This window comes from Labrus bergylta, chromosome 22 (assembly GCF_963930695.1).
Source record: "Labrus bergylta chromosome 22, fLabBer1.1, whole genome shotgun sequence".
Classification (NCBI taxonomy): Eukaryota; Metazoa; Chordata; class Actinopteri; order Labriformes; family Labridae; genus Labrus; species Labrus bergylta.
Genome location: NC_089216.1, coordinates 12026703 through 12149070, shown reverse-complemented (window position 1 = coordinate 12149070; position 122368 = coordinate 12026703). Strand labels below are relative to the sequence as shown.

At 41.8% G+C, this 122368-nt stretch overlaps 7 protein-coding genes, 3 long non-coding RNA genes and 2 other non-coding genes across 17 annotated transcripts; 4 read left to right on the top strand and 8 right to left on the bottom strand.

Annotated features, from left to right (window-relative positions):
• Nucleotides 1-909: 909 nt before the first annotated feature.
• Nucleotides 910-3709, bottom strand: msantd1 (Myb/SANT-like DNA-binding domain containing 1). The gene is made up of 3 exons (XM_020629239.3): nt 3054-3709; nt 2672-2965; nt 910-1754 (listed from the first exon to the last, which is right to left on the bottom strand). The coding sequence occupies exons 1-3, from the start codon at nt 3305-3307 to the stop codon at nt 1463-1465; spliced, it is 840 nt and encodes a 279-aa protein (XP_020484895.1). The 5' UTR covers nt 3308-3709; the 3' UTR covers nt 910-1462.
• A 2585-nt stretch (nt 3710-6294) lies between these two features.
• Nucleotides 6295-20842, bottom strand: dtx4a (deltex 4, E3 ubiquitin ligase a). Of its 2 annotated transcripts, none has more exons than XM_020629226.3 (9): nt 20473-20842; nt 19698-19912; nt 16740-17922; nt 9599-9660; nt 9141-9302; nt 8989-9050; nt 8256-8576; nt 8044-8133; nt 6295-7937 (listed from the first exon to the last, which is right to left on the bottom strand). In XM_020629226.3, exons 2-9 carry the CDS (start codon nt 19903-19905, stop codon nt 7707-7709), a joined length of 2319 nt encoding a protein of 772 aa, XP_020484882.2. In that variant the 5' UTR covers nt 19906-19912; nt 20473-20842; the 3' UTR covers nt 6295-7706. The 2 variants fall into 2 exon arrangements, with proteins under 2 accessions (XP_020484882.2, XP_020484881.2); XM_020629225.3 differs by lacking the exon at nt 20473-20842 and adding an exon at nt 20122-20338.
• LOC109980729 (uncharacterized) lies at nt 13643-15954 on the top strand. The gene is made up of 2 exons (XR_002277846.3): nt 13643-14339; nt 15121-15954. It is a non-coding gene; the product is annotated as an uncharacterized lncRNA (long non-coding RNA).
• A 128-nt stretch (nt 20843-20970) lies between the features above and the next one.
• trnaa-cgc (transfer RNA alanine (anticodon CGC)) lies at nt 20971-21042 on the bottom strand. Its single transcript has one exon. It is a non-coding gene; the product is annotated as a tRNA-Ala (tRNA).
• A 7241-nt stretch (nt 21043-28283) lies between these two features.
• On the bottom strand, nt 28284-36840 carry coro1b (coronin, actin binding protein, 1B). The gene is made up of 12 exons (XM_020629222.3): nt 36823-36840; nt 36569-36713; nt 35503-35708; nt 35108-35230; nt 34053-34182; nt 32224-32405; nt 31983-32102; nt 30964-31068; nt 30735-30880; nt 30144-30201; nt 29711-30019; nt 28284-29622 (listed from the first exon to the last, which is right to left on the bottom strand). The coding sequence occupies exons 3-12, from the start codon at nt 35704-35706 to the stop codon at nt 29500-29502; spliced, it is 1500 nt and encodes a 499-aa protein (XP_020484878.1). The 5' UTR covers nt 35707-35708; nt 36569-36713; nt 36823-36840; the 3' UTR covers nt 28284-29499.
• Nucleotides 36841-38099: 1259 nt separating this feature from the next.
• trnar-ucu (transfer RNA arginine (anticodon UCU)) lies at nt 38100-38191 on the top strand. Its single transcript is given in 2 exon segments — nt 38100-38136; nt 38156-38191. It is a non-coding gene; the product is annotated as a tRNA-Arg (tRNA).
• Nucleotides 38192-38887: 696 nt separating this feature from the next.
• Nucleotides 38888-55791, top strand: LOC109980717 (oxysterol-binding protein 1). 3 transcript variants are annotated; one of them, XM_020629204.3, is made up of 17 exons: nt 38888-39232; nt 40167-40339; nt 40825-41033; nt 41190-41358; nt 42470-42581; nt 42717-42900; nt 43079-43196; nt 43467-43524; nt 44683-44847; nt 47557-47802; nt 48528-48648; nt 48938-49041; nt 50862-50957; nt 51491-51678; nt 53619-53854; nt 53967-54005; nt 54125-55791. In XM_020629204.3, the coding sequence occupies exons 2-17, from the start codon at nt 40203-40205 to the stop codon at nt 54265-54267; spliced, it is 2325 nt and encodes a 774-aa protein (XP_020484860.2). In that variant the 5' UTR covers nt 38888-39232; nt 40167-40202; the 3' UTR covers nt 54268-55791. The 3 variants fall into 3 exon arrangements, with proteins under 3 accessions (XP_020484860.2, XP_020484862.2, XP_020484861.2); XM_020629205.3 differs by lacking the exon at nt 38888-39232 and adding an exon at nt 39256-39374; XM_020629206.3 differs by lacking the exon at nt 53967-54005.
• Nucleotides 55792-55936: 145 nt separating this feature from the next.
• On the top strand, nt 55937-62185 carry LOC109980754 (N-acyl-aromatic-L-amino acid amidohydrolase (carboxylate-forming) B). 3 transcript variants are annotated; one of them, XM_065950303.1, is made up of 7 exons: nt 55937-57039; nt 57677-57921; nt 58002-58197; nt 58765-58858; nt 58951-59058; nt 59175-59287; nt 61162-62185. In XM_065950303.1, exons 1-7 carry the CDS (start codon nt 56854-56856, stop codon nt 61405-61407), a joined length of 1188 nt encoding a protein of 395 aa, XP_065806375.1. In that variant the 5' UTR covers nt 55937-56853; the 3' UTR covers nt 61408-62185. The 3 variants fall into 3 exon arrangements, with proteins under 3 accessions (XP_065806375.1, XP_065806374.1, XP_065806376.1); XM_065950302.1 differs by having other exon boundaries at nt 57673-57921; XM_065950304.1 differs by lacking the exon at nt 55937-57039 and adding an exon at nt 57046-57395 and having other exon boundaries at nt 57673-57921.
• LOC109980753 (claudin domain-containing protein 1-like) lies at nt 61446-66761 on the bottom strand. The gene is made up of 4 exons (XM_020629251.3): nt 65953-66761; nt 64285-64392; nt 63904-64041; nt 61446-63465 (listed from the first exon to the last, which is right to left on the bottom strand). Exons 1-4 carry the CDS (start codon nt 66242-66244, stop codon nt 63245-63247), a joined length of 759 nt encoding a protein of 252 aa, XP_020484907.1. The 5' UTR covers nt 66245-66761; the 3' UTR covers nt 61446-63244.
• Nucleotides 66762-72860: 6099 nt separating this feature from the next.
• Nucleotides 72861-82299, bottom strand: LOC136177543 (probable cyclin-dependent serine/threonine-protein kinase DDB_G0292550). Its single transcript, XM_065950981.1, has 5 exons — nt 82292-82299; nt 81917-82100; nt 81581-81645; nt 75798-75854; nt 72861-75542 (listed from the first exon to the last, which is right to left on the bottom strand). The coding sequence occupies exons 1-5, from the start codon at nt 82297-82299 to the stop codon at nt 73010-73012; spliced, it is 2847 nt and encodes a 948-aa protein (XP_065807053.1). The 3' UTR covers nt 72861-73009.
• Nucleotides 82300-89098: 6799 nt separating this feature from the next.
• Nucleotides 89099-91153, bottom strand: LOC136177336 (uncharacterized). The gene is made up of 3 exons (XR_010664967.1): nt 91024-91153; nt 89716-89772; nt 89099-89464 (listed from the first exon to the last, which is right to left on the bottom strand). It is a non-coding gene; the product is annotated as an uncharacterized lncRNA (long non-coding RNA).
• Nucleotides 91154-107478: 16325 nt separating this feature from the next.
• On the bottom strand, nt 107479-109533 carry LOC136177550 (uncharacterized). Its single transcript, XR_010665101.1, has 3 exons — nt 109406-109533; nt 108096-108152; nt 107479-107844 (listed from the first exon to the last, which is right to left on the bottom strand). It is a non-coding gene; the product is annotated as an uncharacterized lncRNA (long non-coding RNA).
• Nucleotides 109534-122368: the final 12835 nt, after the last annotated feature.

Sequence of the window (122368 nt, the reverse complement as noted above, 5' to 3'; positions counted from 1 at the left end):
ATTTAATTATTTATTTACCAGTTTTTATTTATTTATTCACGCATTTAATTATTTATTAATTTATTCATTCATTATTGTATTTGTTTATTCCAGTATTTATTTATACATTTATTTATTTATTTATACTTCTGTCAGATCTCGTCCTCCATAGCAGGCCACACAGTGGCGGAAATACAATAACACTGATAATGAATAGTCTCATGCTATAAGCCATGGAGCATTTTTTTTGGTTTCGTGCTTACTGTAAGCTACATCAAAATGCATCCATTTTTGTTTTACAATTACATGTTACTGAAAAAATGCATTTTAATTTTTCATGTAACAGGGACTCCATGGAGCTGGGGTTGTGTGTGATGGAACCAATGTAATCCCCAGTTTCTCCAAATCCTCTTAAAATGGGCTGAAAGGCAAAGACTTTAAGAGTTGGACATTATCAGACCTTACCTTCTGTGCATTTCAATAAGTACCCTCCAGTTGACAAGAAAGACAAGAAATGACTGCAGCTTGTTTATTGTTTTATTCAGCAAAAATCCAACGTAGAGGATGAACAGAAAATCTTTATAAAACAATTAAAATCTCATGAAAAAGGTGCTATTTCTGTCTCTACTTTGATATTTTATCTTATGCTAAAAGCAATACTGCACTATCCATTTAACACTGAAGTGCATTTGTTTGTCCTTTGACAGTCCAATCGGTGTGCAGGCAGAGTTGTTGAATATGATTAGAAGAATAAATTAGAGTCTCAATATCTTTCAGATTTGTTTTGATTGATTCTAAGTGGGATTCACCTTCAAAAGATGTATCAGTTGAAAGCTGGAAATGTAGCTTACCAATTTTTAGAAGTCTTTTATAAATTGGTTTTCTGTACAGTTTTATCAGTATGACTCTGTCATTCTAATTTTCTAAATACTTACGCTGAACATGTTAGAGGAATGTAGTTTGTGTTGTAAATGTCATTTCAAGAACAGCTTATTTCCTATCACTCCAAGAACAGAAAAAATGATTATTGCCTCAACTTCTGGTTCATAATGCTACAAATTGCCCTGTTTTGGCATCAAACCTTCACAACAAATAAGTAATTCCTAGCACAGTGAAGAGATAAGTGAATTTTTGCAAGGCTGTTGTTCCCACAGTGATTTTAAAAACAAATACTTAAACTGACACAATCATTAAAAAAGTTTCTTTTAAAATGACTGAGATGCTAAACTACCAGCATATATAATAAAGGTTATAAACAGGGTCATCCTACTTTGATATATTCATTTTGACTACACTGTGAGAAATAGTAACAGAATATTGTTGTACCTCTGTATACCATTGCACTGAAAAGAGCTATGTTTTGGCATTTGCAGCACAATACGCCTAAAACATGTTAGATGTTGGACTAAAATCCATTATAAATATAGGCTATATAGGTGAGGCAAGACAATGACATATCCAAGACAATTATAACCCTCGCGCTTCAGGGCTGTCCTGGATCTTTAGCCCCGCTCTGACCCCATGATGCTGAGGTAGCGGACAAAGGCTGGATCATCTTCTCCAGAAGGTTCATCATGCGCTCCTGCAACTGCAGACACTGGACCTGGAGGAGGCTCTGCTGATGCACTGCTCGACGGACCTCCCTGCACGTCTCCTCCACGGCCCGGCTGGACTTCTTTTGTTGCTGCAGCATGGCCTGCATCACCCGCAGTTTCTTTCTCTTCAGGGACAGGTGCTTGTTGGTGCGCCTTCTCCTGGCTGAAGTAGGGTGAGAGCTGGAGGGAAGAAAATGGAAAGTTCAGAGTGGGAATTGTCATAGTATATAACCAGATTTTAAAAAATGGTTATAAATATGAATTATCATTTTCTCATGTTAGATTTCAAGGTAAATGTTTTATAAAGTTGGCAGCTAACATCTGATATAAAACACACCCGAATGCTTAAGTGAATGTTCTAAGCTAGCTGAAGAGTCTTACAGTCAAGTAAGTCTTAGCTACAGTCTTTACCTAGCTTCACATTTCCCTCTTGCAATGTCGACTAAGATGAAAGAAAATGGCAATTAAAATGTTTTCACTATTTGTAAAAAAAAAAAACACAGTGTACAAGTTACAAAATAAGCCGCATAACTGACACTAAAGCATCACAAGACAAAAATCTAGTAATAGCTAGCTAAGGATAACAGCAGGTAGCCTTTGCTGAAACTAAGTTTACACTTGATTTCTCCCCCTTGATTCCTGCGATGTTTTCTCTACTTAGTTATTTCACTGATTTAGTTATCTCACATGAATACGGCATCAGCCTACTACAGCCATGGAGATTATATACAGCAAAAGTAGCCCTGCTAATAAGGAAATTGGCAGAGTGTCAGTAACTCTGCTCTCACTATTTGATGATGGAATTCAAGATATGGAGTCGTTTCACAACTTTTTGTAGTGCTGCCATTACTTTACAAAGTAGTGTTTGTAGTTTCTTAAATCCAATCCATGACACTTATTAAGAAATGGTTGACAGCATGCAAAAGGAAGAAAACATTTTGCTTCTTAATATTGTCCATTATCACTGGAAAATATACTTAGTTATTACGTTTTTTCAAGGGTCTGATTTTTCGCTGCTGTCTACAAGAGAAAAGCGACTTGTTCTCAATATAACAAAGAACCTAACTAAAAATCATGCCTTGACTACTTCCTGTTACCTGGAGCCATGTGTGTGCTCGCTGTCAGAGCTCAGCGAGTCCAGCTCTTGTTTTATCTCCATCTCGTCTGAAGAGCCTGTGTACTCTGGCAGAAATCCCATCACCCCCTCCTCTGACAGGGTCACCAGGTTGTCTGTGGATTGGGAGGAAGTGGAAGGACCTGCAGTGGAGGCCTGGAACTCCAAACAGTTCACTCGCCCGTTCTCCAGCGGTTTGGAGAGGATCTTCTCGATGGGTTTATAATAAGGCCAGTCTGGCGTCTCCCCACTTTCAATGGCTGTAGCTTTCGATCGCCTGTTGGATCAGAAATAGAGGTTTAAAGTCACGAAACAGCTGGAGCCTGAAGTCAAAGCTGAAGTCAACTTGCATGTGGTGCACTTGCCTGTACTGGAAAGACATGTTGGTGATTTTCATCTTGATCTCCTCTTTGAACCGCTGCTCTCCGGTCAGCTGGAAAAACCTCTGAGACATCTTCTCGTAAACCTTTGCGTTCCTTTTGCTCGTTTTCAGTTCGTTGTGGTGTTCCTCCCACACGTACAGGAGGGCTTTCATTTCCCCGTCGGTCCAGTTAGGGGCCCGTCTGTGTTTCTCACTGTGGCCTTGCAAGAGGTAGCTGAAACCATCTTCTGTTGCCATCTTTCAAATGGTTCTCTTGGCCTGTGCTGGCTGTGGTTTGCAGAAATAGGATCTCTACAGATTGAATTTGAAAGTCTTTTACCGTGCTAAGAGCTGTGTTCAATCTGCAGTGAGGGAGTGATACAAGAAGGCATACACACCGTCCTGCCTGTGCCCTTCCCCCCTAGCCTTGCTGAAAGAGGACTCAAAATGGGGCCTAAGGCAGGAGAGGAATCCGGTTAAAAGCTTTTAGTGGTGCGTGATGTCACTGTGACATCAAGTTGCCGTGGCAACAGAGAGGGAGGCCCTTCTTTTTCCCTCCCTCTCCCTATAACCACTCCCATCCGCTCTCTTTTTTCCCTCCATTCTGCTCCACACAAGCACAAAAAGCTTTTAGCTGAAAGGCAGCAGTGTGAGCGCATGAGGTTGCTGACACTTTTGAAATATGAGCCTCTGGGGAGGAGGGAAAAAAAAAAGAGAGTGAGAGAGCGAGAGAGCTGATACCACGGGTATGTGTTTCCCTAGCAACAAGGCACTGGATTTGGTAGTCAGCCAACACGCTGCTCCATTTAAAAGCTTTTAATTATAGACAAGTCATTTTGAGACAGGGAGAGGGCGGATCTGCTTCATCCAGCTTGATGTAGAGGAGTGGAAAACACTTACAGCCTGCAATTTAGATCTAAAAGGCAGAGAAAAGCTTTTCACTGAAACGCTGTGAAATGCTTTAGCTGGAAATAACAGACATCAGAAAAAACCTGCAACCTGCATTCATCAACCATATTCATCCTGTACTGGTATACAAAATGCTGACAGCTATAATCAGCTTTCTTATCATAGCTGTGGGTTGTAGACAATGATCCGCCCTGAAGTAAGGATTTCTCTGACCAGTAGGAAACCCCTCCCCCCTTTAGGTCTCAGTGAGGGGCGGATCCTCGTCTACCCCCATCTCAAGCAGCCTAATCTACCATAATATGTGCATATTTTCCCCCATAGTCTCTTGCTCCCTTTCTCTCACTCCCTCAATGTTCTTAACCTTTTAAAATAAAACATTTCTGCAAAAAATACTGTCTATCACATACAGAAAACCACGACTACTTTCCTTCCTGCAGCATTTTGTCTGGAAAACCTGAATCACCCCAAAATAGTAGTGCTCAATATTTGCTTGCATGCTCACTTCATCTTAATTACGGTTACTAGTTGCTGTCAGTCGGCTTAACTCCGGCCTGATTAGGCCCTTAACCCATCTGCTCCTCAGAAACCTGACTGGCGGCCGGTGCATTTTCATACCACAATTTGGCAGCTTTGCACAATCCATCACATCTGTCACTTAAGTCCTCCGTTAAGCTCTGCCGTCACGGAAATAGAAGGGCAAATGAAAGTTGGTGTGAAAGGTTTTTGAGTGTTTGTTTTTCAGCCAGCATGAAGGTTAGGCGAGTGTCTCAAAAAGGAACACATGTTCTTGCTGTTATGGGTTTATACTTTTATCGGATTATTTTTTGTTTGTTTATGAATATTCATTGTTTATTTATTTATTGTTGGGCTTTTTATGCCTCTATTAGAAGACAGGCCGGATTTGAACCTTGGCCGCCCGCTCTAAGGACTACAACCTCTTTACATTGGGCGCACAAACTACCTGCTAGGTCACTGGTGCCCCTATCTTATCACATTCTTAAAGTTAAAATTTGATTATATATATATTTTTTGCAGTTTTGTGATAGTAACCTAGACAGCTTTCCCTCAAAATGTTTTTTAACACAAAAAATCTACCCATTGTGTACATAATAATAATTATGTACATAGTAATTCCTCATTCTTAAATGCTTGTTATACAAGTTGCTTAAAAAACACAGGTACCACGCTTGTTTATTTCAACATAGGCTACTCAAATTCTCTTGCTGGGGTCCACTATAATTGTGTTTAATAGTCTCTTACTGTTTTTAATTCATTAAAGTGGAATTAATCCCAACTACTAATCCAGGAGCCAGACTAATCTGGGGATAAACTGGTCATCCACCTCTCTAGTCTTTAGATAGGAGTCAGTAATTAGGCTAATCTATGAAATATAAAGTGAAGTTTAAATTGAATTTGCTCAAAGTAGAGGTAGGTAAAGATGCAAATGTTTACCCAAACAGTAGCCTAGATTTGGCGTGCCAACGTTTGTGAAATGTGGGTGATAGCTTTCAATGGTTCAGATAATCAAATCCCCCAATAAAAAGCCAATATTACTTTAGAGAGAATACAGAGCTTGTCCTGTCCTTTACAAGTTAAATAACAAATCATAATCAATATTAAAATGCAACTTTCACTGATTAAATAGACCTCACCTCTGCTGTTAGTCAAATTCAAGTACCATAATGTCACTTTAAAGTATCAAAGTTGACACATTTAACAGATAAATTAATAAACATTGGACTTTTCTTTCTTTTTTTCGAGTATCGTAGCCTATGCACGCTACATTAGCCTATAGTAAATACAATCTTCTGTTATTGTATATGCAGACAGTGCTGTTCAAAGATCATAGTGTCAATGTTATTTACTAAAGCTGTCATTTTAGATAAGAGAGTAAACAATGATGGTCGTCTTGCATGAAGCTTCTAGTTTCCAGTTAATTGCTAAAGTGCGGGTTTTAACTTTGGCTCGTCCCTGCTTGATCTAGTCTCACAATATTTCAGCATTTACCAATTTCCTTTCACTTTTGGCACCCGTGTAGCTGTTAAAACAGACTAAAAGTGCCATTTAAAACTTCAAAGTATAAAATAAATGTCACATTTACGGACTTTACCATGGTGTCATACAGCTAGCTAGCATACTAGCTTATATGACATACAACAAACTGAGCCTGTTGAGTTTACGACTCTTTTCCTACTTGTGCTATTTCAACACAAAATTTTGGCATTGACGAGTATCTTGTCTTTGCCACTTTTTGCCGCAATGTCTGCTGTACATCAAAAGTAGGCCTAGTGTAATTTTGCATTAACGTCACAAAAATCAGTAAGGTAGTTCTGTCATTTTCTTTGAACCTTAGAAAAACGTTTAATGCAAATTTGTGCACATAAAACACATACATACAGTACAGTGCATACATAAAGTATCATAAAGCAAAACTGCTTTTAATGTTGGCCTACATTAGCATGTTAACAACTCATCTATTGAATCTCATTATAAACCGGTCCACACTGGACTGAATGCAAACCGACTGGACCACTTTGGCCAAAGCTAGATCCACAACAAGAGATAGTCTTTTGCACCTGCTCATTGCAGGAACTAAACATGAAAAAAAAACAACAAACGACTTAACTTTGTAGTTTCATTAGAGCATTTGAGCCTGGTTTGTGTGACCTACATAAAAAGTACAGTAGATGCAAGCTGTCCTGGGATATTTTGATACCAAGTGGCAAGCTCTGTGCAAATCTGAGCTCAGGCAGGAGGTCCAATCCTAGATGTTTTGTGAGAGGGATTAATCTATAGTAGTTTTTAGTAGTACATAGAAAGTTTCTTACCAATGTTCTGAGAGCCAAATAGCTAAGGAATGTCAGTTTTAAAAACTGTTAAATATAAAATACAGAAAATTATATATTTTTTTAAAGAAAGGGGCTGGTAGATGGCGTATAGATTTTCAGGCCATCTTGGGCACACTTGCAGCTTATTCTCACTTCAGCGAAAATGTCAGTCTGTTACAACACACACAAACACACGCACGCACGCACGCACGCACGCACACACACACACACACACACACACACACACACACACACACATAATGCAATGCAAAGAAACAGCATATAAAACAAATGTAAAATTAAAATATAAAAACATGATGGAAACAATATCATATATCAAGTATTTGCAATGTACATCGATACAATTGAATACAAATCAAAGCTAAAAAGGAATGTAGTTCTGGAAAAGTACCACTAGAGGTCAGCAAATATTCATGCTCAGATATCCAGTTACACACAAGTGTCTTCTGCTTGGACTAACACTTCAAACGTACAGACTTCTTTTCCTTCTTTCAGTTCCACTTAGCAGCAAAAACTTAATCAATTCAGGGAAAAATCCACTTTGTTACATTCTTGATTTGAAGTCTCACAGTTTAAATGTTTGTTATTGTTAATCTAACACTGACTTGTATGTGCACAGTGATCTCAAATGTCTCACTGAATAACATCTGTGATCTTGACACTGTTACTGCATCAGGAGAAAAACGGATTTCTCCCGTACTGAAACTGACTCATGCAGTCATGAGAGAAATTACATTTTCAGCTAATTCTGTCTGCTGGAAACAATTTTCTGCATCTTTCCTGTAAAGAGTTCAAAGGCTTGATCCTTCTCTGGTGGCAAAAGTACTTTCTTTTGTTGAAAACATTAAATATTTTCCAGCAGTTTCTAGCCTTGTTTCCCATTTCTTCTGTTTTTCTGGTCAGTCTCTGGGTAGACACTCCTCCTCGGTGATGCCCTGAGCCTTAAGCTCCTCCAGCACGTTGTCCAAGTGGCCTGGATCGGGATAACCATGGCCTGTCAGGTTGGAGCCAAACTCTGTCTTGTGGTGCACCTCGTTCCAGATGACTGTGTCGGACTCGCCGGTGGTGCTGGACGTGCCCACGGAGAAAATGAGCCGGCGGTCCCACGCTACCAGAAGAAGCCGCAGAACCTGGAGGAAAAGATTAAGGAACAAAAGATTCAACTTTATCCAAAAACTAGTCATGTCAGATTAAAATGAAACTTTTAACCGACAGGAAAGGAAGGTTCTGGTTTACCTTGCGTCCCTTTTCGCTGTCAGGAAGGTAGCAGTGTCTGGGGAAACCACGGGCAGTGAAAGGTTTGCCTGGATTTGGGTGCTCTGGGCCCTTAACAAGAACAAAAAAAAATTGTCAAATCCTTAAATAAAAGAGATCAAAACATATCCTGTAGTCATCCTTTTTTTTTTTTTTTAGCTAGTGTCATGTAAGATTTGGTATGCTGTCGTTACCTGGATGCCAGGTGGGATGTTATAAATAATCCGGATGGTTTTGCAGTCTGGGTGGCCCGGCAGTGAGTGGGGGATGACGTGGTACTCCATCTTGCCTGGGGGCTGGTTGCCGGTTTTGACTCCATAGATGGTCTTGCAGGTTGGACACTGCAGGCTGCCGTCCTTGTTGCCATTGTTGTACATTGCGACGAGGCATTGGAGGTGGTACTGATGGCCGCACTGAGCCAGGCGTCCCACTGACTCAGCCCGTGAGATGCCACCTACACCGGGGCCTTTGTAGCCCGATGGCCCGGCTAGAGCCTCCATACAGATGGTGCAGTCCTGAGATGGGAAGACATGTAAAACACGTTAAATACTTCTTTTTGAATATAGCCATTGAAATCACAATCATAGAAGAAAATGCTTTCCTTGTGTTAAAAAAGAGTCTTGCTAACATGCATTTTTTCTAAGAGCATTCAACTACAGCTCAAGGCTTTCATCAATGAAGGAATTTTGTAAATGTTAGGGGTAGCTAAATTCCCTTAAAAGCCAGCTTTTTAAATCAATACTTCAAATAATAACTAGATAATCTCAATGACAAAAGAGCAAACTCCTTGTGCTGATGCAGTCAATAAGATTCATATTTAACATTTTCACGCTTAAAACCAGCCTGTGTTGTGCACTGGTTTCCAAATGAAATAAAATATACCTATCATGTTTTATGTGACTTAGAAGTCATTAAACAAGAGCTAACCTCTTCAGGGGGATTGCGGACTTTCTGAAGGTATCTCTTCACTACCTCCTCAGGGGTCTTGCCTATGAGAGTGAAAAACATAGAATGACCAAATTGCACATGATACTTGCACTTGTTCTTGAAAACATTCAAGCAGACTTCTTCAAACCAACCTTTGCGAGCCTGTTTCTTGTTGGTCTTGCGGCAGCAGTGGCCCAGGCCGGGGACGGGCTTGATGTCGCTCTTGCTGACAGGAGGAGGATGAAGCACCAGCTTGGGGGGGCGTGTCAGGCAGACAGGAAGTCCTGCTGCGCTCATCAGGATGCCTGTAATGCCTGGATGCAGCCAGCAGAGGGGGCACATTAGACACTTGGTATAGGGTCTAATCATTGATAAGCTCTTTTCCCCAGGACAGAATCTATACACCTTACATGTGACGACTAAACAATACCCATTAGACATGGCGCTAAATGTCATTGGCTTTGCTGTCTGTAGGGCAGTAAGTCAGTGTCACTTAAAAGCTACTTTTATAAACTTAAAATGTATCTTTTAAGTCTTACATTTTTGACACATTCTTAAGAAAGTACTTTTGATTTATTACGTTATTAAGACAATTTTAAACAGATATTACCTGCCAGTGCAGGGTGCACCGGGCTGGATCCATTAAGGTTCTTCACTGGAACTGTTGGCACTCTGAAACACAAGACATCAAACTTACATGAATCTACATGATCACTGATGACACACTTATAGCACATTCAAGACTGTCCCGGTGGTCATCTCAGATTATAGAAACTACAGAAACAAGAATCGTCATCTGAAGAGTCACCTGCAAACGTAATGTAATAATAACTTAAACAGCTTGCCATGGCATATGGAAGCTCCCAGTTCCTCTCAGGTTAAGGAGCTTTTGCTGCGTCATGTTGGGAAACAGACAGATGCCGCGCATCACGAGTTGACATACTGTCTGTCCTGCAATTGCCAGGTGAGACGTCTCGCTATGTGAGGTTTAAGATTAGGGTTTGTGTGGCCGCACACTTGGAAAATTACCTTTGTTAACCTTTGTTTGGAAGTAAACTTAACAAGAACACAGGAGGAACAATAATAAAGAATTCCTGAAAAGAAGGCAAGTAATGATTGACTTTTTAGGAAACAGACTTGTTACACCCGCTTTCAGTTTGTGTAGTTTGTGAGGCAGCATCATTCTTCTTTAATTCAGTTATCCAGAAAAGATGAACTCCTTTAATCAGCTGAATGAATGAATATTTCCGACACTTTACACAAGTCAAACCATCCTCTGCTTCTTCACAGGTTACGTCAAATATAAAACACATGACAAAAGTCACTATTACTGTCAAGCTACAGTTTTAACTTACGGCCTGCCAGTTTTGATAACAGTCATTTTTGGTTCCTGAAAGCACCACAGATATTCCAGCAGTTATTCCAGTAGTGTGTCAGTGTCTCGGTCTCCCTCTTCTCCTGCTGCTTGTGTGCCACTGGCACGTCTCCTTCCTCCTCTTATAGAGCTAATCCACCTGCCTCCATCTGTTGACTGAGCTCTGGTTGTAGGCCAGAGATTGGTCACAGCAGGGATTACCTGTCAGGTATCACGTCACACTGTAAGGCTGCCATTAGGCTAACAGACTCGAGCACATACGGCTATGTGCTAACACAGCGCCACGGCCGAGATATCACAGCTGCTGTCAGGAATCCCGACCTCAGATTTTGGCACTTTTAATTTATTGCTTTGCTGTGTCGCATCAATTAAAGACGTCCATTAAAACCATCCTTAGGATTCAAATGAGCAGTTTGACTGTAACTGTCATGCTTATGTATGAAGACGTCTGTAACTGGCAAATGATTCAAAAAATAGCCCCTTAAGTAAAGCGATCACACACATGACATAGGTTTGTCCATATGGAAAATAACTAGCAGAGTGTTTGAAGCCAAAACTATTTCACTTAGAAATCACATGTTTTGGGCTGTTTGGGGGACTTTGCTAGGCGACCTAAACAAATTATCCTCTGTCTTTTATTCAAGATGTGTGTGTTCTTGGTTTTGATGGTTTTTATTTTGGTTTGAGGTTATTGTTTTTTTTACTTTCTGGCCTTTCCAACTCGTCAAAAAAAGAAAAAAACTAATTTAAAGGTCATATATTATCCTCCACAGGGCCTCTCTGTGTGGAGTTTGCATGTTCTCCCTGTGCATGTGTGGGTTCTCTCCGGGTACTCCGGCTTCCTCCCACAGTCCAAAGACATGCTCGTTAGGTCAATTGGTGACTCTGAAAAAATTTGCCCCGAGGTGTCAATGAGTGTGCCTGGTTGTCTGTCTCTATATGTCAGCAGTGTGATTGACTGGTGAACAGTCCATGGTGTACTCCACCTCTCGCCCGATGACAGCTGGGATCGGCTCCAGTCCCCCCCCCCCACCCCCCGGGACCTCAAAGATAATGGATGGATATTAAACTCCTTTTCAACCAGTCTACAGAAATCTCAGAGCTCACCAAAACATGTCTGTGAAGTGTCTTGTCTTCTCATAATTAGGGTGTTTGCAGACAGACTAAGGACACATGTTAAGTGTTAGAAAAACATGCTGAAGTGTATTTTGCATAATATGTGACCTTTAAAAACACACATCTTTGTTTTTCGTCGTAGGCTATTTAATTTTGTGTTCTGAGCTTTAAGACAAACTGATTTTCTGCTGTTTTACATGAAGTCTGTCTTTGGGTATCTTCCTACATATATTAACTTTTTCCATGTATTTTACCAAACATCACATCTCTAACCAAAACTCTAAATTATTTGCATCCTTTTGGATGGAACATTTGAGGGTGGGTTTATTAAGAAAACACCTGCTTTATATAACCCTAACCCTGGTAATGGTCCGTCCACCCAGTTTCTTAATAATAATAATAATCTACCTTATGGAGAAAAAATATGCAAACCTTGTTATAGAAAAGAAGAAGAAATTTTTAATTATTTGCATATCTGTGGATGTTTTTATTCAGGGAGGAAGTACTAAATAGCCCAAAAAATGGCCCCATGGTGCATTAACAGACATGTGATTAGTAATCATAAATAGTGTAAAACTGTACCATTCAATCTGCTCACACTGTAAACTCTCTTACTATGTCTGCTTGTTTACCAACAAAGCTTCCCCCCGTGTCACTATTCTGATTCACAAAAGGAGAAAACCTGTCAGCTGACTGGTCACACCTGAGCGAGAAGAGGTTCATTGACATTTGTGAGCGTAAGTCACACGCTGAAACAGATTAAAGGTGGGAAGAAGGCAGGTAAAGGTGGGTAAACAGAAAGAGGAGCGGTGAGTCGGCAAGTCACGTTTCTTTGATCCCTGCTAATCCGATGGCATTAGCACGGCCTCCATCTGGACCGCTGGATGATGCCGAGCTGCAGCATATGTCAACACAGACACGCACATTTAAACTTGATTCAAACTCACACCTTAAAATACGTCTGATACACAGATACATCCGTGAGGAAGGAGTAAAAAACCCATAATGAAAAGGAGACAGAGGCAGAGGCATCGATATTAAATCCACTGCAGCCAGTGGAGAAAGGAACCCCCGACAGGTGTTCGCAGCAAAGGAAACTTTGGTCACTGTGATAATCTGTGACACTTGACTTGGAAACCATCTGCTCAATTTCACTGACGGAAAATTCTCTTACGCGAATCAACAAAGGTCAAAAAGAACAAATCATGTGTACACTTACTACTGTCCAGTGTCTTTGAGGACATGAAAAGCGGCTTATAAAGAAAATACATAAATATTATTATTATTATTATTTGGCATTACTTTTATTAACATAATAGGGGATAACTGTGCTGTCTTTTCCAAAATCGATTTACTACTCAGATGTAATATTTCAGTCAATATCAATAAATTGAATATCAAACTCACCTTCACATTTCCTCTTTTGATTTAATCTCAAAACAACTTGTACTTCTGTGGTTCCAGTGCTTTCATTTGTTCATGGAAATCTGCTCATAATGTATGAATTATTTGTGTTTATTAAAGTTACTTTGAAAACATTTTTTTTTTTTGTTCAACTGTATTCTGGATTGATAATTATTCCAGTTTTATTTAAGCTTATTACGTCATTATGTTTAGAAATTTTAAGTATATTTGGTAAGATACTTTAATCAATACAGATGATGCCTTCAGGTTGCTCTGATAATCATGTAAGCCACAATATTGGATCAAATGACAAAGTATAATGTGAAAAGGGGCACAAATAATTATTACCTGACATTCCTCCAGCAGAGTCTACAGCAGGGTTCTCAAACGTTTTCTTTGGATTGGTCTGATTGTTTATTGTTCTTACGGGCAGACTGCACAGGGGACTCGTTTTTTTTTTAATAACAAATCCGTTTTGATTTTATGAACGATACGAGTTATGCATGGACACGTGTCTGACCTGGTGACAGTTGGGAGCGATGTAACTGTTGTTAGGTTGACTGAAAGTTAGGCAGGATTTCCAGTATAGTGATGCCGATGAACCACCGGAGACAATCAGGCTTCCTTCATTCATATTAACAATCTATGGGATAAAAGTGAGCTGTTGAACATGAGGAGTTTGATGTTATTTCAAGTTTGACTCTTACACTGTAAAAATGCACAATGTGAGTCAATGTAATGTAACTGCTATGGACAACATTTAAATCAAGTTAAGTCACACTGTGAGAAATATAAAAACCAGGCAATGCTTAAATGATAAATAATGATCCATTTATAATCAGCTGTTTCACTCTTTAAAATACTGTATAAATGCTTCACACCAAAAGGCAACAAGAGAAAAGCACCGTTAGCAGCAACTAGCCAAAAAAACCCTGTGGACCCTTAGGCAGCTAGCAGGCAGCTAGCAGAAAGCTAGCTCCACTTAGGTGTTGAATATATGTTGATGTTTGAGTCTTCTTCCTTTTTACATGAATATATTAAACAATGAAATTTGTGTAGTTTTTCTAGTTATAACTGCAATTGGCGAAATGTTCACTAACATTAGTCACACCAATGTTTAACCACACATTGGTTAATTACATTAACTGATTAACATGATGCTGAAAAGTCTTAATTACACTCTGTATTTCATTTGCTTGACTTGACAAATAAAGGTGAACTTAATTATCTCCATGTATTTATGAATTTAGAGATATAGTCAAAATAGACTTATACTAAAGTAATGCCACTCAACCATCCCTTATGGGCCTCCATACATGTAGTATAGTTTTTCCCCCAGCCAATGACAGTTTGAGGAGTGATAACAGTTCAGCCTTTGGACCCGATTCAAACCGGTGAATATGACGGACGAGGACGTAATGGCAAAAAAGAGAAAATATCACGGTGAGGCAGAACGGTAAGCAGATATAGCTTGTTCTAAAACAAGGATGAACCTTGAGTTGGCTATCACCCATAGAGGTTGAGTTGGCCTGCTTTCTGTTGGACAGGCTGATGTGCTGCATTGTAGTTATGTCCTGCAGTGAGTGTGCGCTTCTAGGGGCCATGAGCCCAGAAAGGAGGGGCCCAGTTTGAATGTTGCAAGCTTTAAGGAACAATGCTACTGGCTCTACCTATCTAGGTTGACAAGCTTCAAGAAGTGTTCCACCTCTTTCAATTACAGGAGCACTAATGACATGCTAGCAATGAACATGGGGATGAACCAGTATGACGATGACAGCAGGTAGCACTTAGTGGAGATTGAGCTAAGTATAAGTAAAGGGAGGAGAAAAGCCAACAGCAGAGTGGAACCAGGGCTCATGGGATCACAGAGACTCTGGAACTGTGACGTTGTAGGGTTTTACCGCAGCAGCAGGTGCTCTCACCTGACATATTGAAATAATAGGTCACACAGCACACTTGACACAAAATACTGAGATTAGTGAAGCAAGAATATTAAGCCTGTGGTATTTGCTATTAATCTGAGGATTAGCTGGACTGCTAATGCGAGGATATACAGAAAGTTGGTGTGACCTGCTGGGTGGGCTCACAAATTATCCTCAGCATGTGGTTGTTTGATCAAGTGTTAATCACAGTACATGCGACCAAATCGGTTCATATGTCCTATCAAAACAGTATAGAGGAACTGTAGTGTTTGAATGATTCATGTTGTGCAAAAATTGTACAATTGTTTCATTTAGATGTGACGCAGTAGCACAAGTGAAATCACAAGCATCCTGAAAACGTCTTCTGAAGAAGACCATGCTTGTAAAAAAGGCAACCTGAAGAACCAGCAAAGGGAAAAAAGCAGGACCAAAGACATCTTGCTAACCAGCACCCTCTGGCTTCAACACATGGACACTGAGACTTCCTGCTTTTGTGAACATACACAGACGCTGACATCACTTAAAACATGAACATCACACGGATGAATAGTGATTTGTTAGATGATGAATGACTCCCACAAATCTATGTCGAGCTATTGCAGAATTGAAGAACTCTTTTTTTTAAAATGTCTGAACATGAATACGGTCTCCAGCTGTATGTCCTTTGTTTTATGTCAGACTAAAATTGTTGAAATATTTTATATCTGCATTATTTCTTTTTTGTTTGAAACCTGTGTCCTTGTTTCATATCATCCTATTTTTTGTATTTTCAAATCTGAGGTCCTAATCAGTAAAGCCATTTAAATAACTTAGCTAACCTGCTTTATGAAACAAGAGGCCCCAATTGTTTTTGTGACAATGATGTTCAGTAGAAACATGCTTTGTGTATGCTGTATGTGTGAGTGTGGGGGGGGGGGGGGGGATAAAAGTACTTTCACCATTAAGTGCTTGCATGACAAATATGTGTAATGTGAAAGACTAGTGTGACCTCGGCCTTGTTTGGTGTGAATGCTCGTCATTGTGTTCTCTGGAGATGAACGACCCTCGTGGACTTTGTCACAAAGATTAAAAAGGCTCATGAATGTTAATGAGTGATCATGTCACACACTATGTAATGAGGACAACAACAAAATAAAAACTTGAAATGTGTGTGTAATTACATTTTCTTACATGTCGTGCTTGGGTTGGTTCCATGGTTATGATTCATACACATTACTATATTGTTCAGGGCTGTAGTGTCTGTGTAGATTCAATTCGATAGTCACGTCCAACATTTCATTATAAGGGTCTGGCTTGCATATAAACACAGTTATTGTAAACATATTTTCATTCCTGTTTTCTGAAAGCAGTTGCCCATCTCCTTGGTTTCAGCTCTTTGGCGCTTGGCAAAAGGTAGAAAGTTGAATTCAGAGTTTATTCACTGAAAACAGCTGCATAGAGCCTACAGCTGCTGGAAGAGAGATACTGAAGAGGGCAGTGAGCGAGAACCGAATCAATAAAGTTTCACAACCGAAATCCCCCCAGAAAGGGCTGAAAGCTGCTAAAACCCCCCTCCAGATCTGAACAGAACTGCAGTTTGTTGATACTAATTAATGTGACATGTAGTATTCCTTTTCACATTGCATTTATAATATTTCAATAAACGTAATTTCTCTTGAACAATTAAGCCAGCTAGGAACTACCTATTGATTAGCATGTTCAGCAGCCCATAGCGCTAAGACTCTGCAAACCACAACTGCGAGCTAGCTAGCTTGTTGGTAGTTAGCCACATTGGCAAACAACCAAGAAGGCATTTTATTGGACACCAATTAACATAAAAATCTTGTGTAAGTTATAAACTTGTTTTATGTTTTATGGAAGGACACACTTTAAAAAAACATTAATAAGACCTAAAAGGGACTTTTTTTTAATTTTTATTTTTACAGTGTACTCACCCAGAGGCGATCAGGGCACGGGATTGAGCCATGGCAATCCGCTGCAGAGCAGGTCTGCTTAGCCCCGCCAGGCTAGACCGTGGCGGCAGAGGAGCTGCGCAGGCAGCAGCACCCGATGAAGACACTGGACCCAGCACGCGGGCGGAAGGCGAGGGCGTGCAGGTGGAGGAAGCGGTGGAGATGAGAGGAGGAGGGCCGGGAGCGGGCACTGTAGGGGCGGAGCAGGAAGCAGACAGGGAGGATGAGGCAGGGGGATGAGGGGGAGAGATGGCTGAAGATGATAGTGTGGCGGGTGGAGGAGGAGGCGGTGGTGGCGGCGGAAGAGGTGGAGGAGGGGGGCGGGTGGAGGAGATGGATAGGGCTGCCGTAGCTGAGTTGAGAAGAGAGAAAGAGTGGGGGAAGCCTCCTCCGAAGCCATAGCTGGAGCTGCCATAGCCACTACCACCCATAAAGCCCACACCTCCGGCGCCACCCATACCGCTCACACTGAAGCCACCTGTCGCCCCAACTATGGATGTCCTGTGGGGGGAGAGGGAGCGAGAAAGGGAGGGAGGCCGAGGGAGCGTCAGCGAGTACGATCCTCCTGGGATTGGGTGACTGCTGATTTTGGGACTAGGTGGTTTTGTCTGTGGCGGCCTCCGACCGAGAGTGTGAGCAGTCGCCATCGCACCCGCTTTGACACTTAGCACTAGCATACACTGCTGACAGGCACACGGTTGTCCTAAAGAAGTGATGGCTGAAGCAGGAAGCGCCCCGCTTGGATACGCACTCCCGTTTCCAGTCCCTCCACTGCCCATTCGGATCCCCATACCCGCTCCAGAAACGTCCACCCCCAGCAGTCCTCCGTGGCTGGGCATGGACATGGGTCCCCATGCGTGGTGTGATCTAGGCAAAGGCCCCGACACAAGGGGGTACGCCAGATCCGAGCGGCGCTGGATGCGTCTGCAGCGCTGCGTCTGCCCGTTGATTTGCGTCATGCTTTCGAAGTCAATGAGGTAGCAGAATCCCAGCGGCGCCAGATCCAGCCAGGGCTGCTGGCGATCGCGTGCCGCCTGGATGGCGATGCCGACGTCAGTGTCGTACACCGTCCAACTGCCGGTGTCGTTCTCCCACTCCCACAACCAGCCCTGGCCCGGTGCTGAGGTGGGGTCGTAAAAGCTGCGTCGTACCGGTCGGAGGGTACCTAGGACAGGAATAAGGAGGTCACAAAATAGCGTGCAAATTATTCATGGTGAAACTACATTTAGGAATACGTCCTGCAGTCATCTGACTATTACCTCTTACTAAACTTTGTCTGAGTCTGTTCAGCCTGTGGGGAGAAATTTGTGGTCACCAACAAAACATTCTACAAAGAGAATAAAGCTGTAGCGTATTTTTTTCTACCCCAAATGACTGTCGTGTTGCTTGTTGTTGACAGGAAGTTGCAATAAGACTGCAGTGCTTTTTTGTGGATAAGGACATTTACAACCCTAACAAATTCAACATGTTTGTGTGTTTGCTTGCTGAGAATTTGGGCAAACAGGTTGCCCCTGGTAACAGCACTTGGTGTTCTGGTTTCTGATTGGCTGGCAGCTTTGATCCGACCCAAAGCTGGCTGTGTTTGCTTTCCCAGGGAATCCAAAAAACTCTAGAGTCTTCATACTGTAAAGCCTTCACATCTAAAAAGCCTGCATCTGAAACACAAAAGTGGAACAAAAAGTCCTCAACAGATGGAGCCTTTTTGTGGATTTCGAGGCAGTTTTGTCAGAACAGTTTAACATTTCCCATTAACACTTTCTAACAGTAAGGCCTTAATACATTTACATTAAAAAAAACCCAAACATTTAAGATATATAATGTAAAACCAGAAGTACAGCCTTGAAAGAAAACAGAAAAATGTGTTTCATTTAACCCACTTTTTTTTCAAAGACCTCCTCCTCCTGAATACCCTTCTCACCCTTCATCTCCTCCTCCTCCTCCCTGTCTCCTATTTAGACTGGGGCACCCTGTCTGCCTTCATCCCCACCCTACAAGTTTAGCTTCTGCTTGGTTGCAGGCAAAAAAAAAAAACCAAAAAACAACACAATGATTTTGTCAGCCAATGATGGGAGAGATGGTAAACATGCGGGTCTCTGCCAAAGTTTGGCAACTGAAAGCTCGACATCCACTGCTTTATCTCACACTGCTTGCAATTAAACTTTGATTTGTGAAAGACGACCTCTCAATAAAGATCTACCATTTCTCCCCCATACAACAAAACAATGAATATGCCCACGCATTGGTGGATGATTGCGGACCTAGCTGTGGCTAAAATTACACATTAACTAGCACTGCATTGTTGTTGTTTGATATCATCACTCAACTGAAAAGATTTCATTTTTGTGTGCTAAAAAATGAACGTGGCAGTATCAGAGACTCTCTGACACAGTTATTGGAACGACTGCACTTCTCATGTCCGGTTCTGGAAAAAAATATAAAAAGGAGTAGCCTATTAAAGACTGAGTTCACAGTAAAAAGAAAAAATCACTGTCTGCTGCTATGACTGGACACTAAAAGCTGCTACTGTGGCCTTGGTAAAACATGTAAAAACACACAGGGTCCTACAACAATGACTCACTCTGGCCCTGAATCCTTTCATAATCAAAACATCCCTCCCTGTGCTCTAAACCTCTCAAATAAATGTACTAAAGCAGGAGAACGCAAACTATGAGGGAGCAGATTTTTTCATCCCAATAACAATGAAACATTTCAGTCACATAGCTGTACAAACAAGAAGCCATCATGCAGCAAAACACACCCACAAAAGCAGCAATTTGTGGTTCAGAATCCTCAGGAAAGGCTTGTAAAGATAGCATAGACAATCATTAAGCAGGAGAGAAAAAAAAAAAAAAAAAAAAAAAAAAGGCCTCCACCTCAGGCCCAGCTACACCGTTACATCCTCCACCATGTGTCTCCTCCTCTCCTCTCCGCTCCTCTCACCTGTGTCTTGTCGGAACTGGTGCATGGAATGCAAATCGATGATGTAGGGCGAGAGGCGCGAGTCCACCTGGCCGAGGACGACACTACCACAGCGCGGGTTGCTCCGGATGACTGCCTCGATGTGATGACAGACAGCCGGGCTGTAGGGCCGCCAGCGTCCGTGCTCGTTCAGCCATTCCCATACCACTACGGCGGATGCTAGTAACATCCTATTCCTGCAAGGATGGAAAAATAATAACGACAATGAGGAGGCATATGTGAGAGCGAACTGTAGAAAGATTCAAAGACACCCTGCTGCCACTCCGCCGTGCATCCTTGCGCACAGCGGCGCTGCATCCATCTTGGACAGTTTGCAACCCAGATGTGTCTCCTATATGTGGATTTAAATATATATTTTTAGCATGACACTATAGGCAAACCGTACCTTCCATGTTTGTAGTTTCGGTAATGCAGCCGTCAGTATGTCCCTTTATCGCACCCTGAGTAGGCTATATAGAGCGTTTCAGGGTGCGAAAAGCCTTGCAGGATGGTTGCATTTTACTCCCTATGCAGATGAGTGACGTCTGCTGAAATCATTTCTCCGGCACAATCAAGTTAGGATGAGAGGAGAAAATGCAACTTGGATGCTCACAGTGGTGCGGCAGTCGTGAAGTGGGTTACTGTGACAGACTGGCGTTGAACGTGCAGTATCTTTTATTATTGCATTTTTTTTTACCAAATCTGTGCAGTCTGTCAGGTAGGATGAAATTCATGAAAAGAAAATAATGATATTTACCAGGTTTGATCGTATCCGTATGACTCCAGTCAAATCACTGCTTGGTAGAACAACTGGGATGTATTATAATGATCCATCTATCACTATTAGAATTTGTCTTCAGTCTCGAGGTAAAATCCCGTATTTTGGATACATAATTGATTTGGCAATGTTCACTACAGCTGTGTTTTATCTACTATGACTCGTCATTATCTAATGGTTCATCCATAGTGTCTCGATAGAGTGTCTCTCAACCACAACCGAGAATAATTTGCCCAGTGAAGGATACATTTTTGACACTGGCGTGCGGGAACACTCCCACGCATCTAAGGACTCCGATATCCAATGAGATTTGACCAAGTCCTCCGTCTGGCCAATCATGAACTTCCCTCATTTTAGTCGCTTTAGATACTAAATAGCTAATACGGTCTATGTTTTTATTGGGATTTTATATTCTTAATGCAATTGCTTTAGGTATACTAGGTAAATTATAATCAGACTGCAATGCCGTAAAAGTTGTGGAGATGCCGGGGATTGAACCCGGGACCTCATACATGCGAAGCATGCGCTCTACCACTGAGCTACATCCCCATTGGCTGGAACAGAGGATAAAAATGGGCTTTGTATTCGGTATCTCAACAGATAAAGTGTTGATTTTGTTGAAAAAAAACAAACGTTTTTAAGCTCGTTTTTAAATACCTAAAAAGCCAAATAAGCTCTGCATTTGAATAGCTTTATTGAATAGAAAAGTTTTATTCCCAAAAATGTTTCTCTATATATATTGTTTTGGAATGTATTTCCTCTCCCCAAATTTGTCACTACCGACACATAGTATTAAACTATGATCAAAACAATATTATGTTAACAAATTTCAAATTTTAATTTTTACAATTTTTCAAAGTCTATGTGCAACTTTTCTTTCTAAAATGTAAAACGCTGATCAGATTGATTTCAGAGTTAATGATTTATGAGATGGAATATACAGTTAACCAATCAGTATTATAACATTTTAATTGATAACTCTCTCTCTATATATATATATATATATATATATATATATATATATATATATATACTTCTTTTTTTTTAAACAACCAGTGTTTCGGTAGTGACCAGTATTTTCTTTGTAGTGTTTTATCATATTCCCTCAACTTTATTGCTTAATATTAACTCATAACATGCCTGATGTTGGGAATATTACAAGCACGTATGTTTAGTGGTCAATAAAATAAATAATTTTTGAATAAAAATGTTCATCCATGACCATATAGTTCAAATATTACTTATTAATTGCTTATTTGCTGTAAATAGATGATTGAAATGATGATACTTAAAGAAACTAACTGATTCTAAGACTTTGGATCACATTCATTTCAAAATGATGAGATTTAACTACTAACCAGTCCATTTTGTCACTACTGAAATGATAATGACACTACCGAACTTGACCATATGATTCGGTAGTGACTGTTTCGGTAGTGACAATTCTAGCTAATTTTGAGCATAACTAAAGAATGCTAGAAAGCACATGGCTAGCAAACACATCTTTGAAGAAGTATACACCCATAGAAACATAATAATTTACATAAAACCCCAAAAAGTTTACATAATTGAAGAGAATGTGTGTTCGGTACTGACAATTTTTAAAGTTACACACTGATTTTCAGATTTTGGAACACATTTATTTAAAAATTATGGGATTTAGCTGCTTATCATGCAGCCACGTAGGACAGGGATGCAATGCCACTTCCTGGTCATAAATTCAGGGTTGTGGCTTAAATCTAGGCTCAGCCAAGCCACTAAAACTCTTGAGTAGCATAGATTTTTAATTTAAAAATGAAACCCACAATAAATCTAAATCTTTCAACCTTTGTTTAAACTTAATCATAAAGATATTTTAAATTACACAGTTAAAACAAATCTCAAAAATGTTTTAAGTGGTATTTACATAAATTGAAATTTAGGGGTCTGGATTGGGGACAGCTACTTCTCAATAGAAAGTACCCTATAAATGATATATTTTTTTATTTATTTACCTTATCACTATCTCATTTAATTCCCTGGGTTTAAATAGATCATATATATAATCTCAGTAAATATCCATGTCTGAATACTTAATTGTTTTGTTAAACCTTTTTTTTTGTAATGGGACTGCACTTTGAACTAATTCGGTAGAATGCCCCAAATATCGTAAAAACGTGTTTTGGAAGAAGGCTCTTAACTACAAAAAGTTGCTACCAAATATCATTCTTTCACTTTTTATATACGACCAGATTGCTGTCCTGCTTAATAATTTAATTTAAATTATGCATAGAAAAAAATTAAACATTTCCCTTAAGGTTTTTAAATTTCCATGTTTATTAAAAAAAAAACATTATAAGCCAATAAAAACCAGATGCCACAATCTACAATGTACAGCTTGTGATATATTTCTGTGACAATACAACATTTGAAAAGTCTTTGACATTTAAAATCTAATCCAGGGTAGTCCTTCACATTAACAACAGATACATTCATCAGCCACTCTTTTATCAGGATGCCATAAGACACACTCTTAAAATACTAGTGAGGACCAACATGTCTTTGTGTTTTTATGGTGTTTTTGTGGCATTTTTGCAAACATTATCTTAAAATCTTACATAAAATAGATGTATTCAAATGAACACAGTATTTTTAGATTGCTTGACTTCTCTTTGGCTCACAAAAAAGAAGCAGAGTGCAGCTATTCATTCATTGGGGGACTTGAGCCTGACGTAGTTTTTTTAACATCCTGACTCAACCCCTCTGGTTAAAACTGTACTCCGAGCCCTCTTCTATTTCCTGTTTTGTTAATCTTTTCTCACAGTGCAGTTACGTCACCGTCCCTGCAGACACCTCCTTCGGACCAGGTGACACTCCCAGAGAACTGCTTTAAATCTATCAACATACCAGCCCCTCCACTTGCTTCACCTTTACATTCCCTATTTCCGTCGTTCTTCTCCTTTTCCTCTACTAGCTCTTCCTTTGCCGTTTGTTGATATGTTAGCCGAGCATCTTCTCCTGCCTCGGAACCCTCCATACTTGAGTTATCATCTGAATCGTCTTCTCCTTCTCCAGATCTCTCCTCCTCCTCTTCCTGGTCATCTTCTTCACGAGCACTCCCCTCGCTAGAACCATCCTCAACATGTCGCTCTTCATCTTGGACTTCCTGCATTTCTTCTCCGTCTTCGTTGTCAGATTCACTGCGAGGCCACAGCTGGACTCCGAGACGTGTCTCCAGAGCCAAGGCTACACCTCTGACCCGGTCCCTGACCCCTCCTTTCTTATACACCATGCGTCGGATGGTATATTTTCCATTGGCGTCCTTGTTTAACTTCTTGTACAAGAAAAATAGCAGTAAGATTAAGCCAAAGAGGCAGAAAAAGAGGATTAGCACGGTCGTATTGGAGTTTTCGGCAACGTCAGCCATGTCTGAAAGAAAGAAAAAATGTTTTATGGTCATTTTCTAGCCACTTATACCCCTCCAGTGTTAATATTCAGCTTAAACAGCACGTTAGCATATTGGTGGTTTAGAGCCAAAACCGAAAGAAACAGCTAGCAGCTTTGTCAAACAGCGTGAAACTAAAGGAAATATTCAAGCACCACGCCTCTTAAAACTGCATTTTGACATTGAAACTTTTATATGAATTAAACAACATTAGATGTGTTAGTGGGGGGGGGGGGTGTTCTGCCTTTGGAAAGAGCCAGCTTTCCATAGTGTCTGTCTAGAAACCCCCCCGTCTTTTGCCTACTCCACTTTTCAGCAAATTTGTGCTCAAACAGGCCGTTCATGACATCACAAAGGGCAGTAACCCCTCCCCCAGGTGGGTGACACTCCCACAGCTAGGTGTTTGTTCTGCCCTCTGAGTCTGCTTTCTAACCGTGAACAATAGGGCGAGGTGCAAGAATGCCCAAGCCCTTCTAGAGGAGCGTGATTGAACACAGCTCACTTACATTTAAAGTTACAGACACAGAGCAGGGCTGAACTAGAGGGGTTTATAGGCATGATCAAATACAGGATCAGAGTGGATTTATAACAAGAAACTTCATTGACATGTTTTGGGGAGCTCTGAGACTTATTTAAACTGTTTGAAAAGTAGTATAATATGTGACCTTTAAACAGGTCATATCAATGCAGATCAAGTGATGCCAGCAATATTCACATTTAGTTTGCATGTTTTCTGAAGTGCAATCAAAACCATTATGTTGCCTCTTTGAGCCAATCTTAAACCTGCTGATATTGTTTTTCAAGATCTTTAGGAATGTTATAAAGCTGTAAATCCTTCATACTGAGACAAATAAACAAGAAATGTTCTTTACCTTCTTAGAAAGAAAGGTTTAAAATCCCTCTGGCTCGGTGTCAAAGTTACAGGCAGTCCCTTGAAGTCAAACTCCTAGTACACTCTAAGCGGTCATCAAGTTTTCATTAGAAGGACATCCATTGGTGGAAACAATCCTCAGTTACTAAAAAGCAGACAAAAAAAAAAAAAGTAAATAACAGTGATTTACATGAGAAATATGATGCCATCATTTGGACAGATTTAAAGCAGAATATTTTTGATTCATATTAATATTGTTTAATTTGTAGTGGCATTTCAGGTATAACCAACTCAAAATGAAGCATAGCGGCAAGAAATGCAAATAATTCACCTTTGAAAAACGATTCCACTGTCTTATTATATTCAGGCAGCTGCTTAATCTGAACAAAAAAATAACATCTATTTGATACCCTAATAGTCAGAAAGTTACCGTCCACACCAGCAGAAATGCAACCACAGGCTTATAAGTGATATATGTTTGTACGCGCAGTGGAGATGTAACAGGAAGTGTGTATTGCTTTTTATCTTCTTTTTTTGAAGGCTGACTGGCTGTGGAGTGACAGGAAACCAGCAGGCTGCTCGCACTGTTGTCGGTTTCCTGTCTATATGATCATCGAGCAGCATCAGTCAGTGTGCCTTGCAAGGAAACTTTTGAACTCATAGTTAATGTGTCAAATTGAGATGTAAAAGTGTTGCAACATGATGAAAGATTAAAAAAAAAAGCAACAATACTAAATGGGCTTGAAGTGCAGATAAAGTTGAAACTCAAAAGGATAAAAACTTAATTAAAGCCTGTGCTGCTGGTTTTATACAACCATTTCACGGTTAATTCAATTCAAGATTCACATGTTTAAACACAGAAATATAAAGATCAGATGTACACGTAGCTGAAGAAGAAGAAAAAACACACAAAACACGGAGGATTTGCCTCATGATTATGAAAAAGCAAGTTGTGCGGCAAAAAATATGATTTAAGAAGCTGATTAAATTAATGAAAAAAGGAAGAAAATAAACAAACACTTACTCCAGTTGTTCGCAGATACGGTTCACTTGAGGTACTTTTGAACAGTGTGACTGGGTGTGAAGACGAGAGTGGGGTTGATGCGTGACATGTGGGGAGGTATAAAGCTGAAAGAGGTGGAGGCTGCAGTGGGTGATTGAAGACATGTCAAACAGGGTGTGGTGGAAAGCACAGATAAGTTTATGTATTTATAAAAAGAGGAAGATGCAGATGTATTTATTTTTCGAGAGTGATTTTAATTTGCAGGTTGCAGGTTACACAATAAAATGTATATTTCAAAAGGTCTGTTTCTACGGACCGGAAACCAACCCCTAGAAATGATTCAGTAAATGTATTTCCTGTGATACATTCAAAGGTGATATTTTGTTGGGAGTAACTGGTGAGCCAGAGTGTTTAAACAAAAAGAAACATTGCTGAAATGATGTATTTTTTTTTCTATTGGTTGACACTGTCATTCACAGTAAGACAAACAAAATGTTGTGGTTGCATCAACAAATGAGAGATATACAGGAGACAGATCATGTACAGTCAGAAACTATCTGAAATCTCAAAAGTGAGATAAAACCAACGGATGAACAGAGGGCCAAACAAAAGTTAAACTGTCCCTCTCGGTTCACCACAGCACAAATACAAACGTGAACCCTTTGAATTAGATTATTAATAAACACCTAATCAAGATTTGTACCTAAGAACACATCCAGTTCAAAACCTGCACACAGATTGTGAGTGTGAGTTGGTGGCCACATCCTGTTTTCAAGCCACAGACTGTACATCAAACAGCTGAAGCATATCTTTACAATTACTTTTGTACACTTTAACAGAGCAGATACACAAGAGTGTGTGGTGTGTATTCATAAAAAAATGACAATTTAAAAACAGACTAACCACAGTGGGAATTTGCCATCATCCATTCAAGTGCCATTAAATATCATGATTAAGACCAATGCAGTTTATTGTTTTCAGCACTCTGTGACCTCAGCTTAAAAAGTCACAACGCTCGTAGTTCAAAAAAGTTAAACTTTTTTAAACACAGCCGCGCGCTTTAGTGTCACTTTTCCCCCGCCAACCAATCAGAATCAAGAAGGGGAGGGACTTGTTACCAGTTTTGGAAACAGCAATGGTGGAGGAAGAAGCAATCTGACTTGTCTTTTTGGCGGCCCAGGAGTAGAGCTTATTTCTACATGATCCCTGAACATTATTTCATGTTTTCTTGGGGATATTCCCTTGAAATAACAAACAAATATTACCTAAAACAGACCTATAATTGTAACAGTCACTACCAAGGTGAAGGGCAAGTTAACTTTTGCAACCTAGCAACAGTAAGGTGTTTACTCAAGCGCTCTTTGCCCTGTTAAGATGTTTCTTTTTTTTCTCTTTGAGGGATTCTGATAAATAAATAAATAATTGTTTTGCGAAAAAGGATTTTAAAGCTTCTGGGAACTTTGGGTCTGGCGCCCCCTGTGGACAAAGTGGTACCTCTGCCGATCTTGTCCTGTACATGTGTAAGTACTGTTTTCTAATGATATATTTCATCCTGCTCAATTTGCAGTGAATCTTTGCTGAGGAAAGAGATAACAAAAACAGTTTCAGCAGCGTGTTGTTATTTTGTCTGACACCTACCCCTCAGCAGCAATTTAAGGCATTAAAAACACTAGAAATGATCAATCGTGTTGCTGATCGTCTGGTTTGCTTTCATAGCTCATGTAGAAGCACAGGTATTCATTTCAATGTGTTTCATAACCACTTCAAAATCATCACAGCACCTTTAAAATGTTTATGTAATCAATTCAGGCGTATCACTTTGTCCTTACTACAGGCTCATACCAACACAACACAAAGACCTTTGTCACCACCATCAGTTATGATACCATCATCAGCTACTCTCATGCATGACTTTTCCTCATGTTTGTTTTGCAGTCTGCTGAGTTTAGTTTTAGTGTTGTGTCAGACCACATTTTTCGATGCGTCATGCATTGGTAGTTGCAAGGCTTTTTGCAAACAGGCCACATTAAACTCTGGCGGCAAGTCATATAGAGCCATTTTCATTGCTCATAGTATTATATTAGTCTCTGCTCTGACATGGCGTTGGCTGTCATCTGTCGTACCTTGACATGGAACAAGGTCCAATGAAGAATCCACTTGTGAAGCCCAATTCAAATTGAGACTTACTAATTTTTTTTAATGACCGGTACTCATGATTAATTCAGGTCACAAATTCCTTACATAGCCCTAGAAGCTGGAAGAAAATTGGCATATCGAGTGTCTAAAAAAAAAAGCAGGATAAAGGATAATTTTTCTCTCCTATAGAAGGATAATTCCTCTTCATTTTTTTTACTTTCACTGACAAACTTTGGGTTTCACAGCAATGATGCATGCAACGCTTAGTGAGTGCTGTCAGATGGGGCCCCCTTAGGGTGGTTCAAGAAGACTCCACAAAGACTTTCATGATCAAAACATAAATGAAAGTCATTCAGTTAATACAAAGGAGAAAAGAATGTTTATTGAGCTTTAACAGTAGTGTCATTGCTACTTGTTTTACAGTTAGTGTGAAGAGGTCAGTGCATAAAGAAATATAAATTAGCTAAATTAGAGAACATGATGTGGAATGTACCATTGTTACATCGACTATTGAGACGTGACAGATGAATGTGTCTTCATTTAACAGCAAAAAAAAAAAAGAAAAAAAAACTACAATACTACAATAAACCAAAATCAAAGACAACGTTCCACCTTTAAACAATAGAATGCAATTTTCAAACAGTATAAAATGTTTCACATTTCACTTTAACTTCCTCTTTCTTGTGGCTGGAAACACTGAACTGCTATTTGGAGCAATGCTATTGTACGTTAGTGAGACTTCACTTATTAGTGCATGTAATGTTTATAACACAACTCTCATTTCAGCTCACCGCCCCCCCCCCCAAGGTACAAAATCACAAGGTAGAGCTTTTCAAAGACTACACAGATAATTACAATACTCATACATATTCAACTACACACTCTTCAGCTATTTTTTCCCTCCACATAATTCTCACTGTCAAGGTCATGACTTCTGTACCAGAGGGTTCTTCCTACCGTACAAACTGCTTTCTATGAAGTAGTGAAATGAAGTACAAGTCACACGATGAGTTAACAATTGGGGTTCTGATATGACATCACGATAAAGCAGCTGTAATTACCTGATTAATTCGCACAAATGGTTATATTTGTAGTGCTTAATAGAGGAAAAAAAATTATATTAGAGGTAACTAATCGCTTTGCTATAGTAAGTCGACGAGTCTACTTTTTCATCACTTATTTGTGCATTAATTTGAGGCAATGGTGTCAACACAGCTCCTCTGCAGCCCTTCAAATGTAACGCAAGGAATTCTGCAAAGCTGGAAAAATGTACTATGCACCACCAAAAAAGCTGCTACAACACTCCTTCATATGAATAACAAAACATTTTCTCACTATCATGTGTATCACTTGATGCAGATGATGCCCAATTCTCTGCCGCAGTTTGGATAACTATCACATAAACAAACCGCCGTCTCGCTTCCATCACAACAGCTGACCTGGTTGTTGCTGCCCCCCCCCACCACACTACATTCCCCCACTCAACACAGCTTTAAGGTACTGTTGATACTAGTAAGGCTATGGACTATAAGTAATAACGCCCTGCGAATGTAGTGGTTCTCCAACCGTCGCTCATACATCCCCGTCCTCTATCCGAGCCAGCTGTCTCTCCAGCAGCTCGATTCTCTGGCTTTGGGCGAGGACGACGGCACGCAGGGCTTTCATTTCTGCTAACAACTCGGTCAACAGCTCGTCCTGCAAGGAGGGAATCAAGAAATCAGAAAAACAACTCATTTAAAAAATAAAAGGCCGTAAGTCGTGCAAAGGGACTTCTTCGACTCACCTCTCGTTTTGGCCTGTCACTATTTCCTTCGGCTGTGGCTACTCGTGGCACCTCGTCCTCGGCAGATGTAGACGTGGGAGACGCTACACTGCCGGTCGAGGTCGGGGCAGCCCCGGTCCCAGAGTCCTGTGACACCAGCTTGGGTTTGACTCTGAGGGTGTCTCTTTGCTTGGATGGAGGAGCCGAGTACCCTCCACTCAAAGAGACCAACAGGGGCGCTGCATCCTGGCCAGCGATCCACTCATCCGCCAGGAGGGCCGGCTCCGAGCCAGCCGTGTCGGGGTAAAGGTCTCCCTGGAACAGATCCGACTGAGGAGGCAACAGGACGTTGTTTAATTAGAGGTATAAAAAGGCTTGAAAGTCCATTTCAATACTAAGTGTTATAAATAAAAAATCTTGAAAGATTTATATTTTAAGGCAGAGCATTTGTTACCTTCCGTGGTACAGTCATTGAAATGGGTTCCACTTTTCTTTCATGGAGTTTGTAGAACCTACAGGAGACCAGAAAATCCTTCATTACCATCTGTATTTGCTTGTAAGTTATTTATAATACATGATCACTTAGTGCTAACAATGGGTCATGTCAAGGGGAGGGCGTGGGGTGGCATTGCCCCCCCCCCCCCCTTGAAAAATGATTGGCTGTCCCAGGTACCATCATAATCCTCAACAACTGTGGCATTTCAATGCAGCAGAATTATTTTGTTGAGACTTCACACGCTGACTTTTGTGACGCATCTTTTTTAATTACTTGTTGAAGAAAGCGTGGAAGATTGTAATGTTGCCACTCAGATATGTTTATTCACCAAATGAGAACCACACATTTGCAAAGGGATATAACTAATATAACTCACTAATTTGAGTATTTGATTTCAGGACTGAGGAAGTAAATAAATTATATTTGGACATGAGTGTGTGCGCACACAAACATGCCACCACTGCATTAATCAGAACCCCAGTTTGGCCGCTCTGTTGTGAACTCAGGCAGTCAGCCAGAAGGCCAACTGGAATTATTTCACATATTTACCTTGCAATTTCACACTTGTTGACATCCACACCTCTTTTACTGAGAAAGCCGGCCCCCCTCTGAGGCTCTTTGCTGCTGTATAAGCTAAGGAAGTGGACATATGGAGATTCGTCTGTCACTTCAAAATACCGGATGGTGCAGTCCCCCTGGAAGACAGAACGAGGAAAGTGATGCTTCATGTTCCAGTCGAGTGAATACAGTGTCCTCTATCCAATCAAAGAGATCGTACCTTTCCACAGAGGTAGACCATGTTTGTGTCAGGGTCATAGAAGGGTAAAAGAACCCCGTTACTCGTGTCCATCTCCTGCACTGCCATTGGCTCAGAGAGATCTTTCTGTGTGATTCAAAAAAAGAAACAAAGAACAATGAATTATCACAAAACCCTGATGTAGGACAATTCTGAAAAAACGACAGGTTCTGTTTAGGGAGACAACTTGACATGCAAGACAATAGAGTAGAAGAAGAAGCAACAGAGTCCGCTTTAGGACGCTATAATGAGAATATTTGTCTTCATATCAATGCTTCATGTAGTTCAACAGAATCACAATATCAACAAAAGAGCAGAAGACGTAATGCAGCAGTTTAACTACATGCACAGAGAACGCAGTGGTCACGTGTATATAAACGTCACTCCCCCCTCCCATTGGCTCGAGGTGAATTCTCCGGATAATATCCTGTTGCGTTCTCACATCGCCTCACTATTAGGGAGCTGTTAGGAGGATATCACGGGAAAAGTCGGAGTGAAGAATTCGGCTGTTTACGTTCACACATACAACTCCTCCCGGAAATATCAGGAGTTTTCTGCACTTGTGAAAGCCCTCAGAGAAGGAGAATTTTGCTTGCTTTGCCTCCACCTGACTTCCACTTTCCAGCGCTTCACTAGATCATCGATCCAGCGGTTCCTGAAATCTATCGGGAGTCACAGGCCCCAAAATGAGGACAGCCCTCAAAGATCTTGCAGAGGAGGCAGAGCGGGGGAGATTCCTGGCACTAACTCAGAAGAAAAGGACAAGGCGTGGGGGGAAAGGATCCAAAGCAGGCTGAAGGGGAGTGGTAGGGAGTAGACCCTTTCACGGCTCCACCCCCCCTCGAGATGTTCCGGGATTTAAAGGAGTGAAACATCAGTGATGGGTGGCTCCTTGGCTGACGACACCATCAGATTTCAATAAAGCGTACACTGCTTCCAACAATTCAGTGAATATTAAATGATGGAATATCAATGCTCAACAACCGACATGTCAGACTTACCGTATCCCACAATGCCAGCTGTCTCTCACTCATACGGCTGAACCCTGTGGTAAGGATCTTTCCATCTGACAGGAAAACCGCTCTCATTGGCCGAGTGCCATCATGGACCTTCTCTTTAACCTGAAGGAACAATTAAAGGCTACTGAAGGTTGTGTGTGGTTATCAGAATAAGACAGGAAAGATGTTCAGCAGGATTATTATACTGCCATGTATGAAGCACTGCGGTATGTCTTCAAGTCACCTTGAGGACGACGCCTCTTCGCGGGTCGATGACACGCAGAGCCTTGTCCTTGCAGACGGTGCAGACAGCGCTGCCGTCCTTGTTCCAGCACACACTGTAGATCAGGTCTGGGTGGGCGTCGCTCAGCTGGTACACAAGCTCCCCTGTGCCCACGTTCCACACACAAATCACATTGTCGCAGCCTGGAGAGAGGGAGACGCCACATCAAATATGGCAGTGTTATTCCAAAGGCAAGGGAACATGTCCAGTAGCTGTGTTTCATTTCATGGAAATGTACCCACGGATAAGCCAACCAGTGATAAGATAACACTGGTGTAGCAGATTTCCCTCATCATTTAAAATGACAAGATAATCACTGACAACACTCTATATCTGTATTTCTAAAATCTATACTAGTTTATGGTCAACTAGTATATAAATTACCATGTTTTTTTGAACATTAATATGTTTTACACAAACACCCCAATTACGTGAAAAGTCCATCCTCCGTCTTTTGCCTCACAGACGTTACTATGACTCTCCATGATTGTGGGAAGTGTAGTTCTTTACCACGATATCACAAATGAACCGTGTTTTTCTAAAAACGAGGTCCATATCATCAGAGCTCGTGTCTTCTACAGGAGCATAAACCATCATTCACTCACAGCTAGCTGGTGGTAGGTCAATGTTGGATGTTTATGACATAATGGCTAAAAGTCAGATCCACTATGGAAAAGTTTAATGGGAGCCACACTGTTAACCTCTAGAGAATTTAAAAAAAAGTGAACATTTATTTCTGGAGGTGGAGAGAAAGTGTGTTCAGCTACTCGTCTAAAAAAAAATAGAAAATTTTACTGCTGCAAGTTGAATGTGTAGCATGTTTGAGGTATCATTTTTAGGGAATCATTTCACTGAACATAAACTTTGCAAGATGCTTTACAAGAGTACAAAATAAAACAGAATCAGGTAAATAACAATGAAGAGAACGGGCAAATGAGATAACATAAGAACAGGAATGACTAGGCAAGATCAGGAGACAGACTGTTGAGAGGTCTGCAGATTTTCCAATGGGCATTATTAGTGGCTTTGCATACTAGACGAGGATGTAAAACTGCAATGCAAATGTACAGTACATACTCTGAATACAACAGGAAGACAGGGAAGGTATCTGATGAGCAGATTTAAGTGGTCAGAGGATTTAGATGGACTGACAGTTTTCTTAAGTGCTCTGAAAACCAATTCTCTCAATCAGCTTTGCCTGCTGTCTAGTCCATTATTACCTCATACTTTGGAGTATAACTCTGTTAAATAACTCTGTTTCATAGTGCACACTTTGTTGCCAATTCTAACACTTCTTTTTGGGCCAAATATAAAGAACTAATTAGAGTCCAAAGTCCAAAGTTGCTTGTTGGTGTGCTTTTGTGTACACAAGCTAACTTGGGTTTAATTCAAATGAAACTAAATCTCACAGCTTTGCAGGGAGGTGTAATTATTTTTCAGGTTAATCACTTTCTCCTTCAAACCTGCACTGCGCCGAGGGGAATCCAATTCCTTGCCTGTATAATGCAGTAGTATTTGAACTGGCTGTCACTGAACACCGACACATTAAGATTAGAGATGTTCTGCAACTCTATCCATTTACCAACAGATATTGTGAGGTGTTGAGCACATGCTTAAAACCAAAAAGTATTCATTAAATGTTTGTTTGCAGCCATGTTTGCCATAGGAATTTGCCTAAATGGGAACATGGCTCTTGGCTGGGGGATCATTTGCCATAAAAAACCCAAGATCCCCCACCACCACCACCATCAACCAATCACAGGACACCAGGATACCATAAATGCCTTTACCTGCAGTCAATAGGATATTGAAGGCGGTAGGGTGCCAAGCCAGGATTCCAACTCTTTTACTGTGTCCCTCGAGGGTCACAATGGCCTCAGTCATCGGAACCGTGAGGCCCCCATCTGGTATCTGCCACACCTTCAAACAACAACACACAGCAGACATTCGTTCTTTAAATCATTTGCGATGTACGATGAGGTACAGAAGAGTAACTCTCTTAAATTATACACTTAATGTATATGTACATTCAAGTTACACTTCTGTCCTTCATAGTTTTAATCTAAATTTAAAGACAGTGACTTTGGAACTAGTCTGTGTTGTACAAAAGCCATCTTTACTATTGAGGGTTTTGTTTCTTTGACTTGAATTGGGTTTCTTCTCCTTTCTGTACCTTAAAGAATAAGCACTTGTTCTTTTTTAGAAGTGTGCTAATTAGCTTTTTAGCTGAGGGAAAGATAAAAAGATTTAATACCACTCTGGTGTCTATCTGCTTAGTATTAAACTTTAAGCTTAAGAAGAAGGTTAGCTTAGTTTAGCTTTAAACCAAGAATCAGGAGGGGAACTAGCTAGCTTGACTTGCTAGCATCGTAGAAAAAAAAAACAGAACAAAAATCGTTTCTTGACACTTTGGCATGAGTACACAATAACCATGTTTAGCAATGAGCTTGACAGACGCTAACAGGGTGGAAACAGCTACGCTAGCTTTTTCCCCTCCTACCACTTTTGTTCTTGGCTAAGCTAATTGAATTGTAGCTGTAGTTTCCTAAAGAGACATAAGAGTGGAGTCATCTTAATATATCTGTAGGCAATAAAGAGACTAAGTTTATTTCTTAAAACTTCTGCTTTACATGTTTTCAGATTCGGCAACAGAGAAGCACTTAAAGAAAAATGGCTTTGAAGTAGCATTACGGCTACATCAAGCGGTAGAGATACCAAAGAAGTAAGAAAGTCTCAGTAGGTGTTGAGACCCAGTTAATGTGAGCGACCGTGTCAGTGTTTTATGTGACAGCTGCTGACAACAATAAGTGATAAACAGCAAACAACTAGACATCTGTGCAACAACCTTTACTGTGTAGTCCTCTGAGGCACTTGCAATGATGTTGTCGTCATGAGGAGACCACTGGATGTCCAGCACTGGCGCTGCATGGCCGCACACAGTGGGACAGGACTGATCGATTCTGCCGCTCTGAAATGGAAAACATTGAAACGTTAAAACCTTGACACTGTAAAAGCCGGCTGGGGAAACATGAACACATTAAAATGAGATTAAACTTTGTCCTCTACGTGTTTGAAAGTATAAGCGTGCACTTGTACATGAGCTAGACGTGAGGCCTCAAAGACCCGCTGATGTATTGCTTTTAGCAGCGGATTGAAAGACAGGAAATAAGATGGAGGCTTTCAAAAATATTGATCTACTGTGTATATGATTATTGTTGTGATGCGGGGAGCTTTTGAGACCTTGCTGAGCGGAAGAACAAGGAAGGCCCCTCCTCCGCCGGCTTCGATGATAACGGCGACGAATTTGGGGTTGACCGCGCAGAGGGGATTGTCCCAGGTCACCCGGGATACTCTGACATCATCGATGCAGTGCTCGGCTTTCCACGCCTGGGCAAAGACGTGGCGGAATTTGCTCTGCCGGACCACACCTCGCCGGAAAGACATATCTGTGGAGAAAAACAGGAAACATGGGAGAGAAATAAATGACGAGTGGTGGTAGAAACAAGAAGACAAAGTTTCTCCTTATTTGAGTGACAGTGTGACTGAATGAGAGCGAGCTAATCTACGCTGAAATGATCAAATATAAAACTTTAGTACATTTAGAAAATCATTCATGTGTGTTACTTGTTTCACAATTATTCAGTGAATCCCCAACTTCGAAGCTGACAGTGAAAGAGAAAAGGGGCTGTCCAAACAGCAGGCAAATTCTTTCATAGTGGGACTCTGTCCCGAAAAGTACAGTCAGGCTTCAGTGGACAAAAGGGCATGATCCGCCTGAGACCAAAACATGCTGTGGCAAAGAGGGGAAGGGGGTTGGGCAGTCAAGTCCGAGCTGCTGAGGCAGGGGGACCAGTAACTCTATGCCGTCTACCTAATGCTTCACAGTTGTAAAAGCAAATTGTATTTCAGCAGGTATGCTGGCCACAGTCTGCATTGTTTCCAGTCGCCTGTGAGGATTAAACTGCCTTAACATGTGTGCAGTTCTGAATCGTAATAGCCCAAGTCTTAAAACACATCCATCGGTATTTAGAACTGTGGTTTCACATAATGTCCCCTTAATGTATAATAATGTTTTTTTTCTTACCAGCAGTTTTATTTAAAATACACAACAATTAAACTATTTCTGGTGGGATTTCTTTTGTTGTCTGCACACAATGCAAAGGAATTATCTTTGCAAAGAGTAACTTGCGTTGCAGACACGAGCAACAAAGGACGAGTATTAACACGTTATACATCGCAGGCACAGCACCAGACATATCACGCGGATGGGGAAGGTTATAATGAATAAATAGTCTACCTATCTTACCTGGCTTTTGCTCTACAATTTGGGAGGAAGGATCACCAAAAGAGTCGGGCGTGACAGGAGGAGGCCAATAAAATAATCCGCCGCCAGCAACAGTAACTTAATCCTCTCCGGTGTCCAGGCAGGCGTTCACGTCGATTGCGCAGACCTATAACAAAACTACGTCCATTAGAAATAAAGACCCAGTCGAATTACGGCGAAATTAGCCTCTATCCCCGCGGACTAACTACGCATGTCTGTAGTAGTAAAAGCCTGACCTGGTGGAGCATGTCCCCTACGTGTGCATTAAATGCTGTAAGGCAGCCTGTCTAATGGTGATGGTGTGGGAAGAGATGCACACCGTTCCCACCCCGTCTCCCTTTACGATCGACTGATTTGTAGCGATGTGGATTGAGCAGAATCCCAGACACTTCCGCTCATGGCAGGATGTATCAAAGACACGCAGGAATCAAGAGGGATATCCTCCGTTTACATCCAGATTCCTGTCCTCTCTCGACAGGGTGATGTGCACATGCAAAAATAGTTTTTTTTTTTTTTAAACTGAACTGGAGGATGAAATGTTGAGTCGGCCTTAAGCAACAAAGTAACTAAATAAAGAACCAGCCATTAATTTGTCAATGTCCGGTTTTACCCCACCGCGCATGCGTGAAATAGAGGCACTTTGTTTTTAATTTGCATACTTTTTTCAATGGTTTTGTCGAGTTCTGACGTTAAAAAAGAAATAGACAAAACAACAGCAGTCATTCGTTTTTCAGTGTCAGGTCCGCAGTGAGCATGTGTTAAACAGTGGAACAGTGTTTTTAATTTGCATATATCTGAATATCTCTAAGTCATGTGACGACTTTTGCAAAGTGTGATGAGTTTACAACGGGGCTGAAACAGCAGAACACTATACTGGACCAATGCTTTATCTGGAGTATATACGGCAACTCCTTATGCAAAGTCCAAATCCTAAAATAATACACTCGATATTTAAACGAGTGTCCATGGACTGTAAATATTATCACTATCACGGTTCTTTGGTCTGCTGCAGCAAACACAACTAAAAGCATACTTTGGGTGGCATACTCTCTTGTTTTAGCTTCAGGCAAAGGTGTGTGAAGTAATCATCTATTGTTACCGAGTTTCTTTTGACAAGCAATCACATGAAATGTACACAAATAAAACTGTTTTGTATTATTATTATTTTGTAATAATCATGGCTCATTGTGGTCAGTACAATGAAATACAATACGATAATATATTTATTTGCATTTTTTTCGGTAGTAACAGGGAATCGAACTCCAGTCTCAACGGTGTACAGCCTGTACATGTTGCTTAACTATTTGGCGCCACCTAGTGTTAAATATATATACATATATATATATATGCAAGTTTATTTAGTATCTGTGACCGATATCGATCTAGTTTTTGGTTAGTGGGTTGAATGACCATGTAACAGGATCGATACTATAAAAAACATATTAAGAAACATATTGACATATTAACCTATTGACGAATTCAAATAGTAACGAATGCCAGACATTCAACAGGTGGCTCCGTGGCGCAATGGATAGCGCATTGGACTTCTAGGCATTGAATTGCGAAGTGATTCAAAGGTTGTGGGTTCGAGTCCCACCGGAGTCGAGTTTTTTGTCTGACTTGTTAGATATATTTTGCAATTACAAATCGTTAAAGTCATCGTCCTCTAGTTGTTTCTTGAACAGACTGGATTTACACAGGCTCATGTTAAACAAACAAAACATTAGCCTAACAGATTACGCGGTTAAACTTTGACTTCATTTTTTAAATGCTCGCCATGTTATCGAGAGCCATCGTTAATGCAAGCTTCTATCTCCAGTGAACGTACTTTAAAGTATTTTAATTTAATCTTGTAGTCAATTAATGAAACTGTATGGCATAATGTGTCTAACACATAGCTGGAAAGTAAAATAGTAAAAAAAATAAACTAATTTTGTCAAGTTAGTAAAGTACGACCAATGGGTTTTTGCATTATATCCTTCCAAATAAAACATATTATATGGACACAAATTACAGAATGAAATGAAGTAACAGCAATCACAGGATATTTACTGACAGTCTGTAATTAAGTGAACAACAAGTGGATGCATTTAGTTATTTTCAGAATAAATAAAAAGTAAATAAAGAAAATTGGATTTCGACGTCCGAAATAATGTTTACTGTGTGACAATTTTCTGACACAATGTACCATTATTTTTCAAGGCAAAATCTCTTTTTTTTGTGTGTGTGTGTGTGTGTGGCCGAGCGCCCGACTTGATGCAGACAGTAAAGGAACCTGGCTGGTTGTTTCTACACGACACCAAATTAGTGTGGCACCGGGTGTAACCAACAAGCTAACGTTAGGCTAGTTAGGTGTAGCTAGCTAGCTGTAGTTTCTTGTCAGCGTACGCAGCTTTATGATTGACACTTAAATGCACTGAGGGTCGCTAAAGAAACTCTTTGGTGTCACTTGAATGTACAGTCGCTCTGCTTTTATCGTCAACGTCGCTGCTTCGATTGTTTTTCTTTTATTATCTCTTCCGTGTTGGTCACATAGCTCAGTTAGCCTCTTTAGCTAACTAGGCACAGCGGCGTATGGGTGTCAAAGTTAGCAGTGACTCCCCCGGTTGTCTGGTCGCTTGATCTTAACATTTCGGACACGTCAAGGTAAACATTTAGCCTTCGTGCGTGTAGCAAGGCTTAGCTTGCCGGGCTAACGGAGTGATCGGCGGTGTGTGTGTGTGTGTGTGTTTTCCCCACAACTTGTTGTTTATATTCTGATGTCAGCTGGTAAACTCTGAGTGAACATGTCAGTGTTTCTTTTTACTTTCCTGTTGTAGCAGCGACCTGTCATTATCAACTCACACTGGAGCTAACCATTAGCTTCTGTTAGCACGTCACTACTCTGTGTGATTTATTTTTTTTAGTTGTTAATCTGATTTATTTTATTTTATTAATAATAAGGCTAAGTGTTACATTTTTCTCATAAAGGTCACCATCTTTTTCTAATTTAACCTGTGTCAATCTGTCACTTTCATTATATGCAGAATTAGGAAAACAACTATTATGTTGTAATATAATTTGGACATATTTCACGCCAACTTGAAGAGTAGTTTTGTTTGTAAAATGAGTAATTATTAATTCCACTGTTGAACTTTGACCTGTCACACCACACTGAGCGATCAATATGAACAGCAGCCATAAATAACATTAGAGTTCAGGAATAAAAAAAAAATCAAATGTTCAAAACATTTTAGAAACCCTAGTTATGTTGTTGAAAATATGTATTTTTCAGTTTTCATAAATTATTCTGTAGAATGTTTTCTGGATTAATCATGAAATGTATTGGGGATTTGTCCAACCAGCAGTCTAAAGTCTTATGTTAGTGTTGTTGTTTTTTTTTGTATGAGACTTAAAGTACATCAGAAATGCATACATACGAGGCTTTAAAGTATTGATTGTGAGTTATTTCTGTGCTTTAACTTGTGAAAAGATTCGATAGTCAGAAAGTTGCTGACTGTGTGGGATCCCTGATTTTGATCCTCTCTGCAAATTACAGCTTAGTTGCGTAACGTTTCGAACTTCTATTTCCCTTTTTAAGGTTCCCCAAATCGGTCTCCTGTTTTTGGAGGCTGTGATGTCGGAGCCCAAAACCCCAACACCCACTCCTGCTGGTGACACATACAAAGGATGGGTGTTCAAGTGGACAAACTACATCAAGGGTTATCAGCGGAGGTGGTTTGTCCTGAGCAATGGGCTGTTGTCATACTACAGGTACACTTTCCTGTAAAACTGATACATTTAACTACGTGTATACTCTTGATCATTGGCAGAAAATAATCTCCGCTTTATGTAGATGGTAACAACTATTGAATTACACCCAGAGCTGATAACTGAGTGAATTTATTATTAGATCTTTCCCATTATAGTTGCAATGTTTCCTCATATTATAATCACATGGAACACAAATCAAGCCCCTTAGCAGGACAGAAAGAATCTTGATGGGCCTGTTCACATGTAACACTGATGTGTATCCTGGCCTGGGTCATCAAATCATAGGACAAGAGCTCTAAATTAAGCTGTAGATGTCCACGGATTTGCTTGATTTATCACCATTACAGTTGTTTCTGTATGTTGTTAGCCGTTTACTCTGTACATAACAATGCATCTCATTAGCACTGTTCATTTGTAGTGTACTGATTCATTCCAGCAAGGCATTTTAATGCAGTTAAATTGCATTTTCACCTCTTCATTATCAGGACTCAGGCAGAGATGGGCCACACGTGTCGAGGCACGATCAACCTGGCCACAGCGACTATCACCGTGGATGACGCCTGCAACTTTGTTATCTCCAACGGTGGGGCACAAACGTACCACCTGAAGGCCAGCTGTGAGGTGGAACGTCAGCGCTGGATCACTGCCCTGGAACTGGCCAAAGCCAAGGCGGCTCGCATGCAGGCCGAGTCAGGTGAAAAAAAACAAAAAAAAACAGACCAACAGTAGAAGAGAAAAAAAGTAGAAACAGTTTTGCTCTGGAATTTTTTCCTCTGTCTTACGTTATTTTTTTCTCAGTAATCATTTAAAGCTTTTTTTTTTTTTTTTTTGTTGCTTTGTTTATTACCAGACGACTCAGGGGACGACTTTCCTCCATCGTCCGCGCCAGCAGCACCGGGACAAGGCAGCGCATCACAGAACTCAGAGGTCCAGTCTGCTCTGAGAACACTTGGAAGCAAAGTGGAGGATCTCAGCACGTGCAATGACCTGATCTCAAAGCACGGCTCTGCCCTCCAGAGGTCAGGCTTTACCAGTCTATTGCTCTCTGTTTGCTGCACTCTCTAGCCCTGAAGCTTAAAATGTTCTCATGTCTGGTATTATTACTTAGAAATCTAGAACCCAAGACTCAAAGATGCTCATAAATCCATTTGAGAGAATAATCATACCTTAATTAAAAAAAAAACCTTTTTATAGATTGTCATTTTAAGGCTTTTTGTCTTTCGCTGAGGTAGGAGAGGCACCATTTGTTAAAGAAGCATGTAGATGAATGTAATTTAAATGTTAAACTAGCTTTGTAACACTGTTAGAGAATAGTTTTTAATCTTCTCTTCAGTAGGATTAAAACTGTGATCTCAACTACTCTAACATTATTTATCTGTTAATTACTCATGAAAACATTGCTTGTGTAAAACTTACTTGATACTTAATACAGTCCAATCCACTTTTTATATATAGCACATTAATAAAATGTGAAACTTTATAAAAGTGCTGCACTGGGACTTAAAAAGAGAAGAAAAAAACCCTGAAAAATAAATAAAAAGCTTCTAAAGAACACTGGAAGAGGTGGACTTTGGCATGATTCATGTGTACTCGGACCGCAATATGACATCATTCTAAACGGCTCCTTTCGCTTCAATATCCGCTGTACCCGTGCAGCAGGGGCCTGCGGACGTAGGAAGAGGGTTGAAGTTTGCGTCATAGAAAAAAATAACCAAAATATCCAGAGTTTGCAGTTTGGACTCAGTCTGCGAGTGGTTGCCATGGTTGCTGCTGCTTCTTTTTTGCTTCTTTGCCGATTTGCAAACCAGCTGTGTGCATACTGCCACCTGCTGTATCAGACTGTGTACATACGCATGGATATTACTGATGTGAACGCAGACCAGCGGGGGAGAGGGGAGGGGGAGGAATCATGCTCGGGCACAGTATGAGACAATCGCGCCAAATGTGAATACTTGAGAGCACTGCTAGAGACATAAGAAACATCAAAAGCATATAAGAACACTGATAAATAAAATAAAGAGATAGAGAAACCATATTTCTGAGTCTTGCCTAAAACTAGGCCTCATTGATTGATCAGTTTTGTTTTTGTTAACTGTTAACCCACCTTGTTCATTTCAATATCTCTTTCAGGTCTTTATCAGAATTGGACAGTTTGCGTCTGACGGGAGAGGCTGGGGACAAGATTCGTCAGGTGACGGAGAGGGCCACACTGTTCCGTATTACCTCTAACGCCATGATTAATGTAAGTTTGACCTCCTCTCATGTGTCTTGTAGCAGCAAAAGTTGGTCTTAGCAGGTCATACAAAGTTGATATGACTTGGCTCTCGGCGGTTGGGGGGTGTTCTGCTTCACCCCATATGATGTGTTGCCCCCTCAGGCGTGTCGTGACTTCCTCGCACTGGCTCAGGCTCACAGCAAGCGGTGGCAGAAAGCCCTTCAGGCAGAAAGGGATCAGCGGGTTCGGCTGGAGGAGACTTTAGAGCAGCTGGCCAAGCAGCACAACAACCTGGAGCGAGCGTTCAGAGGGGCTTCACAGGCGAACTCTACTGCAGACAATAAAAGTAGGACGTGACCTCAAAACGTAAAACATTACCTAAGAGGCACTTAGAGGGAAATAGTTATAATAACTCTGACTGGTTTCGTTTCCAGACAGATTGATGAGAGAATCACACTTGCCAGCGAGAGAGCGTAATTTATTACTTGTAATTCAGGTTTCACAATCATTGTTTCATTGTTAAGGTGCTGCGGGTCCAGGAAAAGGTGAAGCCAGCGATGAAGATGACGACAATGAGTTCTTTGATGCCATGGAGGAGGCGCCTGAGTTCATCACCGTACCTGCAGACCCACAGTTCCACAAGTCAGTGCTCTCAAATTCAGCCCACAAGCACATATTTACCAATTCATATGCCACTCTTAGAAGGAAAAATGTTTTTAGGCTTGAGTGCTGTGTCATCATTAGTGTTCCTTGTATGATTTTTGTTCTCTTTATCTGTGCTCTAGACCGATTTAATTGTTGACAGATTTATCGCTCTATATTCCATTTACTTGTGTCTGGATTTTGGCTTTTTATTTCACCTAAAAAATCCCCTCGACCCTGACAGAATCCCTTTATTTGAATCTCTTGCAGAAGATCAAGCAGTAACATCAGCGGCTTCAACAGTGAAATGTGTCCTGATGATCAGTCGGTAAGTGTCTAATGAGACACTTTTCATACACCGAAGCATTTCAGCATGCTTTACACATGAATGAAATAGAATGAAAATCAAAGATATTCAATTCATAAAAGCTGAAGTTAAAGGTTTTTAAATGAATAGAAATGACAAAAGTGCATAGTGAAATTCAGTGAAAGTGTTTCAAAATGAGTTTGTAGCGGTTAGAGGGTAGAGCATGTAGTGTTAAAAAAAAAAAAGTCTTGAAAATGGAAAATATTGAGGTGGACTGTGCCTTTAATAGCCGTTGCACCAGCTTCAAGGGAGTTTTAAAAAAGCTTTAAAATCTTTCCGCACAGGTCCATGCTGATTTCACTGTGTTTCTTTTCTAACATTTGGGGCAGCCAATAGGCAAGCCCCAAATGTCCACAGAGTCCTGGATGGTTCAAATGTCACAAGCACGGGTTGGAGAAGTGTACAGATTATGTGGTTTATGTTCGTAACTCTATACACAAACTGTCGACAGAGGAAAATTTGGTCCCTGGAACTCTTGTGTGAAGATAAAAAGTTGAAACTGTAACTCTCCTTGTAGCTTTTTAGCTCCAAACAGTGTTCCAGGGACCCATTTTTCATTCGAATAAGGTTTGTGTATTCAGTTCAGAAAATAGAGCATAGAATTGTTTCACTTCTTCAAATTTCACCACCAAGTCTTCAAAGTGCACATTTAAACACAAGCTGAAACATAAAAAAAAATCAAGCCTTTGAATAACAGGTAGCCAGTGTGCTGATTTAAGAACTGGATTAATGTCTTATTTTTGTTTTGAAAGAAGCCCCTTGATCAGACCGTTGCAGTAAACTAAACTGCGCGAGAAGCCCTGTCAAAATGTTGCCAACCATTGTTTGCTTTACATTCTTTTTTTCGAAAGTTTTCTTGTAAATCTGCAGCTTGCTTGTAGGACTTAAGACTTGAAATATAATATAACTTTATAATATGCAAGCAAACTCCTGCACACTATCTAACTTGAGCCTCTGTAAATAGTATAACAAACAGAAGGGTCTGTACCTAAAGTGTCTTGAGAATACATTTGTTATGAATTGGATTCTTAAAACTAGAAGTGCTATAGTCGTTATGGGTCATTCTTTCTAAGAGCGGTGTAGCCCCGTATTTATAGACTCTCCTGCCTTTGCTTTTAGCTCAACGAGGAACCCCTAGCGATGAACCAGGAATCCCCGTCTCAGGACTTAGTACCCTTAAAGAAGAGGCGGACGCGCATCTCCGACAAACCCAACTACTCTCTCAACCTTTGGAGCATCATGAAGAACTGCATCGGCAAAGAGCTGTCCAAGATTCCCATGCCTGTGAGTATCTGTGCGGTGGTTACTTAACACTCATGCGGTCGTTGCCAGCATATAAAGGGCTTTTCACAGCCTCTTCTGCCAGCGCTTGGCTGCTCTTTTCATGTCTTTGTGTGGCTGCAAACAAAAGATGTATTTGCTATTTAATAAGATAACCGCAGGGATTTAAGGTCACATTCTTCTGACACGAATGTCATCAGATGGCCCGGGTTCAATCAAAACACCAATCATTTTCATGTCCTCAGTACGAGTTTGACAGCATTCCTCAAGAGTCACCGGAGGTAAAAATATCTCTGTTGTCATCCACGATGAGTACAAAGACAGTTTGTTTACTCGGTAAACCTCAGAGACAAACCCTAGATACACGCCTCTGACCTTTATGCAGGTTTCTTTTTATTTAGAAAGGATATCTCAATCAACACACTAAATCTGCTCTAGCACGCAGGTCGAGCTCTGTAGATATACGGTGGCACTTCTACCAGACCTGTCGACTGCATTTACACAGCAGAAATACTAAGATAGTCTATAACAACAGTTCATATTTATCTCACATTCCTGCTGTCCTGTTTTGGTTGGCTTCAGTCTGTCGAAACCAAAAGCTGCACATCACTCAGCAAACAAAGCCAAAGCAGCATACACAGATTCAGCTCAACCTGGGACCTGAACATGCAAAGACCAAATCCCAGATAAAATATACATATATATCAAAAATGTAGAACATTAATTCCATTGTGCTAAATATGTGCAAATGAATATTTGCAGTGTATGTTGCAAACAAATGTACATTGATGTTGCTAATTGAAAACCCAATAAGAACTGTTAAACAAAAAAAATGTAGAACATTAGAAAAACAAGTTGTAAAGTGCTGGATAAACACTTTCTTTAAAATCTTAAAAATCCTCCATAAAGTGTAAATTATGACTACAAGAACTGCTGTCCCTCTGCTGAGTTATACAGTACATACGCATAATGATTTTACTCCCACTACAATAATCAAAGTACACATTATATCTGATATTATATATCAGAGAGTAACCTGTCTTATCAGTGCAGAAAAGGCTGAACTGTTTGAGGTAGTACAGAAATGCTGTGTCCTGGCATGGTTTGTCCACTAGGAGGCGCTGACAGGTTAATTTTCACACACCGATGTCCTGCTTGGCATCTAATACTCTTAGAAAAAAAAAAAATCTGTGTGATGTGTTTAAAAATAGTTAAATGTCAATTTAATCAACTATAATCAAACATTAAACTGTGACAGAACATTGAGTATAAAACAAGGTGTACATTTGGATGAAAGCAAAATAGTCCTGTTTGGCAAAGGGTGAAATGTGTGTAGTCTCCCTTTTTCTTGGATTAATGTCTGTGAACACGGCACGGTTAGAGATGTAGTTATAAAGGTCATTCAGACAATCATTTGTTATCAAAAGTATGGCCCAACTGATGTGGGATTTTTGGGGCCGATATCGGGGAGGAAAAAAAAAATCAGATACCAAAATATCTGCAAATATCTTTCTTAGATCTGTTTTGTATCTGTAGAGATAGACAGATATAGATATACGACAAGATGGTCACTCAACTGGAAAGCTACTGCGCTGATGTATGTGCATCAGCGTGTGACACTCTGGAGAGTGATAATGTTTGTTGTAATCCATATAGAACATTCTGCTGATAACAGCCTGTGAACTGTTAGTGTGATACAACGATGCTCAAATGAAATGCTGTTTAACTGCTGATTAAATCCAGTACCATTGGCGCATATCTACGGAAAAATGAGCTGATACCAATAGTCACTGGATAAGCTAGTGTCGGACGATATTATCGGCTGGCTGATTTATCAGTCAGGCCCTAATCAGAATTTATGAATATGTATATTATATTATTTGTATGTCTGAAGGAAAAATCAAGTCTGAATTTTTAAGACTTTCTTCTGTATTCATTTTCATTCTTTTGGAGGAGCTGGTCTTGCCGTCTGTGCTGTGTAGAAGTGAGCATGACTGTATGTGTGCTGGACTTCAGGAAGAACAGCCAATGCGTATGCTGGTGCTAATGGGGATCCTAATAAAGAAAAAAAAGAGTCTAAATGAAACGATGGCAGATGCAGAGTTCCTTGAATAGGCTGGTAAACATCACTTTTAAAATGGTGGCTGCAACAAGGCTTGAAAACCAAAAAACTGCATCTCACTTTAAACAAATGAATTCATTAGTATTGACTAGTTTTGTACCTGTGCTGGTACGTAACCCCTTAAACACATGTAGATTGTCTGCTGCTTCTGCCTTTGCTCCTGTAATATTAACACTTTTGAGAAAGGTTGACATAGTTTGAAATGTTTTTGATAATTCTATCTGCAGCTCAAAGCAGTTGAAAGATCCTCCTCTCTTGAATGTGGTTGCTGGTGTGAGAGTGTGTGTGTTTGTGATGCACTGTGCTTCGTTGTGGTATGTTGTTTTGATTATTGGGTGCTGTTTTATAAGTGTTCCTTTTTTTTCCATGACGTGCTAAAGGAGGGCAGATGAAAATTAGATAATATGTACGATAACTAAACCAAGTGGCAACATTTATGATTAATATCGCACACGATCCCTTTTACGGATAAAATAACTTTAATAAGATTAGATAATCCTTTATTTATCCCACAATGGGGAAAATGTAATGGCATCGCAATAAGAAATGTCTGACATCAAATGACATTTGAGTGATTCTGCTCCTGGCAGGTGAACTTCAACGAGCCCATATCCATGCTGCAGCGGCTGTCGGAGGACCTCGAGTACCACGAGCTGCTCGACAAGGCCGCCAAGTGCCAGAGTTCCCTCGAGCAAATGTGCTACGTGGCCGCCTTCTCCGTGTCCTCCTACTCCACCACCGTCCACCGCACCGGCAAGCCCTTCAACCCTCTGCTGGGAGAGACGTACGAGCTGGACCGCCGGAGAGAGAGTGGCTACCGCTCCCTCTGCGAGCAGGTGAGGGTGGGGAAGCAAGTCATAGAGACTGAAGGATTCTGTTAAGGAAGTGAAACTCCATTGACTCAGCAGTCATTGTCTCCTTTGTGTTCTAATAATTGTTCTGGACCTCAATGTGTCAAGAAAGTCACATCCATGAGTATGAACTAGTTTCCTCAAGAGAAGGTCAGTGTATTACACCTCAGGGTAAAAAGAGACGTGGTACTTGAACACACAGTTAAGGTGAAAAGACAATGTTGGGCTTTTTTTTTTTTTAGGTGTGTCAAAAAAGGAGTTTTAATGTTGCAAAACAAGAAACACAGTAATGCTTTTATTCATTAGGCGGGAAAAATACATGAAGTCGAATAAAAACCTGACTAATATCTTCTTTAAGCCAGCAAATCTGCTCAGCAGGCAGCTTCGGACATGGCTGTATTTAGAGCAAGAGCTTTAAAGGACTGGGTCAGATGAGTCACAAAGCGCTTTAAATTGGATTTAGCAAGTAGTAATTACCATTAAATGTTATTGTAGATGAGTAATATAATTGGATTTATAGTAGTTTTAATTACCTGCTACATAATAACAGGGTTTAATTTTAATACTAGGCTGCTCTGTCATTGTCCACTTCACACTGAAAGTGGGTCATGAGTGCGAGAGGGCTACAGAAAGAGGCTCAATGACCACCAGTTATGTACCTGTTTGACGTGAAATGACATGCAACATGTCGTCTTTACCTTCCCTCACAGGTGAGTCATCACCCTCCTGCAGCAGCGCATCATGTGATCTCTGATCGGGGCTGGACTCTGAGGCAGGAAATCACTGTTGCCAGCAAGTTCAGGGGAAAATACCTCTCCATCATGCCCTTAGGTAAGAGTCCATGTGGTTTAGGACATAGAAAGCATGCCTGGCGATCCGCTGATTATGTACATGAGGGTGTGTTTCTAACTTTAGACTTATTTCCTGTGGATGAACACAAGGTGCACAAACCAATGATTACAGTGTTCTTTATTAAATACAAGTGAGTACAGCTGGAAGAATGCAGCAGTCACGCCTTTGACTTAACAAAAAGTTAACTACATGGGAAACCAAGCGAGGCTTTGTTTGCTTAGTTGGTTATGATGATCATCCCTTGTTTGCATATCATCTTTGTTGGCAGGCACAATTCACGCAATCTTCGAGAAAGGCAACAATCACTACACATGGAAGAAAGTCACCACCACGGTGCACAACATCATCGTCGGAAAACTGTGGATCGACCAGGTGGGACTGACAGTTTGAACACAGTGACACCTTCAAAACCCCAATTTTTTTTATTAACACCCCAGACCTTTAGAAACTTATATGTGCTCTGAATACAAAAGCCTTTAATTATTATAATTTTTTTAATCCTATGTCTAACTCAAAGACTCAGAAACAGGGTGGAGACAGAACATAGACAAACAATAAACGTCTCTGCCAGATTTAAACCCTAAAGCAGTAGTTACACGGTCTGCTGCAAACCATGTGACAGCCAGTCTGCCTGAGTGTATTTAAAGCGAATATAAGTGGTTCGATTAAAACTTTTCATCACAGATTATAAGCACTCCTATTGCCGTTTATTAATTTATTTATTATCAACTAAGCTTGTAAATCCAGCGTTTGCGTCAGGCAACAACCACAAATATTACTCACAGTGGCAAATGTAGTGCCTCAGGGACACATTTGTAACGAGGATACCTTTTTGAAAAGAATGTTCAGAGTGAAACGTTGTGAAAACATGACAGGCGGTGTGGTGTTAGTAACAGAAAACATGATATCAGATGACATGGGGACAGAGAGACAATGCAGCTATTCAAACCATCCTGAATGTCACCGACACACTGCTCAGATGCAGCGCCTTCAATATTTACTCACTACTGTGTGTGGAACTTGAAATTTTGCAATAGAATTTGCGACATTCTGAAACGTCACCGTACATCTTTAAACATTATTAACTCACACCACCCACCTAAAAGCTGCACTAAAGAATACACTCCAGAGTTTCTTTACATATACTGTTGTGTAGGGGAGTAATAGGATTAAAAATACTTCAATGACTTACATATCAAAGTTGATATATAGTGTAAACCAAAACTATGAGCTTAATGTCCCATAAAGGATAGTTGTCGAGGCCGAGTCGAGTTAGGTGATATTGAGGATGAGATTATTTTTCTGTTTTACTGTCCCATCCATGACAACATAAAGGATGTACCTGTCTTTTAGAAAAATGTCTTCCATTACCTTTGATTTCTTCTGGTTAGATTATGAAAAACTTTTGCTTTAGCAGAGGACAGCTTTTTTTTCTGGAGCAGCATTTGGACAAAAGACAAAATATACTATATAAAGGCACAGTGTGTGAATACCGCCACTAGAGGGCTCTCAATCGAAACAAAAGATGATGTTGAGGCTGGTGGGGAATCATGGGAGGGATTCTCTCTGCTACTCCACCCCTAACCCCTGATGAACTCTTAGTAGTCAAGACGAACGATTGACTCAGACCTGAGGACGATGTATCCTAGTATCATGACGTCTTTTATCACAGCAGCACAAATAAACAGCAGCTTTCAGTAGAAGCTCCCGCTTCCCTGTGCAGTGGTCTTTGACGTAACATCTGCTGTTTCCACAGCAACAACAAACATGCGTCCTGTTACAACTATAAAATGAGGGATTTCTCTGGCTTTGATAACTGTTGGAAATATTAGAAGAGATTTACGCACTCAACCACCAAAAAGATAAAAACATAGGTCAAGTCATTTTTTAACAATTTAAATGTTTAGGTGAAACAATTCTACATATATTAACCCTTTAAGACTGAACTGTGAAGGGAACATGCAACTTTGTTATGTTATGAAATGTTGAGCCGCTGCAGCTGAATTTCTGGAGTCTTAAAAACCCATGAGGGTTGACCACTTAGTATTTTATTCATGCACACAATCATCAATCAAATCAGATCAAATCAATCAAAGTGTACAGTTGATCGTTAACTTAAATTGTTGCTCTTATTTGTGTGAATCTAAAAAGTGTTTTTCTTTTTTAACCCTTTCTTTCTCTCTCTCGGTCAGTCAGGGGAGATCGACGTGGTGAACCACACCACCGGAGACCGCTGCCACTTGAAGTTTGCTCCTTACAGCTACTTCTCCAGAGACGTGGCCAGGAAGGTGAGAAACAAAAAGCAAACTCAATGAACTCATTCTCTCCTTTTTCATGTTGTTGCCTCTGAGAAGTCTCTTAAGTGTTTCTGTGTATTTACATTTTCACATTTCAACATTTGAGACCTGCCCATTTTAGTCCGGCTTTGAACCGATTTCTTTTTTAACCTTATTTATTCATTTATTTTACTTTTTGGTCTTTTTTTTTTAAATCCGTATATTGGCTTATTCTAGTTTACATTTCTGGATGATCTTTTGATGTTTTCCCGACGGTGCTTCCTCAGTTTGTCAGCTCCTTATTATGGAGTCTTTTATATATTTGACCATGTGGTAGTTTTTATAGTTTTTTGTTTTTTTTAATTATGTGTGATCGATTTAAAGGGAAAACTCCTCTTCTCTGATATTAAATTGTGTTAGTTTAAACCAATCCCTGGTTCATTAATTTGCCCTTTTCCGCCCTACACCACATCACCGGTCCCTGAGGCTGCCTGGATCGTGCTGCTTCATTTCTCTGTTAACCCTCTTCACTCGTCTTTCTTAAGGTGACCGGCGTTGTAATGGATAAGGATGGCAAAGCCCACTACGTGCTGTCGGGCACATGGGATGAGAAGATGGAGTTTTCTCGGGTGATGCAGAGCAGCCGCGGAGGGGAGAACGGCACAGAGGGCAAACAGAAGACGGTCTATCAAACCCTCAAAGCCAGAGAGGTGTGGAGGAGGAACCCTCTTCCGTAAGTACTGTAAACGCATGGCTGGGTGTGTGTGTAATTAAACCTGAGTCATGCGTAATATCTAAAAATATTCTTGGCACAAGAACACATATTTACCTCGTTTGACTCTTTGTTTAGTTGATGTTGTTGTTTTGTCTGCCTCTCCTGAGAGGAACAGGTTCTTATTCAGAAACTATTTGAGTCAAATATTTAAATATTTCACAACATTTGCGTACGCAGCGGTTCCCCCTACATGACGCTGTACCTGGGTGATGGATTTGGCAGGTTGGGGGGCTGACACATATCACAAAAATCATCCTAAACTATAAGCGTGATTCATGGATTTCAGCAGCTAATGGCTCATCATTTGCTCAAGGTGTAATTCACAAAGCATGTGGCTCATTATATTCAGGTTCAAAAACTGCCAATGGCTAACCCAATGTCAAAGTCATATTTATAGACTAATTATGCTGATACTTTAAGGTCATACAGAGGGGGAATTGTTTTTCTGATCACTAGAAGTTTGCCTGTGACATGATCTCTGTTACCACAGTCTCAGCAGACAGTTTCTGCTCCTCTCTTAACTGTTGGTGCAGTGTTTGTGAATTGGACACTGTTTTTGCAATGAGGCTGATTAACACAGAAAGAAGACTTTTTTTCTGCTTAATGTAACCTTCAAAAAATGTAAAAAAAAAAAACACTGGAATACGCAATGATCTATGTGACGCTCCAAAGACAGCAGCATGTTGTAAAATACTTTTAAGTAGAAAGAATCACTATAGGGGGTATAGGGGGGTAACTATGACAAAGATTGTTTACAGCAAACATCTAATTTTTTGAGGTTTACACTCACCAAAGAATTTGACAAGATTTCATTCAGACATAGAAATAAGCCAGAGTCACACAATAATATAATTTCTTAATTTAATTTTAAATTTTTTAATTCTTTTCAATTCTAATAAAGCAGCAACATGGATGTTATAATTCTGTCAGAGAAACCCTGTGGGGAAACTGTCCAAGTAGAACTGCTGCCTTTTAATTAAACAATTTTAATGAGATTTTAAACTTTAACTCTGCACTGTAACTTTGAACTCTTTTTTATATTTTTACTTTATTTATTTCAATTAATTTCATTTTAATTTGGTTTTTAAATTGGTTTTTAAATGTTCTATTATAATGTTTCTTTTTTCCTCTGCCATGATGCTTTTGATGTCTTGTGTGAAGCACTTTGAATTGCCTTGTTGTTGAAATGTGCTATACAAGTAAACTTGCCTTGATGAATGCTGAATTTATGTGCTGTCTATAGAGGGTGTAAAAGCTTCACTTGTTAGGAGTTATTCACCTCCACCTACCTGCCCTACCAGTCATACCTCAGTCATGACTGTAGCTCTTTGAGGAAGTGTTTCCATGATGTGTTATCAGTACTAGGATGTGCAATTCAAGAAGAATGTTCTTTTCAGAAGTCACTGACAATTATACAGATTTCGGAATAACCACCCCCTGTTATTATCAACTCTGAAAAACCGGTGATCACGGTATGATTTTAGCTGTCCCACACTCGTCCTTTGTCAGTATGCAGAGAGATAATCTTTACTTTTTCACTACTCTGCCAGTTCTAATTTCATGTCAAAGTATGTAGACTTATGGTGTGTTAGTTTTACTTTCACTTTTCCTCATTTTTTTCATTCTTTCGGTGGAGTTCAACAACGAATTCTTCGACAGCTACATAAAGTCTATCCATCTTTCTCTGGTTCTGAATCTCACATCACCACATCTGCCTCACCGGCACCTGGCACTAATGCTTTCTTCTTCTTCAGGTTGCATTCTTATACAATAGAATATTGATTAAAATATATATTTAACCTTCTCAGAGGAAAGGTTGCACAGATTACAGGCCGTGTACATGCATACACGTGTAATGTAGATAAGCTAACATCTTTTGTTGTATTTGCCTCCCACAGCGACGGAGCGGAGACCATGTACTACTTCACTGCCCTGGCGCTGACCCTGAACGAGCTAGAGGAGGGCATGGCGCCCACCGACAGCCGGCGCCGGCCCGATCAACGCCTAATGGAGGAGGGCCGCTGGGACGAGGCCAACTCGGAGAAGCAGCGGCTAGAGGAGAAGCAGCGCAGCGTCCGGAGGGAGAGAGAGAGGGAGGCCGCCAGCCAACGCACCTCCAGCCAATCAGAAGAAGGTGAGGCTCAACCCTGTGCTAATGTTTGTCCTCTTTTGCTTGTATGGGGGGAAATTTTGTAATTTAGGGGTAAAAAAAAAATCTCTGTGATCCCTCTTTTCTCTTTCAAAAGCTGTCGAGGAGGATTCTGTTACTGATCCCTCCTTAAAATGCAAGTACTCCTATTTTTGCTCTTCAACAGCTTCCTCCTTTAATTTTGATTCATGCTCCAATCTTTTATCCAGATTGTCTTCTTTTATTTCTTCTAACACAGTTTTTCCTCTATTTTAGGCGCACCTCATGAAAACTACCAGGCACTTTGGTTTGAGCGCTGTGAGGACCGCATCACAGGTGAGCCAGTCCATATCTATAAGGGAGGCTACTGGGAAGCCAAGGACCGGGGCAGCTGGGAAGGCTGTCCTGATATATTTTGACCTTAGCATCGACTGCAAGGTTCCCTGAAGAGACTGATCCATCAAAGCCGCCTGGTGGACGGCTTCCACCAACGGCCAGGCTCGTCACCCACCACACATGCTCCCTCCAGTGGCTCTCTGTTCTAAGAGATCTCCAGGACGGTCTCTGCTGTCTGCAACCGGAGGTGGGGCCTCCTTAATCCTGTTCTGGTTCTTGTCTCCTTAATGCTGTCACATATCTGAGATGAATTGTTGAAGTTCTGCTGCTTTGACCCGGGTCAGGCAACAAGGTGAAATGGGAAGTGCTTCCAAAATCTACAGTAGCCGCTCAGTGAAAGTCTTGTTCATTCTCTGAGTAAGAGCAGAAGAGGTTTTTATGCTGATAACACCATGTGAGATAATGTAGTGTTCTTATTGTCATCCACAGCTTTGTGTGCTTTGGTTATAACTCTAAAAACGGGGTAAGATCTTGGTAATATATACATTTCTATATAAATATGTTTAGAATAATTTCATTGAACTGTCGACTGGTGGCCTTCAAGACCTTAGCGAGGATTTCTTGTTTTTCTCTCTGATTTAGTGTCTTAATGTAATGAAGTGAAGGTTCTACTGTGCTCGTGTGTATGATGCATATCTGCTCTTCCATCACTTTACTACTCTGCCTTTGTGCAGTATACTGTGTTAAAAAAGAAAAAGAAGAAACAAACGATTGTGGAAAATAATGGTTAAACCTCCATGCTGTTATTTTTTTGTAGTTAAGAGTCCCCCCACCCCCCCCACACCTATTCTCTACGCCTTAGAAATGAGCAAGCTGCTCATGCTTGTATTAAGATCACATCTGAGTGGATTTGACGCCGACGTTAATTGCTGTTTTTGTTGTACAAAAAAATGAAACTTTGAGGAAATAGTAAAAAAAAAAAACAAGGTGCAAAATGCCCCCAAAAAGCTTGTTCCTTAATTATGGCACATTTATCAGTTAACGAATCAATCCCTTTTCACAGGATCGGAATAATGTTTAGTCTTTTCACAGAGGATAACGGAGTATCATGGCAGTAAAATGGTTTTCAACAGTGTCGTGTTTAATAGTGTTGAGGGTAACACATTCATATGAGCAAAGAAACAAGTGTTAATACATTATGCAAGTACATTTTGACACCAAATACATGGGATATAATGTGTGTGTGTGTGTGTGTGTGTGTGCGCCCGTGTGTGTGTGTGCGCGCTTGTTTGTGATATTCATAATTTTGTTTGTAAGTGTACTTAAAAATGAAGAATAAAGAAACAAAGAAGCATCGCAAATAACTATGATTTTATAAATGTATAGAAATTCATATTATAGTATTGATGACTGTAAGGTAGGATTTTTTTTTTTTTTTTTTTTTTGGGGTTCCTCTCGCACTAATGGAAGAGGACTTTCTTCATTTTGAGAAAAAAGGGAGTTTCCAAACTTAACCCAGATGGGAGACATGACATTGTTCAGTATTTTGTATTAACAAAGAAAAATAATCTGTAATAAACAAATGCTGTGATGTCAAACAAAAAAAACGCTTTCATTACTGTGCTTGTTTATTTCCATTGATCCAACATATTCATCAGTTATTATTAAGGGAATACAAGTTAATTGATTCTTTGACATAACGGGAGGACAGGCGCTTCCATTGGGACAACATGAGCTGTCGATTAAAATCTGTCAAAACATGCCCGCCCTTAATTAATGGTATCATTGATTTTGCAATTCATATACAGCGTACAGTAGTTAATCTTACTAAAAAACAAACTTGTCAAAAAAGCCTATTGCTATGTAGCAGACTTCTTGTTAAATTCCAAAATGTACCACAAAATTTGTATACATTGAGAAAAAAAAATCATTGACTTGAAGCATTAGAGGCAAAAGTAACTGTAAGCTAACACATCAACACTTGAGTACTCTACAAACATTTACATTACCCTCTAAATTATGTATTTCAGGTTATTTGCTGACTCGCCATAGTCTGGTAAAAAGTAGAAATTTCTACTACCCTTTAAAAATGTCCCATGAGCCTTAGCTGTATTGTGTGTTTACTGTCTATGGTTTACTGTACATTAGCAAACATTAGCAGTCCTTACACTTTGCTATAGTGGCTGCCATGTAGCTACGTGCTAGCATAACTGTGAGGGTGCTAAAGTGTCCTGCAAAAATGTACATGTCGTTTATAGTTCCTTAAAAAATGTCAGGCAGCTTTAATAAACATTGTTTTATTTGTTTTAAAGTTAATTTAAAATGAATTTTTAGTGATAAACAATTTATTTATAGGTGTTTGTTTTGGCCTCTAAAATCCATTCTTGTCAGGTTACAGTACAAAGCGGCACAAAATAACACAACAGAAGAAAAATACATACACTGTACATATCCAATAAATTAATCTACTTTAAAAAATAAATAACGCATGTCAGAGGGAGAAAATGCTATGACCATTCTGAAAAAGTAGTATCTTTTTATTAAACAGTTTAGGATTAAATCTGTATACTCTTTAAAGCAAAAGCTGATTAAAAACACTCTTTCTTTCACTGTACACACCACAGGCGCCTCTCTTGCTGTGTCATGCCAGCAGATTTATTTTCAGCCAAATGTCTGAAAGGCAGACTGGAACCTACCATCCTATACATGGGGCTGAGAGAGAGAGACAGGGAGTTGTGGACCTCACAGCTGTTGGGATGGAGGGAAGCCACCAATACATCACGTCACACTCAGGACACACCCTGCCTACGATACAGTGTGGTACAGTGCAGTGGACAAGAGGTGGTAGAGAGACGGTGAGAGTTTGCAAAAACAGGCGGCTATAGCCTGCACAGAGGCTGGGATGAGAATGCTGAATCAGTGAAACTGCATGAAAGCCTGGGAGAGGGTGGAAGAGGGTAAACGGTAGGGGAGAGGAAAGAGAAAGGTAACAGCAAGGGTAGACTGGGTAAGATGCCCAGTATGTTGCTTCGTCATTCATTTCCTCTCTTATTTTTGAATGTCGAGCTGAAATTTCAGCCGGTTTTCCCTCAAGCTTTCCTCTTCGGTTAGGAGACTTTTCATTTCAGAGCTGCTTTAGAGAACAGTAATTGTATTAAGTTTAAACCCGGAACTGCCCCTGTACAGTTTTCCAGCACAGCAGAAAGGCGAGGTAAGGTTACAAAAATCAATATCTCTGCTCTGTGTTGCACTGTTATCTACAATGTACCCATTGAAATCAAAACTGGAGTGACTGATACATACAAAAAGAGAGGGGAAAACGTGTTTCTTTTGGTATCATTTGAAAGTTCTTCATACTGATCAAAAAGTGATGCAATTAGTGTATGAACAGAATGACAGGAGGATTTGAGAAAAAAAACGATGCATATTTTGTGGCATATGACTTAAAATCTCTCCACTTTTTCCACTGTATCTCTGCCTGCTTTCAGTCAGATGGAGGTTCTGTGTTTGCCAAGGTTGCCCCGGGTCGCGGTGTGTGGCGGTACCCATGGCAATGAGCTGTCTGGGGTGTACTTGGTTAGAGAGCTGCTTAAAGCGAAGAAGCAGGCGTTGAAGGAGGAAAAAGAGGAGAAACCACTGTCAGTGCTGATGGTTCTGGGGAACCCAAAGGCTGTGCAGCTCTGCCGCAGATATGTTGACACAGATTTGAACCGCTGTTTCACCCATGCCATCCTTAAGTAAGAAAGAAGTCAGAGCTTATGCTAACAGTTATGTTGTGTGTGGTGATTGGCAAGCTGATTTGTTCTCTGTCTCTCAGTTGTCCCTTGTCAGACAGGCCACCCTACGAAATGATCAGATCAAGAGATCTGAATGCCTTGCTGGGTCCCAAAGGAACTCGTGAATCGGTGGATCTTGTTTGCGACCTTCACAACACCACCGCCAACATGGGATTGTGCTTCATCGCATACTCTGACTGTGACTGGATCTGCCTGCACATATTCAAATACCTGCAGGCAAGTACTTACATTCAAGAGAAAAATCAGTAAACCTCACATGTTCAATAAACTTCCAAGAAACAAAGATTTGATATTAAAAATCTAACCATGATGATGATGAGTTGCTGGGATTCCAGGAAATGGCTCCTAATTGGTTCTAGTAAAACTTTTAGGTATTTCTAGTTCGAGGAACACTTTATCCTTCAGGGCCCACTTTATCCTTCAGGGCCCCCTTCAGCTGTGTGGTTCCTCAAGGCTCTGTTTGTGGGCCTGCACTCTTTCCCCTATGTATAATCCCACTGGGCCCTTTCATTAGTAAGCATGGAATCCACTGGTAGCAGCTATATCACATATAAAATTAAATGGCATGCAGCCTTTAAAGACTCTGTTAGACTCTATCAAGAATATTTTTATCTTGATTTCCGCCAGGGAACATGATGACTTTTCTGAATGTTAACCTTGTTTTCTGTTGCCTCTGTTGCCTATAACAGCTCTAGTTGTTTGAAATGTACTATATTTTTGATAAGGCTTAATTTGACTCGACCATGCTTGAAATCTAAAGTTCAGTTTGATGTGTCACTCTAGATGCAGCTGCCCGACGTACCAATGAGGTACATCCATTTCGACGTCTCTAATAAAGAATCATATTCTCTTGATTCAGTAGGAAAACACGGCTTTGGTAAGTTTTTAGCAGAACACCAACTTGTCCAAAGCATTTGAACGCTTGATTATCTGCAATGTTTGACATCTAAAATTCATTTTTTTCTACAGCCATGGAGATTGGCCCCCAACCCCATGGGGTGGTGAGGTCAAACATCTATACAGCGATGAAATTAGGCGTGCAGCACATGATGGATTGGATCCATTTCTTCAACTCAGGTGCAAATGAGTTCAGGTTCCACAATGGGTATTTTTGGCCTTGCTACACTATTAACAAATGTTGAAGCCCTTTTTTTTCTTAAATCCCATGTTTGCTTGTTTTCTTCTTTTTCAAGGTACTATTTTTGAAGGAGGACTTGTGGAGGTGTTCACCATGGTTAAAAACATTGACTACCCAAGAGACAGTGAAACACGCAACATCACCGCAGCCATTCATCCTCAACTCCAGGTACACTCTGATAAAAAGTGTGGCCTTAAGCTTTAATGAAAGAAGTTTATCTTTGTAGGATTAAATAAAGGCCAATTATTTCCTTATAAATAGCCAATGACAAGGAAAGTAGAACAAGGAACTAACAGGCACTTAACATAATTGCCACTCAATGACCATGACAATGAATTACAGGTCAGCTTAAATAACATAATTAGGCCTTTTGAGAAAAAAGATCGCCTTTTGTTCACATGCATTTCACACTGTGCCAAGATGATTCATATTTAATAACTTGTCTATAACCTTGCCTGCTGTTTATAGAAGATTTAAATTTCTTTTCCAGTAAGTGTTTGTATGCGTGTGTATGAGGTGTCATTTTCTTTGTATTATTAAACCATGTGCAGTCTGAATGTTCGCAAGGCAGGGTGGAGCCCTTTGCCTTTAGGGCATAACAAGGACGTTATAGACAATGATGTCCACAAATTGTTTTACATGCCATGGCATCCTGTAAATCATTTACCATAAACTCCACTGGATTACATAATGGCCTGAGTATGTAACATTTCTGATTATTTTCCCAAGATAGGTTTTAGAAAGAAATATGTAACATGATATTTATTACAGACGAAAAAATAATCATATGTTCAATCGGTACATTTCTAAAAATACATTTTCTAAGTTTAATCAATTAGGTATTTGTAGTCAGTAGACAGCGGCGGAGTGTGGAAATTGGAAAATTTCAGTGTGGAAATTTGTAGAAAAAGTCACATCAGGGGTCACATCAACAGCATTAAAAAACACCCTTAAAATAATTAACATGTGTTTTTTTGATCCAGTAAGATCATAAGCTTTTAGGTTACTAGGTTATATGTACTGAAATGTACATCTGCTTGTTTAAAGATGGAATAAAAAACGACACACAGCCGTGAATGAAAAAATGAAAACATTGTGACTGTGTGAATAGTGATCCCACTGCAGCCTTGACATGTGACTGAAGAGTAGAAACGGTTGGATTGAAACAAAAGATAATAGCGCCTTATAATGATATAATGATAATGATAAGGCTTTTTGTAACTTCTGTGACTTGCATGACTCACAGTCCTTCTATAAATAACTGGCTTTATGAATTAAAAAAAACAAAAATATTTCCGCTTAAACCGTCACACAAATATTCAATGTGATCTGTGGTGATGTCAGGGATGTGGGTTTGAGATGTTTATCACCAATCCTGAGACTCACAGAGTTGTGCCAGTATTGCATTCTTGCAATCCTGCCCTACTTCAGTACATTTGTGAGGGACACCCAGGTGATTACTAACATTAGATATAATGGCAAGTGTATTTTATTCAGTTGCTTTGTAGGTAGATATACAGTAAGAGGGATTCAACTCTCATATCTGTGATAAGTGTAAAACTATAGCATTGCTAAAGCTCTGAAGTGGTTAGCTTAAATGGTGAACTAGGGACAAGGGGTTTAGCTAACATGTTGGTCTCCAGTCAAGGTTCATAACTTAACAACTACCCAATTATCTAAAGCTCAACAGGAAGAGTAGGAGAAACAGGGAAGCCTTTACACATACTCCATGTTATCCTCATTGCTAGCATAGCTATCATAACAAACAGAGGGCAATATAGAACATATTCCAATTGCTAGCTTAGAATAGTATAACAATTTAGGCTAGCCCTGTTTGAGATATATATTTAGGTACATAGACTATAGGCCTCATTGTGAATGGTTAAACATTTAAAATCCGAACAAAATAAATGCAAACAAAACTAGTTTAAAACCTCAAAGCTGCTGTTAAACCTAATCTGTAGAGGTTAAAAGACAAATTGTAAAGCTCACTGTTATCGCTACTTAGCATTCAATCTATAATTGTTTTTTCTTTCCCACAGGACAGAGACTTCTGCCTGCTTCACCCGGGAGACCCGTTGTTCCAGACATTCTCAGGTGAAACACTGAGTTATAAAGGAAAAGAACCTCTTTATCCTTTCTTCATCAATGAATGTGCTTATTACGAGAAGGGCATCGCTCTCTCCCTCGCAAGAAAAAGGCGTGTGATCATTCCTGCAATCCGGGTGCAGACAGAGGAGGAGCAACAGGCTAACGAAGAGAATTTTGCATCGGAGGAAGAAGATTGAGGATGGACTTGACATGATGAGACTGACGTGACCATGAATTCAATTTTACAAAAAGCGTTTATTGAAACGACAGCTGATGATGGACTAATCATAAATACACTCGCATACTGTACATTCACACAAATAATATTTAGGTGGAAATTTGTCATGGTTTCAGGTCCATAGAATGAACAACACATCCACTGTTGACTCACACAATTACAGTCATTTAGTGTTTACACTATAGAGGATTCAGGGAAAGAACAATTTCTTGAATTAAAATACTGAATATGCAAAACACATCTTGTTCATCATAATACCCATAAGACCACACACAGTGCATCATTTGCAGACATTCTTTAGTTTTTTGAAACCGTGAAAGGTGGTGCTTAATATATTACAGACATATAGCATGGCTTTTAGGGTTAAAGCGATTCTTTTCTAAATGTATTTTTATTTTATTTCATATACATTGTCTAAAAAATATATATTCACTACTGATCACTCCAGCAATATTCAGGATATGTTCAACAATAATTTAAGTGCAAAAGAATACTGTAGTTTATCACCATATGGCCTTTGAATTACATTCATAATGCCTTACAGGGAAATACGCTTTCCCTTAGATCCTGTTGAATGGAAATGACATAAATTAATAATACACAGAGGAACTTATTAAATAAATAATACAACTGAGATAACAAAGGATGAGGAAACCAATGTATGTAAGGACAACAAAACGAGGAAAGTTCACTACAGTTTTGACAAAATGTCCACCTTTGGGTTTTTTTTTTTTTTTAACTACAAAAGCCTAAAAAATTAATCAAAATGTTACAAATATGCTTGAAAATAACAAAGAAAGCAATACCATGGCTGAAAAAAAATATATAAACAAAGTCTGACCGGAATAATGGCATGAATAAATAAACATTACTTAAAAAAAGGGTGTACCAGATCGATTATAACAGCATGTATAGTAACAATCAATGCCAATCTCCCTGTACTCCTTACTAAAGCCTTGTTTCCCTGACTTTGTTTTCAAGCAGCTGAAGTGAAAGACTGACTACACAACAGCACTCTTATGCAATAAACTTGAACTAACATAGCTGCAGTTTCACAGAAACAAGCTCAGGGTGTGTCCAGTACATCTTACTCGTACAGCAAGGTGTTTTTGATAATCGAACAAAGGGGAAATGTCACCACACCTCACAGCAATTCAAGGTAAAATTGAATGGGAGCACGTGAACTGTCTATAATTACTCCACATGGCGCATGAATGCTGTGTGTGAACAGCTGTGGGTACAATCGGTCATTGAACCTGTTAATCGTAAGCTTAATATTCTCTTTTTAAAAAGTTTGGCTATCCATGGGAATAGTTAAACCTTGCTATATCATTCAACCCTCTCAGGTTTCTTGCCCTCTTACAGCTTTTAGGCATCTGATTGAATGTATTTCTAATTGTTAGTGATCAACTAAAGGGTACTATTTTCTTGAAAAAACTATTTTTCAATTGTGACCCCCCCTTATTCAGAACTTGGAATAATTTTTTGATAATGGAACTCAGATAAGCTTATCATTTTCAGCTTGCCGTTAAGTTTCTCTGACCATATGCTGCAATGTCAACATCTTTCTCAACCTTTTTGATAAAAAATTCCAATAACCCTTAACCCTTCCTTAATCTTTTAATGCAGCAGATAGGGTCATAACCATAGAGCGCCTGTACTTTAATCTATCAGAGGGCAAAACGCATAGATTAACCCACATCCCATTCCTCTGAGACCATTATAAAAAAAAAAAAGCATCTTGTTGTCTGGGTGGCATATTTCATCAGAGCAGGGATTCACTGCAGAATTGCAGTCTATGCCACCCTGTAGGCGGTCATGCGGTAGTAGTTCTGACTATGGCTGCGGGCCGCCCACACGAGCAGTGCAGCGGCCATCATGTGGAGCGGAGAGGAGATGAGGGCCAAGTAGAGGGACCAGCCTAGGGAGCCATCCACCTTATCAGGCAGCATTGACACCCTGTGGAGCAGGTCCATCCCAGCCAGGTAGCAGCACACTGTGGCTAAGGTGCAGAGTCCTACAGGGCACAAAATCAGGGGACTCCTTTAGATTATTGTTTTGAAACATACATTTCATGTTAAACCTGTTATAGACTTTATATCTGCTCACCATGGTGTGTTAACATGGTCACTGTGAGCATGAAAGTCTTCAGACATTATCATGAAGCTCAAATTAGGCTCTCAGCACAGCTAGCATAATTGTACAGTTTAGTGCCCTCTTTCAATAAAAAGGGTGTTTTCTAATAGATTCACGAAAGTTTCCCTCACAAAATTAAGATTTCCTATTTGCTACTGCACAAATTGATCATGAGGAATAAACTTCACTCTGATTTTGACGTGTTACATACTGCACATGATTTTTTTTAAATGTATTTAATTGTGAGTTGGTGCAAACTGATTCTTAGATGTAGTTGCTTGATAAACCATCATATTGACTTGAACAGTACAGATCTTACCAGCCAGCAGGTGAAGTATCCCTATGCCGAGGGTGGGGGCGAGGCTTCGGCAGAGGCAGGCACAGAACCCAGTCAGGCCCGCCAGCACCACCAAACCCAGGGACACCAGTGGCAGCAGAAACTGGAACCTCCACAAGTCTTTACGTACATGCAGACAAAGAAAGTAATGAGTGAGTGTGCATCAAAGCTATTGATTTCTTCATCTTAATCCTCCTTTTAAACATGACAGAAGAAACTGCCCTTATTAGGGACCATGTATTATTCAATATCACATATTGTTCATACATATTGTATTAGGCAGAGAAGAGGCTGAATCTGTTACAGATTTTACACAAAGCTTTATTATTAGAATAAGGGTTAACCTGTTGTGAAAAGACTTACATGTGCGCAGCATGTCCTCTCCACTGTTGTGGTTTCCGGGTTCTTTATATTTGGGAGTGAACTGCTGAGTTAGGCTGAAGCTTCGACACTCCAGCGCCATCTTTGCATCTGAACGACGAAATTAACACAAAGACCCTGTGTCTGAGTATTGTATTCATCCAGCTACTTTAAATCACTTTAGATGAAAAAGTATTTTAAAATATTTTTTTGGGCTAGATTCTTGAAGTTTTTCTCATTCAGTGGAACAACTGCAGCAGATGATTCAAGTCAGTGCTTCTCAAACTTAAGGGCCCTTAATTCTGTCATGCCCTTCCTTGAATGGGGGAAAATGTCCGTGACCTCCCTCCCCCCCCAACCAAATCAAATTTGTGACTGACAGGGCCCAGTTTAACTTAAATAAAAATACCATTAAGATCGTGAAAACATCCTTTTCATTTCACTATAATGTGTGTGTGCAAACACCCAGAGGAATAGCAATTATTTCCGCTTTCTATCAACAGCGTCATATCAACTTTAACTACTCATGATATAGCCTAATAGTTAAAAGATGTCAAATCAGATAACTGTATAAACGATGACTGTATATATTTTACTTTAATTCTTATATCGTATATATATATATATATATTTTTTTTAATCTTGTTAATATGTAGGCCTATAGGCTACATTTTTTAAACTTTAAAACGTCACACAACAGAGTGGCTTGATATAAATCTTCTCAGTTTAATCCGACTCTGTGATCTTTAGGGACCACAAGATCACACAGAAATTATAATAATAATAATAATAATAATAATAATAATAATTTATACTTTATTGATCCTGCAAAGGGAAATTCGTTTTTTAACACCCTGTCTAGTTAACATGCTACACAAACATAGGCAACATAGGGGTTAGGTGCCTTGCTCAAGGGCACCTCAGCAGTGCTCAGGAAGTGGACTGGCACCTCTCCAGCTACCAGACCAATTTCCGGACCAATTACCAAATGGTCCGTGCCGGGACTTGAACGAAATTTAAAGAAGGCTACTAGCTGCTTCTTGTAACACAGCCCAAATAGTTGATTTTAACATAAATCCCGCCTCTGATTGGGCAAATAGCCAACCATATGTTTGTGATTTTGGAAATCTCAAGTGGGGAACATGTTGAAATGAAATGTAAAAAAAACAAACAAAAACTTTAAGTGAAATGAATCCCTTCATCTGACACCTTCCCCAAGCAATTCCAGGAGTGAATATAATCAAAGAAACAGCTGATGGTCCTGTTTGCTTTTGTAGGTTATAAAGAATCTTCGGAATTAAATTTAACTCTGACTCATAACCAGCTGAAATCTCCTCACAGGAGCCTTAAGAACAACATGTATGACGGACAACGTGACGTAGGCTTGATGATGCTGCTTTAGTGGTGATCAATCAAAATAAACAGAATTAATCCGCAGTACATAAGAGCCACAGTAGAGCTAATAGCACCAGTAGCCCAAGCGTTAAAACTTCCTGCTTTACAGATTATATCTGCGGAATGAATGAGCCACATCTGATTGGCATCCACCTGAGACAAGGTGTGGCTCATTCTGAAAACACTTGTTTACAGTTTGGATTACTCATGCGCCTGTAGAAGAAGTGACAGAGCAGTGTAATTGGGCAGGTTATGACAGTTTTATAGGCTACATACCTGTTTCTTTGTACCAGTTCGCGTTGGCAGGGACGAGCACACATCGCCACCACAGGCCCACAGTCCCATTGAGGCGGAACAGTGTGTCGCTGTAGGTTTTCTCATCAAACTCCCCATCCATGAACTCCTCGTACAGGGAGCGCAGCTCAGACACATTGGCCTCTCCTCGGACGGTGGGGCTGCTGTACTGGTACCAGTGCTGCGTCCCGACGGCCACCGACAGATACACAGTGGCCAGTATGCTCAGCACACAGGCGATGACCAGAGCTGTAGCGTAGCGGTTGTCAACCATTGTTCACCGATCAAGAGACACGTCAACAGGGGATTAAGTTGATGCAAGCGCTCCACTCGTCGCTCATCAATGTCGACAAAATCTGCGATGGTTCTTGTCAAAAACCCTGGTCCGAGTCACACTGACATGGTCAAGTCTGCACAATATAGACTGGTGTACTGCACAATAGAGAAAGACAACATCCTGTGTTAATGTTTGGCACTCATCCCCAAACCTGTCCCAACAGTCAGCGTCAGCAGCCCTGCAGGCCGGGTTGGATGCGCCATCTGTTCCCTTGTCCCACTTCCACAGATGGTGGTTGGCCAGACGCTGCAGCAGATATCACACACAACAAGTCCGTCAATTCCGCACTAGGACAGTGAAATAGGCTGTTTTTATTATAGGAAACGATATGCTCCAATAAGCATTAGACTGCAAGTGCAAATTGGTTCTTTTGTCTTGGAAGGCAGGCTAATGCCGGTTGCACCCAGGATGAAGCGAATTGTAAACACACTAATCCATGCGTTTTCCGTTTCCGGTTCGGCTGATCATCAGGGCTACAGTAACCTGCATGTCCTCATGTTTTCCATCGAGGACACCGAGAGAGCAGTGAAACACAAGGTAGTTCGTTAGAGCAACGTGCAACACTGGGGAAATCAATCTTTAGTATTCAAGAATATGAGAAAAGTGGACTGGTCAACCTCAGTTTTTTTTTTAAGCTTAATGTGTGAGTTGCAACCAATCATTTTCATTTGATTACCTTCATTTCTTTCAAAGCTATGTGAGCAGTTTTTATCTCGTTCTAAAACATACTTAAATTAATACAACGCATCTTTCAAGACTGATGATTAATGAATTATGATTTTAAATGCCAGTGAGTGATGCCATAGGTAGGGTAGGTATCAGATTAACTACAAGCTGCACAGCACTTGTACATTAGTATGTTTTGGATTTTGTAGTTCACATATTGTTATAATAACAATACCGGTACTAGTTATAATAGTAATAATAATAATTATGGTAACACTTTAAATTAAAGGTGCACTTTGTAGTTTTGGGAGAGAAATGTGAAAGAAATTGGTCCCTGGAAAACTGTTTGAAGATAAAATGCTAGGCGAGACATTATGGTGGGGGGCTCGCAACATTGAAACCGTAATTCTCCTGGTAGCTTTTAAGCCCTATACAGTGTTCCAGGGACCCATTTTCTTCTTTGAGTAAAGTTTGTATATTCAGTTCAGAAAATATAGCACAGAATTGTTTCAATTCTCCAACTTTCAAGTTTCACCACCAAATCTACATAGTGCACCTTTAAGGTCACAATATTCACAATTAGTGGCTGACTACCTTATTCTAAATGACCATAGTCCATAGCAAATAGGCCATTAACTAATAGTTTGCACTTAATACCCTCCTAATTGCTGCTTACTGATAGTGAGTTAGTGAATATTGGGAACTGAGTTACAACAATAATAGTAGTAATACTACCACTACTAAGCCTACTACTACTACTACTTATAATAATCCATCCATCCATTATCTATACCACTTTTCCCGTTGCGGGGGGCTGGAGCCAATGCTAGTTGTCATTGGGCGAGAGGCGGGGTACACCCCGGACTGTTTGCCAGTCAATCACATGGCTGACTTATAGAGACAGAAATCCAGCCACACTCATTCACACCTATGGGCAATTTAGAGTCACCAATCAACCTAAAAAACATGTCTTTGGACTGTGGGAGGAAGCCGGAGAACCCAGAGAGATCCAACACATGGGAGAACATGCCAACTGCACACAGAGAGGTCAGGTCGAACTGGAATTCGAAGCAGGAACCTCTTCGCTGTGAGGCAACAGCGCTAACCACTGCACCACAGTACAGCCCTACTTATAATAATTATAACAATAATAATAATAATAAATAACATAGTTAAAATTGTAAAAGTTGTATTGCAATATGGTGCTCCATTTATTTTTGGGAGAGGCCTAATTTTTTTCTTTCTTTTTTTTTAAGTGGTCTCAAATTTAAATATTAAGTTTTTGATCTATTTTTGTCCTGCAGTTAGTTGGACAACATAGTAATAATCAGAGATATCACTAAAAATTTGACTCTATTTCACTTCCAGCTTAAAGCAGCAGCTCTCGATTGTTGTACAGATTTCCTCTTCCTTCCTGCTGTAAAATGAACAAATTCCTCATTTCTATTAGTGAAAGATAAAAAGTTTACAATTAAAAATGTACTCTGTGTATGGGCATACACATTTTCTTAAAAATTCATCTTTTCTCCGCCTGCAGACGACTCACCAAGACAAAGAATATCACGCAATATATACTTATTTTGCTGAGGGCGTGAAGATGGTATCCGCCTGCTCCACCATTAGATTCTCCGACTTCATGAAATACGGGCTTCATATCTCTATCTATGTCCGACGCAAGTTTGATAGCTCTATCTATGTCCCACATGGGCTTTATAGCTCCAACTATGTCCCACATGGGCTTCATAGCTCATTTCAAAAATCAAACGAGAAAATATAATTTCTTCAAAGAGTTTTTATTCTGATCATGGTAAACTTTCTGACAGGTATAATACAAACAGCAAAAAGTCTCACAGAATAAAGGTATGCAGTATTACATAAATATATTTTGAATAAATAAGAAAGTTGACAGTGCATTGTTTTTGAATAGATATCCCTTAAAAATAATTGAATACATTAGTTAAGGGGTGTGCAGCTTGAGATGTGTTCCTTTAAAAACATTTTTCTATCTATAATAATCCTGTTGAAGCTTAACATGAATTTTACATTTATTTGTGAATACAGACAGATTTAAATTATTTTAAGTTACAGTTAAACTTGTACAGAGTTAAATTAAATGAAGACTACCAAAATCCACTTTGTATTCTACCTTTTCACAGAAACATCAACAATTTCTCTATCTGCTAATGTCAAAGTAAAGACTTAAATACAGTTCAGGCAGAAATGAGAGTGATTTTACAGTTTTCTTTTCAGTGTGGCTGGTTTTACCTGTTTGGCAATCAAACAAGACAAGACTCAACAAGACAGCTTGAGTTACTCTCACTAGATAATTTACAGTACACAGTAAAGCAAGACACAATTGTTCATAAATAGTGCAATCATTTTCTGATATACCAGAGTCAAATAGAAGTGATGTTGTATTGTATTGTTGATAATTCTAATGATGAATAAGTGGACCAGATGTAGTCATTCTGTTTGGCCCAGGGTCCTGGACCCTCCCGGATATATACGTTCAGTTTCAACAGACAAATCTAATCCACTGTCATAACTACTAAGTGGCCAGTGCAAAGTTAAATTTATAGTGAGGTTGACGACCTCTTGGATATTTACTCACAACGCAATCAGTTTTCATACCAGTAACGGCAGTCCTGTTCTGTTTTAATTGGTAATCAATGCTGATGCTATTGCTGGTTTGACAGTAGCCATGACAAGGGTACCAGACACAATGCAGTGAGGAGACTGATCTTGTGACTTATTCCATTTGAAGCTGTAAATGAGGAGAAAATGAAAACATATTAGTTGAAAAAACACTTGAAAATGGATACATTTTGGATCAGGCAGAGCTGAATATTTCTTACATATGCCATTGATGGTGATAGAGGTTCCTTCAATGTCAAAGCCAACTACAGTTGATGAAGCATTGATCAAAACTTCTGCAATCTGAGTGCCATTAGGAACAAATGTGCTGAGAAATGCAAGCTTCATCACATTGACGATTGATCCATTTCTGCAGAGGGAGGGGAAATAATATTTTGTCATATTCAAGTTCAAGATAATAATCTAAAATTGTAACTTGGTCATTGTGAAAAAGTACCTAAAGCCGGTGACATCCAAAGACCTGAATGAGGATGGAAATGCATTTCGAAACTGAGGTTGAAGCTGCAGAAACAAAAACAAAAATATTAAAAAACATTTCAATGCAATATTTCACCTTAGGTCACCTCACTATGTGTTGGATAAGACCATTGTGATCAGAAAATGAAATCAATTATAGGTTTCTTGAGTATGAAGATTTGATTGTGATGTCTGGGACGCACCTGTGTCTTTATCATTGAAGCTCGGTTCTGAAAAGCCTGGGATGATGTATCCGACAAATCAGTTGTAAAAGGAATGAGAACAGATCTAAAAGTCACATTTACAACTATTTCTGACGCAGAAGTAGGTGCTGCAGTGGCTGGTGCTGCAGTGGCTGGTGCTGCAGTGGCAGGTGCTGCAGTGGCAGGTGCTGCAGTGGCTGGTGCTGCAGTGGCTGGTGCTGCAGTGGCTGGTGCTGCAGTGGCAGGTGCTGCAGTGGCTGGTGCTGCAGTGGCTGGTGCTGCAGTGGCAGGTGCTACAGTGGTTGGAGGTGCAGTGGCTGGAACTGGACCGTCTATGAAAAATTGATTATAAAGCAATAAGTTAATGATCATTTGTGCCCAGACCAAGAATATTTCTTTATCAGAGTTTATATCAAACTGACATTGGTTTCAAATTCAAAAAGCCTACAAATACTAGTCAGAGTGAAACATTTAGTAATGATAACTTACCAACTACTGAAACTGCACTGGGATTAAAGCTCACGTCGACATTATTGTTATCATTTGCAGCTTGAACAAGAGTTTGAGCAACAGCACTATTCTGTGGGAGGTCTGCAGCTGGAGTAGTTTGGTTAAAAGTAATTCCAAGATCCGCTTGAACTCCATCAACTCGTGTCTGAACAGCTCTGTATAATGATACCAAGTGGGACAACACATTAGGTTATTCTGTTGCTGACTGATAGAGAAACAAAGAATGTGAAAAATGACATGTAAAAGTAAAAATCATATATACAAATAAATGGCTTTTTATCCACGTCAGAAAAAAAATATTTTACCTGAAACCATTAACAAAGCATCTGACAAAACGGGCACCAAATTGTCTTCGGTATATCTCATTACACTGAAAAAAGAAGAGGAAGATGTAAGGACCTTCAGTTGGTTTAGACACAATTTTCCTCGAATCAAACTTTACACAAATAAAAATAAACAGACAGAGGATTCAGATCAACACAATTTCATAATATAAATCCCTCTCTTTGGTACAACATATGCAGTCATAAAAATTCAAGACATCTTAAAAATACTTACTCTTCCTACAAGTCGTGTTTCAAGATCTCGGTATTGAGCACTGCTGGGGTCCGTAAGTGCATCTGTAAAGGTTTCATTTACCAACATAACTTGAACTCTATAAACAGGTGCAGCTGCTGTGGTGGTTGTTATTGGAAATACTTGGGCTGTTGTAGCAGCTGAGGTTGTTGGAGCTGCATTGGTGGTTGTTGGAGCTGCAGTGGTTGTTGTTGGAGCTGCTGTGGTTGTTGTTGGAGCTGCTGTGGTTGTTGTTGGAGCAGCTGTGGTTGTTGTTGGAGCTGCTGTGGTTGTTGTTGGAGCAGCTGTGGTTGTTGTTGGAGCTGCAGTGGTTGTTGTTGGAGCAGCTGTGGTTGTTATTGGAGCTGCAGTGGTGGTTGTTGGAGCGGCAGTGGTGGTTGTTAGAGCGGCTATGGTTGTTGTTGGAGCGGCATTGGTGGTTGTTGGAGCTGCTGTGGTTGATGTTGGAGCAGCTGTGGTTGTTGTTGGTGCAGCTATGGTGGTTGTTGGAGCTGCAGTGGATGTTGTTGGCACAGCAGTGGTTGTTGTTTGAGCTGCTGTGGTTGGAGTTGCTGTGGATGTTGTTGGAGCACTTGTGATGGTTGTTGGTGCTGCAGTGGTTGTTGTTGGAGCAGCTGTGGTTGTTGTTGGAGCGGCTGTGGTGGTTGTTGGTGCAGCAGTGGAAGTTGTTGGCACAGCAGTGGTTGTTGTTGGAGCGGCTGTGGTGGTTGTTGGTACAGCTGTGGTTGTTGTTGGAGCTGCTGTGGATGTTGTTGGAGCACTTGTGGTGGTTGTTTGTGCTGCTGTGGTTGTTGTTGGAGCGGCTGTGGATGTTGTTGGAGCACTTGTGGTGGTTGTTGGTGCTGCTGTGGTTGTTGTTGGAGCTGCTGTGGTTGTTGTTGGAGCACTTGTGGTTGTTGTTGGTGCTGCTGTGGTTGTTGTTGGAGCAGCTGTGGTTGTTGTTGGAGCGGCTGTGGTTGTTGTTGGTGCAGCAGTGGTTGTTGTTGGTGCTGCAGTGGTTGTTGTTTGAGCTGCTGTGGTTGTTGTTGGAGCTGCAGTGGTTGTTGTTGGAGCGGCTGTGGTTGTTGTTGGAGCGGCTGTGGTTGTTGTTGGAGCGGCTGTGGTTGTTGGAGCTGCAGTGGTGGTTGTTGGAGCAGCTGTGGTTGTTGTTGGAGCTGCAGTGGTTGTTGTTGGAGCGGCTGTGGTTGTTGTTGGAGCTGCAGTGGTGGTTGTTGGAGCAGCTGTGGTTGTTGTTGGTGCAGCAGTGGTTGTTGTAGGTGCACTAGTGGTTGTTGTTGGTGCAGCTGTGGTTGTTGTTGGTGCAGCAGTGGTTGTTGTTGGTGCAGCAGTGGTTGTTGTTGGTGCTGCAGTGGTTGTTGTTGGAGCTGCTGTGGTTGTTGTTGGAGCTGCAGTGGTTGTTGTTGGAGCGGCTGTGGTTGTTGTTGGAGCTGCAATGGTTGTTGTTGGAGCTGCTGTGGTTGTTGTTGGAGCTGCAGTGGTTGTTGTTGGAGCTGCAGTGGTTGTTGTTGGAGCAGTTGTGGTGGTTGTTGGTGCTGCTGTGGTGGTTGTTGGAGTTGCTGTGGTGGTTGTTGGTGCAGCAGTGGTTGTTGTAGGAGCAGCTGTGGTTGTTGTTGGTGCAGCTGTGGTGGTTGTTGGTTCAGCTGTGGTGGTTGTTGGTGCAGCAGTGGTTGTTGTTGGAGCAGCTGTAGTTGTTGTTGGAGCGGCTGTGGTGGTTGTTGGAGTGGCTGTGGTTGTTGTAAAAGCAGCTGTGGTGGTTGTTGGTGCTGCTGTGGTTGTTGTTGGAGCAGTTGTTGTTGTTGTTGGAGCAGCTGTGGTTGTTGTTGGTGCGGCTGTGGTTGTTGTTGGAGCAGCTGTGGTCGTTGTTGGTGCTGCTGTGGTTGGTGTTGGAGCAGCAGTGGTTGTTGTTGGAGCGGCTGTGGTGGTTGTTGGTGAAACAGTGGTTGTTGTTGGAGCTGCAGTGGTGGTTGTTGGAGCAGCTGTGGTGGTTGTTGGTGCTGCTGTGGTTGTTGTTGGAGCAGCTGTGGTTGTTGTTGGTGCTGCTGTGGTTGTTGTCGGAGCAGTTGTGGTTGTTGTTGGAGCGGCTGTGGTTGTTGTAAAAGCAGCTGTGGTGGTTGTTGGTGCTGCTGTGGTTGTTGTTGGAGCAGTTGTTGTTGTTGTTGGAGCAGCTGTGGTTGTTGTTGGTGCGGCTGTGGTTGTTGTTGGAGCAGCTGTGGTCGTTGTTGGTGCTGCTGTGGTTGGTGTTGGAGCAGCAGTGGTTGTTGTTGGAGCGGCTGTGGTGGTTGTTGGTGAAACAGTGGTTGTTGTTGGAGCTGCAGTGGTGGTTGTTGGAGCAGCTGTGGTGGTTGTTGGTGCTGCTGTGGTTGTTGTTGGAGCAGCTGTGGTTGTTGTTGGTGCTGCTGTGGTTGTTGTCGGAGCAGTTGTGGTTGTTGTTGGAGCTGCTGTGGTTGTTGTTGGTGCTGCTGTGGTTGTTGTTGGAGCTGCAGTGGTTGTTGTTGGAGCTGCAGTGGTTGTTGTTGGAGCAGCTGTGGTTGTTGTTGGAGCAGCTGTGGTTGTTGTTGGAGCAGCTGTGGTGGTTGTTGGTGCAGCAGTGGTTGTTGTTGGTGCAGCAGTGGTTGTTGTTGGTGCAGCAGTGGTTGTTGTTGGTGCTGCTGTGGTTGTTGTTGGTGCAGCAGTGGTAGTTGTTGGTGCAGCAGTGGTTGTTGTTGGAGCGGATGTGGTGGTTGTTGGTGCTGCTGTGGTTGTTGTTGGAGCGGCTGTGGTTGTTGTTGGTGCAGCAGTGGTAGTTGTTGGTGCAGCAGTGGTTGTTGTTGGAGCTGCTGTGGTCGTTGTTGGTGCTGCTGTGGTTGTTGTTGGAGCAGCTGTGGTTGTTGTTGGAGCTGCTGTGGTGGTTGTTGGTGCAGCAGTGGTAGTTGTTGGTGCAGCAGTGGTTGTTGTTGGTGCAGCAGTGGTTGTTGTTGGAGCAGCAGTGGTAGTTGTTGGTGCAGCTGTGGTTGTTGTTGGTGCGGCTGTGGTTGTTGTTGGTGCAGCAGTGGTAGTTGTTGGTGCAGCAGTGGTTGTTGTTGGAGCGGATGTGGTGGTTGTTGGTGCTGCTGTGGTTGTTGTTGGAGCGGCTGTGGTTGTTGTTGGTGCAGCAGTGGTAGTTGTTGGTGCAGCAGTGGTTGTTGTTGGAGCAGCTGTGGTCGTTGTTGGTGCTGCTGTGGTTGTTGTTTGTGCTGCAGTGGTTGTTGTTGGAGCGGCTGTGGTCGTTGTTGGTGCTGCTGTGGTTGTTGTTGGTGCTGCTGTGGTTGTTGTTGGAGCAGCTGTGGTTGTTGTTGGAGCTGCTGTGGTGGTTGTTGGTGCAGCAGTGGTAGTTGTTGGTGCAGCAGTGGTTGTTGTTGGTGCAGCAGTGGTTGTTGTTGGTGCAGCAGTGGTAGTTGTTGGTGCAGCTGTGGTTGTTGTTGGTGCGGCTGTGGTTGTTGTTGGTGCAGCAGTGGTAGTTGTTGGTGCAGCAGTGGTCGTTGTTGGAGCTGCTGTGGTCGTTGTTGGTGCTGCTGTGGTTGTTGTTGGAGCAGCTGTGGTTGTTGTTGGAGCTGCTGTGGTGGTTGTTGGTGCAGCAGTGGTAGTTGTTGGTGCAGCAGTGGTTGTTGTTGGTGCAGCTGTGGTTGTTGTTGGAGCAGCAATGGTAGTTGTTGGTGCAGCTGTGGTTGTTGTTGGTGCGGCTGTGGTTGTTGTTGGTGCAGCAGTGGTTGTTGTTGGAGCAGCAGTGGTAGTTGTTGGTGCAGCTGTGGTTGTTGTTGGTGCGGCTGTGGTTGTTGTTGGTGCAGCAGTGGTAGTTGTTGGTGCAGCAGTGGTTGTTGTTGGAGCGGATGTGGTGGTTGTTGGTGCTGCTGTGGTTGTTGTTGGAGCGGCTGTGGTTGTTGTTGGTGCAGCAGTGGTAGTTGTTGGTGCAGCAGTGGTTGTTGTTGGAGCAGCTGTGGTCGTTGTTGGTGCTGCTGTGGTTGTTGTTGGTGCTGCAGTGGTTGTTGTTGGAGCGGCTGTGGTCGTTGTTGGTGCTGCTGTGGTTGTTGTTGGAGCAGCTGTGGTTGTTGTTGGAGCTGCAGTGGTGGTTGTTGGCGCGGCTGTGGTTGTTGTTGGAACCGCTGTGGTAGTTGTTTGCGCTGTAGTTTTCTTTGCTTGAGATATTAATACAGCTATTGATATTGGAAAATAGTGAATTAGTATTCATTTTAAAATTTATAATATTTATATATGTTTTTGTTTCGTTAATGTCAGAGCTCTAATAACATAACTCACAATTCTGAGGTCATCATATTATTTTCTTTTATAAAGCAATAGGGTTACTTTTTGTTTCCCCCTGAGATTGTGACTCAAGAATAGAATTTCCAAATTCCAAATTTTTATTTTTATTTTATGTACTTTGCAGGTGTAAATCACACTCATCTTACCTGTTAAAATCAGAATAAATATGTTCTTTCCAACAGCCATCTTTTGTCCTTGTGAGTCTATCAAAAATAAATCAGTGCAGACAATGCAGAAACTTCATCAATAGGGAATTATGAAATAAATAATCTGTACACGTATCTCTTAGCAGAATCATTATTTTTGTTTTTTATGGCATAACAATCAGAACCAAAATCATTACTAAGGAAGGTTAGATACGTAATACAATATATGAACGTCGATAAAATCTAACTTGAATCAACTTTCTTTTCTTTAACTTTTTGGAATGTTGTTTGAAATAAACAGATAGTTAGCACAATGCTTGTTGTAGATGATTCATCCTGCTATTGACTGAATATGTTAAAGGATTAATGTGTAAACACATTTAAAATGAAACGGTTTAATATAACTTAAAAAAACAGTGCAACTTATACTGACATTGTAATCATTATTTTCCTTCACCACAGAGTTCACACTTCAAAAGAACTGATGAATTTGACCTTTGTCTTTAGGAGAGTAACAAATCATTTTTAAATCCAGTCTTTTAGGGAGAGTTGCCATTATTAATTTATGACCAAAAGCAAACTTTTCCTTACATATCCTAATTTCAGTTTATTTAAGCCATGGGAACTCAAATACAAAATAAACTGTTAGGTTGTAAGAGTTTAGAAGATTATATAGACCCTTTTCCCAACATTTAATTGACACAACGAAACATTTTTCTTCAACTCCTCCGCATCTCTTAATCTGTCTTGCATAATCTTAACTACCAGTTTCTCAGTAAGAGTTAAGAGGTAAGATGCATTTTAAACATAAATACAGACTATTTAAAAATGTAAATATGTACAAAAGCTTAAATACAGAAGGAAAAATTTACTCACCTCAAAATAGATCAATAATAAGATCAATGTAGAGTTATTTATTCCGTCTGTATCAGATTAAGATTTTGTCTAAACTGAAGAATGAAAACTTTTTTCTTCAATATAATTCACAGCTATGATTTGTAAACCTTTCAGCTAGGTAACAACCATCCAGTTTAAAGGGCTTTATATATCAGAAAGGAATAATAGATGACTATGTGTCTCTTACGTGTTGAACATTTCTGAAATGTTGTGACGTATTTGCAGTGAACAAAGGCAAATCACTGCTTACACGTTTTAATTTGTCAGTCTGTCATTATCTTTGCAAAGTATTGTGGCACACTCCCTTTTCTTGTCCTGTGACACAAGCTGCCGGTGCATTCCACTTACGGGAATGTAGAAAGAATTTTCACCTTATGACAGAAAGTTGTGAAAAATAATTTAAGAAATTTAAGAGTTTAAGAGTTCTTTTTAATGGGTTATTAAAACAAAATGCAAAAAAGAACAATAACTGTTATCATGTTCTACCGTTTTGGCCAAGTATGGTTCATTTTATATGGAGTCATTTGGGTAAATTTTTAACTACAACACAATTAAATTACAATTTAGCCAAACCAAACTAAAATTGCTTCACTTGTGTTTTGCTTGTCCAACATTTAGCTGTTGCCCATTTTAGCATATAATTGTACTATGACATAAAAACAACAACTGGAGACGATCATAAAGGTGAGCATGCAAGAAGGTTTTAACAACATTATTCCGTCCAAAGAATGATGAAAGACCATTGCTTTCATGCCCATGACATCTTTTTGCTACATCCTAGCTATATATAGATTTTAATAATCTATACAATGTTTCTCAACCCTGGTCCTGGGGACCTACTGCCCTGCATGTTTTAGATGTTTCCTTCTATCAACACATCTGATTCAAATTAACTGGTCATTATCAAGCTTCTTGTTGAGCTGATCATTTGAATCAGGTGTGTTTGAAGATGGAAACATTTAAAACATGCAGGGCAGTAGGTCCCCAGGACCAGGGTTGAGAAACACTAATAAATCAGATAAATGTGTCCTTGACCTGGTTAAACAGCAACATTTGATGAATTAAGAAAATTAAATTTCTGAGGTAAGCTTTGATGAAGCTTGCTCAAGTGTTTTCTGAATTGAAAGTCAATGATCTTTTGAGATACTGTAGCTGAAAATAGCAACAATGTTTGGTATGTCTGCTAATGTAGTTATGAATAATGAAGTTAAACTGAATTAAATAGAGTCAAGCAGCTTCTTGAACGTATATACCCAATTATAATCAAACTTTTGATTCAGACTTTGGATTTCATAACTTACTTCTGTAGTACAGGCAGGAAAGAAGAAATTAAATATTAAAAGATTAAACTTCAGATTTTTAACAAGGTTTCTATTTGACAATGAATTTGATATTTTAAGTACCTTCACCTCAGTATCATAAAGGTATTTCATAAGTGGGGTGAATGATATTTTTTGTCACAGCTTCAAATCAAAATTAATTAATTGTGCTTGAGCAAACATATTGGACATAGTCTTCTGTATTTACTGTTTATTTATGTTTGTCTTTTACTGTTACTTTTTAAACTTCATGCTTGAATTGGAACCTGTGGCCAGTTCTTTATAGTTTTGTTTTGGGATATACAAGACAGTGGATAGTGTTGAAAATCAGATAGAGAGAGAGAGAGAGAGGGGGAACTCCCTACTGAAAAGTACACACTGCCTACTGAACTGTGGCAAGGGCCCCTGTCTTTGGACTGTGGGCGGAAGCAGGAGTACCCGGAGAGAACCCACACATGCAAAGGGAGAACATGCAAACTGCAAACAGAGAGGTTAGGTCCGAAGGGAATTCGAAGCAGGAACCTCTTCGCTATGAGGCAACAGCGCTAACTACTGCACCACAGTACAGTCCTACTTATAATAATAAGAATAAATAAATAACATAGTTTAAATGGCTTGTCTGTAGTTTTATTGCAATATTTTATGCTTTAAAATAACTCTTCAGGATTCAGCTTTTCGGTTTGTTTGTGCTGTTACATTAATCTATGACTCTTTGACTGGTTTTCCATTTATTTTTGGGAGAGGCCATATTTTTTTCTTTCCTTTTTTTTAAGTGGTCGCAAATTTAAGTGTTACGTTTTTGATCTATTTTTGTCCTGCAGCTAGTTGGACAACATAGTAATAATCAGAGATATCACTAAAAATTTGACTCTGTTTCACTTCTATCTAAAAGCAGCAGCTCTCGATTGTTGTACAGATTTCCTCTTCCTTCTTGCTGTAAAATGAACAAATTCCTCATTTCTATTAGTGAAAGATAAAAAGTGTACAATTAAAAACGTACTCTGTGTATGGTCATACACATTTGCTTAAAAATGCCAAATTCAAGTTTTGATACACCCATCTCTCAAAGTAAAATGTGCACCACTCCTATTTCTCTCTTTCTGAGCGGACAGGTTTCACTGACACAAGGATGACTGCAACAGACTGACTGCAAGACATTATTGTGAAAATCGATTATATAAAACTTCAAGCATTGTTTATAACTGTAGTGTCCTTTTTTTAATAAATCCGGAAAATAGGCAGGGTCAGTTTTTGCCTGTGACCGGACCAACACAGAACATTTTTAAGTTCTAAGTGGTGTTTTAAAGCTTGTTTGTCTTTCTTCAGAGACTGGACCCAGGAGACCAACAAACTGAGTACTGAAAGCTTTATTCATCTTTTTCAGAATCCAAAGCAGTGAGCTGTTTGCAGACGACTCACCAGGACAAAGAATATCACACAATATATACTTATTAGGGGGCGTGAAGATGGTATCCGCCTGCTCCACCATTAGATTCTCCGACTTCATGGAATACGGGCTTCATATCTCTATCTATGTCCGACGCGAGCTTGATAGCTCTATCTATGTCCCACATGGGCTTTATAGCTCCAACTATGTCCCACATGGGCTTCATAGCTCCAGCCATGCCCCACGTGGGCTTCACAGCCCCAGTCATGTCCCATACATTGCCACATGCTATTTTCAGAAGTTAGCAGTCAAAAAACCTACTGCAATGTCATGTCTTCTTGATAAATGGGCTAAATATCTGGCCAACCATCTTGTGACCGGACATCGACACACCAACATAGCATGTATGTCAGGTTTTCTTGGATTGATGGTCCTTTTTCTTGTATTTTTCCCTCCTTCACCTCTCGTAAATGTCAGGTTAGCCTAAGATTTATTACTTAATTACCCCAAAAGAGAGCTCGTATGAAACTTGAGACCTCACATTTTTTAGACCGTGCAAAACCTCGACGGATTACCTAAAGATTCACCTATGTTGTCGGATTTCACTTTGTAGGCTCAGTTTAAATTCATGTACAGATGTGCCTTTGTGCATTTCATCCTTAGTTGATTATGTTATGTTTATAATATAAACTATATAAATGTTGACTATAAGGAATATAAATACATGCCTTCAGGTGGGACACTACATAATCTATTCTCAAATGAAAGCTACTGACCATATAGATTCCTTGACACACTCTTTAACAAACGAAAATTTCAAAAATCAAACGAGAAGATATAGTTTCTTCTAAGAGTTTTTATTCTGATCATGGTAAACTTTCTGACAGGTATAATACAAACAGCAAAAAGTCTCACAGAATAAAGGTATGCAGTATTACATAAATATATTTTGAATAAATAAAAAAGTTGACAGTGCATTGTTTTTGAATAGATATCCCTTAAAAATAATTGAATACATTAGTTAAGGGGTGTGCAGCTTGAGATGTGTTCCTTTAAAATGTTTAAAGACATTTTTCTATCTATAATAATCCTGTTGAAGCTTAACATGAATTTTACATGTATTTGTGAATACAGACAGATTTAAATTATTATAAGTTATAGTTAAACTTGTACAGAGTTAAATTAAATGAAGACTACCAAAATCCACTTTATATTCTACCTTTTCACAGAAACATCAACAATTTCTCTATCTGCTAATGTCAAAGTAAAGACTTAAATACAGTTCAGGCAGAAATGAGAGTGATTTTACAGTTTTCTTTTCAGTGTGACTGGTTTTACTTGTTTGGCAATCAAACAAGACAAGACTCAACAAGACAGCATGAGTTACTCTCACTAGATAATTTACAGTACACAGTAAAGCAAGACACAATTGTTCATGAATAGTGCAATCATTTTCTGATATACCATAGTCAAATAGAAGTGATGTTGTATTGTATTGTTGATAATTCTAATGATGATTCAGTGGACCAGATGTAGTCATTCTGTTTGGCCCAGGGTCCTGGACCCTCCCGGATATATACGTTCAGTTTCAACAGACAAATCTAATCCACTGTCATAACTAGTAAGTGGTCAGTGAAAAGTTAAATTTATAGTGAGTTCATCCAAAGCAAAGTTGACGACAATCTTGGATATTTACTCACAACGCAATCAGTTTTCATACCAGTAACGGCAGTCCTGTTCTGTTTTAATTGGTAATCAATGCTGATGCTATTGCTGGTTTGACAGTAGCCATGACAAGGGTACCAGACACAATGCAGTGAGGAGACTGATCTTGTGACTTATTCCACTTGAAGCTGTAAATGAGGAGAAAATGAAAACATATTAGTTGAAAAAACACTTGAAAATGGATACATTTTGGATCAGGCAGAGCTGAATATTTCTTACATATGCCATTGATGGTGATAGAGGTTCCTTCAATGTCAAAGCCAACTACAGTTGATGAAGCATTGATCAAAACTTCTGCAATCTGAGTGCCATTAGGAACAAATGTGCTGAGAAATGCAAGCTTCATCACATTGATGATTGATCCATTTCTGCAGAGGGAGGGGAAATAATATTTTGTCATATTCAAGTTCAAGATAATAATCTAAAATTGTAACTTGGTCATTGTGAAAAAGTACCTAAAGCCGATGACATCCAAAGACCTGAATAAGGATGGAAATGCATTTCGAAACTGAGGTTGAAGCTGCAGAAACAAAAACAAAAATATTAAAAAACATTTCAATGCAATATTTCACCTTAGGTCACCTCACTGTGTTGGATAAGACCATTGTGATCAGAAAATGAAATCAATTATAGGTTTCTTGAGTATGAAGATTTGATTGTGATGTCTGGGACGCACCTGTGTCTTTATCATTGAAGCTCGGTTCTGAAAAGCCTGGGATGATGTATCCAACAAATCAGTTGTAAAAGGAATGAGAACAGATCTGAAAGTCACATTTACAACTATATCTGACGCAGAAGTAGGTGCTGCAGTGGCAGGTGCTGCAGTGGCTGGTGCTGCGGTGGCTGGTGCTGCAGTGGCTGGTGCTGCAGTGGCTGGTGCTGCAGTAGCTGGTGCTGCAGTGGCAGAAGCTGCAGTGGTTGGAGCTGCAGTGGTTGTAGCTGCAGTGGTTGGAGGTGTAACTGGAACTGGACCGTCTATGAAAAAGTAATTATAAGACAAAAAGTTAATAATCATTTGTGCCCAGACCAAGAATATTTCTTTATCAGAGTTTATATCAAACTGACATTGGTTTCAAATTCAAAAAGCCTACAAATACTAGTCAGAGTGAAACATTTAGTAATGATAACTTACCAACTACTGAAACTGCATTGGGATTAAAGCTGACGTCGCCATTATTGTTATCATTTGCAGCTTGAACAAGAGTTTGAGCAACAGCACTATTCTGTGGGAGGTCTGCAGCTGGAGTAGTTTGGTTAAAAGTAATTCCAAGATCCGCTTGAACTCCATCAACTCGTGTCTGAACAGCTCTGTATAATGATACCAAGTGGGACAACACATTAGGTTATTCTGTTGCTGACTGATAGAGAAACATAGAATGTGAAAAATGTCATGTAAAAGTGAAAATCCTATATACAAATAAATGGCTTTTTATCCACGTCAGAAAAAAATATTTTACCTGAAACCATTAACAGAGCATCTGACAAAGCGGGCACCAAATTGTCTTCGGTATATCTCATTACACTGAAAAAAGAAGAGGAAAATGTAAGGACCTTTATTTGGTTTAGCCACAATTTTCCTCGATTAAAACTTTACACAAATAATAATAAACAGACAGAGGATTCAGATCAACACAATTTTCTATTTTAAATCCCTCTCTTTGGTATAACATATGCAGTCATAAAAATTCAAGACATATTAAAAATACTTACTCTTGCTACAAGTCGTCTTTCAAGATCTCGGTATTGAGCACTTCTGGGGTCCGTAAGTGCATCTGTAAAGGTTTCATTTACCAACATAACTTGTACTTTATAAACAGGTGCAGCTGCTGTGGTGGTTGTTATTGGAAATGCTTGGGCTGTTGTAGCAGCTGTGGTTGTTGGAGCTGCATTGGTGGTTGTTTGAGCAACTCTGGTGGTTGTTTGAGACGCTGTGGTTGTTGTTGGAGAGGCAGTGGTTGTTGTTGGAGCTGCAGTGGTGGTTGTTGGAGCAGCTGTAGTTGTTGTTACACCTGCAGTGGTTGTTGTTGGAGCTGCAGTGGTGGTTGTTGGAGCAGCTGTAGTTGTTGTTACAGCTGCATTGGTGGTTGTTGGAGCTGCAGTGGTTGTTGTTGGAGCATTTGTGGTGATTGTTGGAGCTGCTGTGGTTGTTGTTGGAGCACTTAAGATGGTTGTTGGTGCGGCTGTGCTGGTTGTTGGAGCAGCTGTGGTTGTTGTTGGAGCAGCTGTGGTTGTTGTTGGTGCAGCTGTGGTTGTTGTTGGAGCTGCAGTGGTGGTTGTTGGTGCAGCTGTTGTTGTTGTTGGAGCTGCCGTTGTGGTTGTTGGGGCAGCTGTGGTGGTTGTTGGAGCTGCAGTGGTGGTTGTTGGAGCTGCAGTGGTTGTTGTTGGAGTAGCTGTGGTTGTTGTTGGAGCTGCAGTGGTGGTTGTTGGTGCAGCTGTGGTTGTTGTTGGAGCAGCTGTGGTTGTTGTTGCAGCTGCAGTGGTGGTTGTTGGAGCTGCAGTGGTGGTTGTTGGAGCAGCTGTGGTTGGTGTTGGAACTGCAGTGGTGGTTGTTGGAGCAGCTGTGGTTGTCGTTGGTGCAGCTGTGGTTGTTGTTGGTGCAGCTGTGGTTGTTGTTGGAGCTGCAGTGGTGGTTGTTGGTGCAGCTGTTGTTGTTGTTGGAGCTGCCGTTGTGGTTGTTGGAGCAGCTGTGGTGGTTGTTGGTGCAGCTGTGGTTGTTGTTGGAGCTGCTGTGGTTGTTGTTGGAGCTGCAGTGGTGGTTGTTGGAGCAGCTATGGTTGTTGTTGGAGCTGCAGTGGTGGTTGTTGGAGCAGCTGTGGTTGTCGTTGGTGCAGCTGTGGTTGTTGTTGGTGCAGCTGTGGTTGTTGTTGGAGCTGCAGTGGTGGTTGTTGGTGCAGCTGTTGTTGTTGTTGGAGCTGCCGTTGTGGTTGTTGGAGCAGCTGTGGTTGTTGTTGGTGCAGCTGTGGTTGTTGTTGGAGCTGCAGTGGTTGTTGTTGGAGCTGCAGTGGTGGTTGTGTGAGCAGCTGTGGTTGTTGTTGGTGCAGCTGTGGTTGTTGTTGGAGCTGCAGTGGTTGTTGTTGGTGCAGCTGTGGTTGTTGTTGGAGCGGCTGTTGTTGTTGTTGGAGCTGCAGTGGTTGTTGTTGGAGCTGCAGTGGTGGTTGTTGGAGCAGCTGTCGTTGTTGTTGGTGCAGCTGTGGTTGTTGTTGGAGCTGCAGTGGTGGTTGTTGGTGCAACTGTGGTTGTTGTTGGTGCAGCTGTGGTTGTTGTTGGAGCAGCTGTGGTGGTTGTTGGATCTGCAGTGGTGGTTGTTGGAGCTGCAGTGGTTGTTGTTGGAGCAGCTGTGGTTGTTGTTGCAGCGGCTGTTGTTGTTGTTGGAGCTACAGTTGTGGTTGTTGGTGCAACTGTGGTTGTTGTTGGAGCAGCTGTGGTTGTTGTTGGAGCTGCAGTGGTGGTTGTTGGAGCTGCAGGGGTGGTTGTTGGAGCTGCAGTGGTTGTTGTTGGAGCTGCAGTGGTGGTTGTTGGAGCAGCTGTGGTTGTTGTTGGAGCTGCAGTGGTGGTTGTTGGAGCAGCTGTCGTTGTCGTTGGTGCAACTGTGGTTGTTGTTGGAGCAGCTGTGGTTGTTGTTGGAGCAGCTGTGGTTGTTGTTGCAGCAGCTGTGGTTGTTGTTGGAGCTGCAGTGGTGGTTGTTGGAGCTGCAGTGGTTGTTGTTGGTGCAGCTGTGGTTGTTGTTGGAGCAGCTATGGTTGTTGTTTGAGCTGCAGTGGTGGTTGTTGGAGCTGCAGTGGTTGTTGTTGGAGCAGCTGTGGTTGTTGTTGGAGCTGCAGTGGTGGTTGTTGGTGCGGCTGTGGTTGTTGTTGGTGCAGCTGTGGTTGTTGTCGGTGCACCTGTGGTTGTTGTTGGAGCTGCAGTGGTGGTTGTTGGAGCCGCCGTGGTTGTTGTTGGTGCAGCTGTGGTTGTTGTTGGTGCAGCTGTGGTTGTTGTTGGTGCAGCTGTGGTTGTTGTTGGAGCGGCTGTTGTTGTTGTTGGAGCTGCCGTTGTGGTTGTTGGAGCAGCTGTGGTAGTTGTTGGTGCAGCTGTGGTTGTTGTTGGTGCAGCTGTGGTTGTTGTTGGAGCGGCTGTTGTTGTTGTTGGAGCTGCCGTTGTGGTTGTTGGAGCAGCTGTGGTAGTTGTTGGTGCAGCTGTGGTTGTTGTTGGTGCAGCTGTGGTTGTTGTTGGAGCGGCTGTTGTTGTTGTTGGAGCTGCCGTTGTGGTTGGTGGAGCAGCTGTGGTGGTTGTGTGAGCAGCTGTGCTTGTTGTTGGAGCTGCAGTGGTTGTTGTTGGTGCAGCTGTGGTTGTTGTTGGTGCAGCTGTGGTTGTTGTTGGTGCAGCTGTGGTTGTTGTTGGAGCGGCTGTTGTTGTTGTTGGAGCTGCCGTTGTGGTTGTTGGAGCAGCTGTGGTAGTTGTTGGTGCAGCTGTGGTTGTTGTTGGAGCTGCAGTGGTTGTTGTTGGAGCTGCAGTGGTTGTTGTTGGAGCTGCAGTGGTGGTTGTTGGAGCAGCTGTCGTTGTTGTTGGTGCAGCTGTGGTTGTTGTTGGAGCTGCAGTGGTTGTTGTTGGTGCAGCTGTGGTTGTTGTTGGAGCTGCCGTTGTTGGTGCAGCTGTGGTTGTTGTTGGTGCAGTTGTGGTTGTTGTTGGAGAAGCTGTGGTGGTTGTTGGAGCTGCAGTGGTGGTTGTTGGAGCTGCAGTGGTTGTTGTTGGAGCAGCTGTGGTTGTTGTTGGAGCTGCAGTGGTGGTTGTTGGAGCAGCCGTGGTTGTTGTTGGTGCAGCTATGGTTGTTGTTGGAGCTGCAGTTGTGGTTGTTGGAGCAGCTGTGGTTGTTGTTGGTGCAGCTGTGGTTGTTGTTGGAGCTGCAGTGGTGGTTGTTGGAGCAGCTGTCGTTGTTGTTGGTGCAGCTGTGGTTGTTGTTGGAGCAGCTGTGGTTGTTGTTGGAGCTGCAGTGGTGGTTGTTGGAGCAGCTGTGGTTGTTGTTGGAGCAGCTGTGGTTGTTGTTGGTGCGGCTGTGGTTGTTGTTGGAGCTGCCGTGGTTGTTGTTGGTGCAGCTGTGGTTGTTGTTGGAGCTGCTGTGGTTGTTGTTGCAGCTGCAGTGGTGGTTGTTGGAGCTGCAGTGGTTGTTGTTGGTGCAGCTGTGGTTGTTGTTGGTGCAGCTGTGGTTGTTGTTGGAGCAGCTGTGGTTGTTGTTGGTGCAGCCGTGGTTGTTGTTGGAGATGCAGTTGTGGTTGTTGGTGCAGCTGTTGTTGTTGTCGGAGCTGCCGTTGTGGTTGTTGGAGCTGCAGTGGTTGTTGTTGGTGTAGCTGTGGTTGTTGTTGGTGTAGCTGTGGTTGTTGTTGGTGCAGCTGTGGTTGTTGTTGGAGCTGCAGTGGTGGTTGTTGGAGCAGCCGTGGTTGTTGTTGGTGCAGCTGTGGTTGTTGTTGGAGCTGCAGTTGTGGTTGTTGGTGCAGCTGTTGTTGTTGTCGGAGCTGCCGTTGTGGTTGTTGGAGCAACTGTGGTTGTTGTTGGTGCAGCTGTGGTTGTTGTTGGAGCTGCAGTGGTGGTTGTTGGAGCTGCAGTGGTGGTTGTTGGAGCAGCTGTGGTTGTTGTTGGTGCGGCTGTGGTTGTTGTTGGAGCCGCCGTGGTTGTTGTTGGTGCAGCTGTGGTTGTTGTTGGAGCTGCAGTGGTGGTTGTTGGAGCAGCTGTGGTTGTTGTTGGTGCGGCTGTGGTTGTTGTTGGAGCAGCCGTGGTTGTTGTTGGTGCAGCTGTGGTTGTTGTTGGAGCTGCAGTGGTTGTTGTTGGTGCAGCTGTGGTTGTTGTTGGAGCGGCTGTTGTTGTTGTTGGAGCTGCAGTTGTGGTTGTTGGTGCAACTGTGGTTGTTGTTGGAGCAGCTGTGGTTGTTGTTGGAGCTGCAGTGGTGGTTGTTGGAGCTGCAGTGGTGGTTGTTGGAGCTGCAGTGGTTGTTGTTGGAGCTGCAGTGGTGGTTGTTGGAGCTGCAGTGGTTGTTGTTGGAGCAGCTGTGGTTGTTGTTGGAGCTGCAGTGGTGGTTGTTGGAGCAGCTGTCGTTGTCGTTGGTGCAGCTGTGGTTGTTGTTGGAGCAGCTGTGGTTGTTGTTGGAGCAGCTGTGGTTGTTGTTGCAGCAGCTGTGGTTGTTGTTGGTGCAGCTGTGGTTGTTGTTGGAGCTGCAGTGGTGGTTGTTGGAGCAGCTGTCGTTGTTGTTGGTGCAGCTGTCGTTGTTGTTGGAGCTGCAGTGGTTGTTGTTGGTGCAGCTGTGGTTGTTGTTGGTGCAGTTGTGGTTGTTGTTGGAGAAGCTGTGGTGGTTGTTGGAGCTGCAGTGGTGGTTGTTGGAGCTGCAGTGGTTGTTGTTGGAGCAGCTGTGGTTGTTGTTGGAGCTGCAGTGGTGGTTGTTGGAGCAGCCGTGGTTGTTGTTGGTGCAGCTGTGGTTGTTGTTGGAGCTGCAGTTGTGGTTGTTGGAGCAGCTGTGGTTGTTGTTGGTGCAGCTGTGGTTGTTGTTGGAGCTGCAGTGGTGGTTGTTGGAGCAGCTGTCGTTGTTGTTGGTGCAGCTGTGGTTGTTGTTGGAGCTGCAGTGGTGGTTGTTGGTTCAGCTGTGGTTGTTGTTGGTGCGGCTGTGGTTGTTGTTGGAGCCGCCGTGGTTGTTGTTGGTGCAGCTGTGGTTGTTGTTGGAGCTGCAGTTGTTGTTGTTGGTGCAGCTGTGGTTGTTGTTGGAGCGGCTGTTGTTGTTGTTGGAGCTGCCGTTGTGGTTGTTGGTGCAGCTGTGGTTGTTGTTGGTGCAGCTGTGGTTGTTGTTGGTGCAGATGTGGTTGTTGTTGGTGCAGCTGTGGTTGTTGTTGCAGCTGCAGTGGTGGTTGTTGGAGCTGCAGTGGTTGTTGTTGGTGCAGCTGTGGTTGTTGTTGGAGCAGCTGTGGTTGTTGTTGGAGCAGCCGTGGTTGTTGTTGGTGCAGCCGTGGTTGTTGTTGGAGATGCAGTTGTGGTTGTTGGTGCAGCTGTTGTTGTTGTCGGAGCTGCCGTTGTGGTTGTTGGAGCTGCAGTGGTTGTTGTTGGTGTAGCTGTGGTTGTTGTTGGTGTAGCTGTGGTTGTTGTTGGTGCAGCTGTGGTTGTTGTTGGAGCTGCAGTGGTGGTTGTTGGAGCAGCCGTGGTTGTTGTTGGAGCTGCAGTTGTGGTTGTTGGTGCAGCTGTTGTTGTTGTCGGAGCTGCTGTTGTGGTTGTTGGAGCAGCTGTGGTTGTTGTTGGTGCAGCTGTGGTTGTTGTTGGAGCTGCAGTGGTGGTTGTTGGAGCTGCAGTGGTGGTTGTTGGAGTAGCTGTGGTTGTTGTTGGTGCGGCCGTGGTTGTTGTTGGAGCAGCTGTGGTTGTTGTTGGAGCTGCAGTGGTGGTTGTTGGTGCAGCTGTGGTTGTTGTTGGTGCGGCTGTGGTTGTTGTTGGAGCTGCCGTGGTTGTTGTTGGTGCAGCTGTGGTTGTTGTTGGAGCTGCAGTGGTTGTTGTTGGTGCGGCTGTGGTTGTTGTTGGAGCCGCCGTGGTTGTTGTTGGTGCAGCTGTGGTTGTTGTTGGAGCTGCAGTTGTTGTTGTTGGTGCAGCTGTGGTTGTTGTTGGAGCGGCTGTTGTTGTTGTTGGAGCTGCCGTTGTGGTTGTTGGTGCAGCTGTGGTTGTTGTTGGTGCAGCTGTAGTTGTTGTTGGTGCAGCTGTGGTTGTTGTTGGTGCAGCTGTGGTTGTTGTTGCAGCTGCAGTGGTGGTTGTTGGAGCTGCATTGGTTGTTGTTGGTGCAGCTGTGGTTGTTGTTGGAGCAGCTGTGGTTGTTGTTGGAGCAGCCGTGGTTGTTGTTGGTGCAGCCGTGGTTGTTGTTGGAGATGCAGTTGTGGTTGTTGGTGCAGCTGTTGTTGTTGTCGGAGCTGCCGTTGTGGTTGTTGGAGCTGCAGTGGTTGTTGTTGGTGTAGCTGTGGTTGTTGTTGGTGTAGCTGTGGTTGTTGTTGGTGTAGCTGTGGTTGTTGTTGGTGCAGATGTGGTTGTTGTTGGAGCTGCAGTGGTGGTTGTTGGAGCAGCCGTGGTTGTTGTTGGAGCTGCAGTTGTGGTTGTTGGAGCAGCCGTGGTTGTTGTTGGTGCAGCCGTGGTTGTTGTTGGAGATGCAGTTGTGGTTGTTTGTGCAGCTGTTGTTGTTGTCGGAGCTGCCGTTGTGGTTGTTGGAGCAGCTGTGGTTGTTGTTGGTGCAGCTGTCGTTGTTGTTGGTGCAGCTGTGGTTGTTGTTGGAGCAGCTGTGGTTGTTGTTGGAGCTGCAGTGGTGGTTGTTGGTGCGGTTGTAGTTGATTTTGCTTGAGAAATTAATAGAGCTATTGATATTGGAAAATATTGTATTAGTTTTAATTTTAAAACAGACAAATTGTATTTTTGTTTTGTTACTTGAATGTCAGGGCTCTAATAACATAATTCACAATCATATTGTTTTCTTTTCAATTATGTATTATAACAGCATTAGTTTTTGTTTCCCCTCTAGATTATGAATCATGGATATACCTTCCAACTATTACATTTTTTAATTTTTTTAATGTACTTTCCAGGTAGCACATCACACACATCTTACCTGTTTGAATCAGAATAAAAATGGTCTTTCCAACAGCCATCTTGTGTCCTTGTGAGTCTATCAAAAATAAATCAGTGCAGACAATGCAGAAACTTAATTAAATGGGAATTATTAAAGAAATAATCTGTACAATACTTATCTCTTTGGAGAATCATTATTTTACTTTTTATTTTATGAAATAACAATCAGTATCAAAATCATTACAACGGAAGTTGAGATATGTAATACAGTATACTAACCTCGATAAAATCTAACTTGAATTAACTTTCTTTTTCTTGAACTTTTTAGAAATTTGTTTGAAATCAAACAGATAGTCAGATAGCCTGCTGATGACTGAATATGTTAAAGGATTAAAATACCATAAGGCATGAGGAAACTTTATATATATATATATATATATATATATAAATATATATATATCTCCCTTTGCTTGTTGATTAAACTGTTATTTCTTATAATGTATAATAACATTTCCAATGACCTTGCTTAATTGAATTTAAAATAACTGCAAGTTATGCTTACTTTGTAATCATTATTTTCCTTCACCACAGAGTCCAAACTTCTAAAGAACTGATGAATTTGACCTTTGTCTTTAGGAGAGTAACAAATCATTTTAAATCCAGTCCTTTAAGGAGAGTGGCCATTATTAATTTATGATCAAAAGCAAACTTTTCCTCACATATCCTTATTTCAGTTTATTCAAGCCATGGAAACTCAGATTCAAAATAAACTGTTAGGTTGTAAGAGTTTAGAAGATTATGTAAACCCTTTTCCCAACATTTAATTGACACAACGAAACATGTTTCTACAACTCCTCCGCATCTCTTAATCTGTCTTGCATCATTTAAAAAAAAATCTTAACTATCAGTTTCTCAATAAGAGGTAAGATGCATTTAACACATAAATACACATTATTTGAAAATGAATGTAAACTTAGGAGCTAATTCACAAAGTTTGTTTGGAGCCCCTCTAAGCTGTGACATAGGAAGAGAATGGGGGTCTTATTTTCTGTAAAAAGTTCTTCCCCCGGACTCCAAGCTAATGATCTGTATGTGAACAGACAGAGTCCTTGTAGCAACAAAGAGTGGAAGTGAAGATAATTATAGTTGTCAAATTGTCAAGTACTCACTGTTGTATTAAATTGTTATATTTAATTTGAGACAAGTATTCTGGTTAAATTTGAGCTAAAACAGCATTGTATACAATTTGTACAAATACAAATCATCACTTTGGATTTTTGGAATTTTCTAAACAATAATTTTGTAAAAATGAACAAAAGCTTAAATACAGAAGGAAACATTTACTCACCTCAAAACAAAAGATCAATGTAAAGTTATTTATTCCCTCTCTGTATCAGATTAAGATTTTGTCTAAACTGATGAATGAAAATTTTTTACTTCAATTAGTCCAGTTCACGGCTGCGATTTGTAAACCTTTCAGCTAGGTGACAACCATCCTGTTTTAAGGGCTTTATATATCGGAAAGGAATAATAGATGACTACGTGTCTCTTACGTGTTGAACATTTCTGAAATGTTATGACGCCTTTGCAGTAAACAAAGGTAAATCACTATAAACAGAATTTCTTTTGTTTCACCTGTCATTATCTTGGCAAAGCATTGTGGCACACTCCCTTTTTGTGTCCTGTGACACAACCTGCCTGCATGCATGCAGGCAGTGCATTCCACTTATTGGAATGTAGAAATAAATTTCACCTTATGACAGAAAGTTGTGAAAAAGAATTGAAGACAGAGTTCTTTTGAATTGGTTATTAAAACATAATGCAAAAAAGAACAACAACTGTTATCATGTTGTATTGTGTTGGCCGATGATGGTTCATCTTATTTGGAGTTGTTTGGGTACATTTTTAACTACAACACAATTAAATTACAATTTAGCCAAACCAAACTAAAATTGCTTCACTTGTGTTTTGCTGGTCCAATATTTAGATGTTGTCCATTTCAGCATGTAATTGTACTGTGACATAAAAACAACAACTGGAGATGATGATAAAGGTGAGCATGCAGTAAGGTTTGAAACTTAAAAACACAACATTATTCTGTCCAAAGAATGATGTAAGATCACTGCTTTCATGCCCATAAAGTCTTATTCTATGACATCTTTTTTCTACATCCTAGCTATATTTAGATTTTAATAATCTAATAAATCAGATAAATGTGTCCTGGACCTTGTTAAACAGCAACATTTGATGAATTAAGAAAATGAAATTTCTGAGGTAAGTTTTTTAATGAAGTTTGCTCAAATGTTTGCTTATTTGACAGTCAATGATCTTTTGAGATACTGAAGCTAAAAAAAGCAACAGTGTTTGGTTCATGTCTGCTAATGTCAAGTAAAACTGCATTAAATAGAGTCATGCAGCTTCTTGAATGTATATGTAATCAAACTTTTGATTCAAACTTTGGATTTCATAACTTACTTAAGTAGTACAAGCAGGAAAGAAGAAATTACATCTTAAAAGATTAAACTTCAGATTTTTAACAAGGTTTCTATTTGTTAATGAATTTGAGATTTTAAGGACCTTCACCTCAGTATTATAAAGTTATTTCATAAGTAGGGTGAGTGATATTTTTCCATGTCACAGCTTCAATTCAAAATTAATTAATTGTGCTTTAGCAAACATATTGGACATCTTCTTCTGTATTTACTGTGTATTTATATTTGTCTTTTACTGTTACTTGTTAAACTTCATGCTTGAATTGGAACCTGTGGCCAGTTCTTTACAGTTTTGTTTTGGGATATACAAGACAGTGGATAGTGTTGAAAATCAGATAGAGAGAGAGAGAGAGGGGGTAATGAAATTTGAAATAGAAGCCACATTCAAACCTAGGCTGCCTGCTTTGGGGACTGTATCCTTTGTACATGGGGCTCACAAATTAACCTCTAGGCCATCAGCACCACTGGCCTCTTCTATTTTTAATTATCTATTGTCAGGTTTATTACGCATAGTTTCAAAGACATTGTTGGCTTGTTGCCTTTCCCTAAAAGTATGAGCCTTTATTTGATATCCTACTTACTAGTTAAGACAGCAACAGCTTTGACATGTTAACTAGTGAGGCACAAAATACTTTCTGGAAATTGATGTGATATATTTTGACCCTATTTGTTAGCAGCCCAAAAAATGTTTATTTTTTAACAAGGAAGAGCCATATTGTCAAGTAGTAACACTTGTCAGGGTCAAAGCATTTCAATATTCAACTTGTTCAATCAGGAGCGAGTAAGTAAATGATTGAAAGATTAATATTTATTTAACATGATGATGGGATATTGAATGATTGTCAGAGAATCTTTGGTGCTTGAACTCTAGGAAGACATGCTGATTGAAGATGTCTGCCGTGAGCAGCAGCAAGATCTACCCCCCCATAGAGTCAAGACACTGATGGTGGATGTGTTAGCTGATGATATGAGAAGATGATTGATGATGTCATCTGGGGTATTGAGCGCAAACTCTTAGTTAACAGCTTATTAGCGATCAACTGTGGTCATGTAGAATACGGTACTAATAGGTGCTTAATAATGACTAATAAGCAGCCAGAATGCTACTAATTAGCATGGTTATTTGCAACTAGTTTGTGTGTAGAATATGTGAATTTAATTTGGAGTGTTACCACAATAATAATAATAATACTACCACTTCTAGGCCTACTACTACTTCTTATAATAATCCATCCATCCATTATCTATACCACTTTTTCTGTTCAGGGTTGCGGGGGGCTGGAGCCGATGCTAGTTGTCACTGGGCGAGAGGCGGGGTACACCCCGGACTGTTTGCCAGTCAATCACATGGCTGACTTATAGAGACAGACAACCAGCCACACTCATTCACACCTATGGGCAATTTAGAGTCACCAATCAACCTAATAAGCATGGCTGTTTTCAAGCCGCGTACTATACTAGTAGTATGTACTGATTTGGCCAAAATGCAGTGTGTGAGCAACTGCAAGATCTGCAGTATGCCAAAAATACCAGGATGTCATACTGATTCGGGAAACATTTAGAGTATGCATCAGACCAGTCTACCTCTCTTACTGTTTCCCACAATGCAAAGTGCGAGGTCACTAAGGTCAGAGATCGAAATCCTGGAGCGCAGCTGTTTGAACTCGTCGTGGTGGTGACTGAATATTTTATACAATACTGCTTTTTAGATTGTACAGTGCATGTGCCACAGCTGGACAAGCAGCTAAAATTACAGGGTTGTTGGCTTGCTCCATTATTACATATTTTTCACAGCTGTGTAAAAATTAAACCTGAATGCCTGAAAAGTATACTACAATTTTAATAGCTAGCCAATCATATTTCAACCCAGGGTATTATGTATGAATGACAGAATACATGAGTAGACTGTTTTATTTTAATTATGTCAATTACCTCCATATGGGCTGTTGTTTACTTCCGCATTCCAGGACCGGAAACTAGTTCACCCGGGGAAAGCATACTGCAAAATAACTGACGACTGGCATTCATATTACATACAGCTGTTGAACGCAGTACGCAGTATGAAGTATGCAGTATGCACTATATACTGCAGACTGATTTCGATAGTAGTATGTAGTACGCAGTTTCGAAAATAGCCCATGTCTTTGGACTGTGGGAGGAATCACGAGTACCCAGAGAGAACCCACACATGCACAGGGAGAACATGCAAACTGCACACAGAGAGGTCAGGTCCGACCGGAATTCGAAGCAGGAACCTCTTCGGCAACAGCGCTAACCACTGCACCACAGTACAGTCCTACTTATAATAAGTATAACAACAACAATAATAATAATAATAATACATAATATAGTTAAAATGATTTGTCTGTAGTTTTATTGCAAAGTAACTCTTCAGGATTCAGCTTTAAGGTATGTTTGTGCTGTTACATTAATCTATGACTCTTTGACTGGTTTTCCATTTATTTTTGGGAGAGGCCATATTTTTTTCTTTCCTTTTTTTAAGTGGTTGCAAATTTAAATATTAAGTTTTTGATCTATTTTTGTCCTGCAGTTTGTTGGACATAGTAATAATCAGAGATATCATTAAAAATTTGACTCTGTTTCACTTCTAAAACGAACGAACAAATCCCTAACTTCTATTATTGAAAGGTAAAAAGTTTACAATTAAAAATGTACTCTGTGTATGGTCATACACATTTGCTTTGATGTGGATTTCCTTGTTGTTGATATGTTTGATGATGAAGAAATTCACCGTTGAGACTGACTTGCTTTCAAAGAGTATAATTTTTATTAAGAAGCAGCATCTCCAACACACAGAGGCAATCGCCTATATGCACCTAAACATCTGCTTTTCGTCATGGGTTATAAAAAACATCATGTAACACATCCATATTTGGCAATTCTATTACACAAACAGGTAAACATTCAACTTGAGGGGACTCCTAAATCTCCTTCAGATACAAATTCTCTCCAGATGTATACGTTATAAACTTAAAGGAGCAGTATATTATCTCTGTCCTTGTTACGTCAGACACTTCAGCTTAAAAATGCCAAATGGAAGTTTTGATGCACACACCTCTCAACATGTTTGTTTTGTATTGAGTAAAAAAATAACTTATATCCTAAGTAAAATTTGCACCACTCCTATTTCTTTCTTTCTGAGCGGACGGGTTTCACTGACACAAAGATGACTGCAACAGACTGACTGCAAGATATTATTGTGAAAATCGATTATATAAAACTACAAGCGTTGTTTATCACGTATGCTCAAATGAAAGCTACTGACCATATAGATACCTTGACACACTCTTTAACAAACCAACATTTCAAAAATCACACGAGAAAATATAAATTCTTCAGAGTTTTTATTCTGATCATGGTAAACTTTCTGACAGGTATAATACTAACAGCAAAAAGTCTCACAGAATAAAGGTATGCAGTATTACATAAATATATTTTGAATAAATAAGAAAGTTGACAGTGCATTGTTTTTGAATAGATATCCCTTAAAAATAATTGAATACATTAGTTAAGTTAAAAATTTCTATCTATAACAATCCTGTTGAAGCTTAACAAGAATTTTACATTTATTTTTGAATACAGACAGATTGAAATTATTATAAGTTATAGTTAAACTTGTACAAAGTATTAGATGAAGACTACAAAAATCCACTTTGTATTCTATCTTTTCACAGAAACATCAACAATTTCTCTGTCTGCTAATGTCAAAGTAAAGACTTAAATACAGTTCAGGCAGAAATGAGAGTGATTTTACAGTTTTCTTTTCAGTGTGGCTGGTTTTACTTGTTTGGCAATCAAACAAGACAAGACTCAACAAGACAGCATGAGTTACTCTCACTAGATAATTTACAGTACACAGTAAAGCAAGACACAATTGTTCATGAATAATGCAATCATTTTCTGATATACCAGAGTCAAATAGAAGTGATGTTGTATTGTATTGTTGATAATTCTAATGATGATTCAGTGGACCAGATGTAGTCATTCTGTTTGGCCCAGGGTCCTGGACCCTCCCGGATATATACGTTCAGTTTCAACAGACAAATCTAATCCACTCTCATAACTAGTAAGTGGTCAGTGAAAAGTTAAATTTATAGTGAGTTCATCCAAAGCAAAGTTGACGACAATCTTGGATATTTACTCACAACGCAATCAGTTTTCATACCAGTAACGGCAGTCCTGTTCTGTTTTAATTGGTAATCAATGCTGATGCTATTGCTGGTTTGACAGTAGCCATGACAAGGGTACCAGACACAATGCAGTGAGGAGACTGATCTTGTGACTTATTCCACTTGAAGCTGTAAATGAGGAGAAAATGAAAACATATTAGTTGAAAAAACACTTGAAAATGGATACATTTTGGATCAGGCAGAGCTGAATATTTCTTACATATGCCATTGACGGTGATAGAGGTTCCTTCAATGTCAAAGCCAACTACAGTTGATGAAGCATTGATCAAAACTTCTGCAATCTGAGTGCCACTAGGAACAAATGTGCTGAGAAATGCAAGCTTCATCACATTGACGATTGATCCATTTCTGCAGAGGGAGGGGAAATAATATTTTGTCATATTCAAGTTCAAGATAATAATCTAAAATTGTAACTTGGTCATTGTGAAAAAGTACCTAAAGCCGATGACATCCAAAGACCTGAATAAGGATGGAAATGCATTTCGAAACTGAGGTTGAAGCTGCAGAAACAAAAACAAAAATATTAAAAAACATTTCAATGCAATATTTCACCTTAGGTCACCTCACTGTGTTGGATAAGACCATTGTGATCAGAAAATGAAATCAATTATAGGTTTCTTGAGTATGAAGATTTGATTGTGATGTCTGGGACGCACCTGTGTCTTTATCATTGAAGCTCGGTTCTGAAAAGCCTGGGATGATGTATCCAACAAATCAGTTGTAAAAGGAATGAGAACAGATCTGAAAGTCACATTTACAACTATATCTGACGCAGAAGTAGGTGCTGCAGTGGCAGGTGCTGCGGTGGCTGGTGCTGCGGTGGCTGGTGCTGCAGTGGCTGGTGCTGCAGTGGCTGGTGCTGCAGTAGCTGGTGCTGCAGTGGCAGAAGCTGCAGTGGTTGGAGCTGCAGTGGTTGTAGCTGCAGTGGTTGGAGGTGTAACTGGAACTGGACCGTCTATGAAAAAGTAATTATAAGACAAAAAGTTAATAATCATTTGTGCCCAGACCAAGAATATTTCTTTATCAGAGTTTATATCAAACTGACATTGGTTTCAAATTCAAAAAGCCTACAAATACTAGTCAGAGTGAAACATTTAGTAATGATAACTTACCAACTACTGAAACTGCATTGGGATTAAAGCTGACGTCGCCATTATTGTTATCATTTGCAGCTTGAACAAGAGTTTGAGCAACAGCACTATTCTGTGGGAGGTCTGCAGCTGGAGTAGTTTGGTTAAAAGTAATTCCAAGATCCGCTTGAACTCCATCAACTCGTGTCTGAACAGCTCTGTATAATGATACCAAGTGGGACAACACATTAGGTTATTCTGTTGCTGACTGATAGAGAAACATAGAATGTGAAAAATGTCATGTAAAAGTGAAAATCCTATATACAAATAAATGGCTTTTTATCCACGTCAGAAAAAAATATTTTACCTGAAACCATTAACAGAGCATCTGACAAAGCGGGCACCAAATTGTCTTCGGTATATCTCATTACACTGAAAAAAGAAGAGGAAAATGTAAGGACCTTTATTTGGTTTAGCCACAATTTTCCTCGATTAAAACTTTACACAAATAATAATAAACAGACAGAGGATTCAGATCAACACAATTTTCTATTTTAAATCCCTCTCTTTGGTATAACATATGCAGTCATAAAAATTCAAGACATATTAAAAATACTTACTCTTGCTACAAGTCGTCTTTCAAGATCTCGGTATTGAGCACTTCTGGGGTCCGTAAGTGCATCTGTAAAGGTTTCATTTACCAACATAACTTGTACTTTATAAACAGGTGCAGCTGCTGTGGTGGTTGTTATTGGAAATGCTTGGGCTGTTGTAGCAGCTGTGGTTGTTGGAGCTGCATTGGTGGTTGTTTGAGCAACTCTGGTGGTTGTTTGAGACGCTGTGGTTGTTGTTGGAGAGGCAGTGGTTGTTGTTGGAGCTGCAGTGGTGGTTGTTGGAGCAGCTGTAGTTGTTGTTACACCTGCAGTGGTTGTTGTTGGAGCTGCAGTGGTGGTTGTTGGAGCAGCTGTAGTTGTTGTTACAGCTGCATTGGTGGTTGTTGGAGCTGCAGTGGTTGTTGTTGGAGCATTTGTGGTGATTGTTGGAGCTGCTGTGGTTGTTGTTGGAGCACTTAAGATGGTTGTTGGTGCGGCTGTGCTGGTTGTTGGAGCAGCTGTGGTTGTTGTTGGAGCAGCTGTGGTTGTTGTTGGTGCAGCTGTGGTTGTTGTTGGAGCTGCAGTGGTGGTTGTTGGTGCAGCTGTTGTTGTTGTTGGAGCTGCCGTTGTGGTTGTTGGGGCAGCTGTGGTGGTTGTTGGAGCTGCAGTGGTGGTTGTTGGAGCTGCAGTGGTTGTTGTTGGAGTAGCTGTGGTTGTTGTTGGAGCTGCAGTGGTGGTTGTTGGTGCAGCTGTGGTTGTTGTTGGAGCAGCTGTGGTTGTTGTTGCAGCTGCAGTGGTGGTTGTTGGAGCTGCAGTGGTGGTTGTTGGAGCAGCTGTGGTTGGTGTTGGAACTGCAGTGGTGGTTGTTGGAGCAGCTGTGGTTGTTGTTGGAGCTGCAGTGGTGGTTGTTGGAGCAGCTGTCGTTGTTGTTGGTGCAGCTGTGGTTGTTGTTGGAGCTGCAGTGGTTGTTGTTGGCGCAGCTGTGGTTGTTGTTGGAGCTGCCGTTGTTGGTGCAGCTGTGGTTGTTGTTGGTGCAGTTGTGGTTGTTGTTGGAGAAGCTGTGGTGGTTGTTGGAGCTGCAGTGGTGGTTGTTGGAGCTGCAGTGGTTGTTGTTGGAGCAGCTGTGGTTGTTGTTGGAGCTGCAGTGGTTGTTGTTGGAGCAGCTGTGGTTGTTGTTGGAGCTGCAGTGGTGGTTGTTAGAGCAGCCGTGGTTGTTGTTGGTGCAGCTGTGGTTGTTGTTGGAGCTGCAGTTGTGGTTGTTGGAGCAGCTGTGGTTGTTGTTGGTGCAGCTGTGGTTGCTGTTGGAGCTGCAGTGGTGGTTGTTGGAGCAGCTGTCGTTGTTGTTGGTGCAGTTGTGGTTGTTGTTGGTGCGGCTGTGGTTGTTGTTGGAGCTGCCGTGGTTGTTGTTGGTGCAGCTGTGGTTGTTGTTGGAGCTGCTGTGGTTGTTGTTGCAGCTGCAGTGGTGGTTGTTGGAGCTGCAGTGGTTGTTGTTGGTGCAGCTGTGGTTGTTGTTGGTGCAGCTGTGGTTGTTGTTGGAGCAGCTGTGGTTGTTGTTGGTGCAGCCGTGGTTGTTGTTGGAGATGCAGTTGTGGTTGTTGGTGCAGCTGTTGTTGTTGTCGGAGCTGCCGTTGTGGTTGTTGGAGCTGCAGTGGTTGTTGTTGGTGTAGCTGTGGTTGTTGTTGGTGTAGCTGTGGTTGTTGTTGGTGCAGCTGTGGTTGTTGTTGGAGCTGCAGTGGTGGTTGTTGGAGCAGCCGTGGTTGTTGTTGGTGCAGCTGTGGTTGTTGTTGGAGCTGCAGTTGTGGTTGTTTGTGCAGCTGTTGTTGTTGTCGGAGCTGCCGTTGTGGTTGTTGGAGCAACTGTGGTTGTTGTTGGTGCAGCTGTGGTTGTTGTTGGAGCTGCAGTGGTGGTTGTTGGAGCTGCAGTGGTGGTTGTTGGAGCAGCTGTGGTTGTTGTTGGTGCGGCTGTGGTTGTTGTTGGAGCCGCCGTGGTTGTTGTTGGTGCAGCTGTGGTTGTTGTTGGAGCTGCAGTGGTGGTTGTTGGAGCAGCTGTGGTTGTTGTTGGTGCGGCTGTGGTTGTTGTTGGAGCCGCCGTGGTTGTTGTTGGTGCAGCTGTGGTTGTTGTTGGAGCTGCAGTGGTTGTTGTTGGTGCAGCTGTGGTTGTTGTTGGAGCGGCTGTTGTTGTTGTTGGAGCTGCAGTTGTGGTTGTTGGTGCAACTGTGGTTGTTGTTGGAGCAGCTGTGGTTGTTGTTGGAGCTGCAGTGGTGGTTGTTGGAGCTGCTGTGGTTGTTGTTGGTGCAGCTGTGGTTGTTGTCGGTGCAGCTGTTGTTGTTGTTGGAGCTGCAGTGGTGGTTGTTGGAGCCGCCGTGGTTGTTGTTGGTGCAGCTGTGGTTGTTGTTGGTGCAGCTGTGGTTGTTGTTGGTGCAGCTGTGGTTGTTGTTGGAGCGGCTGTTGTTGTTGTTGGAGCTGCCGTTGTGGTTGTTGGAGCAGCTGTGGTAGTTGTTGGTGCAGCTGTGGTTGTTGTTGGAGCTGCAGTGGTTGTTGTTGGAGCTGCAGTGGTGGTTGTGTGAGCAGCTGTGGTTGTTGTTGGTGCAGCTGTGGTTGTTGTTGGAGCTGCAGTGGTTGTTGTTGGTGCAGCTGTGGTTGTTGTTGGAGCAGCTGTGGTTGTTGTTGGAGCTGCAGTGGTGGTTGTTGGTGCAGCTGTGGTTGTTGTTGGTGCAGCTGTGGTTGTTGTCGGTGCAGCTGTGGTTGTTGTTGGAGCTGCAGTGGTGGTTGTTGGAGCCGCCGTGGTTGTTGTTGGTGCAGCTGTGGTTGTTGTTGGTGCAGCTGTGGTTGTTGTTGGAGCTGCAGTGGTGGTTGTTGGAGCAGCTGTCGTTGTTGTTGGTGCAGCTGTGGTTGTTGTTTGAGCTGCAGTGGTTGTTGTTGGTGCAGCTGTGGTTGTTGTTGGAGCTGCCGTTGTTGGTGCAGCTGTGGTTGTTGTTGGTGCAGTTGTGGTTGTTGTTGGAGAAGCTGTGGTGGTTGTTGGAGCTGCAGTGGTGGTTGTTGGAGCTGCTGTGGTTGTTGTTGGAGCAGCTGTGGTTGTTGTTGGAGCTGCAGTGGTGGTTGTTGGAGCAGCCGTGGTTGTTGTTGGTGCAGCTGTGGTTGTTGTTGGAGCTGCAGTTGTGGTTGTTGGAGCAGCTGTGGTTGTTGTTGGTGCAGCTGTGGTTGTTGTTGGAGCTGCAGTGGTGGTTGTTGGAGCAGCTGTCGTTGTTGTTGGTGCAGCTGTGGTTGTTGTTGGAGCAGCTGTGGTTGTTGTTGGAGCTGCAGTGGTGGTTGTTGGAGCAGCTGTGGTTGTTGTTGGAGCAGCTGTCGTTGTTGTTGGTGCAGCTGTGGTTAATGTTGAAGCAGCTGTGGTTGTTGTTGGAGCTGCAGTGGTGGTTGTTGGAGCAGCTGTGGTTGTTGTTGGTGCGGCTGTGGTTGTTGTTGGAGCCGCCGTGGTTGTTGTTGTTGCAGCTGTGGTTGTTGTTGGAGCTGCAGTTGTTGTTGTTGGTGCAGCTGTGGTTGTTGTTGGAGCGGCTGTTGTTGTTGTTGAAGCTGCCGTTGTGGTTGTTGGTGCAGCTGTGGTTGTTGTTGGTGCAGCTGTGGTTGTTGTTGGTGCAGCTGTGGTTGTTGTTGGTGCAGCTGTGGTTGTTGTTGCAGCTGCAGTGGTGGTTGTTGGAGCTGCAGTGGTTGTTGTTGGTGCAGCTGTGGTTGTTGTTGGAGCAGCTGTGGTTGTTGTTGGAGCAGCCGTGGTTGTTGTTGGTGCAGCCGTGGTTGTTGTTGGAGATGCAGTTGTTGTTGTTGGTGCAGCTGTTGTTGTTGTCGGAGCTGCCGTTGTGGTTGTTGGAGCTGCAGTGGTTGTTGTTGGTGTAGCTGTGGTTGTTGTTGGTGTAGCTGTGGTTGTTGTTGGTGCAGCTGTGGTTGTTGTTGGAGCTGCAGTGGTGGTTGTTGGAGCAGCCGTGGTTGTTGTTGGAGCTGCAGTTGTGGTTGTTGGTGCAGCAGTTGTTGTTGTCGGAGCTGCTGTTGTGGTTGTTGGAGCAGCTGTGGTTGGTGCAGCTGTGGTTGTTGTTGGAGCTGCAGTGGTGGTTGTTGGAGCTGCAGTGGTGGTTGTTGGAGTAGCTGTGGTTGTTGTTGGTGCGGCCGTGGTTGTTGTTGGAGCAGCTGTGGTTGTTGTTGGAGCTGCAGTGGTGGTTGTTGGAGCAGCTGTGGTTGTTGTTGGTGCGGCTGTGGTTGTTGTTGGAGCCGCCGTGGTGGTTGTTGGAGCCGCCGTGGTTGTTGTTGGTGCAGCTGTGGTTGTTGTTGGTGCAGCTGTGGTTGTTGTTGGTGCAGCTGTGGTTGTTGTTGGAGCGGCTGTTGTTGTTGTTGGAGCTGCCGTTGTGGTTGTTGGAGCAGCTGTGGTAGTTGTTGGTGCAGCTGTGGTTGTTGTTGGAGCTGCAGTGGTTGTTGTTGGAGCTGCAGTGGTGGTTGTGTGAGCAGCTGTGGTTGTTGTTGGTGCAGCTGTGGTTGTTGTTGGAGCTGCAGTGGTTGTTGTTGGTGCAGCTGTGGTTGTTGTTGGAGCAGCTGTGGTTGTTGTTGGAGCTGCAGTGGTGGTTGTTGGTGCAGCTGTGGTTGTTGTTGGTGCAGCTGTGGTTGTTGTCGGTGCAGCTGTGGTTGTTGTTGGAGCTGCAGTGGTGGTTGTTGGAGCCGCTGTGGTTGTTGTTGGTGCAGCTGTGGTTGTTGTTGGTGCAGCTGTGGTTGTTGTTGCAGCTGCAGTGGTGGTTGTTGGAGCTGCAGTGGTTGTTGTTGGTGCAGCTGTGGTTGTTGTTGGAGCAGCTGTGGTTGTTGTTGGAGCAGCCGTGGTTGTTGTTGGTGCAGCCGTGGTTGTTGTTGGAGATGCAGTTGTTGTTGTTGGTGCAGCTGTTGTTGTTGTCGGAGCTGCCGTTGTGGTTGTTGGAGCTGCAGTGGTTGTTGTTGGTGTAGCTGTGGTTGTTGTTGGTGCAGCTGTGGTTGTTGTTGGAGCTGCAGTGGTGGTTGTTGGAGCAGCCGTGGTTGTTGTTGGAGCTGCAGTTGTGGTTGTTGGTGCAGCTGTTGTTGTTGTCGGAGCTGCTGTTGTGGTTGTTGGAGCAGCTGTGGTTGGTGCAGCTGTGGTTGTTGTTGGAGCTGCAGTGGTGGTTGTTGGAGCTGCAGTGGTGGTTGTTGGAGTAGCTGTGGTTGTTGTTGGTGCGGCCGTGGTTGTTGTTGGAGCAGCTGTGGTTGTTGTTGGAGCTGCAGTGGTGGTTGTTGGAGCAGCTGTGGTTGTTGTTGGTGCGGCTGTGGTTGTTGTTGGAGCCGCCGTGGTTGTTGTTGGAGCTGCTGTGGTTGTTGTTGGAGCTGCAGTGGTTGTTGTTGGAGCTGCAGTGGTGGTTGTCGGAGCTGCCGTTGTGGTTGTTGGAGCAGCTGTGGTTGTTGTTGGTGCAGCTGTGTTTGTTGTTGGAGCTGCAGTGGTGGTTGTTGGAGCTGCAGTGGTGGTTGTTGGAGCAGCCGTGGTTGTTGTTGGTGCAGCCGTGGTTGTTGTTGGAGCTGCAGTTGTGGTTGTTGGTGCAGCTGTGGTTGTTGTTGGAGCGGCTGTTGTTGTTGTTGGAGCTGCAGTGGTGGTTGTTGGAGCAGCCGTGGTTGTTGTTGGTGCAGCCGTGGTTGTTGTTGGAGATGCAGTGGTGGTTGTTGGAGCAGCTGTGGTTGTTGTTGGTGCAGCTGTGGTTGTTGTTGGAGCAGCTGTGGTTGTTGTTGGTGCAGCCGTGGTTGTTGTTGGAGATGCAGTTGTGGTTGTTGGTGCAGCTGTTGTTGTTGTCGGAGCTGCCGTTGTGGTTGTTGGAGCTGCAGTGGTTGTTGTTGGTGTAGCTGTGGTTGTTGTTGGTGTAGCTGTGGTTGTTGTTGGTGCAGCTGTGGTTGTTGTTGGAGCTGCAGTGGTGGTTGTTGGAGCAGCCGTGGTTGTTGTTGGAGCTGCAGTTGTGGTTGTTGGTGCAGCTGTTGTTGTTGTCGGAGCTGCTGTTGTGGTTGTTGGAGCAGCTGTGGTTGTTGTTGGTGCAGCTGTGGTTGTTGTTGGAGCTGCAGGGGTGGTTGTTGGAGCTGCAGTGGTGGTTGTTGGAGTAGCTGTGGTTGTTGTTGGTGCGGCCGTGGTTGTTGTTGGAGCAGCTGTGGTTGTTGTTGGAGCTGCAGTGGTGGTTGTTGGAGCAGCTGTGGTTGTTGTTGGTGCGGCTGTGGTTGTTGTTGGAGCCGCCGTGGTTGTTGTTGGTGCAGCTGTGGTTGTTGTTGGAGCTGCAGTGGTTGTTGTTGGTGCAGCTGTGGTTGTTGTTGGAGCGGCTGTTGTTGTTGTTGGAGCTGCCGTTGTGGTTGTTGGTGCAGCTGTGGTTGTTGTTGGTGCAGCTGTAGTTGTTGTTGGTGCAGCTGTGGTTGTTGTTGGTGCAGCTGTGGTTGTTGTTGCAGCAGCTGTGGTTGTTGTTGGAGCTGCAGTGGTGGTTGTTGGAGCTGCAGTGGTTGTTGTTGGTGCAGCTGTGGTTGTTGTTGGAGCAGCTGTGGTTGTTGTTGGTGCAGCTGTGGTTGTTGTTGCAGCTGCAGTGGTGGTTGTTGGAGCTGCAGTGGTTGTTGTTGGTGCAGCTGTGGTTGTTGTTGGTGCAGCTGTGGTTGTTGTTGGAGCAGCCGTGGTTGTTGTTGGTGCAGCCGTGGTTGTTGTTGGAGATGCAGTTGTTGTTGTTGGTGCAGCTGTTGTTGTTGTCGGAGCTGCCGTTGTGGTTGTTGGAGCTGCAGTGGTTGTTGTTGGTGTAGCTGTGGTTGTTGTTGGTGTAGCTGTGGTTGTTATTGGTGCAGCTGTGGTTGTTGTTGGAGCTGCAGTGGTGGTTGTTGGAGCAGCCGTGGTTGTTGTTGGAGCTGCAGTTGTGGTTGTTGGTGCAGCTGTTGTTGTTGTCGGAGCTGCTGTTGTGGTTGTTGGAGCAGCTGTGGTTGGTGCAGCTGTGGTTGTTGTTGGAGCTGCAGTGGTGGTTGTTGGAGCTGCAGTGGTGGTTGTTGGAGTAGCTGTGGTTGTTGTTGGTGCGGCCGTGGTTGTTGTTGGAGCAGCTGTGGTTGGTGTTGGAGCTGCAGTGGTGGTTGTTGGAGCAGCTGTGGTTGTTGTTGGTGCGGCTGTGGTTGTTGTTGGAGCCGCCGTGGTTGTTGTTGGTGCAGCTGTGGTTGTTGTTGGAGCTGCAGTTGTTGTTGTTGGTGCAGCTGTGGTTGTTGTTGGAGCGGCTGTTGTTGTTGTTGAAGCTGCCGTTGTGGTTGTTGGTGCAGCTGTGGTTGTTGTTGGTGCAGCTGTGGTTGTTGTTGGTGCAGCTGTGGTTGTTGTTGCAGCTGCAGTGGTGGTTGTTGGAGCTGCAGTGGTTGTTGTTGGTGCAGCTGTGGTTGTTGTTGGAGCAGCTGTGGTTGTTGTTGGAGCAGCCGTGGTTGTTGTTGGTGCAGCCGTGGTTGTTGTTGGAGATGCAGTTGTGGTTGTTGGTGCAGCTGTTGTTGTTGTCGGAGCTGCCGTTGTGGTTGTTGGAGCTGCAGTGGTTGTTGTTGGTGTAGCTGTGGTTGTTGTTGGTGTAGCTGTGGTTGTTGTTGGTGCAGCTGTGGTTGTTGTTGGAGCTGCAGTGGTGGTTGTTGGAGCAGCCGTGGTTGTTGTTGGAGCTGCAGTTGTGGTTGTTGGTGCAGCTGTTGTTGTTGTCGGAGCTGCTGTTGTGGTTGTTGGAGCAGCTGTGGTTGTTGTTGGTGCAGCTGTGGTTGTTGTTGGAGCTGCAGTGGTGGTTGTTGGAGCTGCAGTGGTGGTTGTTGGAGTAGCTGTGGTTGTTGTTGGTGCGGCCGTGGTTGTTGTTGGAGCAGCTGTGGTTGTTGTTGGAGCTGCAGTGGTGGTTGTTGGTGCAGCTGTGGTTGTTGTTGGTGCGGCTGTGGTTGTTGTTGGAGCTGCCGTGGTTGTTGTTGGTGCAGCTGTGGTTGTTGTTGGAGCTGCAGTGGTTGTTGTTGGTGCAGCTGTGGTTGTTGTTGGAGCTGCCGTTGTGGTTGTTGGTGCAGCTGTGGTTGTTGTTGCAGCAGCTGTGGTTGTTGTTGGAGCTGCAGTGGTGGTTGTTGGAGCTGCAGTGGTTGTTGTTGGTGCAGCTGTGTTTGTTGTTGGAGCAGCTGTGGTTGTTGTTGGAGCTGCAGTGGTTGTTGTTGGAGCAGCCATGGTTGTTGTTGGTGCAGCCGTGGTTGTTGTTGGAGCTGCAGTTGTGGTTGTTGGTGCAGCTGTTGTTGTTGTCGGAGCTGCCGTTGTGGTTGTTGGAGCAGCTGTGGTTGTTGTTGGTGCAGCTGTGGTTGTTGTTGGAGCTGCAGTGGTGGTTGTTGGAGCTGCAGTGGTGGTTGTTGGAGCAGCCGTGGTTGTTGTTGGTGCAGCCGTGGTTGTTGTTGGAGCTGCAGTTGTGGTTGTTGGTGCAGCTGTTGTTGTTGTCGGAGCTGCCGTTGTGGTTGTTGGAGCAGCTGTGGTTGTTGTTGGTGCAGCTGTGGTTGTTGTTGGAGCTGCAGTGGTGGTTGTTGGAGCTGCAGTGGTGGTTGTTGGAGCAGCCGTGGTTGTTGTTGGTGCAGCCGTGGTTGTTGTTGGAGCTGCAGTTGTGGTTGTTGGTGCAGCTGTGGTTGTTGTTGGAGCGGCTGTTGTTGTTGTTGGAGCTGCAGTGGTGGTTGTTGGAGCAGCCGTGGTTGTTGTTGGTGCAGCCGTGGTTGTTGTTGGAGATGCAGTGGTGGTTGTTGGAGCAGCTGTGGTTGTTGTTGGTGCAGCTGTGGTTGTTGTTGGAGCAGCTGTGGTTGTTGTTGGAGCTGCAGTGGTGGTTGTTGGAGCAGCTGTGGTTGTTGTTGGAGCAGCTGTCGTTGTTGTTGGTGCAGCTGTGGTTGTTGTTGGAGCAGCTGTGGTTGTTGTTGGAGCTGCAGTGGTGGTTGTTGGAGCAGCTGTGGTTGTTGTTGGTGCAGCTGTGGTTGTTGTTGGAGCCGCCGTGGTTGTTGTTGGTGCAGCTGTGGTTGTTGTTGGAGCTGCAGTTGTTGTTGTTGGTGCAGCTGTGGTTGTTGTTGGAGCGGCTGTTGTTGTTGTTGGAGCTGCCGTTGTGGTTGTTGGTGCAGCTGTGGTTGTTGTTGGTGCAGCTGTAGTTGTTGTTGGTGCAGCTGTGGTTGTTGTTGGTGCAGCTGTGGTTGTTGTTGCAGCTGCAGTGGTGGTTGTTGGAGCTGCATTGGTTGTTGTTGGTGCAGCTGTGGTTGTTGTTGGAGCAGCTGTGGTTGTTGTTGGAGCAGCCGTGGTTGTTGTTGGTGCAGCCGTGGTTGTTGTTGGAGATGCAGTTGTGGTTGTTGGTGCAGCTGTTGTTGTTGTCGGAGCTGCCGTTGTGGTTGTTGGAGCTGCAGTGGTTGTTGTTGGTGTAGCTGTGGTTGTTGTTGGTGTAGCTGTGGTTGTTGTTGGTGTAGCTGTGGTTGTTGTTGGTGCAGATGTGGTTGTTGTTGGAGCTGCAGTGGTGGTTGTTGGAGCAGCCGTGGTTGTTGTTGGAGCTGCAGTTGTGGTTGTTGGAGCAGCCGTGGTTGTTGTTGGTGCAGCCGTGGTTGTTGTTGGAGATGCAGTTGTGGTTGTTTGTGCAGCTGTTGTTGTTGTCGGAGCTGCCGTTGTGGTTGTTGGAGCAGCTGTGGTTGTTGTTGGTGCAGCTGTCGTTGTTGTTGGTGATGCTGTGGTTGTTGTTGGAGCAGCTGTGGTTGTTGTTGGAGCTGCAGTGGTGGTTGTTGGTGCGGTTGTAGTTGATTTTGCTTGAGAAATTAATAGAGCTATTGATATTGGAAAATATTGTATTAGTTTTAATTTTAAAACAGACAAATTGTATTTTTGTTTTGTTACTTGAATGTCAGGGCTCTAATAACATAATTCACAATCATATTGTTTTCTTTTCAATTATGTATTATAACAGCATTACTTTTTGTTTCCCCTCTAGATTATGAATCATGGATATACCTTCCAACTATTACATTTTTTAATTTTTTTAATGTACTTTCCAGGTAGCACATCACACACATCTTACCTGTTTGAATCAGAATAAAAATGGTCTTTCCAACAGCCATCTTGTGTCCTTGTGAGTCTATCAAAAATAAATCAGTGCAGACAATGCAGAAACTTAATTAAATGGGAATTATTAAAGAAATAATCTGTACAATACTTATCTCTTTGGAGAATCATTATTTTACTTTTTATTTTATGAAATAACAATCAGTATCAAAATCATTACAACGGAAGTTGAGATATGTAATACAGTATACTAACCTCGATAAAATCTAACTTGAATTAACTTTCTTTTTCTTGAACTTTTTAGAAATTTGTTTGAAATCAAACAGATAGTCAGATAGCCTGCTGATGACTGAATATGTTAAAGGATTAAAATACCATAAGGCATGAGGAAACTTTATATATATATCTATATATATATATATATAAATATATATATATCTCCCTTTGCTTGTTGATTAAACTGTTATTTCTTATAATGTATAATAACATTTCCAATGACCTTGCTTAATTGAATTTAAAATAACTGCAAGTTATGCTTACTTTGTAATCATTATTTTCCTTCACCACAGAGTCCAAACTTCTAAAGAACTGATGAATTTGACCTTTGTCTTTAGGAGAGTAACAAATCATTTTAAATCCAGTCCTTTAAGGAGAGTGGCCATTATTAATTTATGATCAAAAGCAAACTTTTCCTCACATATCCTTATTTCAGTTTATTTAAGCCATGGGAACTCAGATTCAAAATAAACTGTTAGGTTGTAAGAGTTTAGAAGATTATGTAAACCCTTTTCCCAACATTTAATTGACACAACGAAACATGTTTCTACAACTCCTCCGCATCTCTTAATCTGTCTTGCATCATTTAAAAAAAAATCTTAACTATCAGTTTCTCAATAAGAGGTAAGATGCATTTAACACATAAATACACATTATTTGAAAATGAATGTAAACTTAGGAGCTAATTCACAAAGTTTGTTTGGAGCCCCTCTAAGCTGTGACATAGGAAGAGAATGGGGGTCTTATTTTCTGTAAAAAGTTCTTCCCCCGGACTCCAAGCTAATGATCTGTATGTGAACAGACAGAGTCCTTGTAGCAACAAAGAGTGGAAGTGAAGATAATTATAGTTGTCAAATTGTCAAGTACTCACTGTTGTATTAAATTGTTATATTTAATTTGAGACAAGTATTCTGGTTAAATTTGAGCTAAAACAGCATTGTATACAATTTGTACAAATACAAATCATCACTTTGGATTTTTGGAATTTTCTAAACAATAATTTTGTAAAAATGAACAAAAGCTTAAATACAGAAGGAAACATTTACTCACCTCAAAACAAAAGATCAATGTAAAGTTATTTATTCCCTCTCTGTATCAGATTAAGATTTTGTCTAAACTGATGAATGAAAATTTTTTACTTCAATTAGTCCAGTTCACGGCTGCGATTTGTAAACCTTTCAGCTAGGTGACAACCATCCTGTTTTAAGGGCTTTATATATCGGAAAGGAATAATAGATGACTACGTGTCTCTTACGTGTTGAACATTTCTGAAATGTTATGACGCCTTTGCAGTAAACAAAGGTAAATCACTATAAACAGAATTTCTTTTGTTTCACCTGTCATTATCTTGGCAAAGCATTGTGGCACACTCCCTTTTTGTGTCCTGTGACACAACCTGCCTGCATGCATGCAGGCAGTGCATTCCACTTATTGGAATGTAGAAATAAATTTCACCTTATGACAGAAAGTTGTGAAAAAGAATTGAAGACAGAGTTCTTTTGAATTGGTTATTAAAACATAATGCAAAAAAGAACAACAACTGTTATCATGTTGTATTGTGTTGGCCGATGATGGTTCATCTTATTTGGAGTTGTTTGGGTACATTTTTAACTACAACACAATTAAATTACAATTTAGCCAAACCAAACTAAAATTGCTTCACTTGTGTTTTGCTGGTCCAATATTTAGATGTTGTCCATTTCAGCATGTAATTGTACTGTGACATAAAAACAACAACTGGAGATGATGATAAAGGTGAGCATGCAGTAAGGTTTGAAACTTAAAAACACAACATTATTCTGTCCAAAGAATGATGTAAGATCACTGCTTTCATGCCCATAAAGTCTTATTCTATGACATCTTTTTTCTACATCCTAGCTATATTTAGATTTTAATAATCTAATAAATCAGATAAATGTGTCCTGGACCTTGTTAAACAGCAACATTTGATGAATTAAGAAAATGAAATTTCTGAGGTAAGTTTTTTAATGAAGTTTGCTCAAATGTTTGCTTATTTGACAGTCAATGATCTTTTGAGATACTGAAGCTAAAAAAAGCAACAGTGTTTGGTTCATGTCTGCTAATGTCAAGTAAAACTGCATTAAATAGAGTCATGCAGCTTCTTGAATGTATATGTAATCAAACTTTTGATTCAAACTTTGGATTTCATAACTTACTTAAGTAGTACAAGCAGGAAAGAAGAAATTACATCTTAAAAGATTAAACTTCAGATTTTTAACAAGGTTTCTATTTGTTAATGAATTTGAGATTTTAAGGACCTTCACCTCAGTATTATAAAGTTATTTCATAAGTAGGGTGAGTGATATTTTTCCATGTCACAGCTTCAATTCAAAATTAATTAATTGTGCTTTAGCAAACATATTGGACATCTTCTTCTGTATTTACTGTGTATTTATATTTGTCTTTTACTGTTACTTGTTAAACTTCATGCTTGAATTGGAACCTGTGGCCAGTTCTTTACAGTTTTGTTTTGGGATATACAAGACAGTGGATAGTGTTGAAAATCAGATAGAGAGAGAGAGAGAGGGGGTAATGAAATTTGAAATAGAAGCCACATTCAAACCTAGGCTGCCTGCTTTGGGGACTGTATCCTTTGTACATGGGGCTCACAAATTAACCTCTAGGCCATCAGCACCACTGGCCTCTTCTATTTTTAATTATCTATTGTCAGGTTTATTACGCATAGTTTCAAAGACATTGTTGGCTTGTTGCCTTTCCCTAAAAGTATGAGCCTTTATTTGATATCCTACTTACTAGTTAAGACAGCAACAGCTTTGACATGTTAACTAGTGAGGCACAAAATACTTTCTGGAAATTGATGTGATATATTTTGACCCTATTTGTTAGCAGCCCAAAAAATGTTTATTTTTTAACAAGGAAGAGCCATATTGTCAAGTAGTAACACTTGTCAGGGTCAAAGCATTTCAATATTCAACTTGTTCAATCAGGAGCGAGTAAGTAAATGATTGAAAGATTAATATTTATTTAACATGATGATGGGATATTGAATGATTGTCAGAGAATCTTTGGTGCTTGAACTCTAGGAAGACATGCTGATTGAAGATGTCTGCCGTGAGCAGCAGCAAGATCTACCCCCCCATAGAGTCAAGACACTGATGGTGGATGTGTTAGCTGATGATATGAGAAGATGATTGATGATGTCATCTGGGGTATTGAGCGCAAACTCTTAGTTAACAGCTTATTAGCGATCAACTGTGGTCATGTAGAATACGGTACTAATAGGTGCTTAATAATGACTAATAAGCAGCCAGAATGCTACTAATTAGCATGGTTATTTGCAACTAGTTTGTGTGTAGAATATGTGAATTTAATTTGGAGTGTTACCACAATAATAATAATAATACTACCACTTCTAGGCCTACTACTACTTCTTATAATAATCCATCCATCCATTATCTATACCACTTTTTCTGTTCAGGGTTGCGGGGGGCTGGAGCCGATGCTAGTTGTCACTGGGCGAGAGGCGGGGTACACCCCGGACTGTTTGCCAGTCAATCACATGGCTGACTTATAGAGACAGACAACCAGCCACACTCATTCACACCTATGGGCAATTTAGAGTCACCAATCAACCTAATAAGCATGGCTGTTTTCAAGCCGCGTACTATACTAGTAGTATGTACTGATTTGGCCAAAATGCAGTGTGTGAGCAACTGCAAGATCTGCAGTATGCCAAAAATACCAGGATGTCATACTGATTCGGGAAACATTTAGAGTATGCATCAGACCAGTCTACCTCTCTTACTGTTTCCCACAATGCAAAGTGCGAGGTCACTAAGGTCAGAGATCGAAATCCTGGAGCGCAGCTGTTTGAACTCGTCGTGGTGGTGACTGAATATTTTATACAATACTGCTTTTTAGATTGTACAGTGCATGTGCCACAGCTGGACAAGCAGCTAAAATTACAGGGTTGTTGGCTTGCTCCATTATTACATATTTTTCACAGCTGTGTAAAAATTAAACCTGAATGCCTGAAAAGTATACTACAATTTTAATAGCTAGCCAATCATATTTCAACCCAGGGTATTATGTATGAATGACAGAATACATGAGTAGACTGTTTTATTTTAATTATGTCAATTACCTCCATATGGGCTGTTGTTTACTTCCGCATTCCAGGACCGGAAACTAGTTCACCCGGGGAAAGCATACTGCAAAATAACTGACGACTGGCATTCATATTACATACAGCTGTTGAACGCAGTACGCAGTATGAAGTATGCAGTATGCACTATATACTGCAGACTGATTTCGATAGTAGTATGTAGTACGCAGTTTCGAAAATAGCCCATGTCTTTGGACTGTGGGAGGAATCACGAGTACCCAGAGAGAACCCACACATGCACAGGGAGAACATGCAAACTGCACACAGAGAGGTCAGGTCCGACCGGAATTCGAAGCAGGAACCTCTTCGGCAACAGCGCTAACCACTGCACCACAGTACAGTCCTACTTATAATAAGTATAACAACAACAATAATAATAATAATAATACATAATATAGTTAAAATGATTTGTCTGTAGTTTTATTGCAAAGTAACTCTTCAGGATTCAGCTTTAAGGTATGTTTGTGCTGTTACATTAATCTATGACTCTTTGACTGGTTTTCCATTTATTTTTGGGAGAGGCCATATTTTTTTCTTTCCTTTTTTTAAGTGGTTGCAAATTTAAATATTAAGTTTTTGATCTATTTTTGTCCTGCAGTTTGTTGGACATAGTAATAATCAGAGATATCATTAAAAATTTGACTCTGTTTCACTTCTAAAACGAACGAACAAATCCCTAACTTCTATTATTGAAAGGTAAAAAGTTTACAATTAAAAATGTACTCTGTGTATGGTCATACACATTTGCTTTGATGTGGATTTCCTTGTTGTTGATATGTTTGATGATGAAGAAATTCACCGTTGAGACTGACTTGCTTTCAAAGAGTATAATTTTTATTAAGAAGCAGCATCTCCAACACACAGAGGCAATCGCCTATATGCACCTAAACATCTGCTTTTCGTCATGGGTTATAAAAAACATCATGTAACACATCCATATTTGGCAATTCTATTACACAAACAGGTAAACATTCAACTTGAGGGGACTCCTAAATCTCCTTCAGATACAAATTCTCTCCAGATGTATACGTTATAAACTTAAAGGAGCAGTATATTATCTCTGTCCTTGTTACGTCAGACACTTCAGCTTAAAAATGCCAAATGGAAGTTTTGATGCACACACCTCTCAACATGTTTGTTTTGTATTGAGTAAAAAAATAACTTATATCCTAAGTAAAATTTGCACCACTCCTATTTCTTTCTTTCTGAGCGGACGGGTTTCACTGACACAAAGATGACTGCAACAGACTGACTGCAAGATATTATTGTGAAAATCGATTATATAAAACTACAAGCGTTGTTTATCACGTATGCTCAAATGAAAGCTACTGACCATATAGATACCTTGACACACTCTTTAACAAACCAACATTTCAAAAATCACACGAGAAAATATAAATTCTTCAGAGTTTTTATTCTGATCATGGTAAACTTTCTGACAGGTATAATACTAACAGCAAAAAGTCTCACAGAATAAAGGTATGCAGTATTACATAAATATATTTTGAATAAATAAGAAAGTTGACAGTGCATTGTTTTTGAATAGATATCCCTTAAAAATAATTGAATACATTAGTTAAGTTAAAAATTTCTATCTATAACAATCCTGTTGAAGCTTAACAAGAATTTTACATTTATTTTTGAATACAGACAGATTGAAATTATTATAAGTTATAGTTAAACTTGTACAAAGTATTAGATGAAGACTACAAAAATCCACTTTGTATTCTATCTTTTCACAGAAACATCAACAATTTCTCTGTCTGCTAATGTCAAAGTAAAGACTTAAATACAGTTCAGGCAGAAATGAGAGTGATTTTACAGTTTTCTTTTCAGTGTGGCTGGTTTTACTTGTTTGGCAATCAAACAAGACAAGACTCAACAAGACAGCATGAGTTACTCTCACTAGATAATTTACAGTACACAGTAAAGCAAGACACAATTGTTCATGAATAATGCAATCATTTTCTGATATACCAGAGTCAAATAGAAGTGATGTTGTATTGTATTGTTGATAATTCTAATGATGATTCAGTGGACCAGATGTAGTCATTCTGTTTGGCCCAGGGTCCTGGACCCTCCCGGATATATACGTTCAGTTTCAACAGACAAATCTAATCCACTCTCATAACTAGTAAATGGTCAGTGAAAAGTTAAATTTATAGTGAGTTCATCCAAAGCAAAGTTGACGACAATCTTGGATATTTACTCACAACGCAATCAGTTTTCATACCAGTAACGGCAGTCCTGTTCTGTTTTAATTGGTAATCAATGCTGATGCTATTGCTGGTTTGACAGTAGCCATGACAAGGGTACCAGACACAATGCAGTGAGGAGACTGATCTTGTGACTTATTCCACTTGAAGCTGTAAATGAGGAGAAAATGAAAACATATTAGTTGAAAAAACACTTGAAAATGGATACATTTTGGATCAGGCAGAGCTGAATATTTCTTACATATGCCATTGACGGTGATAGAGGTTCCTTCAATGTCAAAGCCAACTACAGTTGATGAAGCATTGATCAAAACTTCTGCAATCTGAGTGCCACTAGGAACAAATGTGCTGAGAAATGCAAGCTTCATCACATTGACGATTGATCCATTTCTGCAGAGGGAGGGGAAATAATATTTTGTCATATTCAAGTTCAAGATAATAATCTAAAATTGTAACTTGGTCATTGTGAAAAAGTACCTAAAGCCGATGACATCCAAAGACCTGAATAAGGATGGAAATGCATTTCGAAACTGAGGTTGAAGCTGCAGAAACAAAAACAAAAATATTAAAAAACATTTCAATGCAATATTTCACCTTAGGTCACCTCACTGTGTTGGATAAGACCATTGTGATCAGAAAATGAAATCAATTATAGGTTTCTTGAGTATGAAGATTTGATTGTGATGTCTGGGACGCACCTGTGTCTTTATCATTGAAGCTCGGTTCTGAAAAGCCTGGGATGATGTATCCAACAAATCAGTTGTAAAAGGAATGAGAACAGATCTGAAAGTCACATTTACAACTATATCTGACGCAGAAGTAGGTGCTGCAGTGGCAGGTGCTGCAGTGGCTGGTGCTGCGGTGGCTGGTGCTGCAGTGGCTGGTGCTGCAGTGGCTGGTGCTGCAGTAGCTGGTGCTGCAGTGGCAGAAGCTGCAGTGGTTGGAGCTGCAGTGGTTGTAGCTGCAGTGGTTGGAGGTGTAACTGGAACTGGACCGTCTATGAAAAAGTAATTATAAGACAAAAAGTTAATAATCATTTGTGCCCAGACCAAGAATATTTCTTTATCAGAGTTTATATCAAACTGACATTGGTTTCAAATTCAAAAAGCCTACAAATACTAGTCAGAGTGAAACATTTAGTAATGATAACTTACCAACTACTGAAACTGCATTGGGATTAAAGCTGACGTCGCCATTATTGTTATCATTTGCAGCTTGAACAAGAGTTTGAGCAACAGCACTATTCTGTGGGAGGTCTGCAGCTGGAGTAGTTTGGTTAAAAGTAATTCCAAGATCCGCTTGAACTCCATCAACTCGTGTCTGAACAGCTCTGTATAATGATACCAAGTGGGACAACACATTAGGTTATTCTGTTGCTGACTGATAGAGAAACATAGAATGTGAAAAATGTCATGTAAAAGTGAAAATCCTATATACAAATAAATGGCTTTTTATCCACGTCAGAAAAAAATATTTTACCTGAAACCATTAACAGAGCATCTGACAAAGCGGGCACCAAATTGTCTTCGGTATATCTCATTACACTGAAAAAAGAAGAGGAAAATGTAAGGACCTTTATTTGGTTTAGCCACAATTTTCCTCGATTAAAACTTTACACAAATAATAATAAACAGACAGAGGATTCAGATCAACACAATTTTCTATTTTAAATCCCTCTCTTTGGTATAACATATGCAGTCATAAAAATTCAAGACATATTAAAAATACTTACTCTTGCTACAAGTCGTCTTTCAAGATCTCGGTATTGAGCACTTCTGGGGTCCGTAAGTGCATCTGTAAAGGTTTCATTTACCAACATAACTTGTACTTTATAAACAGGTGCAGCTGCTGTGGTGGTTGTTATTGGAAATGCTTGGGCTGTTGTAGCAGCTGTGGTTGTTGGAGCTGCATTGGTGGTTGTTTGAGCAACTCTGGTGGTTGTTTGAGACGCTGTGGTTGTTGTTGGAGAGGCAGTGGTTGTTGTTGGAGCTGCAGTGGTGGTTGTTGGAGCAGCTGTAGTTGTTGTTACACCTGCAGTGGTTGTTGTTGGAGCTGCAGTGGTGGTTGTTGGAGCAGCTGTAGTTGTTGTTACAGCTGCATTGGTGGTTGTTGGAGCTGCAGTGGTTGTTGTTGGAGCATTTGTGGTGATTGTTGGAGCTGCTGTGGTTGTTGTTGGAGCACTTAAGATGGTTGTTGGTGCGGCTGTGCTGGTTGTTGGAGCAGCTGTGGTTGTTGTTGGAGCAGCTGTGGTTGTTGTTGGTGCAGCTGTGGTTGTTGTTGGAGCTGCAGTGGTGGTTGTTGGTGCAGCTGTTGTTGTTGTTGGAGCTGCCGTTGTGGTTGTTGGGGCAGCTGTGGTGGTTGTTGGAGCTGCAGTGGTGGTTGTTGGAGCTGCAGTGGTTGTTGTTGGAGTAGCTGTGGTTGTTGTTGGAGCTGCAGTGGTGGTTGTTGGTGCAGCTGTGGTTGTTGTTGGAGCAGCTGTGGTTGTTGTTGCAGCTGCAGTGGTGGTTGTTGGAGCTGCAGTGGTGGTTGTTGGAGCAGCTGTGGTTGGTGTTGGAACTGCAGTGGTGGTTGTTGGAGCAGCTGTGGTTGTTGTTGGAGCTGCAGTGGTGGTTGTTGGAGCAGCTGTCGTTGTTGTTGGTGCAGCTGTGGTTGTTGTTGGAGCTGCAGTGGTTGTTGTTGGCGCAGCTGTGGTTGTTGTTGGAGCTGCCGTTGTTGGTGCAGCTGTGGTTGTTGTTGGTGCAGTTGTGGTTGTTGTTGGAGAAGCTGTGGTGGTTGTTGGAGCTGCAGTGGTGGTTGTTGGAGCTGCAGTGGTTGTTGTTGGAGCAGCTGTGGTTGTTGTTGGAGCTGCAGTGGTTGTTGTTGGAGCAGCTGTGGTTGTTGTTGGAGCTGCAGTGGTGGTTGTTAGAGCAGCCGTGGTTGTTGTTGGTGCAGCTGTGGTTGTTGTTGGAGCTGCAGTTGTGGTTGTTGGAGCAGCTGTGGTTGTTGTTGGTGCAGCTGTGGTTGCTGTTGGAGCTGCAGTGGTGGTTGTTGGAGCAGCTGTCGTTGTTGTTGGTGCAGTTGTGGTTGTTGTTGGTGCGGCTGTGGTTGTTGTTGGAGCTGCCGTGGTTGTTGTTGGTGCAGCTGTGGTTGTTGTTGGAGCTGCTGTGGTTGTTGTTGCAGCTGCAGTGGTGGTTGTTGGAGCTGCAGTGGTTGTTGTTGGTGCAGCTGTGGTTGTTGTTGGTGCAGCTGTGGTTGTTGTTGGAGCAGCTGTGGTTGTTGTTGGTGCAGCCGTGGTTGTTGTTGGAGATGCAGTTGTGGTTGTTGGTGCAGCTGTTGTTGTTGTCGGAGCTGCCGTTGTGGTTGTTGGAGCTGCAGTGGTTGTTGTTGGTGTAGCTGTGGTTGTTGTTGGTGTAGCTGTGGTTGTTGTTGGTGCAGCTGTGGTTGTTGTTGGAGCTGCAGTGGTGGTTGTTGGAGCAGCCGTGGTTGTTGTTGGTGCAGCTGTGGTTGTTGTTGGAGCTGCAGTTGTGGTTGTTTGTGCAGCTGTTGTTGTTGTCGGAGCTGCCGTTGTGGTTGTTGGAGCAACTGTGGTTGTTGTTGGTGCAGCTGTGGTTGTTGTTGGAGCTGCAGTGGTGGTTGTTGGAGCTGCAGTGGTGGTTGTTGGAGCAGCTGTGGTTGTTGTTGGTGCAGCTGTTGTTGTTGTTGGAGCTGCAGTGGTGGTTGTTGGAGCCGCCGTGGTTGTTGTTGGTGCAGCTGTGGTTGTTGTTGGTGCAGCTGTGGTTGTTGTTGGTGCAGCTGTGGTTGTTGTTGGAGCGGCTGTTGTTGTTGTTGGAGCTGCCGTTGTGGTTGTTGGAGCAGCTGTGGTAGTTGTTGGTGCAGCTGTGGTTGTTGTTGGAGCTGCAGTGGTTGTTGTTGGAGCTGCAGTGGTGGTTGTGTGAGCAGCTGTGGTTGTTGTTGGTGCAGCTGTGGTTGTTGTTGGAGCTGCAGTGGTTGTTGTTGGTGCAGCTGTGGTTGTTGTTGGAGCAGCTGTGGTTGTTGTTGGAGCTGCAGTGGTTGTTGTTGGTGCAGCTGTGGTTGTTGTTGGTGCAGCTGTGGTTGTTGTCGGTGCAGCTGTGGTTGTTGTTGGAGCTGCAGTGGTGGTTGTTGGAGCCGCCGTGGTTGTTGTTGGTGCAGCTGTGGTTGTTGTTGGTGCAGCTGTGGTTGTTGTTGGAGCTGCAGTGGTGGTTGTTGGAGCAGCTGTCGTTGTTGTTGGTGCAGCTGTGGTTGTTGTTGGAGCTGCAGTGGTTGTTGTTGGTGCAGCTGTGGTTGTTGTTGGAGCTGCCGTTGTTGGTGCAGCTGTGGTTGTTGTTGGTGCAGTTGTGGTTGTTGTTGGAGAAGCTGTGGTGGTTGTTGGAGCTGCAGTGGTGGTTGTTGGAGCTGCTGTGGTTGTTGTTGGAGCAGCTGTGGTTGTTGTTGGAGCTGCAGTGGTGGTTGTTGGAGCAGCCGTGGTTGTTGTTGGTGCAGCTGTGGTTGTTGTTGGAGCTGCAGTTGTGGTTGTTGGAGCAGCTGTGGTTGTTGTTGGTGCAGCTGTGGTTGTTGTTGGAGCTGCAGTGGTGGTTGTTGGAGCAGCTGTCGTTGTTGTTGGTGCAGCTGTGGTTGTTGTTGGAGCAGCTGTGGTTGTTGTTGGAGCTGCAGTGGTGGTTGTTGGAGCAGCTGTGGTTGTTGTTGGAGCAGCTGTCGTTGTTGTTGGTGCAGCTGTGGTTAATGTTGAAGCAGCTGTGGTTGTTGTTGGAGCTGCAGTGGTGGTTGTTGGAGCAGCTGTGGTTGTTGTTGGTGCGGCTGTGGTTGTTGTTGGAGCCGCCGTGGTTGTTGTTGTTGCAGCTGTGGTTGTTGTTGGAGCTGCAGTTGTTGTTGTTGGTGCAGCTGTGGTTGTTGTTGGAGCGGCTGTTGTTGTTGTTGAAGCTGCCGTTGTGGTTGTTGGTGCAGCTGTGGTTGTTGTTGGTGCAGCTGTGGTTGTTGTTGGTACAGCTGTGGTTGTTGTTGGTGCAGCTGTGGTTGTTGTTGCAGCTGCAGTGGTGGTTGTTGGAGCTGCAGTGGTTGTTGTTGGTGCAGCTGTGGTTGTTGTTGGAGCAGCTGTGGTTGTTGTTGGAGCAGCCGTGGTTGTTGTTGGTGCAGCCGTGGTTGTTGTTGGAGATGCAGTTGTTGTTGTTGGTGCAGCTGTTGTTGTTGTCGGAGCTGCCGTTGTGGTTGTTGGAGCTGCAGTGGTTGTTGTTGGTGTAGCTGTGGTTGTTGTTGGTGTAGCTGTGGTTGTTGTTGGTGCAGCTGTGGTTGTTGTTGGAGCTGCAGTGGTGGTTGTTGGAGCAGCCGTGGTTGTTGTTGGAGCTGCAGTTGTGGTTGTTGGTGCAGCTGTTGTTGTTGTCGGAGCTGCTGTTGTGGTTGTTGGAGCAGCTGTGGTTGGTGCAGCTGTGGTTGTTGTTGGAGCTGCAGTGGTGGTTGTTGGAGCTGCAGTGGTGGTTGTTGGAGTAGCTGTGGTTGTTGTTGGTGCGGCCGTGGTTGTTGTTGGAGCAGCTGTGGTTGTTGTTGGAGCTGCAGTGGTGGTTGTTGGAGCAGCTGTGGTTGTTGTTGGTGCGGCTGTGGTTGTTGTTGGAGCCGCCGTGGTGGTTGTTGGAGCCGCCGTGGTTGTTGTTGGTGCAGCTGTGGTTGTTGTTGGTGCAGCTGTGGTTGTTGTTGGTGCAGCTGTGGTTGTTGTTGGAGCGGCTGTTGTTGTTGTTGGAGCTGCCGTTGTGGTTGTTGGAGCAGCTGTGGTAGTTGTTGGTGCAGCTGTGGTTGTTGTTGGAGCTGCAGTGGTTGTTGTTGGAGCTGCAGTGGTGGTTGTGTGAGCAGCTGTGGTTGTTGTTGGTGCAGCTGTGGTTGTTGTTGGAGCTGCAGTGGTTGTTGTTGGTGCAGCTGTGGTTGTTGTTGGAGCAGCTGTGGTTGTTGTTGGAGCTGCAGTGGTGGTTGTTGGTGCAGCTGTGGTTGTTGTTGGTGCAGCTGTGGTTGTTGTCGGTGCAGCTGTGGTTGTTGTTGGAGCTGCAGTGGTGGTTGTTGGAGCCGCTGTGGTTGTTGTTGGTGCAGCTGTGGTTGTTGTTGGTGCAGCTGTGGTTGTTGTTGCAGCTGCAGTGGTGGTTGTTGGAGCTGCAGTGGTTGTTGTTGGTGCAGCTGTGGTTGTTGTTGGAGCAGCTGTGGTTGTTGTTGGAGCAGCCGTGGTTGTTGTTGGTGCAGCCGTGGTTGTTGTTGGAGATGCAGTTGTTGTTGTTGGTGCAGCTGTTGTTGTTGTCGGAGCTGCCGTTGTGGTTGTTGGAGCTGCAGTGGTTGTTGTTGGTGTAGCTGTGGTTGTTGTTGGTGTAGCTGTGGTTGTTGTTGGTGCAGCTGTGGTTGTTGTTGGAGCTGCAGTGGTGGTTGTTGGAGCAGCCGTGGTTGTTGTTGGAGCTGCAGTTGTGGTTGTTGGTGCAGCTGTTGTTGTTGTCGGAGCTGCTGTTGTGGTTGTTGGAGCAGCTGTGGTTGGTGCAGCTGTGGTTGTTGTTGGAGCTGCAGTGGTGGTTGTTGGAGCTGCAGTGGTGGTTGTTGGAGTAGCTGTGGTTGTTGTTGGTGCGGCCGTGGTTGTTGTTGGAGCAGCTGTGGTTGTTGTTGGAGCTGCAGTGGTGGTTGTTGGAGCAGCTGTGGTTGTTGTTGGTGCGGCTGTGGTTGTTGTTGGAGCCGCCGTGGTTGTTGTTGGAGCTGCTGTGGTTGTTGTTGGAGCTGCAGTGGTTGTTGTTGGAGCTGCAGTGGTGGTTGTCGGAGCTGCCGTTGTGGTTGTTGGAGCAGCTGTGGTTGTTGTTGGTGCAGCTGTGTTTGTTGTTGGAGCTGCAGTGGTGGTTGTTGGAGCTGCAGTGGTGGTTGTTGGAGCAGCCGTGGTTGTTGTTGGTGCAGCCGTGGTTGTTGTTGGAGCTGCAGTTGTGGTTGTTGGTGCAGCTGTGGTTGTTGTTGGAGCGGCTGTTGTTGTTGTTGGAGCTGCAGTGGTGGTTGTTGGAGCAGCCGTGGTTGTTGTTGGTGCAGCCGTGGTTGTTGTTGGAGATGCAGTGGTGGTTGTTGGAGCAGCTGTGGTTGTTGTTGGTGCAGCTGTGGTTGTTGTTGGAGCAGCTGTGGTTGTTGTTGGTGCAGCCGTGGTTGTTGTTGGAGATGCAGTTGTGGTTGTTGGTGCAGCTGTTGTTGTTGTCGGAGCTGCCGTTGTGGTTGTTGGAGCTGCAGTGGTTGTTGTTGGTGTAGCTGTGGTTGTTGTTGGTGTAGCTGTGGTTGTTGTTGGTGCAGCTGTGGTTGTTGTTGGAGCTGCAGTGGTGGTTGTTGGAGCAGCCGTGGTTGTTATTGGAGCTGCAGTTGTGGTTGTTGGTGCAGCTGTTGTTGTTGTCGGAGCTGCTGTTGTGGTTGTTGGAGCAGCTGTGGTTGTTGTTGGTGCAGCTGTGGTTGTTGTTGGAGCTGCAGGGGTGGTTGTTGGAGCTGCAGTGGTGGTTGTTGGAGTAGCTGTGGTTGTTGTTGGTGCGGCCGTGGTTGTTGTTGGAGCAGCTGTGGTTGTTGTTGGAGCTGCAGTGGTGGTTGTTGGAGCAGCTGTGGTTGTTGTTGGTGCGGCTGTGGTTGTTGTTGGAGCCGCCGTGGTTGTTGTTGGTGCAGCTGTGGTTGTTG

Coding starts and splice junctions, on each gene's coding strand:
- msantd1 (XM_020629239.3), bottom strand. CDS start 3,307: ATGGCAACAGAAGATGGTTTCAGCTACCTCTTGCAAGGCCACAGTGAG. Junction 2,966..3,053: donor AACATGTCTTTCCAGTACAG/GCAAGTGCACCA, acceptor CTGATCCAACAG/GCGATCGAAAGCTACAGCCA. Junction 1,755..2,671: donor GAGCACACACATGGCTCCAG/GTAACAGGAAGT, acceptor TCTTCCCTCCAG/CTCTCACCCTACTTCAGCCA.
- dtx4a (XM_020629226.3), bottom strand. CDS start 19,905: ATGTTACTAGCATCCGCCGTAGTGGTATGGGAATGGCTGAACGAGCAC. Junction 9,303..9,598: donor GGTGCACCCTGCACTGGCAG/GTAATATCTGTT, acceptor GGCTGCATCCAG/GCATTACAGGCATCCTGATG. Junction 8,577..8,988: donor TCCGCAATCCCCCTGAAGAG/GTTAGCTCTTGT, acceptor TTCCCATCTCAG/GACTGCACCATCTGTATGGA.
- coro1b (XM_020629222.3), bottom strand. CDS start 35,706: ATGTCTTTCCGGCGAGGTGTGGTCCGGCAGAGCAAATTCCGCCACGTC. Junction 30,881..30,963: donor TGGTCTACCTCTGTGGAAAG/GTACGATCTCTT, acceptor TCTGTCTTCCAG/GGGGACTGCACCATCCGGTA. Junction 30,202..30,734: donor AACAAGTGTGAAATTGCAAG/GTAAATATGTGA, acceptor GGTCTCCTGTAG/GTTCTACAAACTCCATGAAA.
- LOC109980717 (XM_020629204.3), top strand. CDS start 40,203: ATGTCGGAGCCCAAAACCCCAACACCCACTCCTGCTGGTGACACATAC. Junction 42,582..42,716: donor CCTCTAACGCCATGATTAAT/GTAAGTTTGACC, acceptor TTGCCCCCTCAG/GCGTGTCGTGACTTCCTCGC. Junction 48,649..48,937: donor CCTCTCCATCATGCCCTTAG/GTAAGAGTCCAT, acceptor CTTTGTTGGCAG/GCACAATTCACGCAATCTTC.
- LOC109980754 (XM_065950302.1), top strand. CDS start 56,828: ATGCCAGCAGATTTATTTTCAGCCAAATGTCTGAAAGGCAGACTGGAA. Junction 57,040..57,672: donor CAAGAGGTGGTAGAGAGACG/GTGAGAGTTTGC, acceptor GCCTGCTTTCAG/TCAGATGGAGGTTCTGTGTT. Junction 57,922..58,001: donor TTCACCCATGCCATCCTTAA/GTAAGAAAGAAG, acceptor TCTGTCTCTCAG/TTGTCCCTTGTCAGACAGGC.
- LOC109980753 (XM_020629251.3), bottom strand. CDS start 66,244: ATGGTTGACAACCGCTACGCTACAGCTCTGGTCATCGCCTGTGTGCTG. Junction 64,393..65,952: donor GAACTGGTACAAAGAAACAG/GTATGTAGCCTA, acceptor TTCGTCGTTCAG/ATGCAAAGATGGCGCTGGAG. Junction 63,466..63,903: donor GATACTTCACCTGCTGGCTG/GTAAGATCTGTA, acceptor TGTGCCCTGTAG/GACTCTGCACCTTAGCCACA.
- LOC136177543 (XM_065950981.1), bottom strand. Junction 81,646..81,916: donor ACTGCAGCACCTACTTCTGC/GTCAGATATAGT, acceptor TTGTTTCTGCAG/CTTCAACCTCAGTTTCGAAA. Junction 75,855..81,580: donor TTGGATGTCATCGGCTTTAG/GTACTTTTTCAC, acceptor TATTTTTGATAG/ACTCACAAGGACAAAAGATG.